Source organism: Platichthys flesus, chromosome 24, assembly GCF_949316205.1.
Source record: "Platichthys flesus chromosome 24, fPlaFle2.1, whole genome shotgun sequence".
NCBI classification, from domain to species: Eukaryota; Metazoa; Chordata; class Actinopteri; order Pleuronectiformes; family Pleuronectidae; genus Platichthys; species Platichthys flesus.
The window spans coordinates 833,776-954,909 of NC_084968.1; the positions used below are offsets into that span (position 1 = coordinate 833,776).

Genomic DNA, 121,134 nt, shown 5'->3' on the forward strand with positions numbered 1-121,134 from the left:
GGAGGAAAATCTTAAATAACAACAGCTCATAGATATATTTTTCCAAAGGTTCTGTAATTTCCAAAAATGTGACAGGTGAATGCTGTAGTTTTAACAATTATTGCTAAAATAGGAAAACATTATCAATTTGTTGGGGACTACTTTATTTGCAGTGACTGATTAGTTCATATTTGTGGCAGCAGGACGGTGTGTGTGGGAACATGGAAACTACAGTGCCTGTTGTCAATGATGGAAAATGTCTCCTATTGGAGCAGTTTGTTACTCATGGTTCTTGGGAAGCACAGAGCTCTGTGTCTCTGAGGAATGATCTATATCACGCAAGTGAACACAAACTGTTAAGTATCACTTCATTATCAGTTTTGACCTACACATGAGATTTTCTGACATGTAAAATATCACCAGATGTTTAAAGTAAGATGTTGTCCGTGCAGTCCTGCTTTGGTAACCATGATTTGCCATGATTCGTGTTTGTTATGGTTATGTAATAATGGAGGATGTGGACATTGGGGCGACAGCATTAACATTCACCTTTTATTCTCCTACATCATAAAGCCATATGAAGTAATTGTTTCCTCAGATTTCAGCAAGAGATGTAAGAGCAGCATGATCATAACCGACCGGACTCAGGGCTAGAACTATGACATCAGACAGAGCTCGGTTTTGTGTCCTCCCTTTGTGATTGGCCCATTTAACCCAACACACTTGGTAAGGGAGTGCATTGTGGAATCATAAATAATGAACCAAAGACCGAGCCTGTTCACACATGAGCCGTTCATATGTACCGGGAGTGGACTGTTGTACCAGATGAGATGGAAATGTCCAATCTGTCTTATGCAATGTTACAAGGTGCAGCTGGAAATCACATTCCACTAAGTTTTTCCCTCCTGACAGCAAACGCTGACTGATGAAAAGAAGCCAGGTTCAGTGTTGGAGTTGGAACTTGACTTTTTTCTGCGGGTAAATCACCTGATGATTGAATTCAACGATATAATGCGAAAGGTGTCTCAGAGGTTTCTTATGTTTCCATTAATATTTTTTACAATGTTTTAAATAACCCCTCTACTTTGCAGTTTGATTGGTGTTGGTAATCTAATTTTGATGTGTTTGTGAAATGCAGGATGAGCTCCCAATGCTAGACCAATAGAAGTAAATTAAAAATTTAAATTCAAATGTTGCTATTTGTTTGCAAGCAGTCGTATTCATGTTCACTTATCTTATTTCCTCAGACAAGAATAAAAAATGTGTCCTAGGAAGTGATTAGTGTCAGCAAATATTCACTAGCTTACATCAATATGTCGGGAATTAACAATCATTTAAGTGATTAATCTTTATTCTGTGACCATTTAGTGACACTTTATGCTACTGAAATTTATATTTACGCTGACAGTGCCGGTACTGTAAATACTGTCATTATTTATTTATTTTTCTAAAATAGGGTCAGGTGTTATGGTACTACAGGAAATATGTATCATCGCTCATTTTACGGAACTGAAATCGTCACAGTTTCCCAACCCTTTATTATTCGATGTTAGTCATTATACCTGCATATCAATTATACAAGTCTCAGGAGCTTCATCTAATTTTTAAGAGAAAATATCTTTGATTTTCACTCATCAGATTCCTTGTTTACAACCTCTCTAAATCTGTAAAAGACTGTTGGAAGATGATGGATGGTGGAAGATTTTGATGAAGCTGAAGTTTGATATTCGTTTGTCTGGGGCTTTGCTGCTGTCCTTAGAAAGCTGTTGATTTTAAGACTAAATGCAATACAGAGATGATGGAGTTCAAACATTTGAATGTGTGAATAATCCTTCAGATAATGATGGTTTGTGTTTGTGGGTCAGGACACTTTCTGTTGGTGCAGTCAAATCCTCAGCTGTTGCCATGTTCAATCCTGTTTACACTGTGGTAAATTCAGTTAAATCATAGTTATTGTGCTGTACGAATAAAATCCTATTGCTCATCATGAAAACCTAAGTTAAGGCTGCATATGAAAATACTATGTAACACTGTTGTTGTATTGGCCTGTCATTGCAACAGTGTTCTCTCCAAGAAAGTGCTACACTCTCAAATGACCTCCCATCTTTACACCTTAAAAGAGGGAGGGCATTGGGCATTGAGCCTGACCCTGTCAATGCTGTTGTCAATTCAATGGTTTCTCTTCTCAACCCTGATTGTCCGTCCATACTGTCCATACAGTACTGACATCCTCACACATACTCACACATTGGGGTAATTCATGACCCCAATGACATAGCTGGCTTTCATGGTAAAGTGCTAGACTAGCTGTCCATGCAATAAAAAATAAAGTACACAGGAAATTAACTTTACATGCAGATACCACATCGGACCTGGTTCACCAGCTATTTCAGCCTTCCAGACTCATTTTGACATTTGATGTCAGGAGGGATGTTTGCATATCATGATTTGATTGGCTGGTTGCCTGTGCTGCTGCTAGGAGAGTTGAGCTTCTCTAAACACCTACCACATTAAGGAGCAGGGTCTCTGGAATCCTCCGATGTGGTCATTCAGCTCCTCAAGGCCTTAATATGTAATCTGATTATTTTCTCCATTCTTAGAGAGGATGATTCACAGTATCTGCCTGTAGAACAAGTGAAAAAGAGGACCATGGACATATGTTGAGTTATGATCCACTGCAAAACAATACATGGACCAGCATTCAGGTAGCCTGACGTTGTCAGACTCACAATTCTAGTCAGAATGTGAGTCTGAGACCGCTCCATTGGGCTGTGATTATGGGGTGTGTTTCAACTGACCAGGAAATAAAATTCCTCTCCGCTCAATTGGATAGACCTACAACCAATCTGAGCAACGTAGTATGTGACGTATGCTGAGCAACGCATTGTGAGTTATTTACTAACGCCGGGTTCACACCGGACGCTTAAGCGCAGCGCCAAGCCTTAAATTACAGCTGGCTCCCATCCACTCCCATGTTAAAACTTTGTGCCGGTCACACCTGAGGCTGAAGCACCGCGCTGGCCAAGGCTGCCTCGCGCTGTGCAGCGATCGTTTCGGCGTCGAGTATTTTTTGCGCTTGACGCGAGTGTATCGCACCAGGAAACACACTGAAAAACGATTATTAAATGTCCCCCTCTGCCCATCCACTACAGCCACACAAGCAGTGATACAGATAAAAAGAGAGAGAGAGGGGACTACGTATTCTCCACATAGGCTTGAGGGGGAATACGTAATTTACCCCCGACACCCAACATTTAACGGAGCAAACAGCGAAGTTCTTCAACATGGATGACATCAAATTAATAATTGAAGTAGAGAAGTGCAGTGAGTTGTATGATCCTCGGAACATGTTGTATAAAGACAACACCAAGAAAGACAAATGTTGGGACGCTGTTGCTTAATGTTGGAGCAACAAGTAAGTATATGCTTTTAATCTACTGGATCAACGGGTGATATTATTAGCGCTGCCCGGCGGTTCAGCGTCGCTTCAGTGTCCGGTGTGAACAGCCAAGCGCCGGCGCGATGGGGATTAGCGCGGTGCTTTGGCGTCGCCTCCACGTTCTCTGTTCCTCTTTCAAAATGAATGCGCTGTCGATGTCTTCTAAAACAGACTCAATGGCAGCATCTACACATCGCAGCTCTCCAGCGGCAGGCATGTTTGTTGAAAACGAATTCAACCCAAGGGCACTTTGATGACGTGGTTGATTACGTTACGTTGATCATCTGTCCATCATCGTATAAAGCCCGCCCTGACAATCTGATTGGCCCGGTCGGGCATAATTTCTCCTCAACGGAGCGACTCCAGACCGAACTTCCCGACCTAAAATGTTGTGGGCGGGGCTAAATTCGTCTGGCATCCAGGCTAGCATTCAGGAGAAATGAATGCAAATCAAGATTTTGATTGGAAATATTGTCTTGTATGAAGGCCGTGAAGGCCTTCATACATTTTATACAGTACTCCATCTAAAGGCAAACTTGTCTCTGCTCTCATAACCTCCTGCCTCCCTGTTCTCCTCCAACGTTCTAGTTTCTTTTTTGTATATTTTTTAGTCTCTCTGAAGACATTTGTTACTGCACTCTGTTGTTCACTCATGACACAATGAATGAGATTCAGTCTCTGCCTCATGTGGCCACTTGCTGTATGACGTGATAGTGGTGTGTTTCAGAAAGTTCCAAAACTAATGGCGCAGAGTTCCTGCTCTTCCACACTCTGAGAAGCTCTTCTTTTGAAGCGTGCCGATCCCTTGATCTTCGTCCCTTCTTCCTTTTCATTGGAGTCCGCACCCGCTTTAAGATTATTTACCTGACTAAGGTTGTATCATTAATCTCTTATGCAATGCCTTGCAATGAATGTTGTAATTTTCTTGTTTTGAAATGAATTCAAACAGCCCGAAGATTTTGATTTTGATTCTCCTGTTAAAGTTTTTTGGGGTTCTTTTGAGGAAGATGAGATGGCGTGTGGTGAGGCCCTAGTATAGGAAGGCTAAAGGGACTCAATGTGTGAATGTAATTTTATAAAGGAATAAAACATTTGAAGCTAAATCAAAGCTTTTGTTCCTGATGTGTTGTCAAATCAGCAGGTATTGCCTATTAAAATGTGTAATACAACACCAGATCTCTCATAATTTTTTCACAATTCCAAATGTTTTATACACACGTTTTTTGGTTAAGGACACACAAACTTAACCCAAATCTATGGGACACCTTCCTTAATAATTCATGTCAAGTGGGCTAGCTGGTAAGTAAGCCTGATACAGCATTTAAGCATTTTGTGACTGTCCCCCCAAGCATCAGTTATCTTTTTTCAAAATGCCTAAACCCTTTTAACTTACATAAGTGGCTAAGAAGAAATCCCAATATGCAGCATCTAACAACACAACGCCTACACATTCAACAATGTCATAGGAGATAAAAGCGGAAAATAAATGAATACAGAGTTAGCATGCTGTGTTGCATCACCAGTTTAAGCAAATCCCTAATATTTTATAAGCATCAGTGTAACATGTGCACATATACATGTGACTCCATTGTCACCGCTGAGTAAAATATTCTGTCAATTTAAACTACGCTTTTTCTAAACATGCTTGTGTAAAATATGGTTAGAAATTTCAAAGATTGGATTCAAAGAATTGAAAAATTTGATCTGAAATATTAGCTTTGTCTGTTTTGGAATATAACATAGAGTATGCTCCTTTCATCACATTATACATCAGGTGGTTTACTGCCAAGTTTGGTAACTGTTACCATCAGCACCCTGCCAATGGATACAGCTGACCTTCAGTGAAAAAAGGTCTTCAATTACAAAGACACAACATTGTTCACTTTGAAATTAAAGCCACCTTGAAAACCTGTAACACCTTTTTGGGCTCATTTGCATAAATCTGTGTCCTGCTCAAGAGTTCCACAGATGATGTCTTGTAGCTCAAGCAAAGTTGTTTTTCTATTTACACTTTGCTGATGTCATCAGACAGGTCCCATCAGACAGGATGAGAGAGTGGATATGTAAGAGCTCAGTAAACCCCTGGATCTACCTTGGATTGTTCAAGTTTTGTCTATAACACACAATTTGGGGTACAGGATCTTGCCCAAGGACACTTGGGCACCCGGAATGGGTGAAAGTTGGCTTGACTCGCTAACCCACTTGTTTGTAGATGATCCGCTTTACCTCCTGAGCAACTGCCACATGCATACAGTTACAAGAAGCTCCAGGTTACGACTGACGTGCAAAGTGATGAGTGCCAGCAAACACATTGGTGAGTTTTTGGAGCAGTAACGTTTACAGTAAAATCACGATAAAATCAGTTTCAATCCTGTCAAACAACAAATTAAAAAGTTTGGGGGGGACAGCAAATTATGTGCCTTAATTGATCCTGATTACAGCGTAGGAGAAGTCTCTTTTTTTTCTCAGGCCCAAATATAAACCATTCTGAAAATATACCTAGCAAATATTAAGATGTTGAAAAACGTGTGAATGATGTCAGAGGTTGAAATATAATGCCAAAAATAGAACTGAACCAGGTTGAAACATCAACGACCATTGAATTTGGACTGCTTGTCCTGCAAACATAATTTAATTAGAAAAGGTACTTTATAACCCTTTTTATAGTAAGAGTTTGAATTTCAGTTCAGACGCGATAGGTGGAACACAAGAGTCCAGGGGTCAGAGTGGCACACAAACTGAGGGCTGGCAGCTGATCCTTGGTAGAGAAGAGCAGTGGTTAGATGGAGGAAATGAGTCATCCAAATTAACAGAGATCTGACAAAGTTGGCCGAAATGCTTGAATCAGATGGTATGTGATGATCTGACAGTAGCACTGTTCCAGCTGGTCCTTAAGTAGTGCGACAGGTGGGAGGGGATTGCTGAATAAGATGCAGGTTTTGAAGAGAGTTGGCTAGCAGCACACTTTATACAGGAACAGAAGCAGAACAGGGACAAATTAGAGAACACAATTCCCGGCAAATATCCTGTTGCGGTGCCAACATACCTGAAAGAAAGGCAATGAATTTACACCTGCATCATTTAAAACATGTGTCAGGTGAAAGGTTTTGTCATAGACCTGTCGTCAGTCCCCGGGTGGATGCCTCTCTCTCCCCTTAGCTTTCTCTCTCTGTCTGTCTCCATCTCTCTATCTTTCTCTCTGTCTGTCTCCCTCTCTGTCTGTCTCTCTCTCTCTTTGTCTCTCTCTTTGTCTTTGTCTTTCTCTTTCTCTCTCTCTCTCTCTCTCTCTCTCTCTGCAGTCTCCAGAGCTGCAGGATTCAGAAAACAATAACTATTGTTATGTTCATTATTATTTTTATTATTATTATTATCATCATCATCATCATTATTATTATTGTTGTTATTATTATTATTATTATTATCGTCATCATTATTATTATATACAATTTTTGCATCTTTACACCCATAATTAACAGTTGCATTTTTTTCTTCATAACAGTCAGTCTATCAGAAACCTGATGGAGCTGCTCCTGGTCTCCTCTCCGCCACTGACCAACAACAGATGAAATGCACATTCATTCAGCTGCTTGTGTTCATTCAGCATCCCCAGCACTGCAGCTAATTGGCTCCACCAAAGTGGGGAGGGGGTAAGAAGGGTGCGTGGGTGAGGGTTGCTGAAAAATCTTATGAATGAAACCCAGCCTGGTGACGTCAATTGGGACCGTTTGACGCATGAATCACGTGAGCCACGAGGGTGGCGGTATAAAGGAGCCGCCGCCGCTGCCCGTGGTCCTGAAAACAGACGAGCCGCACGCGGGATCCCGGGAGAGACACGTAAGGAGAGACCGCAACTCGGCAACAAACAACAACAGTGACGACACGTAACATTAGACCACAACAACAGCTGTGAGCGTGAGAGCAGCACTTGTAGCAGATCGGAGGCTGACGTGACAAGGAGGGGGATCTGGAAACCTCCGGCTAAACTCCAAGTAAGTGTCAACTTGAAACGACTTCGGTTTCTTCAGAAGGAAATCCAATAACAATCACTGGGGATTCTTAAAACATCTCTAGTGTTGTGGTTTATTTTTTTGTTTACAGGCAGAGTTCTTTTCACATAAAAAAAACAAAAAGGGGACATTTACCTTGATTAATGGGTTTGCAGGAGATTAAAATTCCTCTTAGATGAATGAGATATGACTTGTGACATTTAATTATTAATTTTTCAGTCAATAGTTTATAGACATGCAATTATTTGGTTGCATGATTTGCATCTCACGTGGAGGGTGAATCTATTGTTTCATCGACTTGTCATATTCCTTTGTTTATGGTTTATGGTTTATGGTCACCACAGAGGTAGACCTCTTCACCCAAATCATCATCATCATTGTCATTATCATCGTCATCATCATCGCAATTACCGTTGCTTCCTGCCCACATTACGTTGACTCACTTTGCCAAAAAATAACCTGATTGAAAAAGGAAGTAAATGGCACAGCTCTGTGGCCTTTGAGTACATTAGGGTGCAGTAATGCTGACAGAAAAAAGGTTGGGATACCAGATCCTCTGACATATCTAAATGTCTTCATAATACTGACGCCCCTGTTGGTTGGGGGATATTACACTGTCTGCGTAGGAGGGGGAGGGGACTCCCCTGCTTTCTGGTGATTCCTGCCCCTCAGAAGCAGATTATTCATCTGCCTTGTTGGTTTAAAGTGTAGTGTGATCTACCTAGGCTGGAAGCCCACATGCACAGAAAAATGTGACAGATGCAACCAGCCAATTCAGTTTGTACATAGAACATTCGATCAGTCACATTAGATGCTGTGTATGTTAATAATTCATTATATTGCACATCGCACTTCACACATCCCCTGCATTTTGCCTCGCCTGCTGTCTGTTGGCCTGGTATTGGCTTTTCCTGTTCTTTTTCACATAAAAGTAAAAATTCCACTGGAAAGTTTTAAGAGATTTCATCCCTAAACAAATATTCAAAAACATGTAAACTAACCCAGCAGTGAAAATCCCTGCTCTTGTTGCAGTCATGAATGGAAGATTCAAGCAGCAGCGTCAGGTGCTATCCTCGGTGCTGAGCTCCATCAGCAAAATGGCATTCCAATGTCGCAGCAATGCTGCCTCCTTGTCCTGAGGAGGCACATCACTGCTTCATTTCTCCCTGCTCTGCCCACACCTGATAAGCTGCATTAGGGCTTTTCAGTCAATCAAATGCCAGTGCCGTCTTGATCTTCATTGGCTGAACAGTCAATAACCACGCGAAGGAATTACAAATAGAGCATTTGGAATTCATGGTTTCACATGTGTAATATCACCTTTGACAAGCGGATCAAAACACGTCATGCGAGCTTTTCAAGATGGCGGCGTGAGGGAAGGTCACGTTCGGGAGAGCTGCTGCGCTTATTAACTAATTTATTCACTTAATCCTACAAAAATAGCACTCCAACCTCTTAATGGTTCATTAGCCTAACATGAACATTGACAGCTACTTTCTGAGGCAATCCGACAGCATGCCACGTAAAAGAAATCAAACTCCCGATGATGCTGAGCACAGCCAGCAAGCTGGCGAGGTCCATGCGGGAGCTAGCATCATAGCCGACACCGGAGCCGAGGCTAGCTTACGGGCGCTTCGCGAAGCGGTAGGCGAAATTACAGCCAACATCTCTAGAGTCATCGACGAAAAACTCGGCCCACTTTCAGAGCTCTTAAAAATACACAGAGAAGAACTGGACAGCCATGAGAAGCGGATAACCGAGGCCGAGCAGAGGATTTCAGCGCTGGAGGACGTCACGGACCCGGTGGAGGAAAATCTCTGGAAAGGTTGCTGTGTGAATTAAGCGAGCGGTCCGACGACCTGGAAAACAGAGGACGACGCAAAAACATCTGTATTGTCGGACTCGCAGAAGAGGCTGAAGGAGATGAGCCGACTCAGTTCTTTGAGGCTTGGCTCCCTAAAATCCTTCACATTGAAACGAAGTCGGGCCGCGTGAAGTTGGAGAGAGCGCACCGCTCGCTGGCCCTGAAGCCCCCCTCCACCCAGAGACTGTGGCCGGTGCTGGTCAGGTTCCACAACTATCAGGATAAACAGCGTGTGATGAATGCGTCGTGGGAGATAGGAAGGAAAAATCAAGCGCCGAAACATGAGGACGCGACGGTGATGATATTTCAGGACTTTTCAGCTTCCGTTCTCCGCAGGTGAAAGGGATACGACTGAAGCCTGAAACATGCTTCTGCGACTGCGTCTGCGTCTTTTCACGCCACTGTGGCGCAAGACTCGTTTTCATTCATGCTTCCCCAACCGTTGCGCGTCTTACAAAGCAATTCCGCGCCAGAACACTAGGCGGAGTAATGCTTTTTGTCGAGACGACCTTAGAGACGCCTTCTTTCTTCTTCGTCGATTGTTTATTTACATAGCCACTGCGGCTCCTCGTAGCCTTTTTCTGGCGGACAAATCCGACAGTCAGTGACGGGTTATACAAGTGATCATACTATCGGATATCTTCTGCCAAGTGCTCTTCTATTTGGTCCATATTCGTTCTTCTAAATTTTCCGTGATTTCTGCCGGTATTATGGGGCATGAAACCGGAAATGCAGCTCCAGAAGGGATGTAGAGCAGACCAATCACAGCCTTGCGGGCTGAGTGAGCTTGCGGAGCTTTGCCGTAAATTTTAGAAAAGGGGGTCGACACCCGTCAGCACGTAAGGAGGGATACATAAGCACGTAAGGGACCCGGAAGGGCTCTTGCGCTTACGGGCCCGTGAAAACGCAGAAGCATGTTTCAGGCTTGAGTGAAGAAACAGCTGAGAGCGCTCGGCGCTGATTACAGGCAGGTGTACCCCGCGTTACTGAGAGTCACCTGTCGCGGATCCACCAAGATTTTTCACGACCCAGCCGCGGTGGAGAAATACATCCAGTCACTGAAGGATGCCCCCCGTTATGATGTGTGAACATTAATCTAAGTTTTCATGCTGAGCAGCGGATCTGTCGGACCTTAAGTAAGTTTTGCAGTTAGGTAATGGATATGCATTACACTTGATTTGGAACACTGATGATGTCTTTTAGCTTTGTAGGATCACTATAAGCAATGCCTCCGGACTTCCGGTATAGATATCTTTCTTTTGTTGCTAGAGAAGCCTTTCGCTCGAGCTCCTCCAAGTTTAGGAGAAGGACAGTGTGTCCATTTTATGCCAGTGTTAGGAATAGGGTGCCTTAGATGCACTATTTTTTGTTATAACCTTTTATAATGTTCTGTTTTTGGTTTTGTTCTGTTCGGCTCACATTATTATGGATTACGTTACAGGCAATGTGTTCAGGCAATATTTTAGTTCATAGCCCATGATCAGGTCAGCTTTCAAGCTATGCACTTGGAACGTAAACGGTGTTCATACACCGGTCAAACGGAAAAAGGCTCTAACTTATCTTAAAAAGGAATGCGTTGACATAGCGCTATTGCAAGAGACACATTTAAACGACAGTGAACATCTGAAATTACAACAAGGAGGTTTTGGACTGGTTTATTTTTCATCTTTTACTTTAAGGAGTCGAGGCGTGGCCATTTTAATCCAGAGGAATGTACCATTTAAACTTCTAGACTGTACAAAAGACATAGCAGGTTGTTATGTGATTGTGAGAGGCATACTACACGGGTAAGAAATTGCTATAATGAATATTTACAACCCACCTGGATACCCAAGCAACCTTCTTACTTCTTCTTTCTCTAAAGTGAGAGATCTTAATGTCAGAAACACGTTTATTGGAGGAGATTTTAATTGCCATTTAAATCCTATCATGGACAAATCTCCACCTGTTAAATTATCACTTTTACCTAAAGCTAAAAACGATCTCAGCACTTTGTGAGGACCTAGATTATGCAGATGTGTGGAGAGCCCAACATATTGCTGAGAAAGAATATACGTTTTTCTCAAATGTTCACAAATCCTATACCAGGATCGACTATTTCTTTCTCCTGAGAACTCTACTGCCGTCAGTTATCTCCAGCTCTATAGGAAATATAGTTATTTCTGATCATGCTGCTGTGTTCATACAATATAATTTAGAGAACCCAGTCAACCAAACCAGACATTGGAAGTTCAACCCTTTTATCCTAACAGACAGCAAGTTCTTATCTTACTTTAGAGAAGAATTTCAGTCATTTCTTTCTGTTAATTCAGCCTCCACTAATGACTCCTCATTGTTGTGAGAAACATCTAAAGCTTTCTCCAGAGGTATTATTATATCCTATATGTCCACTAGGAGGCGAAAGCAGGATGGACAAATAAAAATCTTAGAGTCCAAACTGAAACATGCTGAGAAAGAATATGTCAAAAACTCATCTGTACAGAAACTTAAGGAGATTTCTGCACTTCGGTGTGCTTTAAATTTACTATGGACAAAAGATGCAGAAGGTAAAATCAGACTTGCCAAACAAAAAATGTACGAACATGGAGATAAAGCTGGGAAATATCTGTCATACTTGACGAAAAAGAAGGCTGACTCCCGAGTTATCTCTTCAATCATAGACAGTCAGGGTAAACAGACATTTAACACTGTAGCCATTAAAGATGCATTTAGAACTTACTATGAAAGTTTGTATAAATCTGAACTACAAACTGATACAACTGAAAAAATGAACAATTTTTTCTCCTCTCTTAACCTTCCTAGCTTATCTGAGGACCAGAAAGCATCTCTTGAAACTCCTATATCTAAGAAGGAGGTACTCAATGCTATTAAAGGGTTACAGTCTGGTAAAGCCCCAGGTCCAGATGGATTCGGTAGTGAATTCTACAAAGAGTTCTGTGATTTACTGATTGACCCACTTCTAAATATGTTTAATGACTCTTTTAAGAGGGGCGTTTTGCCACAGTCTTTGAGAGAAGCGCACATCTCTCTAATCTTAAAAAAAGGTAAAATCCCAGAAGACTGTGCGTCATACAGGCCTTCCTCCCTATTGAATACTGATCTGAAACTTCTCTCCAAAATACTAGCAACAAGACTAGAAGGCTTACTCCCTATTCTTATAAATGATGACCAAACTGGATTCATTAAAGGTCGTAATTCATACAATAATATGCGCAGATTATTAAAAACAATTCAGGTTTTTCAACAGCAGTCTTTGAATGGTGTAGTGCTTTCTCTGGACGCTGAGAAGGCGTTGGATCGCGTAGAGATGCCATACCTGTTTTTTACACTAAACAAATTTGGCTTGAGTGAAAATTTTATAAACTGGATAAAGTTACTTTATACAAATCCCCTGTCTGCAGTGCTTACCAATGGGTTACAATCTTCTAACTTTCAAATGTTTAGAGGTGCAAGGCAGGGGTGTATTCTGTCACCCCTGCTCTTTGCCTTAGCAATTGAGCCGCTTGCTGAGGCTATCAGGATAAATGAACACATACATGGTCTCACCTTGGCCACTAAACAACACAAGATTAGTCTTTATGCTGACGACGTCTTGATTGTTTTGACTGAACCTGAGATATCTATTCCAACCCTTATTGAGACCATTAATATTTTCAGTACTTTTTCTGGTTACAGAATACATTTTAATAAATCGGAAGTAATGCCATTAGGCTGTCTGAAACAGATACCTAAAACCCCATCTCCCTTTCCGTTTAAATGGTCGCCAGAAGGTTTTGTCTATTTGGGAATACGTGTAACACCCTAGTTTGAACAGCTATACAAAGAAAATTTCCCAGCCATATTTGAGTGCATAAGGCTAGACCTAGAAAGATGGAATACCCTCCTAATTTCCTGGTTAGGCCGTGTCGCACTTCTTAAAATGAACGTTCTACCTAGGCTACTTTACCCCATACAAATGATCCCAGTCATGTTCCTCCATAAGACTATCAAACAGTTAAATAGTTGGTTTAGCTCCTTTATATGGTCTAAGAAGAAAGCCCGCCTGAAAATAGCTACGCTATGTCTTCCATCCTCAGAGGGGGGTCTCGATCTCCCGGACATTAGAACATTTCAGCTTAGTGTTCATTTGCGTATATATACGCTGACTGGGTGCATAATAAGTCTACATCTGTCTGGTTGGATGTAGAAAGTTCAATGTCTAAACACCCATTGGTTAATCTTCTGTTTATTAGGAAAAATACATTTTTGAAATCTGCTTGTACTAACCCTATTACAATCTCCACAGTTAAGGCATGGTATGCCATTAGAAAGTTAGAGGGCAGATCTCTATTCACATCTGTATTCACTCCAATATGTGACAATCCTGACTTTCCCCCTGGACTAATGGACAATAACTTTCGGATTTGGGAAAAGAAAAGAATATCTACTTTACACAAACTATTGGAAGGCTCTACCATGATGTAATTTAGTCAGTTGAAAACGAAATATGATATTCCAAAACAGGATTTCTTTCGATATTTGCAAGTAAGAGATTTTGTCACGAGGGAATCCGCAATCCTTCAGTGTCAGGATATCTCACGCCTAGAGAGACAGCTGTTTTTGCAAACATCTGGCAGTTCTATTAGCCTATTCTATAATATCCTTAAGGAGTATAACATCACAAACACCTCCTCTCTGAAGGGCTTATGGGAAAGGGAACTTAACGTTAGGATAACAGATAATGACTGGAATGATGCTTGGAAAAGTTCTAAAATACTGAATATCTGTAATCGAGTGAGAGCTATGCAACTGAAGCTCCTACACAGGGTTCATATCTCTCCATCTCAGCGTCATAAATACAACCCTAATACATCTCCGCTGTGCCCCATGTGTAAGATAGAATCTGGTGGTCTGACACATTGTTTGTGGGATTGTAGAAAAATACAGCAGTTTTGGCAGGTCATAGGGCAGGAAATTAATATGATTACTTGGTATATTTGACATGTCCATCACTGACAAATTTAACAGAAGACTTTATCAGACACTTGCTTTTTGTGCTAGAAAGTGTATTCTTTTGAATTGGATCACAGATAAAGCTCCATCTAAGGCTCAGTGGCAAAGGGTTGTATTTGAATATGTTGTGTTGGATCATTTGACATGTAAACTTCACAGCAATGATGATGACAAGAGGGTTTGTATCATAGATCAGAATGCTGTGCCTCAAAAGAGGCACTCTGTTTTACCATTTAATTGATTTACTTTACTTATCTGTGTTTTAATTTTTTTCTTACTTCTATAGGACTCAACCCCTGAATCTTCTGCCTGTATTGATTTGAATATGTCTGTGAGCCAAATGTTTGTCTTGTTTTTGTTTTGTTTTGTGTTGTATCACCTGTTGGAAAACTAATAAACATATATATAAAAAAAAACAAAAAAAAAACATGTCATGCGAATTTTTGCAATACTATATGCAGCATTGTTGCAGCTCATAAACAGTGACCTGGGATTCCATGTGTTCCATTATCAGTAGTACAGAATACATTCTCAATACGAAATTACAAAATGTAATTTTTTTTGTGTTATTCATGATTTTTTTTGTGTTATTCATGATTTTTTTTGTACTGTTTATTTATCATTTTCCTTTTATGATCCAAAATAAATTTACAGAGGAAGCACGCATCAAAAGTTACTTGATTTAAAGCACCTGCAAGGTTTTTTTTTAAACGGTTATGAAACTGGTCTTATCTTAATGTTGCTGCCTCTTCATGACCTCAACAACCAATTAGAGAATAAGGGATAAAATTGGCTTTTTCTATACATTTTTGTTGCAAGCTGTTGAGCACTAGGCCAAAGGCTAGGCTTAAGGCTAAACCATTCAGACCAACACTCCCAAGTCTGTTCCCAGCAAACTCCATGGCTGTGTCTCAATTTAGGGGCTGCATCCTTTGTCGGTTGCATTCGTAGACCTATTGCATCGCAGCGGCGCGACCAAACTGTCTCAACTAGAAAGCTCCTCTAAATGCAGTCAACAAATGTGTTCTTCCAGCCAAATTAGGCTCTATCAAGGGTGGAACAAGAACTCTTCCTGGACTAACATATCCCATGATTCATTGCGCTTCAGTGACAAACTGTTTTTGTTCTGAAGATGTAATGGGCGGCAAAAAGCAAGGCCAAATAGTTAATGTAAAAAAAATCATGTTTTCAACCGAAGAACTTTTCATTTTAGCTTTGTTGATAGTCGATGGTGATGACAAGAGGATGTAAACGGTTGCAGTCCTTGTTTCATGCTATGTCATTACAGTAAAAACAATGGAGAGAGCTGTAGTGTTTTTTTTTTTTGGACTGGAAACACTACCGCTTTTGTCCATGGAGGCGCCAAAATCATAGAAACAAGAAGTTCCTTATAGGAGCTTTCATAGTGAAGCTTCAAACCTACAGTCATTTTTCATATTGTTCATTTCCCATTCCAAAATCAAATTACTTACTTATCAAAGTGTCAGCTGTATCACACCCTTACTTTCTGTCACTCCACATAAACACACTACTTCCTGTATTGTTTAATTAATGAAGGGTGTAATTCCTTTTTGAGAAACTGAATATCTGTTTCTGTCTTCTCTCTCCTCCAGACATTTCTGATCGCCCTTGCTACTTATAGCAGTTCCAGTTCTGAGTGGCCATGACTGGGCACCGTAATGCCTCAAGTGTCCTTACCCTCCTGGTCCTCCTGACAGGAGCTTCCTTCCTCCAACTGTCCAGCCCCAATCCTATCAAAACCCCTGGAGAGATTCATAGCCCATATAGAAATACTCCTCCTGGGCTGATGGTGTCAGGAGAGGGGGAAAGAAGGGATGAGGAGAGACGGCCATTAAAGAAAGAAGAGGCAGAAGCAGAAGAGGACCTCTTTAAAGACGTGGATCCCAAAACACTTGCAGCAGTTCTACTGGAGGCACTAAATCATTCAAAAGTAGAGAGAAGGATGGAGGGAGAGGAGGACGAAGGGAAAGAAGAAGAGATCAAAGCCGAGATAGGGGAGGAATACAGACAAGTGAGAATGATGGAAGGATCCGACCGAGACAGAGATGGACGACAGGAGTTAGAACTGCTGATGGCCATGCAGGGGAGGGAGCAACAAAGAGAGGAGGAAGAGGAGAGGAAGAAAGCTCAGGAAGAAGAGGAAAAGATGACTGAAAAGGTGACAAGTCGTACCTCAAGTCAGACAGTCCAGGTTCAAACAGAACAGCAGCCCACAAGTCCAGATAGACAAGTGGAGAATGAGAAGGGTGCTGCTCCCCAGCAGGGACGAACCAACTCTGAACAAGGCAACAATGAGGAAGAGGAGCAGCTCAGTCCAGAGGAGCTGAGGAGCCTTGAGACCATGATGAAGGAGTTTCCTAGTTTGGACACAGCCACTAAGAGGAATGGGGATTCAGAGCAAAACCAGAGAGAGAGCCGAGGGTACAGTAACCAAAATTACATCATACCGATAAATAAAGGTAGCAACCTTGCCATGTCGGAGAAGAAACTGAAATGGCAGGAGGAGACGCAGAAAGCCCTAAGTCTACCAACATTCAAGGGAGGCAACTTTATGGATGACTTCGAGGACAGAAACTATGGCAATAGTGCCGCACAGTCTAAGCTTCCAGCAGAGCAGGAGAGGATGGAAGAAGATGAGCCAGAGGAGGATAAGGAAGACGAGGAGGTGATGAGTCCAGAGGAGGAGGAAGTTCGGGCCAAAGCAGAGCAGGAGGAAATGAGGAGGCAGGCAGCAGAGGCACAGAGAGCCAAGATGGAGGAAGCGAAGCTAGCCGACATCGCCTCAGACATGCTGCTGCGCTACATGGTCAAACAGAATAACGGGAACAAGAAGGACAGTTCATCTCTGTCCAACGCCGCAGAGGACAAGAGGTCTGACGAAGAACAGGAAATGATTGAGGACGACGATATCGATCCTCAGACTATTGACAAGCTGATCGAAATTTCCAGCAAGCTACACCTTCCGGCCGATGATGTGGTGGACATCATCAGTGATGTGGAGAAGAAGAAAAAGAAAGACTTGCCATTTGAGCTCACATCGCATTGGCAACAACCTCTAACTCCCCTGTCTTCTCAGTTCTCATCCAACAATGGCTTCTTAACGTCACAGATTTCAACCAAGCAAAATAACCTGCCTGTATCAAAACTATCCTCTCCGGCTGCCAATCTCCTCAAAACCTGGTTCCAGGAGAAAACATCTGCAAAATCACAGGATCGCTGGAGCAAACCCGTAAACCCTCTGCTAGCCAATCAAAATCTGTGGCCCAAACCTCAGAAGACTTCGTCCGTCAAACAGGACCTGTGGCGCATACCACCCAAGTCCATTTTGAGTGGCTACCCTTCTTACCCCTCCAGTTACCCATTCTCCTACCAGAGGAAGCCCTACCCTGACTACTACCCCTTCTATTATCCAACTCCCCCCAGACCCAAACCTCGTTACTACCTCCCCAAACCTGCTCTCACCCGCAACCGCTACCTTGGAAATTCTCTGGATGATGCTAACATGTTCCCTCCCAGACGTCGTTATTACAGCTGGATCCAACCTCGGCTGAAAACCCCACCGGCAGGTAATCAGCAGCAACCCTACTACACCAGCTACCCCCTCCCATTATACCCACGTACATTTCAGCCAATTCCAAAACCACGCTCCCCTCCTCGAATGCCAGTAATCTCTCCTCAACAGCAGCAAAAGTATTACTCAGCCCTGGCACCTGCAGTGATGAGAAAAGAAGACTATTATGTGGCTGGAAAGCAGTCAGACAGCAGCAACCGTGACGATCTGGAGAAGTACATACAGCAGATACTCCTGGACAGACCATGGATGTTGGACTGAAGCACGGATAAGAGTGGGAATAGGAAAAAAAGAAAAGAGGAGCGATGACCAGAAAAAAGTGTATTTCTGTATTTTGCTGATGTTTGGTTTTGTTTTTCACACGTAACAACTTTCTTTCTAATATGTGGGTTGGTTGTTATTAGGACAAGGACAATACAGAGGACTTTTCTTTCCAGAAGTAATCTGGATAAAATAAAACTTTGGAGGGAAATGAAATGAAAGATACACATCTGCTCTCCTCCTGCGTGAAAGAGGAAGAACCAGGATGAACGTGGTCTGGTGGAAAGCACGACATGGCAAAGAATTGTATCATGCAAGAACTTCTCATCCAAATTCCCAGCATGACAACCTTCTCCATTTGGACATTTTAATATGCCAACAAAGGAGGACGCTTAAATATCTTGTGATCTGTACCTTTAAAAAAGAAATCTATTTCAGAGTCAGATGAATCGTAGGTTGTGAGGACGGCTGGTGGAATTTCACTGTAAACACACACAAAAAGAACATTTGTAGGATTATCTCAGGCAGAGAAACATTCTAAAAAAGATTTCATAACCATAATTTATCAGAAAAAATATGCACAACTGGGCCAAACGTATGTGGACACCAAACATTATATATAATATATAAACACAACAAATGGGGATTCTGATCATTTCTTTATTGACATTTGACATTTGAGTGGGGGGTATTGCTGAGTGGAAACACAACTTGGCTAAGACAAATTGTCGACACAACATTGGAATCTCTATGAGAGCTAAAAATATCACTGTACGCTAGTGTGGGTGTCCATATACTTTTGGCCATATTATACATCAACCCTTGGCCAATTCACATTATAGAAATAAAATCAGCATCATACATAAACTGGGACTGGCCTCATGTCAAAGTCACTCCCTGTTCTTGTCTTTAAAATGAATATATTTTATGAAAATATATAATTTTCGTATTATTTGTATAGAAATGGAGCAAAATACCTCATCAGAGGAGCACCTCTTCATTAAGTGTGGTCACACATACCCACCAAAGCTCTTTATCATGAAATATAATGTACCAAATGCTTATTTCATACAGGGGCAGTGGAAGCCACGCTTACACCACTGTAATGGCTTGGATGACTCACCCTTTTGCATAACTTCAATTACCTTGTTGCCATGGCACCAAACCCTGGCCAAACTCCATACTGTTGACACCTACAGAGGAGAATGCAGAGGTGGAGGCACGCGTTCTTTTACTCAACAAATGCGTTTTAAAGGATGAGACGGTTTCAATATTTTTATTGTCATTAAATCCCATGAGAAAAATTATGATTGTGTTAGTGGCTGTCCATCCCTGACTGTTGCTCTCAGTTCCAAGCCTGAGACCTCGTTTTTAAAACAACTCCCCTCTATAGTTGAAAGATACCTGCCCAAAGTGTCCCTTAAGCCCAAAGTTCCCTTCAGCGCAATGAAGACCAGTTGATGTGATCTCAATTATACATCATTTGTTTTTCATTCATCATCATCATCATTATCTCAGAGTCTATTTTTAAATCTTATTTTTTAACCATTTTCTAAATGTTTCATAATCATCATTGATACATTTTATATGTTTGAAGTGGGAAAGTTGTTTCCAAATTGAGCAGAAATCTGCTGCCTTACATGTCACTGTGACATTCCGCCCATGGTGCTCTTTATTTTTCTTCTGTACCACTTGATATTGTCCATAGGAGAGAGGCTGCGACCTCTTCTGTTATGGAATCGGATGGGATGATGAACATAAATCTCAGTTTCCACTGAGGATGGGAACAGTTTGCTCATATTCAGGTGAATCTGTTCAAGCCGCAGTTTGTTAATTATCATTGATCATACATTTCACGGCTTGGATCGTATGACAGTGTTTTAACAATTATAAAATGTGCAAAAAAGGACGGTACTGCTGAGATTTAAATGGCTACCGATAATCAGTAATCAATAAACTGTTATTTTTCTCCTTCTTCCCTGTTTTTCAAATATGTCACCGGGAACTGGAGCAAATGTTACTCTTTGGAATGGAGGTGTTGTTTGACCTTTGTGGCCACCTTTTGCTTAGTGACGAGCGCACCTCAGCATCTGTGTTGCCGAGCCTGGACAGAATCATGGAATCGACAATCTAGCAATGAACAAATTAGTCAAGGTCATTCGTCAAACAGAAGAAAGTGAACTGAGTTGAAGAAACAAAGCTTTTTGTATATTTTTGGTTTTATTTACTTGCTGTTTTCGATAAGATTGATGCAGGAATTTACAGAATAACAAAGAGAAAGGGAGATAAAAGGGGCTGATGTGAGGGTAAAGTGTCTGCACGTTTCTCTATACTTGCATTTAAAAAAAAAAATTTCATGCAAGCATCAATTAAAAAAAGCATTAAAAAAAATCTTAAAGCGAACAGAAACAATGACATTGGTGTACCGTATGATCAATGTTTGAGTCATGTACTCGGCAAGTATTGTCCATGGTCTTTCTAGCTGTACCTTGTTGTAACCATCGTAATAAACATGCGTTTGCTGGATGTTAAGAGGCGCATATCAATGACTACTTTGGCTACACATAAAGAAAGAAATAAAGTCAACTATTTTTATTACCAAAACGCTTCATTGTGGATACAGATGATTGTATGTGGGTCTGAGACATGACAGCAAAGGTCCTGGTCCATCCTACTGAATATATAGACTTTTCAGTTATTTCGGTGGCTCATGACCGTGTTAAAGGACGATTGTTGAAAACTCACCTTAGTTATAAGTTATTATTGTATAGGTTAAAAGTAAATGGTAGTCTTGATGACTACTCAAACATTCACAGTTTCACACTTTCATGTATGAATCTATGTGCAGCACTTTCTGCATTACACATTACCCACACGCAAGGACACTCATATTGCCCTTGTTTGGGGAGAATGGGATCCAACCGCCAACATTTTGGTTTGTGGACGACCAGCTATACCGCCTGAGCCACAGTCACCCCTTTGTAATATGTATGTTACATTAGTGAGGGAAATGGCTCTGTAGGACCACTGAGCATTCATATTTTAGGCAATCATCCTGTAATGAACTTATGAACACGAGAACTCGCGACAGTAACTGCAGCTGGCATCATTTCTCGCTGATCTCTTGACACTAGTCAGCCAGCCCTCCATTGGCATAGAGGTGAGTAGATAATGAGTAGAATTTCCGGTAAGGCAGCAGAAGCAGGGTGAGTAAACACCAGGGAGAACACTACGGTGCAGGATGTAAGATCAACACACATTAAAGGAAAAAGGTTTCAAGATAGAAAAGGAAATAATAGAGAGTGCTGAGAGTCTGAGGGCGCAAATATTGACTGCTAGTTGCCGCTCATGGCTTCGAATTTCGGTGATCCCGCAAATGGCTGCTTGTGAACATATTTGACCTGTTTTTGTTTAGTAATTTGCATCAGTAGTCCCTGCACTGTCAATGTCACTCTCATTAGCTTGACTCTCAGAGTAGCTGCCTCAGTGATGTTCTGGTACATTGTGACTAATACAGTCTCCTACTGGTGAAAAGATCACGATACATAAATCCAATCTATTGTTCAGAATGACAATCGCTGTGTGGGCTGAGGGCTGATTAAACGGTAACCAAAGGTATGGTGGAACAGAGAGCAGGATTTCTCTTGCTTTGAAATGTCATGCTGCACAGAGGTGGGTTGTTCTGCAGGGTGATTAGAGGTTAGACTGAGTGCTGTGGGGATGAGCAGCCACCCACTCAGACCAGTGACCACCAATGTTAGTGTGTGTCAGTGTTTGAGAATGAGCCTGCTGATTGAAGGACTGTCGAATTAAGTACACCATTTCAACCTGAGAACAAACGTGGGAACTCTCTCTATCCGTATGTATGTGTGTGTGTGTGTGTGTGTCACAGATGCACAAAGATAAAAGATGGAAATGATAAATGGGACATGCATTAGTTGATGAGACTTTCAAAGCAAAACTGGAGGCAAGGAAGAGACGTGCAATTAAAAATAGGAATAAGACGAACTGAAATAGAATCAAGTGAAAGGCTGCAGGTAAAAATAAACGAGAAGAGAACGTGAAAGAAGAGAGAGCACAGCAGATGAGAGGGTGAGGAAAAAGTAACACAGGGCTGGGCAGAGGCAGAGGCAGGGGGGAGGGAGGAGTGCAGTGGTTGATGGTTGCAGCTCTGCCCACGGAGAGGTGCAGTGATTCATGATGTCACGTGGTGAAGACTGGGTGACTCATCCACCAACATCATCATGCAGCCACTGCAGAGGACCAAAACACACACACACTCACACACACTCACACAGTTCACATTTATTAGACATGCATTCAAACCAAAACATGGATAATCGTGAACAAACTGGGGAACACAAGGTTTAGAAATCCTGCACGTTACTCATGTTGCTGAGTTTTAAAGTAAAAATGTATTCAGTTATTTTTTATTAAGACATAACCAGTCTGTGTATCACTGTCAAATATAACAAGTCACTCAGTGTCTGTCGCACTGTAAAATATAACCAGTCCACTCAGTGTCTTTGTCTCACTGTAAAATATACGTACTGAGATATGTCTCCCTTTTCTTTGGAAGGCTAGACTCAACCGGTAGAAAATAAAGGTGTTGGTACAGTCATGCAAGAAACATCGGGCTGACAAAGTGACCAACCACAACACAGCGCTGAATGCACTCAGGGACTCACCAGGAGATATTCTCGTCAACAAAGAAAAGCCTCTCCAGGTAAAATGAACCTGACAGATTGTATTGTGCCCGCAAACAGTTAGCCACAGGTGATCCTGAGCTTCAGCACAAGAAACAACAGGTTAAATAGAGGTGAGTGGTGAAGTGACATGTCAGGCAACTACCGTTCAAAGGTCAGCCAAAGCCTGTGAGGTCGTACAGTGATGGCAGAGAAGTGTAGTTCTTATATCCTGTGGTGTCAGTATGGCATTTATGCACTTCAATGATAGTCAGATGAACCTCAATTGGATGGAACCACGACACTGCAGTTTTTTTCCTGGGAAAGCAAGGCTGTGGTTCAGGGGACAGAGCGGGTCGTCCTCAGAGTCCGCCCACCCCCTGGATGACACACGAGCCGTGACACATGATCAACGTTCTTATGGTTGCTCCAGACCGTAAACTGCTGTGTGCCCTCCAGGTAATGATGCCAGTCATCCAGCAGCATCTTGATGGGTTCCCACCATCATAATCCCTCTCAGCCGGGCTGAGTTTACTGGAAAGGAATGGATCGTCACAGTGAGGCTGTAAAGGGGAGTCTTCAGGAGGGATGGAGGCTTGCAAGTGCTCACTCTTCCTTCTATTTCAGAATTCAACCATCATTAAGAGCTTTACACAGTTTGTAGGATGTTATTGATGGCGTTTAAATGATTTTGAAGTGGAAATAGATGACACTGATTGGTGTTTTTTGTATTGAATGTCATAGAAATATGACTTTTGTGACATCTTTGTTCAAGGTATTTGTTGATTATTATGAATAGTTGTGACGCTTTGTAGGCAGATCACATTGTAAATGAGGTTTTAATTGTTCTTTATATTTGTTCGGACAGTTTAACCTTTTTCTTCCCTAATACATTTGTTTGCATCAGTGGCCTCCTACAATATCCAACAGGTGGATATCTTATCTCATTATTTTCAATATTTGGGTTTTACAGGATTAGAAGCTGCAGTGGGGTCTGCAGATCACACACTGAGTTAGACTCTTTTAAATATTCTGGGGTCAGGCTATGAATGTACACCACGTTCCGCACCATGTCCGCTGTGATCAACGTGTGAAAGCGGCTCCGGAGGAATATAATAAGAGAACATTTACTTGTAATTGACTTGACTTGACCTTTTTTCCCCGAAACTTAAGCTTTATAGAGGTTCATGGTGGCAGTTGATCGTGGTTTAGGATACAACTAGATTGCTTAGATATACAATATGCCTACCCATTATTGCTTCCTTCATCTGTCAGACTTTCTCTTATGATTAAATATGTCAAACATTGATACGCCTCTTGAGATATTCTTGTTTTGTTGATGGACTCGTCTACACTTGACATTTATAGCACTTAAATCCTGGGGAGAGAGAGAGATCCCTCACTTCCCCCCGACTCTGGTTGAGGGTTAAGGGCAGAGAATGTTGCACCTTGTTAAGCCCTTAGAGACAAATTGCGAATAGGGGCAATACAAAATAAATACAATATATACACAATAACCCTATCTTCACGCTTAGTAAATGTACCTCTCCTCTGCTCTCCACCCTCTTACAGCCCATTCCCCACCATCTTTCACTACCAGTATCTGGACTCCATCAGGGGATTTTCCTTTGCAGCTCATTAAATGAAAACCACTTTAAATGATTACATCCCGATAGTTTAAATATCAAAGACTCCATGTCCAGTCTCCGATACTATAATTGAATTACTCTGTCTCTCCTAAATTAAACGAAATTCTGAAATACTGTTGCTGTAAGAGAAACGGTATAATACTACAATGTAGTGCAGACAAAACATAACATTTAAATGTAGAGGGAAAATGGTTCATTGTCAAATGAAAAGCCAAAGAAAAGGCTAAGGAAAGTCGTCAATTCAACACAACACAAAAGTAGTTAGTACAACACTGACGCATATAAAATTACGTTATTTATTTACAAATAGATATTTTGCACGAATTCCAAAGTTCCTGTAAAAGATTGTCATACTAAAACATGGTTCTCTAACTCAGATTGTGTGACACAGTGAGTGTAAAATACATGCAAATATCTGTACACTCTGTCACCAAAATAGATCTGGTTACAAAATATAGTGTTCAGTAGAAACATCTGTGGAGTTCAGTTTCACCAGCTGACCAACAATTCATATTCACAAGTTCTGAAAATGCACATTTCAAATGATTATTCCTGCAAGTGTTGTATAGTAAAAAAAGGGAGCTGCTAAATGCTTAGCAAAAATAGTCTCTGCAGTCTCTGTCGATGCTGCTCTCTGCATATTGTGTGATTATTGGCTATTGAGTATATTGTTTGGGAACAATATAAAAAGGGTTTTCTTCTCACAGCAATGAAGGTAAGTGTTCCATCCTGATCATCTTGCAAATGTCTCTACATGACTGAGGTTAAGAGAGTGGCAGGAAACACTACAGAAAAAAAAAGATTAGTTGATTGGTGAGAAGCTTGAACATTGAACGTTTCAGAAAGTGAAGGGGACAGGGAGCAAACCCTCTTCTGAAAGGAGAATGACAGGGAAATTGAAATCTTAAACACCATCACCAGTAGTTAGCTGCCTTGCTGCTACCTCAATTGGATGGAACCACGACACTTAATATGCATTTACACTCAAGCAGTTGTAATAGGTGGATATATGACATACTTGCATTTACACTCGTTCAAGGTTCGGCCAATCAGATCCCGGGTTAGGGGTTATGTGGTCAGGCTCTGTCGGATTGTAATATCATCACCCAAAGCACATTAATGCCAATTCCAAGGTCACGTCCAATTGTCAATTTTCATTAGATTTGGCTTAACAAAAAGGTGAGTACCAGTGTAACTACAGTCTTTATAGCGTTGAATTATGGGTTGTCAGTAGTCGTAATGTTGCAAAGTTAGCAAATGCTTTCACATGTCTACAGGGAATCTTGCAACCCAAACCCATAATGTCTCCCGACGTCTTTACTGCAGAAAGTCACCAGGGAGAAGAGTCAAGAAATACAGCTGCCACAGATGATGAGCTCAGAAAGAAGGTCTGGTAACTGTGAACCGACAGAAAAAAAAGATTTTGAGCGGATTGACATGGAGAGGACTCAGATTTCTACACTGGTTGGATGGTGGCTACTGAGAAACAACCCATTCACAGCCAGAAGGGGAGACTGGGTTTGAATGGCACATTTCTCATTCACTTCTTGTTTGTATGGTGCACAGTGCGGTCACCCAGTAACATCTTTATGAAGAGAACTTAAGGAATACAGCTCTTTAGTGACCAGAACCGTTTGCTTTTCTTCTTGCTAAGGTGGATGTAATGTGACAAACAGCTCATTTTTTTTTTAGAATGATAATGGTCCAAAATGAAGCAAAAAAGCATGGTTTTAACTCAAAAAATTTAAAAATCTTGGGGGGGTACCCTCTAATAACCTCAACCTCGCAAAATACACACCACCATAGCACCTACATCCAAGCAACACACACCCCTGCTCCTGAAATCCAACACACACCCCAAATAAATTCAAACATCTTAACATTAATAACTGCTGATTAGTTGGACTTGAAATATACATTGGCACAAACAATTTTGTTATTTAGTATCCATGTGAAGGACTAAAACTCTCAAATAAATGTATGTGTTTAAGAGGAAACTGGCCTCAGTGAGTCGATCACAGGGTTCCTAATATTTCAGTGATGTGGTTCTCCAGTGAGGGATGACTGATAAACAGAATGGAGTCGACAGCTTCACTCACTTTCACATAGTACTCTGCTGGCCTCTGCTGGCTGATTCAGGTAGGTACATTTCAACTCACATACGGGTTTGTAAACTTCAACTATCACCTGTCAAAAATAATGCCAGTGGTCAGATTAATCACTATGCATTACAGCTGCTGGTGTCCACGACTCGACTTAGCAAAAATAAAACCAGTCAATCAAATTAGCCAGTGATGCATTCTGAGACCTCACAAGACAGCACAGGCACCAGATGCATAAATCTGTAATTGGTAAAATTAAAATTTTGCCAATGCAAATAAAAAATGAAAATGAGAGCTCATCTTTTACTTATGAGACTCATTTTGTTTTAAAGTTAGCTCTGATGACATTAAATGACTAACTATGAAAAGAAGATAAACAATTAAAACAATTAAGGACTGTAGGCAGTGAGCCATGATACCAAACAAGGTGGTCTATGCTTTGAGTCAGTCTGGACTCATCACTATATTTACCAACTACCAGAACAATAAATCTGATGTCACCTGTTAACTTGTAACCTGAGTGAGGCAAAACATGTTTGCAGTGGTCACAGCTTTTAAAATTGCCAAGTGCATAACAATGTTGTGGAAAATGCTGAAAAGTCAGCGATGTTAAGCACTGCCGGCCTCAGCTCTTAAGATCTGTTGGAAAGTGCAAGGAGTGGACTGAAGGTACAAATATCTCCCAAGAACCTATGTTGGACCAGGGACAGGGATCCTTCAGCCTCCAGGTCATTGTGAAGCTGCTAGAACCAGACAAAGTATAATTCTCCTAAAGTGTGTGTCTCAAAGAAAAGACAAATAATGTGCCCTGTTGGGCAGTTAGAACTGCAGCTACAAATGTGATGCTAATGGTGGTCACAACTATTAAATAAAACCCAGGTCATAGATTATTGAATTCCCATTAGTCAGAAGTTCATAGATTAGACATTTCTATCTAGTGCTTTTTTTCTAGTAAAGCTAGGAGCTTTTTCCTGCCTCTTGCCTCTTAATAGAAAAATCAGCGGGACGCAATAGAGTGTTTGGACCATTGTTGTCTCTATTTAAATACACCTCATACATTTAGCAAAACATAACTGAAGCATAAGAGAACTGGAGAAGTAGGCAGGATTACACCTCATAAATCGACAGATGTACGTACTGGTTAAGAAACAGCCTAAGAAATCGACATTTGAATAGTGACTGGTTTAGAAACTGTAAGCTCCTGTTTCAAAGATGTAAGGAATGTAATAAAACAAACAATTAGAAAATGCTGTATGTCATCTAGGCTTAGAGAACTAAAGGTCCTCCGCTTGAGATTGATAAGCAAAAAAGAATATCCAGCTTTAAGACCAAACATGCTCTGTTTAAAGACACAAACACAGAAACTTACCATGTCTGAAAATATATTACCTAAAGTTGTCAGTGTCACCCCAAAACCAGGCACACAACAAAATGATTTGACATACTCAAAACGCAGAAATGGAGGAGACAACTTTTACTCCTGCTTTTTTTTTTTTTATAATGATTATTTTATCAATTTTGATTAAAGGCAGCATTCTCCTAGTCTGGAAACCAGTTACATCAGTAACCTCAGGTCTATTCACTCTGGCTGATGGGTCTCCCAGTCAGGACCGATTTCCATCTGTTTTGAAACTGGTTGGGCCAAACACTACCTTTTTCCTAAAATGAAGTGGGCTTGGTAACTGACAAGGGAGTGACCAGTGGGAGCACTGCTGACCTTGATGTCTGTTGTTGAAGGTTACCATGCTGCTCTACATAAAACTTTCTATGTTTTGATTGGTCGTAGGTCAGTTCTGCAACTATCGAAAATGGAAAATGAACGGATGGGTTCCAGACTACTTCACAGATGCCAAGCTGGCATTCTCCAACAGAGGTTTAAGCAACAAACCAGGACCTGCCTCAGTTAATACTACACTTTCACACCTGTTGTTCTTTCGGTCTGAACAGTGACAAACATGTGGTCACAAACTTGTCATTGATTTAATGAATTGCCAAAGTTCAAGGATGACAGAAGCACAATACACACTTTTCAGTGATTGAGCATCCAGTTGATTAGCACCAATGGTTGACTTGCAGCTTTTGTACCAGTGCAAATGAACCACACTAAACTGTTTGTTCTAACCAAACACATATCATAAGTGGCATCAATTATTATATCCACATATGCATTTATTTATGTCATCCGACATAAACTGCTAATCCAGCCGTACTCAGTGCCAGCAAAGAGGTTTCAGCTGATGAACAGTGTGAATTCACTAAGTGGAACTCAGCAGGACTTGTGTAGTGGTGTGACATAATCCTAACATAATCCAAGAGTGAGAATTAGTTAGTGTCACTATGAGGCAGCAAGAGAACACAAAACAAAACAACACCAGGAGAACACTGCCTGCTTGGATTGGTATCTAAGATTGGTTGTTCAAAGTGTGCATCTAACCCCCCCCTCCCCCCATAAACTATCCTATCACATGCCTTCACCAACAATCAGCACTGAAACATGCAGAGATATATAAATGACCATTAATAAATCTCTTCACTAAACAATGGCCGATTCAACAGCAACGTCTTGGAGTTTGAAATCAGATTAAGAAAAAAAACATTTTTTTCAATATAATTGCTAAAAACACAACATTAAAAACAACTTCTTATAACCGAACCATTTAGCCAAATAGTGTATTTTTCTTATTTCCCTGTTGCTCCAGTGCAGCTACAGCGGGATTATTGGCTGATGAACAAGACTCATAACATCCCCATTAGCATCTGTAGACCAGAATGCAGTGAAACCTATTTGTGCAGAGTTTTTTGAGTGTGTAGCAATTGTTGTGACTCTCACTGTCTTTGCTGGAAGAACCATTTCTTAAACAACCGGCAGCTGAAAGCAACAATTTCCATGTCCTCCTCAAAAGGGAGCTGAAGGATAATTCTGGCTTTATTTCAACAGGAGCCCAAAGCCTACACCCACTTCTATTAGATGCAATTTAGCCTGACCGGTACTGCCAAATTTAAAGCCCGAACCCAACCTGAGACAGTAAGCTACATTTTATTTACTTAATTAATTACTGATCATTAGCTCACCAGGCTAATTGCAAAAAAATACATATGAAAATAACCCAGTGTAAACCATTACCTGAAACACAGAACTTGCCCAGTTTGAAGCTTTTGTTTCTACAGTTTCTACAAGCCAATACTTTAAACCATGAAAATAAATTCAACATGTGAATAAACCAGAATTATCCTTTAAAAGGATGAGGCAGATTGAGTTGATAAATAGTGCACTGAAATGGTACATACTGATGCTTCATCACAAACTCGTGACATTTACCAGTAAGAGAATCTGAGGAGTTATGGTCCTTCAATGCTGCGTATATATCTTCACTACAATCAATTCAGGGTGGCATCATAGCCCAACAATCACAGAACAACAGTCCTTAGAATCGGACAGTCTCCGGTTCAATCACAGCAACATGAATCACACCTACTCAAAATGAGACAGTCTGTGTAAACTGATCAGCTGAAACACTGAAATATGTCATGTAAATGTGTTGACATATCGAGTTCCTCACCTCTCCATGGCAAATATGCCCAGATGGCTAGCGCTGTCGGCCCCCACAGGACCGGAGCTGCTCGCTAACTTGGCAAAAAACACTGGACTGTTTCATCAAGTGTGCGTGTGTGTATGTGTGTTTGCCGGGGGGGGGCAAGTATCAGGAGAGGCAGAGGGAGCTGGTGTAGGAGGTAAGGGTGCAGACTGGTGTTGGAAGGCCATAGTAGAAGGGGTCAGTGAAGGGGAAGAGGAAGAAAAAGAAGAGGAGGACCCCCAGCAGGTAGGAGGAGAGGACGATGATGCGTTGGGGGTGCTCCAGGGCTGTGCTGACGGCCGGGAAACCCATGTAGTTGCAGAAGGAATGGCAGAGGACCGGGCCAATCAGGTGACCTAAAACAGACAGGAGGAAGGTGGGTTTGACTTAATGCCTTACTGCAAAGGGCTGACTTAAAACAATGAATTCTGTACTTAATACAATGTGTCCTCATAAGAATTTTTACTGAACTCCAGAGACCCTCCCCAGTATCTACGGAGGATGTTAGTTAGTGAACACAATTGTCCGAGTTAGAGCCTCTGCAATTTCCGTGGACTTTCTCCACCTGAATCCCTGCGAAGAGTTTGGTGTAGTTGTGAAAGTGTCTGAGCAGAGAACAACCTCTGCATTGTGCATGTGTGAAAGGCAAACTCCGGAGACAGTCCGGACCCAATTCTCAGGAGTTTCTCTGCAAGACATGTCTGAAAAACGCCTTTTGTTTTGAGCTGGATGGCATCCGCCCTCACTCCCCTACAACTCCTTTACCGGATCAGATGTAAATGAAAGCTCCTCACCTGTTCTGATGAAGATAAAGGCAGTGTAGGCCCCAAACACCGCTGTGTAGGAAAACTGGAACCCTGGTGTTGACCAAACAAAGGACAGTTCATCAGCTTCTTCCTACTCACTGTCAGCCCATGTGACACAGCCCCAATGAATAAGCTGCATCCATTAAACACAAGGTCTCACCTGCCGAGAGGAAGATTCCTGACAGCGTTCCCTGTCTGAACCTCAGCAACTCGATCACATGGTGGAAGTGAGCTGCAAGACGGCAGTATTATGAGCAAGTGCAGGAACAGGATTTGGCATGTGAGCAGAATAAAAACATAGTAAACGTGTAAACAGTGTTCTGAGGGACACTTAGACCCCCAGTTGGTTAATCGCGTAATGGTACAGGATGAATCAGCTCCATGGCTTGTTGTAGTGTGGTTGCTTGTGTACACCCAGCAAACAAAAAGCATTATCAGCATTCATGAAGAATGACATCAGTGATCAAGTAAAGAATATGACTCAAATATTCTTCACTCATTTGAACCAAAGTGGAGTCAAAATCAAAACAATGACTTCAAACTGGGAGGAACTTCAGAGTCAAGAGAAGAAAATAAATGTTTGGTCCACAACGAAAGTGACATTATATAGTATAAATAGTGATTTGATCCATTGTTAATATAAAATGTATGTAAAATCTATATTTTACCATGTTGATACAGGGTATTTTAGGATGTGGCCCTGCTGTATTAAACTCTGCTGTTTTTATCACTCACCTACTCCAAAGAAGAGAGGACAGGTGAAGATGGCCAGAGAAGGGCCAGCACACGGCACCAACATGGGCAGCATGCAGGCCCTGAATACCAGCTCCTCTGTCAATGGTGCCACCACTTGATTCCTCAACCAGCGCATGTCATTGAAACACAACGTCCAGAAGCACGGGTCTGCAGGAGGACAGAGACACGGCAGCAGGTTGTTTCCTCTGCTCTAAAGAAAGCGCTTAATTTAAGTTCACTGACATGTTTCACACTGAAGCAGATGTTTCTTGGAGTAACATTTTGACTGAGAAATACATTTTTTAGATGCGGTGAAAATCTTAAATTAATTGAAATCATTCACATCATGCTGGCTATCTCACCAATGGCTACCCTGATCCCATCCATGAAGCTCCAGGGACAATCCATGGCCAACTGCATAAGGGGGCCCAAGAACAGGACCTGCACCACACACACAGGTTCTATCTTTAGACAGGATTTGTCATCTGAGACATCAAACAACCAAAACATAATATAATTATTATCATATGTATAATTTATCATTTTTACCATTCATGCAAAGTACTCAATGTCTTATTGAGAGAATCAAGAGATGGACCGATTTCTGGAATAAATAATAGGATTATTTTATAGTCGCAACTCATAGTTTAAACAAATACATTTGTTAAAAAAATCTATTTGTCTGAACAAATCTATTTGTACATCCATCCTGATCTATTTCTGACTCACAGGGAGAGATGTGAGGCAAAGATAGTGCATGAGCTGACACGGAGAGGATACATTGCGGTAATCTAATTAAAACAGGAAGTGGTTTAGCTGCTTATTTGGTCCATTCATCCACAATGACAACAGTTGGAGCAGCAGCAGTGTTTGGGTCACACAGTTCAGGGAGGACATTAAAGCTAGGGTTAGTGATCCTGGAAGAACTAGCAAGAGTAGGCTAAACTTCCCTCCGGCCCTCTCTCAAAGCTACATGCCCAAAGCACACAGAGCTTCAGGTGTAAATCCAATATATATAGTTGTAGCTGTTTTGCTTATACCAATACCAGGGACACACAAGACCGCAGACAGCCTTTTGTTAGTTTAATAGTACAAGCAATTACTCTTGCTCTAGCCATTGTCATAAAAAACATAAAAGTAGATGAAATAAGAATTGCGCCTCCTAATAGAGATCCAATGGCTATGCTTAGAGATAGTGCTTAGGTTCTTAGGGCTATAACGAATCCGGGATGACATAAACACTGCGTACAGGGAATATAATAATAATAATGGTGCAACCAGGGATATTTCCTGTAGTTTAGTCAGTTACAGATGTACCTTAAATCGTATTGCCTGCTATCCACCACCAAGAACTGGCAGGTTCTGCTCAGCGTCTGCACACAGTAGCGCACAGTTAATGCAGAGCACTAGGCTAACACTTACACTACACCCACTGAGACATCCACTTTGATACGAGGGGGAAGCGGGGCCTTGCTTAATTTGCAGAACGCACGTAGTAGGCGTATAGGGGGGTCCTGCTCTGCTTGTGTTTGGAGGTTCGTTTTTAGAACACCTTCATATATCATCAACATTGTGGAAGTAGTGTTTCTTACCATGGTGAGCACCAGAGGCAGTATGATGGCAGGAATGAGGCCTTCAAACCGGATCCCCATGAGAGCGAATAACGATGAGTCAGTCTGACAAACACAAATACACACATAGACAATAAATAAAGCAAGCAAGGCTCTGTCTGATAATACAGCAGCTGATGTGTTGGAGAGCAACGTGACACAGCAGTACATATGGATATTAAGAATATATTGATTTAATCTTCAGGTGTTAGACTTGAATATACAGACAAAGGCCAGTTGACTCACCCTGACACCAGTGAATTCTCTCCATGCCAACACAAAGAGAGGTGAAAGGCCCGACACAATCAGGACACTGGTGAAGCGTCTCTTAATCACAGTAGGGTGATCCCTGAGAATGGACCAGTGGAGACAATCATCACACGCTCATCACGATCACAGTGGACAGGAGTCACAGCAAGAGCAGCTGACCCAAGTGAACAGCAACCACTCAGAATCGACAGGGACTTAAACCAGCCCTGACATGCTTCTCTTTGCTCCTACAGAGAATTCTCCATCAGAGTACTCTTACTTTGGCATATCTACTCCCCATCTGTCCAAACAACTATTTCTCGTGCTTGAGCTACATCTTCTTTGATTATTTGGTTGTTGCTGGGCAACTGCTACAAGTTAAAAAACAGCAACATGTTGTCATTTTTACAAAAAAAAAAATTGTAACACAGCAAGGCCAATCTTTCCCCCCCTGGGTCCAGTTTTTATGCTAAGTTTATGCTAACCAGCTGCTGGTATAGCTTCATATCGGCCCTACATACATAAGTGTGATACTAATCTCCTGCTTAATCATGTAATGATTTTAAGTTTGAAAAAACAACAATAACGTTTAAGCCTCTCTAAAGTTGCAGATTTTCGTTTCTGCTAGGGGCAGGAGGAATTATACATTTTTGTTGAGGTTCAGGGGAAATGGACAGTTGCACAACATCACAGAACAAATGAGGATTTCCTCCTTGCAAGTAACTATCTAAAACCCACGGTTAATCTAGGCAGGATTAACCATGAAACTATCGTCATCATCCCCCTGGCATGTGATATGAGAGGATGTAGTGATGTGAAGCATGCCTGTCCATCCATCTGTTTGTAATCATTTCATTTCTGGAGCAGGACTAGACAAACAGAGGATTTGGATTTTTGTCAATAAAATGTACAGTTATGTTTATCCGGGTATGAAGTGGTGCCGTTTGATATTTGAGTTTCTTGACATTAGTTTTTTGCTTAATTTCCATCGCAAAGAGTTTGGCTTGGCCAAATCGGAGGTGAGTGGGTTCCCAAGTCAGAACTTTTGAACAAGAAAGCATTCACTTGTTATCACTGGCACCACTAAGTTTTTAACACCAACACAGTAGCTGCTTTTTAGACCGGCACTGAACTCTTCCTTCTCAATTTCTCCAGAAGAGATGTATGTGTGATTGCAAGAGTCTAAATGACAGGCTCCGGATTTCTCCGCCTGGCCCTAGGATATGTGAAAACAGTGGGGGATCCCCCTCTGGATTCGCGGCATGTGAGTTGGGGGGTTGAAGATGCTTCCAACACGTGACAGATGTAAAAATAATTTAAAAAAAAGTGGTGAAAAAGTGGTGTCATACACGTAGACACTGACGTAGATGTCTGGAGAGCTTGCGGTGATAAGCGCTGTCTGAGTGTAAGAAAATCATGTGATCTGCTGCACCCGGTTGCTCCAGCTCTCAGCTAAATAATGCAGAGGATTTGATGCTGTTGTGAGCAGAACCACCTGCTGCGTTGTGCATGTGTGAAAGGCAAACTGTGGGTAAACTCCGTAGCAAATTCTCTGGATTTTACCAGCAGTTCATGTCTGGAAACGAGTTTGGAGATTGAAGTCTAGAAGTCATCTCTGACAGCAGGACTAACAGCATTGACAGCACTCTGCAGTGTTGGTACTGTTGTATCACCTGTGGGTTTTACTGTCACTAAAGAACAAATAAAATTTCGAAATTAAAATGGCTTAAAAATGTCGCTCCAAGGCAAGGATTTAAAGGGGAAGTCTCTATCCCTGACATGGACAAAAGCTTATGTGCTGAATAAGTGATGATGCACAGGCTTGTTTTCTAATAATTCGACATTAGGTTAATGATCTTAAAAATAGCTTCCATTGTAACAAATAACACTTGACAAGTTAAGCATGGCATCTCTTTGCATGCCTGGTGTAAGATATATGACAACTATTTTGCAACACAAAAGGAGTTTGCTCCCCCCTTCCAGAAAATTAATATATTTATAAATGCAGTGTTACACAGTATAATGTCAAAATATTTATGTTTAATTCATACATTTATTTATAACTGCTTCAAACTAATGAAATACACAATAGTTAGTGAAAAACTTGACTTGACTATGCTACCCCTACGACAGTTCTGTTTGTACCTTTTAGAAAATTCTAACCCAAAATACTGGTGACATAAAATAATAGTAAATGCCTCTAATGTACACCATCCTGATTTGTGTGTGTTTGGGCAAGTGCGTGTGTGCGTATGTTGTTGCACAGACATGAACGCAGCACCGGCTCAAGGGTTTGAAGCGGCTAACCGCTAGCTGGCCACAGGGCGGCGCTACCAGTGTCTGTCATAACCTGTGAGGAGCACATAGTCAGAGGGGGCTGTCCGCCAGTGATCACTTCCACAACTAACTGAATAAAATATGAGACTCAGCCCATTAAGTGACGTGCCACAAACATTGGTTTCAATAAATAAAAGTCGGAATGGACACAATCAGAATGAACCATGGAAGGACGGTAACGTGCAATGAGAGCCAACGTGTCTTCTCCCTCTCACCTCGGCAGGTCACTCCTCCACACGTACAGACTCCCAACATACGAGCAGGCGAGCAGCAGACAGGACAGCACCGACACCCAGCATAAACCGTCGGGGGCTACGAAGCCGCCATCGCTGTGTCTCATTCCCTCTGTCAGAAGGGTCGGTGATAAACCCTCCTCCTCTGCCATACCGACTGTCGGTGGGGACTAAACCATCTAACCACAGAGGACACCCGCCAAAATGAGCTGGGGAGCTGTCAGTAACCTCAGGAAACGTAAGCTAATGAAGCTAGCTGTGGCGCTGTATTTCTACGTCATGAGATGTTGCTTCCTGTTCTTCTTCGGCTTCGAAATGTCTGGCGTTGAGCGCCGTCACTGCCATCTTGTGGACTTTTCTGTGTCCTTCAATCTGTATGGCTGTTAGGTTCACTATGCCCCTAAAACAATCATTATCTGGTTCATCTATTTCCTCTGATACTCTCCCAAAGCCACATGAGCTAGGCTGTCATTGGATCGTTCATTTCAAGGCAGAGTTCCCTGTTCAACTTTCCCTCTCCCACCTGTCCTATACTATTGGGAAAAGGCTTTATGTTTCAATATAATCCAATTATCCAGAATAGTTGTCATCAAACATTGTAAATTTCACAATCTTGGTCACAGTTCTCCATGGTAAACATGTTAATCCAGGACTTTGCAGCAGTGGAAAAATCACATACAAATAAATCTTGCGTAAATAAAGGGAATTGTGACAGAATTTCAGGTAACTGCTTTATTTTTAGGGTTACAAACAAAAACTGATTACTACCCATCTAATAGTACATAGCCTTAGAGGCTCTTATCTTTGTATGTCAGCCCTGGGATGGGCTGGTGTTGAGACTGAAGAATTCAAACGAGTTTATATATACAAGCAGATCCTTATGTATATAGAACAAACTTCAATGTAAGTTCATTGTCTCCACAGGCTATTGATTTCATAACTTGGAATTATTTTTATAATGTTTTAACTCCAATTTGCATGCATGTGTAGACAAAATAACTTGTGGACTGCATTGTCATCAAAGGTGGATTAAGAACTAATAATAGAGAGACAACCTAAAGCTTAAGTTAATGAGTACAGGATTCCCTATAAGACACCATGTGATAAGTGAAGTCACAAAGAATTCAGAGAATGACTTCAAACCAAAATCTGCTCTGCGTCTCATAGACTGTAGACATGATCTAAATATGTCGATCGAATGATAATTAATGATGTAGGTATTATATCATTGGCATGTCACTATCAATAAAAAAAATGACATCATAATACGTCATAAGATCAGAAATGATCTACAGCTTATTTGATTGACCATTAACGGGACAATATCATATGTTTTCCTATTGCTTTACCCCTGCTGCAGAAAATAAAAATGATAGTGAAGAATCTCTGAATTTAATTATTTGGATTAAATCTATATTATTATTATTGTTATTATTATTTAGGCTGTTGTTAAAACAATTATTATTGAATTTTGCCACTATCATTTATAATTACAATCATCGCTTTCATTCTTATTTTTATGAAAACAACCAGTCTGACAGAGCTTAAATATAATGATGTGGCAAAATAACACACACCTGTCCAGAACCTTTTCCTGGAGCATAGTGGCTCTGTGTTTATTATAATCAAAATACTGTAACTTGAACATGATGCAATTATCCAGTGAAATGCACTGATTTCTGGGCTCTATTTCAAGATGCTGACAACGCCTCTGATCACACGCTGCTGCACCACGTCACTTGTACCAAATTATGGCAAAATGATGTTTTTAACGAGATTTGTTTTTCACATCAGAGAGAGAGAGATAGAGGGAGAGGGGGCGGGGTAGGCGTGACACAGGCCTGTCTGCTCTTATAGTCGAGAGGAATGAGCGCGTCTCAGTCTCCGATGAAATGTGAGCGGAGGATGCTCCTGCTCCAGATGCCCTGCACTTCGTCCTCCTCCTCCTCCTCCTCTTCTCCATCTTTTTCTACTCTCACTTTCCGCCCTAACGCCTCCTAGGCCTTACGGGGACGGACAGAACCCATCCAGGGGAGGATTTACGCACAGACCCGAGCCGGTCCCGGACCTCCATTGGCAAACATCAGCGGGTACGGGCCTGTTTATGTTCCTTATGTCTTAGACAGCAGCTCCATCCACAAAGGAGCTGTCTATCCACTGCTCTGCCAGGCAGATGATGGAGGTTAAAGTCACTTTTTGAATCTGTGGACGTTCAAATTTTCACCTTTATTGAAGCTGACCCGAGTCTTTATGAGGTAATTTGATTGGAAAGTGATGTGAGCAGATTGCGTTCTCATCAGTGGCTTTGGAGTCTTTTATTATTTACCACTTCATCACCGCTGCTGCTGCTGCTGCTGCTGTTTGTGTGCGTGTACGTCGGGGGGAAATGTGTGCGTAAGGAGGGTGTGTGTACGTGCCGACATATGTAGTGTGCGTTGTCTGTGCGGTGGATACCCCTGTCTCTGTGTACAAAGCCATTCTGCAGCGTGCGCTCCACAAATGGCCAATAGGCTGTTTATGTCACCAGACGCTGATTCCATTTGCCAGGACGGAGAAGAAAGAGTCAATTTTGCGTGGACACTAATTTCCCCATCCCTACTCGCCCGTGCCAATCCTTCGCATATGGCCAAATCCGATCAGGTTGCTACATCACCACGTCTTAATAGAGGAGGAGGAGGGATGGCGCGGGGAAAACGCAATCCACTGCAATCTGCACACACAGAGCAGAGTGAGAAGAGGAGACAGAGGCCATGTTTGAATCATCCAGGAGCAGAAATGAGCATCCCTGATCCATTTTCATGTGAGATCTCAGATTCTGGGTGGTTTTTTAGGGCGCTCTGAGAGGGAGAGTCGTTCAAAATGGCTCACAACACTAAACGTAGTAGCAGCGCTTGGGTGTTATTCATCACCCTACAGTATTACAGTTTGCAGAGTAATGAGTCATATTTTTAGCTTGCTGACATGACAGTGGGCCAATAACAAATACCCTCAGTGGTGACAATGTGGATCATAGCTGGTGCAGGTTGCACCTATTTGGAGTAAAATATTTAATAGTGAATGCATCCGCTGTAGCCCACCTCTCTATTAATTGCTATGATTCAGCTTTCATGTTTAATTTGGAGGTGCTCTATATGTCTGTCTACAAGAAAGCTGAAAACCCCAGAATTTTAGAATTTTACTCAGAAATAATTTAATATTTCTAACTTATGCAGTCAAAGCCGAGTCTCAGTAAAGTCTGTAAAAGATTTTGGATTAAATAGCTTGTCTTGTGTTACTTATAACAAATATTTGAAATTATTATTTCACAACACTCTGGATTTTTGTTGCTACATCTTTCCTCAGTGGGGGATGAACATTGTTAGCTGACTTAAACACAGTATTACATCACAGAGTCAGTCAGCTGAGTTCACTCCACTGTACCTGCACTTCTGTTACAGTGTGTGTTTGCGGCATGAAAGGCTAACTTCAAAGGTAACCTGTTGTCAACAAATGCCTGTCAGTGAGCATTTCTCTAACTTCTCGGTGTGAATACTTTTCAAAACTCCGCAGGGCACATTTAGTAGCTATCATCTCTCTTGATGTACTGTTTTTAAAAAGCTGAAAACCGTAACTGTGGCGGTATTAGTGATTGTTTGAGAAAATAGGGTTATATTTGTAGTTGCTGTAACAGAATGTCATTGATACTACCATTGCAGTGTAGCATCAATAATACAATACCAAATGTAGTAGCAATATCACAGATGTTACAAGTAATATTGCCAGCAACAATAACAGTACTACCAACACTGATAGTAGCAGAAGGTAGTTGGTATAATTTTATATGGGCATTACTTATCAGAATCTGACTCATATATTGGCTGAACAGATTTATCAGCAGATTTGGCCTATCACATATCAGTATTGGTATGATTTTACCACTTTTTTCTCTGTTAAATATATTTATCATCATACAGTCCCTAATAATGTCAATACATTTGAGCCATAAAGAGCAATAATTAATTTGTAGTTTTTATTATTTTTCGGGACCTGAAACATTTTTGTTCAGTTGCTTATTTAAATTTCTACAGACTTTGTTTTTGTTCCCCTTTTAGTCCAATTGCTTGGACTAAAATTGCTTGGACTAAAGCTGCTTTTGAAACCATGCATATTCATTCCTCTATAACGTCAGAATACAGCAGCTAGTGGTTCTAAATAAACAGGTGGAGTTAGAACCTTCTTGCAGTTGTTGCCATATTCCCTCATGTTTACTACTGTGTTGTAAAACTGTTTAATTTATTTCGATTGTTTTTCCTTGTTTGACTTTGATGGTGGCTTTGAAGTCTGTTACCTACCATCATTTTAGGCTGCTTGACATTTTTTTTATAAATATAATTTCAAATATGAAACAGTCCTTCTTCTAATAATTACTTCCTGTTCTGTTTCCTCTCACTTCTATTCTGTTGTCAATGCATTCTTTCTTTTCATAGCAGCTTCATTCTAACTCATCTGGATTTGTTGGCTGTTTCCTGACTTAATCCAGGAGCTTAGATGGTGTGGGGGTGCAGGGAATTTCTCTTGACCCTCCAGAACTATGTACACATAAAATAACCAAATTAATGAAATATAAAAGTTTTTTTCCCCAAAAGAAATGAATGCTGAGAAAAATATGCTTGGGGTTATCAAGAAATTATGAAAATACAAAAATAGATGAATCTCAAACAAAGAGAAAAGATGCTACATAAAGACGTTTTCATTCATTTTGTAATTACTGCCCACTTGTGGAAGCAGGCTGTTACCTCAGGACGCTAGCTCTGAAGTAGAATAATGTTATACAAGTAGTACAGCTGCTTTGCAGAGAAAGTTAAGTGTGTATGTTGTGTGCCAAACACGTGGGCGGAAATACGGTAGTAATAATCTAAGTGATCTAATAATCACTTAGATTAATACTACTTAATCTAAGTAATCTAAGTGATAAGGCATGAGTATCATGTCCTTATCAATACAAAAGTAAGTATGATTGCAAATAATCATATGAGCAGGTACCAGTAGCAACTATATAGATAATAGATAACAGTCATAGTATTATTGTTGTTAGATGTGGCTTCTAACTTTTTTGGTCAGTGGATTTTCTTTTTAATTCAACTAATTTAATAGCGGTGCAATTACTTCAATTGTGGATCATTATATAAATGCTAAGCTGTCCATTATTGTAATCCATCTGTTTCTAGAAATAATATAGCTTGTTGCAAGTTGCATAAAATAGAAGTATGGGCTATAACTAATTAATAGTGAGCACTGTCAAGCAACGCATCAAGGTTTCTCAGACAAATACATGATCATCCCAATCTCTGAAACCAAAGCTTTGAACAAGAGGAGTTGTGCGATTTTGTGTGGCAAAAGGATGAGGTAACACAGCAGCCCACCTGTCAGGCTCTCACCGAGCCTGGGGGTCAAACTGAGAGGTGGTGAGCCTGCAGTAACAGAAAGATTAAATATAACTCCAAAATAAGTTGTCAGTAATATTTTGCTGACAGCTTAGTGGTCTTTTAAGCTCTGGTTGAAACTCAACTCAATAGGAGTCACTTCACCTCGAGCCTGGAAGCAATTGTCATCAGTCAGGTTTGATTTGGGAGCCTGTGACTTAATGGAAAGATTGTCAACACAGGCATTGGGAATACAAGTGTACGTTGATACCATTTGTTTACCAACTGAGAAGACATACCGTTATATTGTAAAAACCATTCCCTGCACCTTGTTAACAGCCAACCTGTTATCCGTATATGGAACGAGCGGGGGGGGGGGGGGGGGGTTCATTTAGACCTAGAATGACCTCAGCATTTTTATTATCAAATGTCTTGTGACATGACTGGCTTTTCGTGTCTCTTTAGCTGTTTTCAGTCATGCACTGATTTCTGGAGGAGTAGGAGATCCTACGCAGGACCGCAAGTGAGTGGGGGTTTGAATTACGTTTCTGCCAAGACGGATGCAAAAAAAAAAAAAAGAAGAGCTTTCGGTGTAAAGGGCCGACGCTGATGTCAATGTGCTGTTTACAAAAAAATTGATCTTTGCAGCTGAAATAATACGTATAATACTTCCTGCCTCTGCCGGCTGTGCCCCCCTTCACCTGAAATCTGCTGAGATCTCTGAGTTGTTGCAAAGGTGTCTGAGTCGAGAAACTCCTGCTTCGTTGTGCGAAAGGTAACCGCCGCAGAAATTCCGAGACCAAATTCTCCGGACATTGTGTTGAGGTCATGTCTGAAAACGGCTTTGGTGACTTATTTTTGTCATTCTATGTCTTTATCTCTCTATCTGAGCACTTCCCAATTACTTGTTAGTTTTTCCTCTTTTTGTTTGGTCTTATTGTATCCCAGACATCAGGGCATTTTAGGAGCAGACAGGACTGCAGGACACACACTGTCACAGCACAGCAGCCACACACACACACACAAACATCATGCTTGATGAGTGTATCACCAAGGAGGGAAACTTCTGGATTACTTAATTTATGGATTGAGCATGTAGATTAAAGATGCAAACAGAAAGGCTGCTAAAGTGTTAGAACTAATGATGCTGCTGCTGCTGCTGATGATGATGATGATATGGGGCTTTGCACAACTTGCATGCTGGACACAGACGTTTACAATCACAGTCCTATATTATAATTTCTGCACTTTGTTAATTTTGACCAAATACTAAATACAAATACTAAACCAGTTAGCATGCCAACATGCTAAACTAATTCATGAACATAATAATCATACAGTACCTGATAGACATAATCATGACAATTATCATTGTGAGCAAGACAACATGCTGAGATTAGCAATTAGCTCAAGGCAGTGATGCTCCAAAGGAGAGCCAGCAGAATCAGAGAGGAGAGTCATAGGATTCAGAGATGTACAAAATTTACCTCACAAGCTATTTTTAGCATATCATTTCTGGCAACTTTCAATGCCAGAATGATATATAAAATTAGCTGGTAATAGATGCATGGCAGTTTAGGCTTGAGACTAAATTCATAACAGAAAGTCATGATGTGATTTTACAACAAACGGTAGAGCTACACTGGACTTTTAAGGCTCCATCTTTATTAGATGTTGCTAGACAACCCTTGTGAGTTGCAGTACAGAGACTGATGATGTCCCCAGTCCCAGTCCCAGAAGCAAAGCTCTAATTCAAGGTGTGGTGTTGTCAACCACACCTTGAATTATTGAGGAGAAAAACAAAACAAGTAAAAATCATTCAAAATGTGGGTTGGTGTTGAAGATAAGATTTACCCTTGAAATATCAGTAAAAAAACACAACAAAACGGAAAAGCATCATAGGTAGGAGAGAGAAAGAAACTGAAAGGGTGGAGGCTTGATTGGATAGTGTAACACGACTGTTCATAACATGTCTGTAGGATTTGTACAATATCAGTCTTACATAATGTTGAGTAGACATACTCTCTGGCTCTCGTTGGTGCTTTCAAAGTAAGCTGTTTACGACTAACCATTGCATAATTTAAATCTGCTCTTATTAATAAGATTAAGATGCATTTATTAGTCCCAAACACATGCACAGACATGCAAAGGGACACTCATGCAGGTAGGGAAATTTAATCTCTGCTTTTAACCCATCTGGTGCAGAACACACAGAGCAGTGAGCGACCATGTACGGCGCTCAGGGAGCAGATGTTGGGGGAGTAAGGTGCCTTGCTCAGGGGCACTAGATAGGGCAGGGAGACTCTTGGATTTTTGGACAGATAAATCCTGGTTCGTCTTTTGTTGTATCTCCGTGGAGTCGAACCAGAGACGAACCAGAGACCTTCTCTGCCCATAGTCCAAGTTTCTGCCACTAGACCACGATGATAATAATATTACAGTTAATCAGATAATCACCCAATCTAACCATTATCCAACCAAAAGCAGCGTTGTCCGTTCCAGGAAGCCAAACCAATGCAGGCAAAGAGAGTGGAAGAACTCCATTGAAACAGGTTGAAAGGGAGAAATGGTGTGAGGGTTGTCATGAGGCCATAACTCACTGCAGAGTTCATTTGTCAGCTGCAGTATATTTAGCTCAGTTCATTTGTTTCAGGAAGAGACATATTTGTCATATTTGTCTCTTCCTGTCCTTCTCTCTTTCCTCTTTCTGTCTCCCCCACACACTCCACACACATTTGCCCCTCCTCTTGAGTAGGCGGTTAGAGAGTGAAAGCTGGGAGAGAAGGAGAGGGAAGCCAGAAAAAGAAAAGGGACCACAAATGTCTAATAAGAACAGGATGGAGGGTGGAATCATGAGCTACAATATCAAAACCATTGATAGAATGCATACGACTTTACAGGCATAACATTTGCATGTTGTCTGCTGTAGCTATGAAATAAATGCTACTAATGGGGAAATTATCACGAGGAGTTTAGTATATGAAGTGTCAAAATAAAGTCAAAATCATGACATTTTCCCAGAGCCCAAGGTGACATCATTAAAGTGTCCATTTGTTTAAGCAACAGTGTCTTTGCAGCAAATCTCTGATGCTCTAAGACACCAGATTATTACCTATTCAGAGTCTACAGTTTGACATGGTAAGAAGTCTTCGGTGAAACCTCGAGAAACGTGGCATCCAAAGCCGTTTGCAGACACGATCTTTGGGTAAAATCAAGAGAATTGGCTACGGAGTTGATCCGGAGAAGCTGGCAGCGGCAGACAGGGGCACAGGAAGTGACGTATTGAGGAGACCACGTGATTTTGTCACAGCACCCTGAAAAACATCGTCAGCTCTTATCACCACACACTCTGTTGAAATCTTCACACATGCACCTCCTCCCGCGGAAATATGGAGAAGCTAGTTTGCGATGTTATGTGATATTTCCTCTGTAGTGTTGTGTATTGTTATCTAATGTTTGTACCACCATGTCCTTTAATCTGGATATATATAAATAAAAATAGACCTGTATTCGGTTTTTCACCTGCCTGCTAGATTGCTAAACTAATTAAAATAAGTGCAGAATGGTAATACTCCTGAATTATGTGTAGTTCTGTTGTGATGTGTACATAATACAGCATGTATTGTGGCGTGCAAGGTTTTGTTACATTGCTTTATGCATTACTTGTGGTTTATACGGAGATAGATGTTTGTGTATGTGAACAGCAGTGCAGTATTATAAAACTCTGATAAGGTGTGTTGCGTGGTTTTGGTTGGCTGCAGGGTTTGCAGGGCTTGCAGGGCGGTGTTGTGTTGTGTAACAGTGTTTGTGTGAGAGTGGGTTTAGCCAAAGCAATGTCAGCAGCAGCACCTGTCGTTTCTACCACAGACCCTCCAACCACTCCACCGAGGACTGCTCCCCTCATCTGTGCTCTCTATTATTCCCTCCTTCCTTTGTCAGACAGCTCTCCTTTGTTTCACCCCCCCCCCCCTCACTTTCTCTCTCTCTCCCCCTCTTTCTCTCCACCCCCAGGATGTGGCTGTGGCTTGATTAGAAAAGGCATGGCACAGAACAGGCTATCCATCACTCTGCCAAAGCCCACCATTTCTGCACATGCGCTTGCTGACACAGTCTCCAAAACTCACAAACACGTGCCCTCCACCTCGTTCTCCTCTTCCTCGTTTCCCTTTTCTCCTCATCCTCAGCAGAGACCAGGTTGTTGTTGTTTTTTCCAGGAGACCAGCAGCATCTGACAGCTGCCTCTCCTTTCATTTCCATCCCTCCCCACTCCTTGCCCTTCAAACCCGCACTCCTCCTACGCTGGCTTCCACTTCCACCTCCTCCCTTCCCTTCTCATCTGCATCCATTCATTCACCCCTTGCAGTCATGTCTGTTTTTATAGATTTTCCTCATGAAAATGTTGCCTCTGCATTGGAGAAGCTGAGAAAAGAAAAAGTGCATCCATTGCAACTAAATATTTTTGAAATTCTACACACATACTCAGACAAGGAAGATTAACATCTATATTGTTGTGGTATTGTGATATTTTAAACCAATCAAATTATCAATGCGTTATATCGACCAATGCACAAAATCAGCATACAATCTGACAAAAGGGTTGTCATTTTAAATGCACAAGAGTCTAATTATTTCATATACAGCCACAATATATACATATATTATTATTATTTAATTCCTAATTGTACCTTTACCCGTCCACATCTAAAATGGGCACTTTAAGGTAAGGAGTTTTCAGAGGCTATGATCCAATCTGACAAGCTAGACATTGAAGGTACACTGTCAGGGACCGAGCAGGAAGACCAGAGAACCACAGAGTTTCTTTGAACAAAAAGTATTTTTTTAATTCAGTTTCCATTAACAAGAAGGAAAAAGAAAATCTCACAACCGGTAAAAAGGTAAATCATTCCAACTAGCCTCAAGTAGCAGCTGGCGACCAGTCAACAGCATCACAACAACAACATGACTGGGAGATGGGAACATATATGGTGGCTGGTCAAGCCACTCAAAACAAAGAGGGGGATACACATAGACATACTAACATTGAAAACAAACTACAGCCACAACATCACATCCCAGTATTAGACCATATAATACTAACCTAGGGAAATTAATTAAATATAAATATCGAGCAATAATTAAAGATGTAACAATTACAAATCGAGATAAGGCAACTTATCTTCACACACTCTTGTACCTTTTCCTTTTTTTCAAGAACTAGATATATTTCCAACAAAAGTGGTCACATTTTGTACCAATGTTAAAACTTGGACAAAAGTAGGCTCAATAAATGACGGTACGAATCAATAATAAATGATCTACCATGAAAGCTGTGTACAAAGCTATAAATTTGACCTTGAGTATTAATACTCCAGAATGCAGCTTTGTTTACAGATGGACTAGCAAGGACATTTTAAAAAATGACTAAGGGACCCATGTTAAAGAGTAGCCCTAAGATCATAGGAAGGAACTCATATAGTAGCACCAATCCAATTCCAAGCTTGTTAGGAGGGGTTTATTCCTTTCTGTTAGATTGACACAATGAAACAGATTTCAGGCAGAAGGAGGAGGAGCTTTAGTCAATTGTCTTCCACTGACAGTCATGGATGAGACCTGCTACATTGTGTACAGACAGAATAGGCATGCACCCAACACCATACCTGCGGTGCTAATTAAAGGAAGAGGTCAAAGCAGGCATGTGACTAATTCTCAATAAAACACTCATTACAGCTTCTTTATCAATGTCATCCACAGCAACCCCTGGCTCATGTTACAGTAAGTAAAACGATCCAAATGAGCTCAACGTGATATAGTGTATATATTAGAAGTTAAGAAAAGGTATTGGAACAGATATTGGATGGCCAATAAGTATTAGCAGAAAAATCAGTTATGTCAGTTCACTTAGTTTTCCAATACAGGCTAATTAACAGTTGTGTTGGGAAGATGTATTTTAGGATCTTTTTTTTTAAGTATATTTTTGGGGCTTTTTATTGCATTTAATTGATAGGAAGGAGAGCAAGCTGTGAAGGGGGGACAGAGAGAGACTGGGGAAGGACCTGCAGGAAATGGCCACAGGTCGAAATCAAACCCAGGTTGCTGCGGGTTGAGGCCTTGACTTGTTGGGGCGGCACCTCTACCAGGTGAGCTATACACCTTATTTAGATCTTTTGATAAATCATTTGGACTCCAAATACACAAAAATATGAGCGCACTGAAAGATCCCCACAAACAACACAGCAGTCTGCGATCCAGAGGAAGCCCGGCCTCCACTACCGCTCAATATCCAGCCTGGGCAACGTTGAGCCGGGGTAATGAAATGGCCACTGGCTGCCTGAATCTGCCTACCGCCATCCGTCATCTGATTATAAGGAGGTATTCTCCTCATCTGGCCTCTTTTGATGGCCAAAATTTAATCTGGTCTCATAGTGGCCGTGTAGTTCCCTTCAGGGGTAGTGTAAGTCTGTATGGGTTGTTTTTCTGTAGATGATGATCTAAACTGCCTTAAAAAAGGAAGTTAACAGGAAGGAAGAGGAGTGTGTCTAAGCTTGGGACAGTGTTTTCAGTATTTTCATGTTTACGTTCCCAGGGCGATTATCTAATCTGGTCAAAGGGAAAACAAAGCTTGTAAAGCTTTGTCATGCTTTCGCACTTCTAGCTTTCCATTGTGTAGGTTGTCTCGCCCACTTTTGATTAATAATAGGCTTGAGCATTAAGAACTGGCTTGGAACCTATGTGAAGAGACAGGGATTTAGGCTTCGTTTGACTTGTGCAAAGTGAATGTTGAAATATCCACTCCAATATAATGACTAGTGACTCAGCGGTAGAAATGATCTCATCTTTTTAAGCAAAGTGTTCAAATTGGGTATATCCTCCTGCCAGTTTCTTAAATGCTGATCATTGGGCATGTTGTTGTATTATGAATTTCTATTTCAAGTGAATTGTGATTTGACGAGGTTGTAACTGAAAGACCATAGCGACAGAGAGCTTGTTGAAATTAAAGCAATGGTGAACCTGCTCCTCGTCTCTGTTTGGTGATTTGAAAGGCTGCACTCCCCTCGGGCATTGTTTAGTATCTCAGATATGGCTGTTGTCACATGATGGTTGCTGTTAACTCTAAGAGCCTGCGAAGAGGAAGAGGACTCTTTTGTCTCTAATACTCTCTGGGCTGCATATTACTCACCTGCAGTCAAGAAGTATAATTCATCACCGCAAGTAAAAATGGCACGGCACATGCATCACAAGGTATTAAGAAGGTTCATAGATGCAGGTATCTGTGGAAAACGTGTGATCCCCTTTGCTCATCCAATCCGATTAAGACAGTAAAGGCCCTGGGTCAGCAAACAGAAAGCGCTTCAGTTGCATAAAGAGGATGACAATTATCACAAGAGCCAGCATCACTACAACCCTGTAGTAGTAACACACATGCCAAATACTCCTGAATTTAGGGGTCATTAAAAAATAATTGAGCCAAGCAGGGGGGTAAGAGTGCAAAAAAAAAACTTTGCTATTTACAAGAAGAAAATCAGAAATTCTGAAGTCACAAATGGATGAGACAGTTTGTCGGACCACAATAGAGAGATGCAAAGATGTTGGTTATTTCTACAGCAATTCAAATGGAATGACCTTTATTTCCTCAAGGGTCGTCCTCTAACAAGAAGGTCAACCACGTTCTTCCCTTTCTGCAAACCGAAATGTCCTTTGGGAAGATACTGAACCCCAAATTGACCCTGAATGAATCAAAGTGTTTCCAATAGATGCACTGTATGAATGTGTGTGTGAATGGGTGTATCACAATAAAAGTAAATAAAAATAAAAGAGCTTTGTGTGGTCATCAAGACTAGAAAAGTTTGTTTCCCTGTTTGACATCCTGCCTTCTTTCCATTACTATGTCCACTAGTCTCCAGGTTCATTCAGCCTCCCACCTGCTCAGTCATCCAGTCCCATTCGCAGCCAGACCTCCCTCTTCCTTCTTTGCACTACGCCTTGACCTGACAACAAGTCTCCACTTTATTACTTTAGCTGTGTTCTGCATTCCCCTATTCAAACAAAACCAATTAAGATTCTGGACTAAAAACACTTCCTGCTAAATCCAATTAAAAAGTATACTAATCTGATTAGATCATGCTTGTGTCCCTGCCAAAACAAACACAATTTTGTTTTGTTTTGTATATTTTTGACTATTCTGACCTTTTTCTGACTATTCACTTAAAACTGTATGATTTTACAGTCTAAATATATCATCTATAGTGAATATAATTTTTTTCCAATAAGTTTATCATTTTAATTCTTCACTAACAGGTGGACTGTGGTCTGAATCTGAACCCTGACACCTTTCTATTAAGACGTTAACCTTTTCAGTAACATATTTTTTTTACATTTGTTTAATGTGGGACAAAATTACAGTGTCATCAGAGAAATATCTGTTGTACGCTGACATTTTAAAACTGCTTCTTTTTGGTCAAGTAACAGTCAATCTGCAAAGTGCAAAATGAACAAATACACAGTATATATAGATAGATTTCTCTAATCAGGCTTTAAGGATTTCTCCACAAGATTTTCTGTTTATAATCTAATGATGAAATTGCAAAGTGTGAATATACACCACCAATTAATAACCCATTTTCCTCTAATTTATCATTATACTGTTACATTTTGTCGGCATGGCTCTGCTCTTTGAGTGAACCCTGAAACCATCCGTGCAGTGATAAGCATTCTTTTGGAGAACAAAGCCCCAGGATATACATACACAGATTACAGTCCATTTAAATCAACAATAGCAAGAATACAGCACGTTATGATTGGACGTTAGTGCTCGGTTGGCAACCAGCAAAGCATGAAACAGTAGATGGCAATCAGCTAATGCAAACTCTGATGCCAACACCTTCAAGGCTCCGTTTTGTGATCCTTAGATGTGTTCAGACAGAAATCCAGAGTAATTCTCACCTTATGAGTATGCCTCCAGTCTCTCCTCCTTCCCTCTCATCACTGTGTGTTTATAAAGTGGAGTTGTTAAGCCCTGAAGTACATGCAAATTTAGATTGTGTGGGTTCCATTCATCAGATAATTAGTGAATAGTGTTTGCTGAGAACTCTTTTAATAACAGTAGACACATGATACCTGATGACGTACCAAGAACTTCTTTCAGCTATCATCCTGTCTTATTGTATATTATTTTGGAACATTTAAATGAAATGTCTTCCTCTACACAACACAAGATTTGATGTGTCTCTCATTCGCTTAACACCTATTCTCCCCTCCCCAGCAGCGAGCCCCAGTTGTGGCCGGTGGGCATGGTTTTGGAGGGCAGCTCAGAGGCGCTGTGTCCCCCCCCATCTCTGGAGCTGCGCCCATCCTGCAACAAGAGCCAGTCCTCGCCTCCTCTGAGCACCAGCTCACAACCCCACGACGTAGTCTTCCCTGAGGACAAGGAGCCCGTCAAGTACGGCGAGCTTATCGTCTTAGGGTGAGTTACTGTTCGTGTTACTGCTGCTGTGTGTTGTCTGTATATCTGCTCATAACTCACTATATGTTTGTGATATGAATGAGTGGGTGCCATCACAAGAAAAAGTTCTCAAAGACATACCTGTCTAAATAAAGTGTATAATCTAAGGTTAAATATATAATTTAAGGGACCCAACTCAGGACCCTAATTAAGCCGGATCCAATCTGTTTGGATAGGGTCTCATTGTATTTCTGTGGGCCTCAGGTCTATATGTTTCGACCAGGGTTCCTTCTTCTCAGTAAAAAGCTGCACTTTGGGTCCAGTAGGTTCTCCACACTTAGATCATGACCAAAGACCTCTGGAATGTTTCATGAAGTAGCGCTGAATTCTACTGAGGTGCCGTAAATATAGGTCCTCGTACATCCACCTCATTTCTAGTAACTGTGTGTGTAAGTGTGGGTCTGTGTGCGCGTACATTTTCAACTGCTTTACCAACTGCTATACTCTCAAGCCTGTGTTGTAAAAATCCTGCTAGTGTCAACTGTTTATTAAAATGTTACTTTCTGTTTATTTAAAGTGCATATATTATAAATCAACCTGAATGTGTAATATACCACAAATTCATACCAAGATTGGTATCAATCTTTTCATCCATGTCTTGGTAGAAAACTGATTGGGATGATTTTACTATTTGTCACTGGTATTTGCTAGGTGTTTTTGTACTTGCAACTGAAGCAAGCCAGGTGTGTACGGAAAGCTAGGCTAACCACATTCAAATTTTAGTGTCTGATCTATTCCTTTACAAAATTAGCAATCCAAGTAGTCTGCAAATTCCAGTGACTATAGCCAAACAGATCATATTCAAGGTCGGCTTCGGCCCAACAGCCTTATAACTTAGTTTGTAGAGCAGATCACCCCAACCGGACGAGGCAGATGGTTTCTTCCAGGTAAAAGGGAGTTTTTTCTCTCTCTTGTGTTGTTATGGTTTCTCCATAATGTTGTAAGGTCTCCACTCTACTACTTGAATTACCTTGAGATAATGCATATTGAGATTTGGTGTATATATTATTGAATTGAATTGATTGGATTCAGTAACGTAGGCAGTCCAGGTGAAGTATAGACTATATTCATCTAAGTAAGTTAATCAGAGGCAAAAGGGCTTATTTGACTAAACGCAAAGAACAGTGAGCCACTGTGGCAAATCCACCCTTAAACTCCAGGAGGAACCACCAGAGGACAGAAAAAAGATGTGATAGAGTAAACACATGTGTGAGAGAACAATATGTCTCCCAGATGCTGTGGTGCTATTCCAGGCAGAGACACAGACATATGCTTCCACTCCTCCACCTATTGATCCATGCATTAATGGATGATGAGCATATCATGCGTCTGCGGTGAAGTGATCACAAATGGACAGCTCTAAGTACATCGGTTCTAATCGAGCATCAGATAGTGTCTCTATACACATCATCTTTATCTGTGAATGGATCTGACTTCCATGCACTACATCCAAAGCAATATATTTCCAAAGACTGTATTAAACCAACTGTATTGTCCATTTTAGCAAGCCTGACAAACAGGATGTTCAGACCTGGTATGTATCTCTAATCACATGTGGACTCACCATAGACACATTGAGGACACATTAGAGATCCGATCTCTCAGACCACATTCATTTGTTTTTTTTTCACAATATGATGGTAATTGTGTCCTGGGCCACATTGAATGATCGGCTTCTCATTAGTCGTCCTCTGATCCACAATAATTTCATTATGAACCAAAGTATTTTTACACTTCTCAATGTTTGACCGACATCACTTGAACTGAGTGTGAACAATTGAGAGTTGTACACTTGTGATTGGATCACTTTAGATGCATGTTAGGCAGGAAAGAAACCAGTATGGAAATAGATGTTTTTATTCTTTGTCATGCTCCAATTTAAAATTAAATACTTAGTGATTTATTCCATAGTGTTACATGTAAATTTAGATTTTAAATACTTTTAAATAATATGGTTGATGTTTTGAAGCTGCTATAAAAGTGGTCTGTTTGGCTATGACTTACTGATCCCAGTGGCTCAACATACACTGAAGAAGGACAGCTGTATCATTTGTTGTTTAAAAAACTAGGAGACCCAAATGGCAAATGACAAGTAAGTGAAATCTATTAATGAATCAAAATTATACTTTTGAATGATACATTTAGGAAATGATATTCCTATGCTTCACAGGCACAATGGTTCACTGGCCAATGGAGACAAGGGTCGTAGAAGAAGTCGTCTGGCCCTTTACAAGAGACCCAAAGCTAATGGGGTCAAACCTGATGTTATCCACAATGTCTCAACACCTCTGGTGTCAAAGGTGAGGAGTCGTAACACTTGTGTCCTCGACTAGTCTTTAGTCGAGGACACAAGGAAGATCTACTATGAAGTAAATCTTTGAATTTTTTAACTATGCATGATCTTTTTTTCTGACATTTCTGACATTGTGACATCACTATGAAGTCACAAAATGATGTCATATAGTGAACCATCAACGTTTGGAACTTATAACAGTAGAAACACAATGTTCAGCTTACTGAGATCAACCATGCATTGTCTCATAAAGAAAGACGGAGAGTATTGTATTTATAATTCTGTACCACTGCTTTTAGGTATTGTAAAAAGCTGTCATACAATGTCTTTTTCACTCTGTCATAATAATATGTTTTAATGATAAATGATGTCAGTGAGATGGGTTGTTCCCCCAGAATAGGAATTATCCTCTGGATACATTTTCCAGGAGGCCAGACCTTCAGCTCTCCTTGCCATAATGTCTTTTCTGTTGGCAGGCACTCAGCAACAAAAGCCAGCACAGCATCTCCTACACACTGTCACGAAGCCACTCTGTCATTGTGGAGTACACCCATGACACCAACACAGACATGTTTCAGGTTAGTTTCTAAACACACACACACACACACACACACACACACACAAGCACATACACACACATGCCAACTCAACATTTTAACTGTGTGACCTATTGTATAAATATCCCTCGGCGTCATATAAGTGACAAGTTGTCGGATGAAATCATTTAAAGTGATCATTATGAAATACCACAATAGAAGAAGGAATCACACCTTGAAAGTGCCTTTTACTTTTACGTCCTTTACTTTACTTCTGGAGGGGCTGTACGTGAGAAGATGTTCGAGTGAGACTCTTTTCGGACAATCACCGGAGTTTCTAAGGCCAGCCCCCTAATCAATATTCCGGTGAATGTCTGTAGGAGTCAATGTCACATGGGACAAATGCAACAATTGGAAAAAACCTAAAGAAAACAAATATATCTGCAGGAAAAGGCGTCGCCATAGATGTAGAAGACACAGATGAAGATGTCAAGAGAGCTCTTGTGCCCGATTCCTGTGTTGATGTGAAAAACATGTGATCTCTACAGCAGAATTAATACTCCATCATGTCTGGCTGCTGCATCACCCCTCACCTGAACGCTCTGGAGATATCTCTGTTGTTCTAAATGCATCTCCTGCTGTGTTGCTCATGTGTGAAGGGCAAATTCCAGATTCACCACCACTTGTCCAGATTATGTCTGAAAATGGCTTTTGGTTGAGTGCTCAGTACACAGTAATTCATACCCCACGTCAGTAGAGAACTGCTCGTTGTGGTAGATCATGTTGCAGTGTGAGAAACACACAAACAAACAGGGTAAAAGCACCACCTGCTCCACTCTCCTAGGTGGTAAAAATTCCCTGTGGCCCTAATGCATTTTCCCCTTAGACCTCAATTATAAAGGAGACATCTGCACAGATGAGAAGAGTCTAAGCTTTAGGCTATAACCAAGTGCTGACAAGCTCTGTACACACAGAGATCTTGCATGAGATTTATATCATCTTCATTATGGAGGTAATCTGTAAGCAGATTTGTCAGCCTACGCAAGAATGCAGCCTCATCAGAGAGCAGTGAGGGACAGGAGGAAGCCCAGGAAAGAGAATATCTGTCAGGAAATAAGACAACAGACTCAGGAGATAAAATATACAAGAGAGGATGAGTCAGACTTATCTGCCCTCAGCTCACAGTTGTTTTTCACACCACCTTATTATCTCATCATTAAGGAGATCCACACAAAGCTGAGTCTCCAGGAGACAGAATCAGCAGGGCTTCAGTCCAGTCTATCAATGTGTGTTATCTCACTACTGTGTTAAAGGGTCAGGTCACCCACAGACAGAACATATACTTTCTCTCTTAACTCTGGTGGTATCTGTCCATGCAGATTGTGTTGGTCTTACTTTTTTATGGTATGAAATAACTACCTCCAGCTAAATTAAATTTGTTCTGCTCAGGTGAAACACAAACCAAACGATGTTAGATTAATTCTAGTTTATTTACCTTTTTAATGGATTTTGACTGAAAACCCCCACAACCTGGTGCCACCCGTAGCATAGCAAAGACTATTTATCAGCTCATCATACTTATAGCTAACCAGCTAGCAAGGTGCATCTGTAATTCACCTATATGTGCTACAAATTGTGATGCTGATTTTGACTAGCAAAAAACTGCCAGAAAATGTAAGGGGGAAACTTTTTTGTATTGTATTTTTGTACAACTCAGCAATTATAAGACATTTTAGATAAACCAAATGTCACTATTAGCCTACATGAACGGAAATAAAATGACAAGTTAACAATCTTAGGTGCATCCCTCTTTCCTGGCTGATTTCTTAGGTGGCACAGAATCCTAACATGATTGAATGTTGTTAGTCATCGAATAACCTAAATGACAATCTCTGCCATCCAGCTGGCAGGGAGATAAACCCAGTTGTTAAAGTGATCATAATGCTTTACTGAGGCAGTGATCTGAAAATAATGAAAAAAGAAAACCTTTTCCCTGACATTACAGCTGCTAGTCCAGCAGTCTCACTAGACTTAGCTGAGCCTGAAGTAGGGCGAATTTCAAAAATGTCTGTTAGGCTGACATCAACAGGTTACGGAGGTCAAGAGCGACTTCAGATCAAGTCATTCCGACCACCTTCAAACACAGGCACTGTCTGGCAGGGCACATTTCCAAAGGCTCAAGTTCTATATTTTCGAAAAATGGTGTAACACTATATACTTTAGGATAAAATTACCAAAGCCCAGTAATTCCTCTCCAGCAGCCACTCCTGTCTCAATCATGGCATGTTTTTAGAGCATTCACAGGTCTTCAGTAAGCTTTTAATCACACAGTGTCTGCCGTACTGTACATCACAGCTGAACTGTCAATAGCGCTTTGAGTCACCAGTGAGAGGAGCTTACCGGTTTGGCTCACTATAGCTACAGACATGGTTCATTATTCTGAGGGGGGAATCCACTAAGTTCCTCTTGAGGATTCAGTGTTAAAGATGTGGTTGATCATTTACTGACCACCTTTACAACGTGGTTCCATCACAAATCTCAAAACCGGAATAATTACAACCAAATCTATCTTCATAGACTGTTACCACAAAAGATAAAGGGCAATATCTGTGTTTGTCATTTGAACGAACTGAAACAGATTACCTAATCATTAGTCTTAATGTGTCTGCTTGAGGATTCTTTAGAGCTGTTCATTTTTGATATCAGTGTTTCTTTGTCTTGGTCCTCTCTCCTCTTAGATTGGCCGGTCCACAGAGAGCATGATCGACTTTGTGGTGACGGACACGACAGGCAGTGGCAGCAGTCAGGGTGGCGGTGGTGGTGCGGGAGGGGAGGGTGGTGGCGGAGGTCAGTCAGCTCAGAGCACCATCTCCCGCTACGCATGTCGCATCATGTGTGAACGCAGCGCTCCCTACACAGCCCGCATCTACGCTGCCGGTTTCGACTCCTCCAAGAACATCTTCCTGGGGGTGAGTGTTTTTCCCACTGGGTGACCGGCTTCTACTGGTTAACTCGACCATGGTTACCATAGCAACCATAGTAAGAGCAACAGCAGGGACGTGACTGTGCCACCCACGGGTGACATCATAGCTGTGATGCTGGGTGTCAGTGCATGTGACCTGGCATGGGAGAGGAAGGAGCTTTGTGCTCTGTGTGTGTGTATGTGTGTTTGTGTGTGTGTGTGTTTGTGTGTGTGTGTATGTGTGTGTGTCTGGTGAAGAGATGTGGTGGTGATGGTAGTCATGTGTGTTATGAGTGTCTCATGTGGTTACTGCTTCTGGTTGTCATGTTACTGTCAGAGTTACCGCAGAGACATGTGCGGTTCCATCACCAGTAGACATGATACATGTGATAACATACACTCTATATCAGTAGGTCTTATAACACTGTATTAATGCTGCTGTATGTAATAAACCAAATACAGTAGTTCAGGTGTTTTGAAGATACGTTTTGTCCAGCGTTACAGTTAAGATAATATCATACTGACCAAACTAAATGACATCTTTATTAAACCACGGTGTAGTGATCCTTTAAGGTGATTTGTCAAAACAAATGTGTCATGTCAGAAAAATAACATAGCAGTATTATGTCTGTATGTCATGACAATAAATTGCATCATGGCTGCTGGCTCTGCTGTGGAGGGGAAAGTCCCACAAAAAAGCATGACTTCAGTAGTGAGGAAGAATTTTAGAGCTGAAACCTCAGATTTGGAACAGGCCACAGTCACATGTTGCATTGTACAAAAATACTTTAACTGCAAAAGGAGACGATATGAAACAAACTTATTTCACCATTGGTAATGTGACGTACGTGCAAGCCAATAATAGCTCCATTCTCGTGGTAGCATGTCTTCATCCAATGCAAGATTCCGACAACTAGGTCAGACATAACACACAAACATGCAACTGGGGTGTTACTGCCCCAGCCAGTGAAACTTAATTTACACTGATATGGAGCAAATATTTCCTTTTATTCAAGATCAGTTCTCATTCGGGCTCTGTTCATCACCTCTGAGCTCCACGACGGATGTGATGCAGATAAGACAGTTGTTGTGAGCCATAGATAAATTATGCATGTGTGTATTAAGTAAGACCTTAAAATAACAGTAGCCAGACATATGTCCATTCGGTATTTGATTCCATAGGCCTTTTCAGAGCAGACATTCAAGTCATTTTAATTAGTTCAGTTCCAAATCACAACCGAGCCTGCATTTGTTGACAGTGGAGAGTAAAACATGGCACATGAAAAGCTGACAATGTCTGTTGAATTGTTATCCCACTAAACCACAATGACTGTAAATTGTCATGATTTACAGTCATTGACAATTTTCAAAAATTACAATAATTCTTGAGGAGATTGCCCCCGGTGGCTGGTAGCAGTATAGGTCATACACCCCACCCTCTCCATGTAAGAAGATGCAAAATTAGCGTTACTCTGATGAATGTTCCATGTTCAACTGTGTCTGTCTGTTTACTGCTTGTCAGGTGGAGCACAGTGGGTTTATCAGAGCTGTGGGATACAAAGCTGATGAGAATAGCGAGACTCAACCAGAAGAATAGGGTCGCCGCTTGTAAAACCAAAACAATAAGTCGAAAGGTGCTACAAAGCTCTGTACAGATTAGAGGAGATGTAGAGTTTATGACAATGGTGGATTAATCACAGGAATGAGCACTTTCCCATTACACATCACCATTTGAACCATTCCTGACATTAACACACTGATTAGTAGAGCTTAACATTTGCTCTTGTCTAAATGATGATTTTTTTTTCCTCAGCAGCAACAACCTCAAAAATATGTTTTTATATCTAAATCTCTACGTCTAAATCTGTATGTCGCAATTTTCTAACATTTTTACTAAACATGCCAGAAATGTGTTGTTACCTCATGAGCTAATTTGTGTTTGTATTACACCCGGTCATTCTCTTGGGGAATGGGATTATTATTTGGCGTGGGTGCTCTGCTTTGCACTAGTCAGTACAGTAGTCACTCTGTACTGAGCTCAATATAGAAGCAGAACAAATGCAACGTAGGCTGTTATTTTTTTTCCGCCTGCCACCTCTGACATCCACCTCCACTGTATCACTCCGGCACCCCATCACTCCCCTAACCTTTACGTCTGCCTACTCTGTGTGTGTGTGTGTGGGTGTCTCACAGGAGCGCGCAGCCAAATGGAGGACGTCGGATGGCTTGATGGACGGCCTTACCACCAATGGGGTGCTGGTGATGCACCCAGCAGGGGAGTTTGTGTCTGAGCCGGCTCCGGGCGTCTGGAGGGAAATCTCAGTGTGTGGCAACGTCTTTGCCCTGAGAGAGACACGCTCTGCCCAGCAGAGAGGAAAACTGGTAAGAGCAACAAGGTTTGGTGGGAAAACGAGTCCCATGTTTGCTGTAATATGATCACAAGGGTTAAAGTTACTGCCCCAGACTTGACCAAAGAGCTTGAAACCGCAGGGAGTTCTGTGAAAATTGGTTTGTCACAGCTGCACATACCAGAATAAGGATGAAGAACAAAGATCGGTATTTCATTAGTATGATGGTATGCAGAAAAGATTCAAAATTTAACGCTGTGTACCATTTTGTGCATACCATTACAAGGACAGAGTACTGAAAGGAAGTTGTTACATTTGTCATGTCAACGAATCGGTAGATCTCCATCAGTGGACTATCATGAATATATGACCTGGGGTAAGTGGGCAATGGGCATGCCAAAATATTAACTGTTGTGCAGCGCTAGTGTAAATCATAACAGAAATAAAGAACGTCTTTCCCTGCAACAAGTCAGCTTCTCTAGTTTTCTCAGAAGACAAAGGAAGGTTTGAGCTCCTAAAACGCCTCAGGGCCTTATCTTAAATCCTACATTACAGCTGTATCTTCAGGGTGTGAATGCAAAAGGTGATTTTCTTCTTAATTGGACAAAACCCACCAATATGCGCCCCCAACAACACATCGTTTCTAGGGTTGCATGCATCTACACTACTGGATTGTTATCTGGACTGAAAAGTTGGATCAATGTATCCCCTCTTTTATAATACCAGTGATGTCAGTGACCAAAATTGATGTACCCTCTATTTCTACCCTGCTACATCAACTTCTTCTGTACTTCTCTTAAGGTTGAAAATGAGTCCAATACCTTACAGGACGGTTCACTGATTGATCTGTGTGGGGCTACCCTGCTATGGAGGACCCCCGCCGGACTGCGCCACACCCCCACTCTCAAACAACTGGAGTCCCTTCGCCAGGAGCTAAATGCTGCCCGACCACAATGCCCCGTGGGTTTCAACACCCTGGCCTTTCCCAGTCTGGCCCAGCGTGAGATTGTTGACAAAAAGCAGCCCTGGGTCTACGTTAACTGTGGCCATGTGCATGGTTACCACAACTGGGGCTACCGCAAGGAGAAGGGCCCAGCGGGCCCTGGGGGCACTGCACCGGCCAGCACTGGGGAGAGGGAATGCCCCATGTGCCGGCGAGTGGGCCCATATGTGCCACTGTGGCTGGGCTGCGAGGGAGGATTGTACCTGGACGCCGGGCCGCCCACTCATGCTTTCTGCCCCTGTGGCCATGTATGCTCAGAAAAGACAGTGGTGGGGTGGAGCCAGATCCCATTACCCCATGGCACCCATGCCTTCCACGCTGCCTGCCCCTTCTGTGGTACCTGGTTGACAGGGGAACAGGGCCACATCAAACTCATCTTCCAAGGCCCTGTCGACTGAAGCCCTGACTCGGGAACCACTCAGAGGACAGTGATGTTGGATTGGACAGAGGTGAGACAGAGTTAAGACTGTGTGCTAGAACAAAAATCTGAACATTTCAAGTATGAGGTAAAAGAGAAAGCACTGATGACAAGTACAGTGAAAGGACTGTTGATATGATGAACTGAAAGCGACCTGCAATAGTAGATGCCAAGGCTTCACATGGACTAAGAGGTGTATGGAGGAGATGTAAATAAACTGTGTTGAAATGAAAATGTCTTTAGTGATCCTTTCTTCTCTTTCAGTAGCTGCTTGGCCTCAATGTTTAAGTAGCTGGGTTGCTCATCATGTTGATCTACAGTAGGTATGAATGAGCTGTCAATTATAATTCTAGCTTACTACAGGAGGTCTAAAGCTAACATACTTAAACAACTCGCCAAATGAATTAATGAGAATCAGGAGCACAACACCATTACGAAATAGAAGGGGGAAAGAAACAAGAAGGCCACATAGTTTGGTAACAAACTCAAGTGGTTTGTCAAACTTAGGCCTCATTCCTCATTCATTTGAATCATGAGGGAAGTGCACTGTCGCAGTGGGAATCCAGGGAGTCATTCGGACACGGTTGAGAATGTGGCCGGATGTGGAAGAGAAAATGTGGGACTGTGGGAAAATGATAACCCAAACTGCCCGCTGTAAACACCCATCAGAGTGTAACCATTTAATATAAATAAAAGGCAAAGGTTCGTCTACGCATCTTCCTAAAGAATGCAAGTTTGAAATCATGCGTGTCAATCAAGCTAAGTTGTTCATGTCATGAAGTGGATTGAAAACAGATGAACTGATTTTAAGGGGCCAGTATACTCTTTTTACTTTTTGTCCACTGTCATTCCTATTTGAAACGATACTGCAGTGGTCATTATCTCTGTGACAGTGGCTCTTCAACCCGCGAAAGACAACTTGGTCAACTCCGAGACATTTGCTTGGCTGTTGCTTGCATGCAGATGGAGAGATCCTGTTCCAGAGGTTACTACCTGGTTCACTACCTGCAAGGCCTCAACAATCCAGCAGCGGGCTGTTCTATACCCATCCCCATAAAGTGCAGGCTTGCTCTCAGCTGGATGAACATTGAGGCCCCTGCCTATTAGAAGCCCTCCATCTGTAGGTGCGGCCAACACACAGACTCTGGGCTTAGAGACACACAGTGTCTCTAAGCCTTGCTCCCAGATTGCAGTGCCCCCATTGTGCTAAAAATAACTCAAGGTCGCCAGAAGCCCCATGCCGCCTCACCGGGAGAGAGGGAGATAGAGGCTGCACACATCACCTATTCATCACCTTCGGAAATGTTACACCAACACAGATTGAAGGCTTGTCCAGATTCAAGAACTCCACAATGATATTGCACAAACTGCACTTTTAAACATGTTTTCACAGATGTCGATCAACATGCTTTTCTGCTCTGTAAAGGTCTCAATGCATAGTGGATACAGAGGCTGTAGTCTCACCATGAGCTGCCACAAGGTTTTTATACCAGTGCCAGAAGCACAGCTGGGACAACTGGCAATATTCGACATCCAGTGTGTCTTCATTTGTCTTTAATTACTTCATTTGACACAGTGATGCCTGCAGCTACAGATCATCTGCTCACTGCTGTGTGTGGTTATTTAAAGGCCCAGAGGGAGAGGGAGAGGGATGGGGTACAGATCAAGGGCGTTCGCCACATGGATGGCAGGAAGCAGAGCAGATCTATAGTATGTTCAGTGATGGTATGTTGAGCAGGGACATGTGTGCTGTGGGCGTTCCTGACAATATACAACAGTGCACCCCTATGGAGAGGACATACTCTATGTGTGCATGACCCTGACACCAATTAAGACAATGAGATGGGATTTCGTTACATTCAGTCAATGCAGCTGAGATAAAATATAATATACTAAAAGAGCTAATCAATCCAGATATAAAGGGGGAGAAACTTAATAACTATAAACAAATAAAACATTATTTACTATTGTTTTTTTTTGACTGCCTGGAAAATAAAATCCTGTACATGCTCTTACAGACTCTAACGCCACCTACTGGCCTGGCAGGCTTGTCTGTGTTTTTTTGTGTATTTGGAACTGAATGTCCTGATTTTCTGTGAATCAAAGGTCAAAGGTCGTGTGGAGATGTTTTTTTCAAACAGAGCAGCTTGGTTTAAAATAATTGTATTCGTGTAAACAAAGTCTCAGGCAGGTTTTAGTAAACCTCAGGACACCAACTTGAAAATGTGCATAGTTGCATCACAACATTAGGGTTAAGTAGGAGAATGTTGTTTGGCCATTTGGGTGAACTATTCCTTTAACCTCACACTTAATCGCCGGAGTAGTATTAGCTTATTGACTCCCCCAACGTGGCCAGAGATGGTGCTGAGCCTCACTGGTGTCAGAATAATGCACACCACCACCATAACGGTGCATCATCTTCTATCGTTTTTGTGTTGCATTGTGTGTATGTATTTCTCTGTGAGTCATATTGTTGGTTGTCTACCTGCAAGCAAACAAGAGGATGATGCAGGATCATCATGGCAGCTCAGTCCACTGGTGGCTGTAGTTTACACACTTCTGACTACCAGTGACTAAAACAGACTTAAACCTAATAGCGAGAACAAATTATTAGCAATTGGAAAGCGTAATTCATTTCAAATGATTTTCTTTCATTAACTTAAAAACTTTTTTTCTCTTACTTTGATCCCATGAGCTGTTACTAGGTGTTTGAGGAGTTATGTATTTTAATGCTCTGGACAAGACATGCGTGATCACTGTTTCTGTCCCTACTAGGAAATGTGTGATTTTGAATTCTCTAAAAGGGAGTTTGGACTCTATTTAGGGGTGAATAGGGATTAGGTTTTGTGAAAATTATCATTACATTGATATATTCAGGGTTGGATGAAACCATCTCAAACCACAACTCCCTTTTGTTTGGAGGTAGGTTCAAGGTAAAACACCACACCAGCTCTCATATTGACGTTGGTCTTTATCATTTTATTATATATATATGTATGTGTGTGTGTGTGTATATATATATTATATGTACAGAAAAAAAACATGATTAAAATCGGCAGGAGACAGCGACAAGGTCAGCAAGCCGAACAGAAAAAAGACAGAAGGTGAGTGACGGGCATACTCCTGCCCAGTGCCTTTTATTAACAAACACCTAGAGAGTGCCTTTATTAAGCCATTGAACAGCGTCGAACAAGTGTGCAAATGACAAACAAACCCAAATGGATACAAAAAGAGAACTAAAGAAAATAATGTCAAGCATTGTTTCATCAGAATCACATTCATAAGCAAAAGCCACACCCTACATCTGTTCAATCCCACCCAAAGCAGACATCCCAACCTACCCAGTATCCCTGCATACTTCCATGGACTAGACAACACAGTATAGAATACATTAAAATCAGTAGAGTATCAAGACATGTCGACAGAAAATTAAAAAAAGAAAAAGGAAATCAGTCAATCAAAGCACAGTTTATCCAGTATGTATATATATATATTTTTTTTTTGTGTGTGTGTGTGTGTTTGTGTATATAGGTGTTTTGGTGTATGTGTGTGGGTTTGTGTGACTTAAATGTTCATTTTGAAATGATTGCTTGTTCTGCATCTACTCAAGTGAGACGGGATGTGTCCAAACAGCTTGGGAATGTTACACACATCCCTGCCCTGTTCCACACACACAAACAGACACACACATGCTGCCTTCCCTCCCCCTTAATGTGAGAAATCCCTGCACATCAAACTACTGCGTTCCAATTTTAAAAGACATTAGTGTAAAAAGATGGCGAAACACACTCAAACTGGTGCCACCATTACCAAAAGTGGTCACACCTGTATTGAGGCTTTCCGTCCGAAAGTCAGTGATGGGGCATCACTAATGGAAGGCTCTAGTTCACAAGACAAAACTGATCCCACTGGAATTGCACTTTTTCCACTCCATTTGGGACACAGCATCACAGCCCCAGGTGGCGTTGTACTTACAAAAAGAACAAGGAGAGGAACCAAAGCCCAGGTGAGTTTCTCTAATTTGAGTAGATAAGCCAATCAGACGGGCTCTTCAGGAATTGGTTAAGTTGCAGTGACATGGTCGGCTGGAGGAGGAGAGGAGGGAGTTCATATCCGGTCAGAAAACGGAACCAGTCAGTCCCTGAACTTCTAAACACACAAACACGACCACACTATGGGCTGGAGCAGGACGTGCATCTGCCTGCTGCATACTACCACATCACAGATTGCTAGGAGAATTAAAACAGTGAGGTATTTGAAGGCCCTTACGTTACTCTAGTACAGTATGTATACCATCTGAAGTGTAACCAGCTTTCTACATTATCGCCACCTCGTTTTACAGTTCTTTTTAAAACAGGGCAATAAGTTGCAGTCTGATAATATTTCATGTACAAAAGATAAGGAGTCGTTCGAGTGCGGAGGACCCTCTTTTTCTTTCACATTCCTTTCTGTTTCCCGGGAATACCAGAGCTAACATGGCTACGAGAAGCAGGGAGCCGCTCACACACATGTACACAGCCTCATACTTGTCTCTGATTTCAGCGTGACCCTGCCAACCGTTGACAGTCATGGTGAATAGCCTGATACCAATAGTCAAATGTCCAATATGTAGTAGGATTTATACTACTGACAAAAAATCCTGATTTTTGATCAGTTTCTGATTGAAATTGCAACTTTGATAGTTGTACAAAAAACTCTTGACTCAATGTCAACTTACAATCTTCTTCCACAGCTTTAAGTCACATTTACGTAGTACAGCTGTTGGTTTGTAACTGGGAGGGTTGTGTCTCTGTTTTAATGGCATTTCGTACTTAAGAAGCCATTCAGTGGACGTGTTGTTCTACTAATTTAACCACTTTTAAACTATTTTATTTTGGTCAAGTTCTTGTTTGGCTTTTTGTTGTGTATAGGTGTCAATATTCCAATACTGTATCAGCCTTAGATGTAATCATCATATTTTCCACTTGATGCTTTGAAATTGATTAGTCATTTATTCAGAGAGATTTGCCATCATGTTCATTAAAAATAAATACACTTACTGGGACAAAAACACCCAACTCAATGTCCACTTACTAGCTTTTTTTCCAAAGAGAATTCTCTGGAGAATAGACCTTAACTTCAGATAGACTTGACATCAAGAATGAACTTTGAGAAGTCAAATAGAAGATTGACTTGATCACACCCAATCACATTTGTAGAATTTGAAGGAGAGGGGAAGTTTTACAGTGTCCGTGTCTGTATAAAGATTATGGAAATTTCTTCTAAACTGCGCCGAATGTAAAGGCATCAGTAATCTTCAGAACAATGTGCTCATTGTTGAACTCCTCAGGCAGGTGGAGCTGTGAGAGCAGGCATGGTTTGAACTGATGAGGAACCAGAAACATAGAGGACGGGTGTCAGGATATTTATGTTAGACGAACAGGTCCTTCTCAGGGGAGGAACAGCAGCTTTTGTAAGACCTGTAAGACCCCCCCCCCACCACCCTCTTAGCCAACAGACACACCCACACCATATCTCTACCCCAGCTTCATCTGCAAACAAGCATGAATGAGACCACATCCTAAAACATTCTTTGTTGTGTACTGAATGAGACTTGAAGCGACGTGTACAAGTTGTCTCCTTCAGAAGCATCAATGGAAAAATAAAAAACAATAAAACGACAATAGTAAAACAGTTATTGTAAGATCAATGCAGAAAATTGCCAATTGCTTCTGTTTGTCAGAACTCAGTCCCCACCCCCCTCCCCTCCCCATTTTTTAAATCATACTTTGTCATCTGTGTCCGACGCTATCTGCCCTCTGACTGTAATATTTAGTGTCATTCCAGCAGGTCACTGTGCTAAGTGTTACGTTTCTTTCAATTCTAAGTGAAATTATTACTGTGAAGACTAAAGAGAAAAACTAACAGTATATTTAAGTTCTCAAAACAACTGCCTCCATCCCAGCTCTGTTTATGAGGATTTAACTGAGCCTCAAGCTCCTCTTCCACCACAAGCGTTGAGCAGGGAGTTTGGTTAAGGAATCCCTTGGTTAATGCTTCCGTCATGCTGTCTTTGCATGTAGATCTTCCTTCAGTGAGATCTCATTTCTGGCTCATACTTAGGTCACTAAATCACTATGTCTCTTTTGAGATAATGCAGAAAATGTCACTGAGCCTCTTTCTTTTGTGTAGAGGCACTCAAGGCCTCAGTCAAATTTTACAGAGTGGAATTGCATATAAAATCAATGGAAAGACAAGTAATGGCAGATAGATGAATATCTGTCACAAACCTAGCAGAAGGCGTATCTGTGCAAGTTGAAAGTACTTGAGATTCAGCAAAAGATGTATCTGCTTCATAAACATACAGAGACAACAGAGGTACAGGCTGAGAAGCTGAAAAGAAATAACAAAAAGAACCAGAGTTCCTCCTGAACTCTGAAATCAGTCAGAGAGGGAGCTGAACACAGATACACACAAGCACATTCCCATACACGAAGCCGGCGCATCTACCTACAGCTAATGTCTGTACAGCTGGTATATTGGATGGTTGGGGCCAATCAACATGGACTACACTGACGGTCCGCTGATCACATTCACACTAATGAGGTGAATGTTGCTCAATAAATGACAATGATGAGTCACTGTTAGCAGTGAGCACTTCCTACTGTGTACAGAGCATCTACAGAGAACGACGCAAGCACACTACACCTGGTGGTGTGTTCGTGCAGGTAAATGATTCCAACAACCAAAAGTTTGGGCTGTGGGTTGGGGGGGCACATAAGATGAGATCAGCAAAGATAGATGCAGTCTGAGGAGAGAAGTATTTGACAAAAAGGCGTATATTTCTTAACCCCATGCCATGTGAGTGTGTGTGTGTAAGTGTGTGTAAGTGTGTGTAAGTGTGTGTAAGTGTGTGGTATCTAAACTTCATCTTCCACTCAACTATAAATCAATATCAATTTCCCCCATATCTGTTTTCTTTCTGTCCTCTTGGCAGAAAAAGAAAAAAGTTTCCCTGGTGTCTGTTTTTGTTCCTCCCTCACACACTGGTTGTTGTCTTCTCTCTCTTGTTTGTTGCGCATACAGGTCTGAATAAATCCTCACAAACTTTAAATCGGTTCTCTGATCTTAACACTCTTACAGTTCAGTCCGTTGTTTGCTTCAGCAAACCTGTGTCTCCAGGCAGGCTGACAGAGGGGGGTCAGATGGCTGTATGTGGGTTACAGGGTGGAATGGTGGGTGTGGGAATGGCTGAGATGATGGCAGGGGAACACAGAGGGAGAGGAGAGGGATATGTCGAAGTGGAGATGATGATTGTGGGGGTCCTTTAGCAGCAGCCCCCTCCAGACTGCCTGACGGGAGTGCTCTCGATTTTTAAGTTGGGTTTGTCGCTACCAGCTGTGGCCCCGGGGCCCATGCGCTTCTTGATCTCTGCAGCCATGGTCATGAAAGCCTGCTCTACATTGGTGGCGTTTTTGGCGCTTGTCTCCAGGAACGGGATGGCCAAAGAGTCAGCAAACTCCTGTTAGAAAAGAAGAGGAGAGATTTAATAGTCAATCCTATCACTCATCTCACAGACCTGGTTCTGGAGTTTTATTGTTTTGCTGACAGACGTGCCGGTAACATATGTCTCTAAACATATTTTATCAGATGTCTGTGTGCACAAGTGAAGTGTGTACAGACGATGCAGTCATAATCATTTTAATTATTGTACTGTATTGTTATTGGACTTGTCAGATAAAACAAGGTCACAGAAGAAAACTGTGATGAGTATTTTTCACCTCTGACAGAAGGTGGGAGATATGGCAAAAACATATCAAATTTTTTTCAGGCAGGATGAAGATCCACAATCTTATCATGATTACATTTCTTCTCATGTTGATTTAAAAGTCTATTTTGCAAGATACTCAACATTTCAATCAATTTCTCCCTACAAAAGAATAACAGACCATTTAATCCAAACTGTAGTAATTAATGTAGTAATTTATAATTACAAGATTTTTGCTAACTTTTGTAAATCAGCTTCTTTGAGACAGATCAAACTGTCTCTCTTTACAAGCAGATGTAGAGACCTTTTAATTGTTCACAATCTAATAAAGTCATATTGCACACCCCTACTCTGACATTTTGTACTCCAAAAGATAAGTCCAGACAGATAAATCTGTAGATCAACAATCCTTGCAGGCAGATGTAGAAATTGTCATCACCCTGTGTGTGTATTTCAAACAATGGTGACTGACACTGAGGAGATCCTGTTTGAGATGGAACCGATAATGTTGAACAAGCTACTTCTAGAGAGAGAAGACGTCAGAGGAAATTATTTGTTCAATCATTGAACTGAATAAGGCAGGGTTTTTTCATTTCCTCATCAATGAATTTGTTCCCATGAAACTAGGAGAAAGGAGCATTACCTTGGCCGTTGTGTAGTCCACTACTTTCTTGGTGGTCAGGTCACACTTGTTGCCCACAAGAAGCTTGTTGACATTTTCACTGGCATAGCGGTCGATTTCCTGAAGCCACTGCTTGACATTGTTATAGGACTCCTGCCAAATAAGAACAACAATATTACCATGATGCTCCAGAGAAAGTGCGGAGAATCTCTGGAGTTCAGCGGATGTCTGAAAGCAGCTATGTCATTATTGTTGTATATTCTTCTGCATTATTGCCACCTTGTAGACTGGAGTGAAACAGTTTGTTGGAGTTGTTTGTTGTTCATAGGTCAGCAGGCTTTATGCCTAATCTCCTCTTTAGACCACATTGGAAATACAGGCGAACAACAGACTGCAGGAACTTTTAGTTCCTTGAAAAAAGTCAAAAATGTCTGTGGCAGAAAAGCCTGATCTATAGCTGGCAGGGTAGGATTAGGGCTTTCTTCGACACAAAGTAGCTAAACGTCAAGTGTTGTTAGGTGTTTTTTTTTTTCATTTTTAAAGGACCCATCGTATGCCCATTTTACCACAAGTTGATATGGTTCCTTGGGGTCCTTGAAATGTCTGTAACACATTTTGGTCGAATTACCACAAGGATCATTTAAAACAGAACCCTTTTTACACTGTCTAAAACAGATTGAACTGTTTTGAGTGCCCAGCCCCCCAGCTTGCGAGCTAACCGGGCCGGTGGAGCCCGGGCTCCACTGTCTCTCCCTCTGGAGACGGAGGAGCGCGTTAGCTTGCGAGCTAATGGGAGCCGGGCCGTCTCACCCCGGAGCAGGAGAGATGATGGTGGGGGGTGGTCCAAGGCCATGTAGTGAGACTCCCTACATGGGCATGGTGTGACTATGACGTTTTTTTCGCTCGTAATCCCATTCAACGCACTCTAGCGTATCGTTTCTGACATAGAGGAACCACAAAAAATCGCGGGAGTTATTTTTTTCCAGAGTTTTTGGGATGGTAGACATGCCAGATACCCAAATTAACGTGTAGAAGCACTACAAAAGTGGAATTTCATAATATTTCACCTTTAAGAAAAGATTCTCTAAAAGAACCTGAAAATTGTGAAAAACAATGGTGTAACTTCAGTCAGTCATTCAGTGACTATTTCATTTATAGGGCTGGCTCCTCTGCTGTCTAGCTAAGAGCTGGTTGCTTCCCTTCACTGAGGAATTAATCCAGACCACCGACTCACCTGATCTGTAACATCATACACAACTATGATGCCATGTGCTCCACGATAGTAACTGGAGGTGATGGTACGAAACCTCTCTTGACCTGCAGTGTCCCACTGTCACAGACACACAGAGATACAAAGAAAGGGAAAGGGGTTAGAGGTCTGTTCATCAAAAGTCAGCCAATTTGATAGTAAAGAGTAGTTCAGGGAGAGTAGGATATTTACATAAGAATTATATTTGACAATGCAAGTTCAAGAAAGATTTTTATGGTAAAGTTCAACCCATTTTAATTCACAGAGACAGATGGATAAGTTGTTTGAGCAACATTAGTAGCTTAGTCAATCCACCCATGAAAAGCCTGAACCAGACAACTTCAAATCAATATCAATTTAAAATATGAATTCATGAAAACCTGTGCATCTTTTTTATTTTTGTTCATCTTGCCATTTATACTGGTGACAATTGTTACATCCTTCATCAGAATTAAGATCAATATGTGTACAGCAATCTCGATCAGACTTTCAAACCGTTTTAAACCTCTCCTAGGCTTTCAAAGTGAAAAATCTGTGGACAGGTTGAGTTTCACTGACAACATTTTAACAAGAGAAACCATAGAAGTGGTTAGAAATAATTTGTGGATGACAAAAGCTTGTGTTAAAGAAAAGTAGGGGCAGCAGATTGTGAGCATGACATGTCTCTGTTGTTCATCATACTGAACTTACCATGTTGACTCAGAAGCTGACAGCACAGTTAACTTCACCTCTGTCAATATTTTTATTAGCAGCCTTTCTTTGTTCATTTTGCCATAACTGGATGATGTGCATTGTCTTATTTTAAGCATCTTTAAAAAAAAGATTAAAGAAACTCATACTTTGAAGTGTCTGGCAGTTGACTGGGGGGGCTACATCTCTGTGTGGGTATATGCCACATTCTGTTTTATTGCTCTATTTCTGGGCTTGTGACAGACAGAGGATTCTTTTGTACTTTTCTCAGAAGTGAAGTTAGCATTCCTCTACACAGCATGCTCAACCCAACTCAATTAGCTTATTTTAGTCAAAACTATCTAAGCTAGAGTAAGTCATGCTTAGGGAGAAAGGTCTTCCATTGCCAAGTCCTTACTGCCATAATGTCCTTGACCATTACAAATGGCAGCATTAAGACTTAGTAAATCAAAATAAAATTGTAGATGGTCTGTATGTATATTACTAGTCTGGCTTACCACTCAATGCGCTTCAAAGTACAGATTATTGCCATTCACACACATTCATATAGTGCACCTATGACCAGTACTTTTTCTATGAGGGGCAATTCAGGGTTTAATTTCCTGGGCATGCAGATGGGGAGGACTGGCATCGAACCGCTGACCTTTTGGTTAAAGGCGATCGCACTACCGTGTGTATTTCTTCATTTAACATACATTATTGCAAAAATATTTTTCTACTTTGTGGTAATGGAATTGTAGCAGGACAACATTTTAAGTTAAGAAAATAAAGTTAATGATAGATGCTATGTACGTATGTATGTATGTAAATGGAGTTGTATTTATATAGCGCTTTTCTAGTCTTGATGACCACTCAAAGCACTTTACACTACGGTTTCACATTCACCCAATCACACACACATTCATACAGTGCATCTATCCCAGCACTTTGTTATTCTATGGGGGCCATTCAGGGTTCAGCATCTTGCCCAAGGACACTTCGGCATGCAGATTGTTCAGACTGGGGATCGAACCGCCGACCTTCAGGTTGGAGGACGACCACTCTACCCCTCAGCCACAGCCGCCCCATGTATATACATACATACATACATATATGTATGTATATATTACTGCATTTACGATTGGAAAACCGAGTGGAGGGAGACAGGCACCTTCAAAGATGTCCTCAGAAGTTTAACATTTGAGGCTACAACAAGCCATGAAATGAACAGACTGGACTGATGAAATAAAGTTGGAACACAAGAGGAACCTTGTATCAAACTAAGCCAAACCCAGGATCTTCAGGCTTTAGGGATCTCTAGGTTACTAGTAGTAAAATTAAAAAAACACCTACAGATGCTCCATTTATCTCCAGGTGTTTAGACTGACTTATAAATAAGTGAAAAACAAGAGTGTGCCATGAAATATGTGCGTTTGTGCTAGGGAATGAATTAAGGAAAATCTACGTCTGCCTTACAAACTACTGCATATCTCTTTCAGCAGGCACAGCCTGTTCAATTAACTAAAACAGGATCCAGATACAGCTTGCTCTGAATGCACAAGCACACTCGCACAGGCACACACGCTCAGTCTCTCATGTGTTTGGATCTACACCCTGGCTCATATTGGGGTAATAACGTTGATTGTGTGTATGCTCACAATCTGCAGTTTAATGGTCTTGCCATCCAGCTCAATGGTGCGGATCTTGAAGTCCACTCCAATGGTGCTGATGTAGCTCTCTGTGTAGGTGTCATCCTGTAGAAAGAGTGAGGGAGAACAGGAAGGGATCGGTTCAACAGCAGTTTGAGGAAAGACGAAATGTTTGACCTGGTAAAGAAACGGAAGGATATGTTTTTAAAGTATGACACTACTTACTGCAAATCGCAGCAGAAGACAGGACTTTCCTACTCCAGAGTCTCCAATCAGCAGGAGCTTGAACAGATAGTCACTGAAAGAAAAACAAATCGGGTCAGAACAGGGAGGGCATTTTTAACTCTCAGTTATAAAAACAATCAGAAACTGACTGAATCAAGCTTTGAAGCCACCCTCCTGACACAAACCGGATTAGACAAACCTACACAACACGTTATACCGTATTTTACTAATCTTTGAGGAACATGTTTTACTGTTTTTAAAATAATCGACCTCCCAGCTCAGAGCTTGCATTTGTGTGAGTGAAAATAAAATACAGTGTGTGTGAATGACAATAAAGGAACAAGTCATTCTTTGCAGCAGTATGGCTCATTGAGGTGTTTACATAGATTTTAGAACAATGGAGCTCTGTGGCTTAGAGGAGAAATAAAGGTTGACAATATTTGTAAATAGAATATAATTATTACTGGTTTTGGTATTCTGGTGGGAGCATTAAACTGCATCAACCTGTGTCCATCATAAACTGCAAACTGTGGTCAGTTATGGTTGAAAGCTCCAGAGAAGTGAGATATCCAAGACCTATATATAATTGATAGACAATACCATTCATAGGTCAATAATAGAGTTTCATGCTTATTTGGTGTTTTATAACATTATCATCAAGGTTGCAACTAATGATCATTCATCAATCCTAACCAATTACAATTTTTTATATATATTGAAAGTTTTGCTTTGCCTCTTCCTGAAACACAAAAATACAAAGTAAAATCTGAAAAGTTGTGGCATATATGTTAATGAAGGAATTCTTTTGTTTAACTTATGTATACTTTACTATTCATCACAAAGGTTAAGGTTTTAGTCAGATTTGTTAACCCCCCCCCCAGCTATAGTTTTGCTTCTGCATCTCTTGCACTTAAAAAACAGATGCTCACAAACACAAATTTTTGTAATGTATTTGGATATCTATCAATGTTATCTATAATGCTGATTCATTGTTTCAACCCTAATTATCAGACAGCAATTCTAAAACGACTAAGTAACAAGTATTGCAGCATTCTAAATGAGTGAGAGCAATTGGGGCAGTGAATAGAGGCTGGCCAAGCAGGTTAAACAGGACCTGGGGTTATAGCTGGGTTTGAGAAATTTTATTTTAGTGCACATACCTGACCACTAGTACTGATACCTAAAGAATACTTTATTAAACCTTGAGGAATATTAACTGGTTTTAATGTTGAGGTTTGTTGCTCATGAATAATACTTACAGGATCTCCCAAAAATAATAAAACATCCCGCACCTGCCGCCACAACCCTGAATCACTGAGAGGAAAACAACCTCACAAGAATTTCATTCACAGCAGCACTGACAGCCAAGGAGAATTACCCAATGAGCATGCTATTCTTGTGTCATAGGAAACTGAAGCCTGCCATGTATCACAGCCTGACACTTGATCAACTGACAATATGTCATCAACACTAGATGCAGCAACAGCAGCAGTGTTGCAATCAGCCCAGTTCTTATTTCAACATGGCTCCAGCTTGTGTTGATGTGGCTTGATGCTGGGGGCCACCATGACTGCTTATCATTATTTTGCAACATACAACACAAAGACCACCTTAATGCACACCCTCATATATTCTTCAACTGATTACTACGAGATATGTAGTAAAATTGAGATCTACCAGCTCATAGTGCCATTGTAATAGCATTACTAAATTAGCTTACAGGTGAGGTTTTTCTCCAAACACTTTTCCTATTATAACCAAAAAGATAAAGATCTTCAATGTTAAAAAACAAACAAATAAGGCTTCCCAAAAACTTTTCAGAAAGTAAAGTGTAAAATTGCAAAGTAATGGAAACAAAATAGGGAACTAGATGATTTTGTTCTAATCAGACATGTCATGATCGTCTGAATCATAAATGTACAAGTAATTATGGATAGTAAATGCTTTATAAGTATGTCAGTTATGTTGTTAATAATTAGACTGTGGTGTAGGGTAGCCATTTTCTTGATAACTGATCCTTCTGATGGAATTAAGGGTGATGCTGAAGGAGGACAAACACTGTTATATTTGACAAGCCAAAGGGTGTTCCTAATACATTTTAAACTGTTGTATAAAGTATTAGTAAATGATATGTCAATAATAATAAAATCATTATCATTACAACTTTGACAGTGTGCCTTACTTGAAAGTTTTGCCAAAACATGGTGGTTGTCTACCACAATTCAGTGGATAAAGACAGGGAATAATCAGGCATTTTTATCCAGACCAAAGTTCATACTGTGTATGTAAACATAAAGGTAAACAAAGATTGTAAGCCAAGGGTGTGGGACGTTAGCTAAGCTAGTTTGACCGGGTTCTACGTGGATTCAAAGGCAAAGCCTCCGCTGTGAGCCACAGGACGCTCGGTGAAACACTGGGCTGTTCAGCCCCGACAGAGGGATTCGGTGTCAGGCGGGTGTCCTCTCGTTTCAGGGCTGCGGGTTAAACATCTGCTAGCTGTCGTATCACCTGACGTTAGCCCCGACACGCTCCGCGACGGAGGGAACCCTGTATTTGTCTGCGAAATTACACGGGATCAGGACCCTTCACAAAATGGATGGTAACCATGTTAAAATGCGACACCAACCACACAGGTATACATGTTCACTGTTGTTGGATAAGTAACGCATACGGTCAACTTTGCTCGACGGTAAATGGATTTGTCGAAGCTAGAATTTGGGGTGAATTTATTATAGGTCTGAATTATGTATGTACAGTATGTAGAAAGAAGACAAATTAGACAGACACGGTCGTGTGAAGCAACAAAAGGCTTGTTTATCGAGGCTACATGTCAGCCATCCCACAGACGTTGCTTCACTACTTCGCGTACCCGACCTGTCGAGCTAAGGCTAATCGTGTACATTCTGCTTCACACGGCGAACAATGTCAGCACTGAACGCGTTTCTCCGGTTCCACAACTGGATCGCTCGTCCACTTTGTCCCGTGGAAGGTCGCGTGTCACAGCACGAGCAGGCTGTCAGCTGACGTCCACGGAAAAACACGTCCGCGAGACTGACACATTAAAGAAGCTGTCCGCGCCCTGTTCGCGAGAGCAAGCTAGCCCCTGTTTGCCAACACTGTTCAACTACATAGCAATTAGCCTAGCGTTGTTTAGGAATGATTACACAGCAGATAGCACAACGTGTAACGATGCGTTCGAGCTGAACACAACGGAAGCGGCTTTACAGCTGATGTCAAACTCACTATTCGGGATTCATGGTTTCACTCTGGATGTGTTTTTCAGTCGGTGACTCGACTCTTCCTTCCTACTCCGGCAAAAAAAAGATAAGACTTGAAGGTCCGGGTCTCCGAGGCACTTAGAAGGCTGTAGTATCGTCTCCGCAGCTGTTCCCTAGTTTGAATTCAATCTTAGCTCGTTCGTATATCCTCGATTCTAGTGGACATGTCCGTGTTTCGTCGCGTTAGCTCGGCGTATTTAGGTCCGTTTTCTGTTTTTCTGTGTCCGCTGCTGACAAGAGGTTCAAGATGGCCGCGCAGGTGCGGTAGTGACGTGTGGTGACGTGGCACTACAGAGAAGTCGGGAGCGCGTTCAGGGTCCGGAATGTATGCTTCTCCGTTTTGACGGACACGGGCAGATAGGACCGCCTTCTCCAACGTGGAACGCCCTCTCCGGGGCTCTCCGCGGCTCCTCGGAGAGCTTTTCGTCAAGTCGAAATGGCGGAGAGCCCACGGATAGCCCTTGGCTGTGATTGGTCCGCTAACGCCAGCATTTCGGAATGGAAACTTCCTGTTCCATTCCCTACATCACAATAAACCAAAATCACAACTACGACTCTATGATTAATCTTACAAGTATGTTAAGCCAGCGGCGTTGTCTGGCTGACGGTGGCTGGTTAGAGCACTTACGGCATGTGTGTACGGTCACATACGGTTATAACGAACTTTCATAACGGGGCTAGCGGGCTAGCCACCATGCTAACTGCGGTGGGAACAGCGCAAAACCCGCTGACTTTAATCCCACGGCTGTCATGACACTGTTTCTCAAACACCGTCAGGTTAGAAGCAAACACTTGGTAGTAGTTAGTATCGGGTGTCCGTGCTGACTGTGTGTGGAATCTGGGGGGAAGCTAGCTGCCTCCGTGTAGCGTCAAGCTGTTGCAGCTGTTGAATTAGCAACGCAGTTTGGAAACAATACCGGGGAACCGCTGCGTTAAGACACGATAACATAAGCATTTTGACCCGCTGGGTGTCACTTTATTCAGCAAAAACTGTCGCGTCATCAACATCCTTTTTCTGTTAACTGCCATCGTTCACTGTGTGTGAGGAGCCGGGGGAACGTAAATAAACCAGCGTGGACTTCTTCTATATACCTCATGAGGTAGGCTTCTCTAAGCTCGACTTCCGTTGCGCCATCTACTGTTCTAGCTGTGAATTGTTTGCACAACAAAAAGGCTCGTAGAACTATAAATCAAAAAGGGTCCGTCCGATCCGTCAGTCCGCAACGGACTCGGAGAAGCATACAGAGGCCGTAACGGCGGTGCGTTCACGAACATGCGTCGAACACCCTGTTGTGCTGGACATGCGCACTTAGTTTGAATACGGGGATTTGTGACGTTTAAGGATTTTGCTGTGTCCGGTCATGTCTGGTGCGCCGTCCTCCGCCCTTTCCACCCAGAGGGTTTAAAGCTGGGGTAAAATTTCAAAACACAAGCACAGAAACATACTCAACAGTCGCAGAGAGCAAATATCTATAGACAAAAACTGTGAAACATGTGAATGCTGGACATGTCTGTGGCTAGGAGCAAATACTTATTTATGATTTAATACTTAATTATAATTACATAGATACTGGACATACATAAGGGGGGACAGGGATCAAAATAAAAAAATACTTTGCACATGTACTTAATTATATTTATACATTTTTAAATCATTTGTAAAACATTCAAAAGAGAGCTTGGGATCTCTCCATTTACTACAAAGAATATGATACTTACCCAAAATGATTATCATGTTAACCACGTCAGAAACAGTATTAATATGATTAATATGATTCATATTATTATACAATAACAACAAGAACAATGTCAATAATAATAAAAAAATAATTCGAAATTAGAAAATAGAAAGTAAGGAAAGGTCAGACTGTCATTTGCTTTTAGTGATAACAAGTTTGTAATGTCTAGCCAATTCTTTTTAGGAACATGGCGTGGGAAATCATATATTCTTATGTTTTGTCTGTGTGATTACAAAATAGACAAGGGTACCTCTCAAAAGTGACGATTTTTTTAGAAATTCTGCGACTTGGTAAACCTTACGAATAAAGTGGTTCTCGTTGATCTTTGGGGAAATAGGCCATCTGATTAATTTTGAAAATGCCTGATTCATACTGGACAAGTATTTAACTCAGTACATTTGTAGGCCTCAATTATAATGATGAGTTTAAAACAGCACTAATACATGTGTTGTTCATTGTGGTAAGGTTATGTTCAGGTGAAGGTGAAATCCATCTTGATAGGGAAACAGACTCAAACCCAACACCAGTGTTTCTACATTTTGCTGCCAACTTTAAGTCTTTTGAGTCGCATATTGAGGCTAAACTACAGTCCAGAATTTTGTCATATCATCTTGTGTTGTATGATACAATTTGAACTCAATATATTACATACTTATCCCATAACCTTTTCACAGCATTTAAAATGTTTAAACCATGATATTAAACAAACCCATGGACAAAGCTACAATTATTCCAGAGCTGGGATTTGTAGTTTATTATAAAAAAAGTCAAGTTGAAACAGTTACCACAAACTAAATCCTCTGCCCTAAACCCTCAACAAGAGTAAGGAAAAACTTGATTTTTATATTTTCTGCTGAACCTTTACATGCAATGAAGCTCTTACTTAACAACTTACAAGTGGCCACATAGTATTTAGTGCAGATGTGCATATTTGGGAAAAAGAAAAAATACAAAGATCAATATTGCTATTTTAAGAATCCATAATAAGATTAATCAGATCATTTTTTTAACTGTGAATCTTTAACATATTTCATTGTAAAGCTGTATGATAGAAGGTGTACAAAATATTGTAAAAAATGCAAAAGACAGTGCCATTTATATTTTAGTCACTTGACTTTCAGATTTGGCATGAGGGCACACGCTGCGGCCAATTCGATTCCAGTGGCCGCCACCCTTGTATGCCTGAAGATGCCCCTGAGTGGTTAATACACATATAAAACATCTTTGTCTCTTTTTCACTCACTCTCTCTGTCACACACACACTCTCTCACTCACATGCCATGCCAACTCCACATTCTAATACAGAATTACTCTTTGTGACTTCTTATAACTGTTTAAGCAGTAAAATCATTAAGGTAGCCACTCTCTTCTTCATCATCCTGATATCTGGCAGCAGAAGCACCCATAGGTGTAGGCTGGTAGTCATTTTCCAATCTTCCCTCAGAGTATGTCTGGTGTTCCAGAGTAGCAGCTACTGCAGCAGCAGCCTCCAGTCCCTGGTTGATGTAACTGGCCTCCTGGCTGGCCTCCAGGACGGGCAGCTCCAACAGAAGACCTTTCAGTGTTTCACCCAGTTCCCTGAAGTCAGGTCTCCGATTCGGCTCCTTATCCCAGCAGCTCCACATGACTTCATAACTGAGTTTTAGAGAGATGGAGCAAGGAGAGGCAGGAGTCAGGGTGGGGTATGTATAAAATACCTTTTAGCAATAGCTTACTGTAAAATCCAGCAATGTCAATGCCTCTTTACAAGTTTTACCTTACTAGAGCTCCTCAGCTCTAACACATGTTTTTAAATATCAGATTCACTTTTTTAGGCTGAACTAAGACAGACTTTTCAGAAGTCCTGCTTCCCAGAGTCCCCTTAATGTTCTAAAAGTAAAAATATCACATATGAATATTTAAATTTAGTACCATTATATAAAACATTAAAGTTGTTGTCTAAGCTATCTTCGGGATACACTCTGATTAGGTGGCTCTGCCCACTAGCATCCTCAGCTTTTTGTTCAGATTAAGAAACAAATCCAAACACAAAGGATTCTGTCTCTGACACAGACACTCACAGTTTTTGGTCACAATCCTCAGGTGGTTTGAGCCTATGTCCAGACAGCAGCAGGTCCAGCAGCTCATGGTTATGGACTCCTGGATAAGGAGTCCTCCCGCGGGACACAATCTCCCACATTGTCACCCCAAAGGACCACTGAGGGGATGAGGGCACAAAACCAAATTAGATCATTTGTTATCTTATCATCTATCTTTAATTGGGAATATATTTCATTACCAAACAACACGTCAAAGTATATATCAAATGCATTTTTCTCTGAGACAGTTGTTGTAATTTTAGGTAGTTTGTATCATACTGTTGTATATCCAGGAGCTGATTTTCCAGTAAGATTGGATTTAATTCAATTTTTTATCATCATAAACATTATTGACAGCTGAGACTGACTCATGATTGGTGGGGCCTCGTTACCACGGCTCCATCCCCTGATCGCCATTGCACAGACAGTGGCTGCACTATAGCGTTCAGATATTTTTGCACCATATCGATATAGTGGAAGGGAGTGGAGACATGTTGGCCATATTTATATAAAGTCCATGGCTTAGACTATGGGCAGCAATATGGGCCCCATTTTACTTGTGTTAAAATCTTGGGAAATTAAGTCTGCAGAATTAACTATTTCTTAGGGCTGAATGTGATCTACAAATGCACCTTGTTTTTAAATTACTTTGTTGAAAACAAACCAAAACTAATACGTCGAAGTTCCACAGAATGCTGAACTCACCACATCACTTTTGGTGGTGTACACAGACTCCGACAGGCTCTCCATGGCCATCCACTTGACTGGGATACGGATAGCAACTTTTTGACGATAATAATTGCTGCTGTAGATTTTCTTGGACATGCCAAAGTCAGCCACAGACACCCTGAGATCGTCACCCAGCCTTGTGTGAAAAAACATGCAAATTAAAGTGCATTTGCATGATAAGGCAATACTCTCTTGACTGAGATAAAATGTTGTCCCAACACACACACACACACACACACACAGAGACACACACACAGGATACAAGCCATGGTTGAATACCAATAGCTGAAGACAGAGACACAGTCAGAGATAAACAAGGAAGCCTTGATTTAGAGCCACCCCTTCCTGCTGTGATGTTTTTCCCCCTCTCAGTGTCTCCCTCTAATGGACTTACATGCAGTTGCGTGCGGCCAAGTCCCTGTGCAGAAACCCCTGTGAGCTCAGGTAGGTCATCCCTGCTGCAATATCAATCATGAAGCGCAGGAGACTCTGATGGGGCACAAACTGGAAGGGAGGGTATTTATTTTTAATTTGTGAACATAAAAATATGCATCGTGTAGTGGGTAGTTTTAATGGAGGTGTGCAAAAATAAAGAGCACACACTCTACTGTCTGAGAAATCAGCATTAATTCTGTCACATGACACATTTTTTAAAGATTTTGATGAAAATCGTCAGTCACTTTTTCCCCAACCTTGGTTACAGGTTGGTTGGTTCTCATCTTCTAGTTCTTCTAGTTCTAAATCACAGCCAATTACTTTGGTGTCACTTAAGGTGCATTTGTAAAGCATTGGATTACACATATTTAGATAGTGTGTATGATGAATGATCAGTTAATGAAGGTTTTAGGAGCTATGACACGGTGTGAGATACTGCATTTTGTTGGGTATTGTAAAGGTCAGAGGATTTCGCACCTTGTTAAGCCCTGAGACGAATTGTAATTTGTGAATATTGCAATAAAATTTGATGATTGAAAGTATTAAAGCTTTTGCAGAGTGTACCTACATACATTCAACAATATGCCCCATCTGCACATGCATGTACTGACCATTGCAATATCTCCATAGCGTGTTGCAATAAGGAAGCGACGCAGGTCTCCATGTTTCATGTATGGCAGTATGACGAGGGGAACCGGCAGAGGAGAGTCTTGCTCCCTCTGCAAAGTGACCCCTGCAGGATAAAACACACACGTCTCTCACAGGTCAATGCTGCAGCAGCAGAAAAGAGAAGAGTCTGTGGGTTGAGCCTCTACAATCAGATACAAACAAACTGATTTACTGTAGTTTTAATAACTTGAATGATAGTGTACATGGCAACAGTGCCAGCTCAGAAATTGGGTTTGCTGTGAAGTGATCCATTTATGGTTAAAATTTGTTTTTGAATTAGGATTCAAAATAATTTACAATGTAACTTGAGCATAATCATCAACCTGAGTTGTAAGGTTAGCAGTTTTAAGAAAATACCTTCTGGTAAAATGGTCCAATGTAATGAGCTATTGATTTACCCAACAAAGTAAACCAAGCGTACTCTCTGTATATATGCATATATATATGGACAACCATGGTGTGTCTGGCTGGATGTTTTAGCTGTCCAGTTGCACACACATTTAACCCTGTTTTTGGATTAGATGTGATTAGCTTACCGAGTAGTTTGACCACATTGTCATGATCAAAGTTCTTCATGATCTCGGCCTCTCTCAAAAACTCATCCAAGTCTTCCTGGCTGTGGATTCCAACTGTGTTTGTGAAAGAGAAAAATATAAAAAAAATAAGAAAATTACAGTAGAGTTTGGATAGACTGTGGTCTTTTATTTTGTACACACCTCTCATGGTCTTCACGGCCACTTTGATGTCCAAATTTTCCTCTGGTGTAAAAACCCCTTCACGAACTGAACCAAACTCCCCTGTAAAAAACAGAAAGAAAGCTCAGTGTTATCATGTCCTGTTTATCACCACCAGCGCAAAAAAAGTAGATTTTAGTAGATAAGCTAAGGCTGCAAGGGAAATGGTTCACTCCATTATTTTGAGGCTTTCAATGCTGATGAGTCTATAGAAAATGCCTCTATACTATTTCTGTATTATCATCCAAGCGTCCCTAAACCCCAACATTCATTCATTTACAAAAAATGTTGCCTAGATGTCCTCTGACATCCTCCCTTGCAGCTACAAGTGCGTGAATCATACTTGTGACTTCAATCAATCAATCTTGACTTGAGGTTGAATGATCATCAGTTCACATTTCACTTTGTCATAGTTGGTGGAAAATTGCAATGGCATGTATCACTGCTTCTTCTCATTAACAACTTATCCGGGTTCTGTGAATGCTACCCATAATTAACAAGTCTGCCTCTTTCACATAAACCCAGGGTATGAGACGGTTAATAAGTAGCTTCCTGGTACAGGTTAACCAGGATGGCCAATATCGGATTCATATCCTCGGTATGTTGAACTTCATAGTAAAAACCAGCTGTTGCTCCCATCTATCTGGATTTGTTTTCCTGTTTGGTCCGCTCTGGTGTTTTTTTTTACTCTTAATGCCCCAACCTTCCATAAGCCTTTTCCCTTTTTTATATGAAATCATTGAAATTAACAAGCTGTTTGAACGGCTGCATCTGGGTGCTTCCCCTGTGTTGGCCTGACAATAATCCCCAAGTGTAATGGCCTGCTTTGTCAAACCGTAGGAGTTCATGTTGATGTATAAACAGAAGTGACAGGTTTCAGTCAGGTCTCAATGATCTGATGAGTATTGCATCCCAGTAATATTTGCAGCCAAAGACCTGCATCGCGGGGCTGCCAGGATTATTGATGAGGAATCATACTGACCTTTGCCAAGCTCCTTGCCCAGGGTCAGCTTGTTTCTCTCTACCAGGACCTCCTTCAGACTGGCAAGCAGGCTGCCACTGAACCCCTCCAACATCACGGCAACCCCTGCCTCCCCTGGAACTCAAATGAAAATCAAAGCATTAACTTTTCAGGTGTAATAAAAAAAAACTTATCCTCACAGGCTTTATTTGTAGTATTTCAACTGAGGCTTATTCGATTTGTCATAGTTATACAATCCAGCTTCCTCCTCCACCCAATTCCTTTGTTCAGCTGTGATTCATCTACTCATCACCTGAAGTCGGTTGCATAAAAGCGCAAATTCATCACACAGTTATTTCCAAATGCTTCAGGTAATTCAAGTAAGGCATCTACGGGGCTATTACTTTTTTGGTTGAATAATCAAACAGACACTCTATTCTTCAGGGTCAATAATGATTAAATGAAAAAATGATGAAGTATTAATCTATTATGGTTCAGATACTTACTGTCGGCCTGCATGGCTGCAGCTTCCACCACCTGTAGATGTCGGTAGGATATTCCAATGCTCACTGGCCCAAGCTCAATTTCTGGCTCTGTTCTGTAGGACAATTAATATGTTCATATAATTAAAAACAAAAGTGTCATCAACTGAAATTAAACCCCAAAAAAATGTTTACTGTATAATTATGAGTTTAAAGTATGTTTTGTTTATTGTCACCCATGGACAGTTGGGTCCATGGGTGACCCATGGACAGTTGGGTCCATGGGTGACCCATGGACAGTTGGGTCCATGGGTGACATGGGCCCAACTGCAGCTGGTGAAGACTTAATGGCCTATGTATGGTACTCCAAGTCCGTTACGGACGGGCGGACGGACGGATCCGACAGACTCTTTTTCATTTATGGTTCTCCGAAGGCTTTGGGTGCTGAAAACAATTCACCGCTAGAACAGGGGTGTTGTGCAATAGTAGGAGTAGATTTGACGTTGGCTAATTATTAATAATCATGAAATATGATTATTAAAATAAAAAGTATTTATTAAAAATAATTAAAAATTATAAAGCTATTAATTAAGAATAGTAAAATAATTAATTAGAAATGATACGGTTATTCATTAATAATAGTTAAATAATTAATGAAAACAATAAAATGATCAATTAAGAATAATACAATCTGTAATCATTGCTTATTGTAGCAGGGCACCACCCTGGTTACAGGGACCAGCTATTGTCAAACTATATTTATCAGTCTCAAGTGATAAAAGTTAAATTAATAATCTCAATATTTAATATTAAGGATTATATAATAAACAATGAAGGGTTTTAAGTTCGAAGCACAGGCTATAGTAATCCCGCTGTATTCACATACATATGCACAAATAATCACAGAAATACGAATACTTTAATTACAAGTATTTATTAAAAAGGGGAAATAAAGTTAATGTTATTTCAATGATTCTTCATTTAACAAACTCCAATATTTCCAGGATGGCAACAGCAGCAGCAGCATTTATCACAATTAAGACCACGCATGTGATACGGGGTATCTATGTGTGTGTGTGGTCGTGTGTGTGTCTGCCTGTCTGTGTGTGTGTGAGAAAGAAAAGGGGGGAGTGGTTATGGCGTAATGACGAGTTCACGTGGTGACGTCGTCTGACCGGAATCAAGATGTTACGTTCAAGTAATTTCAAGAGGGAGGTGTTATGACCTCTGGGACGACATGAGGTCGAAGACAAGATGACGGTCGGTCACCAGTTACACAAAGGACTATTTCTAGACAAAGCGATTTCTTATCTCCTGGTTCTGGCGCCGAATGGCGTCGAGATGTATTAAGGCTCTTTAAATCTAGATTTTTCTATGCCACATGAAATATGTAAGTGTAGGTCGGGACGTGTGTAAAAACAGGTTTAGGAGAAAAGAGAGAGAGAGAGAGAGAGAGAGAGAGAGAGAGAGGGGAAGATAAAGAGAGAGATCAGAAAAGCTCTCAAAAACATCGTCAGAGACAAAGTTACAGAAACGTTACCACTCGGTACTCAAATTGGAGTTGTGTACCGAACTTTTTATCGGCAAAGTCTCTGCAAACCCAGTCGGACGATAACAGTGCTGCCGGAGGCTCTCTGTCACGGCGCGAGGCACTTTAAAACATTTCAAAACGGTACAATGGAACCGGAAGTGACGTGTTGTTTCGCCGTGTTTAAACACGGACTGAAAAATAGATCTGCAATCTTCAAACAAACATACAATCAATTAAATGAAACACTAAGTATTTAAACTGGTTCTCTGCCCAGACAATTAATAAGCCTCTTAAGGCCAAATTATAGTCGGGTTGCACGCACGCACACAAGACATGCAACACAGCCCTTTCGAGCCCTCTGGCGGCTTGCGTGCGTCCGCCAATTTTTCTAACTACACGACAAAGCTACGTGAGCCTCATGCAGCCCGCAAGGCTTGTGATTGGTCTGCTTACTACATCCCGTCCGGGGTCTAGTTTCCGGTTTCATGCCCAACAATACGCGAAAATCACGGAAGATTTAGAAGAACGAATATGGACCAAATAGAAGAGCACTTGGCAGAAGAGATCTGAAAGTATGACCACTTGTATAACCCGTCACTGACTGGCCGATTTGTCCGCCAGAAATAGGCTATGAGGAGCCGGAGTGGCGATGTAAATAAACAGTCGACGAAGAAGAAGACGTCTCTTCTTTGTGTGTTTTGTCTTTGAAAAAAAACGTTACTCCGCCTATGGTTCTGGCGGTGAATTGCGCAGCATGTTAGAGAAGTATAAACCAAAACGAGTCCGTCGATGCAGCTGCGTGGCCTTCCGCGGTTGCAGTCGCAGGACTATAATTAGGCCTTTACTGTGACCTTCACAGTGTTGCATGCGCCTGTCGCGCGGATATTCCGGAAGTCCAGTGAATAATTGTGGTCGCTCAAGCTCGGTGGCGCCTGTTCCTCTGTCGCAGCGGCGTCGGCTGGGCCGAATAGGAGCGGATTCGTCTTGCTCCTGAACGGGATGACGTCGTTCTTCTGCAGTAACAGGGGGTACCACAAAAGACGAGCTAAGAGAAGCCTACCTCATGCAGCTTCGTACACTCCTGATCAAAATCTTAGGACCAGTTAAAAAATTGCATGGATTTGCATTTTGCACTGTTCGATCTTAGGAAGGTTCTAAGTAGAGCTTCAAAATGCAAAAAGAAGAAATGGGAACAAGAGACCAAAAGTTGTGAGCAGGCAATTTATTGAAAACAACAATTTAACTCCAATATGCTGTTCATCAGCTGATCAAAAGTTTAAGACCACAGCCTTTAAAAGCCAAAATCTGTGCAAAATTTGGATTCCATGTCATTTACTGTCAAGTAATCACACTGTGAAGATCTCTTGATGGCAAAGGCAAAAAAGCTCACCGTCTTTGAACGTGGTAGGATTGTTGAACTGCATAAACAAGGCCTCTCACAACGTGCCATCGCTGCTGAGGTTGGACGCAGTAAGACAGTCATTTTACATTTCTTAAAAGATCCTCAGGGTTATGGAACAAAAAAATCAAGTGGTAGACCCAAAAAAATCTCAACGGCGCTGAGCCGGAGGATCTGAATGGCTGTCCGTCAAGACACGGGACGATCCTCGTCCCAAATTAAGGCCATTACTGGTGCTGACTGCAGCCCAATAACCATCAGACGGCATCTGCGAAGGAAGGGCTTCAAAAACAAGAAACGTCTTCAAAGGCCACGACTCCTTCAACGCCACAAAATTGCCCGTTTAGACTTTGCAAGGGAGCACCAAACATGGGACATTCAAAGGTGGAAGAAAGTTTTATTCTCTGACGAGAATTTTTTTTACCTTGATGGTCCTGATGGCTTCCAACATTACTGGCATGACAAGGAGATGCCACCTGAGATGTTTTCTACGCGGCACAGTGGAGGGGGCGTCATCATGATCTGGGGTGCTTTTTCCTTCAATGGAACAATGGAGCTCCAGGTTGTGCAGGGGCGTCAAACAGAAGCTGGCTATGTGGAGATGTTGCAGCGGGCATCCCTCATGACTGAGGGCCCTTGTCTGTGTGGTAACGACTGGGTTTTTCAGCAGGACAACGCTCCAATTCACAATGCCCGTGTGACCAAGACTTTTTTCCAGGAGAATAACATCACTCTTTTGGACCATCCTGCGTGTTCCCCTGATCTTAATCCAATTGAGAACATTTGGGGATGGATGGCAAGGGAAGTTTACAAAAATGGACTTCAGTTCCAGACAGTGGATGCCCTTCGTGAAGCCATCTTCACCACTTGGCGCAACATTCGCACTAGCTTTTTGGAAACACTTGCATCAAGCATGCCAAAACGATTTTTTGAAGTGATCAACAATAATGGTGGAGCTACTCATTACTGAGTCAGTTTTTGACACTCTAATTTCTGTTTTAGGAGGTTTTTCTTTTTTTTTTGAGCTGTGGTCTTAAACTTTTGATCAGCTGATGAATAGCCTACTTCAGTTAAATTGTTGTTTTCAATAAATTGCCTGCTCACAACTTTTGGGCTCTTGTTCCCATTTCTTCTTTTTGCATTTTGAAACTCTACTTAGAACCTTCCTAAGATTCAACAGTGCAAAATGCAAATTCATGCAATTTTTTAACTGGTCTTAAGATTTTGATCAGGAGTGTATTTAGAAGAAGTCCACAAGTGTTTATTTACATCCTCCCGGCTTTCCTCACACACAGTGAACGATGGCAAGTACCAGACAAAAGCTGTTGATGGAGCTGGAGCTGATTGAAATGGAAGAGGACTTGCTTGTAATGTATTTTGTGAGACGAGAACAACATCAGAAGAGGAGATGGAAAGAATGAAACAGGAAGTGTTCGGTCCGGAAAACTGAGCATCCATAAAATGACTTTGTGTGGAAATTATGTCGTTTGCGGACCAATTACAGCCCAGGGCTATCCTTAGGCTCTCCGAAATGCCGACGGATAGTTAGAAAACCCAGAGGTGCACGAAGAGGGCATTCCACGGTGGTGAAGCCTTTCCCATGTGTCCGTGTCCTTCAAAACGGAGTAGCATATATCGGCCTTTAGGATCAAACCGCCAACCTTCTGGTTGAAGGACAACCACTCTTCCCCCTTAGCCACAGCCGCCTTAGTAGTATAGTATAGTATCGCAACAGAAATCCAAGGTAAAAGTCAGTTAAGAGGGAAGAGGCTTTTACCTGAGTTTAGTGTAGTTTCGTCGGATGATGCAAACAGCCAAGAGGATGACAGCCATGAGCAGTAGGCTACCAAACAGAGCACCAACAGTTGGCCACATGGAGACTGGTCTCTGGTCCTGAGGAGCTGCTGTCATTTCAGGCTCTGAGATGTCTAAGCCTGGGCTCACAGTGATCACAACAGAGGGAACTTTCCCTGAAAGAAACACAGTGTTAAGAGTGGCTCAGAAGGAATACAATTAACTCTAAAGATGCACTTATTGGTTTTGGTATGATATCCAGTGAAGCTCCCAACATGTTAATGCAGCTCTAATCAGTATTTTTATATATACAATGTTTCTGCAAGAGTGCAAAGGCCAGCTAAGCAGAACTTTTCAGCATCTTTCTTCTATGTTTATATCGGCTGATAAACCCACAGCCAACTAAATCATGAGCCCTGCTTAGACCTGCAAAAACATTTGTCTCTGATAATCAGATCACAAGTGGACAGCTTTCTCTTCATCGGCTAACACCAATCTGGCAGATCACTTCCCTTCTCTATATGCAAATGGCCATGTACTATATTTCTCTGCAATGGCCAAATTATGTTGTTTTTAGCCAATTGGACTGTACAGATGTGTCTGTTGTGAATATGTGTGTGTGTGTGTGAGGGTGTGTGTGATAGAGGAGAGATCTAATTTAGCCCAGGACACATTCATGCACACATTCATGCTCAAACAGTTGAAAGAATGTGGCCACTTGTGTCCCAAACCACCTTCGAAAGTGATCGCCCCTCGGAATGGCTTGAGTGTGTTATCACCTGAACTGAGAGTAGCCGAATGTGTGTGATAGAGGAGAGATCTAATTTAGCCCAGGACACATTCATGCTCAAACAGTTGAAAGAATGTGGCCACTTGTGTCCCAAACCACCTTCGAAAGTGATCGCCCCTCGGAATGGCTTGAGTGTGTTATCGCCTGAACTGAGAGTAGCCGAATTGTGCTCACATCATTCAGGATGGATGTTAATACCAAGTCTGTGGAACACTAACAATGAGCCCAATACTCCTCTTAGTTGTTGGTGGAGACCAAAATAGATATTAAAGCGGTGAATCCTAAAATGGACTTAGTGGAAGTAATAAGTTACATTTACTCTTTGTAACTTTAACAGTGTCCTTTTTTATATTTTTTTCTAAACAATTCTGAAATGTATGGTGAGGCAACCCTTAGAAGAAGCCTATTTGCTGAGCCTGGCCACAGAGCAGCATTTTCAGGACAAGTAGCACAAGTGAACTGATTAAGACATGGCACTTACACAAAAAAAATCTATTTGTTGATATCAGCTGATATTAGTCACTGTTACCTCCTATTCATACCAGAGCAAGAAATAATGTATCCATAGTCAGGCTTACATACATCTATGAAGGTTAAGAGTGGCGGTGGATGCTTGGTGTGCCCCTTGTTGGATGGATACATCGTTCAAGGCTTGCACTGACAGTCTGTAGTCCCGCTGTGGGTTTAGTCCCATGATGCTGACCAATGTGCTGGTTAGCCCTGATGAATCTGGCAGGAAAATGACATGGTTCTCACATGACTCCCACTGACCACCAGCCTCTGCTTTCTCCTCACACTCAATGCCATATATCACTTCCTGTCTGCCTCCCCGGTCAAGAGGAGGATCCCATGTCACCGTCAGCACTGAGTCATTATGAGGATGGGCTGTTAGATTCACCGGAGCAGAGGGCGGCTCTGTGACGTACAAAACATACAAGCAAATACATGCTTACTGTCAAAATCCATTAAAATGTGCAATTACGTAGGTACACAAAGAAATTGTATTCAGCCATTTTTATAATACAAACAAAAAACAAATTGAAATTTTAAGGTTGTAGCATTTTCATATGCGATTGATAACATAACAATAATATAACAACAATCAAATGAGCGAGAAAAGTATTTTCTCACCAGTTGAGGGTGCCGAAGCTGGCCAATTTAGTTCACGTAGGGACTTTAATGTGTAATCTAATAAGCTACAGTTATTATAGGAAGACACCTGTTAATTCCCAGTAAACCTGCTCGGTGTCTTACTGGTGCAGCTGAAGTCGGTGGGGTCTGATGGTAGGCGGCTGAAACCCTGCAGACAGTCACATCTCTCCGATCCTTCCCTATGTGTCCCGGAGTTAGCGGGGCACAGCCGGCATCCTGCACTGTCATTGGTTGGTTTGTAGGAGCCCATCTTACATGCTGGTGGAATAAGAATCGTCATTCATATCTTTCAAAAAACAATATTTTTAGTGTGTTGAAATAGCGACAGGGTTCGATAAAGCTGACGTATTTGTCCAGACATGTTCATGGTCCAAAGAAGACAATTATTTACTACAGGTGCTCTAGTGCTCTCTGTATAGCTGGGATCCAGTAGGACTAATGTTTTAGTAAACTGATTTTGGCTGACATATACAGTATTAATTCCTCATAGATTTCCAAAAACCTATAATCTAATACAGTACATGGCAATAATCAGGGACCACTATTAAAGGTTAGGGCCAGGTTCCTCTAACACATTGTTTTAGCTCCAACAAAGCAATGGACAGGAAACATGTCAAAAATAGGGAAAGAAGAGGATCATGAGAAAGGGGATGTGAAAGTCTTGAGTTGTGGTTACAAGAGTCAAGATTAAGTTGGTCAAGATGGTCAGCTCGGAATTTTTTGTGCAAATAGTTGTCACATCATCTCTCGACACAGGGCAAATATAACATTTTCCAGGAATGCTCATTGCTGAGTTCAGTTTTGTTATTTTTGACCTATAACATCAGAAATTGTACATTACCTAAAGTGACCCAATAAGTGTGTGGGACAACTGTTCGTTGTAAGATAAGACATTCATTGATCATGTTGCCAAATGTTTTTAACTTCTCGATCCTATACTTGGCTCAGTTTTAATGCTGGAGTTATGTAGGGTCTTAATGATAGTAGTGACATAGATTCTATCCAAACTCAAATTATCATGTGTTTTCGACAGGTTAATACATATATATATTTTATAGGAGTAGTAGTCAGGCATTGTTTGAAAGGGATGTGAAATAATGTCTCCCAAACTGCCTTTCAATTACACAGTCTCTTGCTTCAGCATTAATGAGAGTTGTGGCATTGCACATATATGCTTATGCTGCTCTCCTTGATTCACTGAGCATCAGTAAAATGCTTCTGCATATGACATATGGATCTCTCCTGAACCTGAACCAAACTTAGCACTGCCCTTTCTTGTACAATATATAATACACATGCAAAGTGTGAAGTCGATAAGATGAAACCTTGAAACACTGCGAAATCTGCGTTCCACAGGCAAACAGAGCCCTCCAGATCTAAGTGATCTGTTTGCTTGGCCCATGGTAATGAGAATTCAGAATTATTACTGGTCATTAGTGAATCCTCCTCAAACAGTTCTACAATAAACTGTCACCCCTTCATTGTTTGTGTGCTGGACATTAATTATATAATCAATGTTATTCATGTAAAGAAACTGAATTTGCTTCGTTACTCTTCATCTATAAAAGTAACAAAAATAGAAAGTTTGGTGATGATGTTTAGAGCCACATCTGAAATTAAAGCCAGAATTTAGATTTACAGTAAAAGGTTACAACTTTGAACTCTGAATTCTGACTTTTCCAATGATGATATTGTAACTTCAATCTCAAACATCTTTGGATTTTTTTGTATATGTCATAAATCATGAATTAGTTTTACATAAGATGCACTTACTCTACGAGTATTTTTGTAAGATGTTATGATTAATCTCATATGTAGGCCTATATTCAATGCTTATTGGCTTTCAAAAACGGCTTCTTTAGTCAATACAAGTGTGACATAAATATGAAATGTGAAATTGAAAAATCATCATGTCACCATACCTTGACAGGTGCTGTCCATGACTTGAAGCCCAGGTTCACAGGTACACCCCCCCTGCAGTGGCCCCCACACTCCATTTAAATTACACTCTCTAACTGGTGGAGAAACCTCCACTGCTCCCATCACACATGAACCTGTCAGCGGCTCAGACCCGGCCCCTGTTCCACCGAACAACGCCAGGTTGGCCACTGTGTCCGGGCACCTCTTGTAGTAGAGTCTTATTGACGTTATAAGCACACATGTGCCTGAGTAGGAGAAGGCCAGCTGGAAGCCTCTGCGGCTGACTGAGCCCAGACTCAGGGCCATGCTGCGATTTAGGGAGCTGGGCATTTGTTTAATGTCTCCAGGGAAAAACTTAGAATTCTGTATTTCCAGGACCATGAAGCCACTCTGAAACTTTCTGATGGGTGTGTCTATATCAAAGAGATGAACTCTCAGTGAGCTAAGTTGACCAAGTGGCTCCTCTTCTTGAGCAAATGTAATATCCATCATTAGATAGTGAGCTTCTTGGCGCTCCATCCACTGGCTTAAAACAGTTCTTGTAATTCTGCTTCCACAAGCTTGGAGCACAGGCACTGGACTCTGTGTGCCAAGTTTCAGAAGAATGTCAGTCCACTGTATTGACAAGAAGAAATATTTGTGATCAGCCACATACTAAACTTACAGAAGCATATAAAAAGGAACATTTATTGGATTAAACCTAATATACCACTGGAATATTCAAAATATGACTAAATATTTAGACAAAGATTATAATGTTACCATATGATTGAGAAATTGTAATCATCTACGGTACCCATGGCATCTAGGGTACCCATGCCATAAACTGTGCCAACTGGTAGGCCTCATTTTCAATAATTTTATAATAATAATAATAATAATAATTATAGTAATAATAATAATAATAATACATTTTATTTATAAGGCGCCTTTCAAGATACTCAAGGTCACCGTACAACAGTCAACAATACAGTTAAGTAAAAATGTTAAAATGCACAAAGCACAGCAGCAGCAGAACAACAACTTCAGCAGACAGGAACATTAAAAGTTATATGCCTGCCTAAATTATAATAATAATATCATCAATTAACCCTTATTATTATTAATAGAAATCAGCCTAATGAAATTATAGACCTCAAATAGTAAAGTGAGAGATACAGAGATCATGTTCCTCCCCCTTGTATCAACATTGGCTACTAATTTATCGAATAATCCATTTAAAAGATTCTATTCATGACATTTAAAGTATCTCATGGAGTATTACTAAATTACTTTCCCCTTATCAAGTAGCTGGTAATTTCCATTTCAGGAATTCAAATCACTTTTGAACAATTTATTTTCAACAGAAAGTAGTATAATCATGTTTGAAATATCATATATTTTTACATTTCATAATTGTGCCCCTTAAGTTTTTCCATACTATATTTATCTATTTGTTTACTTGTTTGTTTGTTTCTTTACCTTATCGAGTAATTAGGTTGCATTTCTTTGTACTGTTTATTTATAAGTTATTTGTACTCTCTGGCTTTGATGCTATATTAGTCATTATGATGATAATTAGATAAATGAGTCAGCACAACTTTGTACTGTAATTTATAACAAATTTAATACAGTAAAAATGGAGAGCTATGCAGAAAAAAGGCAAAGGTCTAAAACACAGTTTGTAAATTTAAAAAAATGAAGAAAAAATCTTATATTAAAATGTATAATTCTGTGAAAGGTTACACTGCATTTTTCATGTACATGAAAAAGTGTCCCTTAAACACTTCCCTTGATCAATCTTACTTGTGAGGGTGGTCCAGATGTCCAGCCCAGTTTGGCCTGTTTGTCAGAGTGGAAAATCTCCACTGAGCAGAGGAGACGGGAGAAAGTCAACACTGTTATTCTGCTGAATCATGCTGGACCGCTTATAACAGAGACCATCACAGACTTTGATGGGCTGAACCATCCAAATCTTTTTCAAATTACTTAAAAAATGACATATAACCAATGAACGGTAGGCTCAACCCTGAATACATGAGATGCAGTAATCTAGTCGGGATATAATTAAAGCATAGATGATCACAGGATGAGCACAGGATCAGTCGCTGGAGGGCGAAGATCTGATCATGATGAGATGTTTCTAAACTATTTGTCAAAAGAGAGGTCACTGTAAAATATCCCAGGTCTTAGGCAATAGGTTTTGTATTTGAAGAGGTTTCCAAGATGTGTCAATCAGAAGGGTTCACAGAAGTGTTACGTGCCATTTTGCTTTCATCAGCATGGTGACTCAAGTTATTTCCTCTTTCTTAAAAGGAACATTAACATGAAATGATCAACACTTTGACAGTGTTAACAAAAAACAAAAAATGTCAAGCTTTGTAAAAGCTGATAAGAATACATTTTTAGGATAAATAATAGGATTTAAAGATGTTTTAAAAAAAACTATGTAAAGACAAAGTACGATCATGTGCAATGTTTAGGCAGCATACTTTAATTTGAGGGAAATGTATATTTAACTTTACTTTAAACTATCTGACGGGTTCAAATTTACTTCCACAATAACATGTTTGAACGTCTACATACATAACATTATTTTATTTTTAAAGTTACACATTTATCGACTCAGCAGGACTTGAAGACGGTAAATCTCAGCTACAACAAGAATTGCTCAATTGTGATACATTTTATTGGTAATACTAAATTAACTTTTAACAATGTTGAACGCAAGTCTTGTATTTTCATACCATACTTGAACACTGCTATTTGTACAAAATTAAATCACACTCTTGAATTTTATTATCATATTTGGACTGTACCATTGTGGACTTCAAAAATTACTTGTATCACTAAGTTATCCTGAGCAGTAGGTTTGTTTTTCATACAATTAAACTGAGGGGAAAATTACAACAATTGCCTAAATACACACAATACCTTATATCCCTTGTAGTGAATTTATTCAACTGTAAATCACAATATGCTTTCCTGGCACACTTCGTGACAACCCCTTCAGAGTTTAAAATACCATCATATTTTCTAGCCATCTTATTTTCTGTATAAATTCTTAAACTTTTACACAATTAGATTAGAAACCTTCTTTTTTTCCATGCCGAATGTAAAGCAACTGAATTCTCACCCTCCTCTGCTTGATCTTGTGTTTCACACCCAGCATCCAGCATCCACAATAAGTAGACAGCCACAGGCCACATTCTACAGTTACACGCAGTCATGTTTAAATGTTGTGTTTTACTCCACTGTGGCCTATTCACACCCAACCTGTCATTCAGTGTCGTCTCTGTTTACATATACTCATCACACAAATGTCGTAAGCGAGCCTCCCTCCCCAACAGCTGAGTTCCTGTGCTGTCGGGGAGGGCACAGGAACTCCCCGACAACCTGACAACTCCCAGTTTTTCCTGTTTTACTGTATTATTTTCCTGTAGAATGTAATGAGAACCTGTCTCTGGTCTGACATTCACTTGGGGCACTTTCTCATATACAAACGAATCAATCTCTCCATTAATGAAGAAAATAATCTGCTGCAGCTTAATGACAATAATCCTTTAAATAGTTCCAAATTAGCTCCACTAAACCAGAAAATCCTGCTTTTAGATCAGAACAGACACATGATAATAATCTAATTGAAATATGTCCTTTGTCAACACATGGCATAATGCTTTAAGAACATTTTTAAAAATAAATTTGTGTACACTTTTTGTTATGTAACATTTTCATATGCACAGGAAAGTGCAGTGTTGGTACTTTACCTACTGTAAACTCAAAAACAACTTTTTGCTGCTCACATCATCAATTTGAGTTTTGAACTATGTGTGTGTGTGTGTGTGTGTGTGAGTGTGTGAGTGTGTGTGTGTGTGTGTGTGTGTGTGTGTGTGTGTGGTTAGAGCACTGGTTCTCAAACTTTCTCTGTCATGCCCCACTTTGGAGCTAGAATATTTTTCATGCCCCACCCGCTCCCCTGCACCAACAAAGTGATGACAAAATGGGCCAAGTTTAACATGTGTATTTACATAATATACACATGAAAATTAAATTCACATTACTGTCAAGAATTTCTGATTTGCAAATAAAGAACATTTTTCAAACAACTTTTTGTGACATTTGTTGCTTTTTTTTTTTGAGGGCAATAACTATGCTTAGATTCAACCTAATTAAAGTACTCTGGGTGACATTTATCACTACATTCCTCTATCAGTCTGCACTTTTTCAAAAATAGAGAAAAAATGTATTCAATTATAATCACTTTATTACAAAGATGATGAAGCTCAACCAAAAAGAACACATGCATGTGACTGGGGTGTAATGTTTCCAATAATAACATGTTATAAGCAACTGTTATTTGATTTTACTTGGTGCAGCCACATTAGAATCTACTGCTGTCTCAAGCTCAAACGTCATTTTCCATCCAGTGTTGTGCAAGATTTTCTCACTTCCTCGTTCTATTATATCTTTCTTTAGAAATGTTGACACTTCAGAATTTTTGCCTAAAACAGATCATCGAAACTGATATCACGGTCTCGCAGCTGTTCCTGGTGTCCCCTCTTTCTCGCTTGTCACTACTCCTCTCCCCCATCACTACAACCTGTTAGGGCAGAAGGCTGCCCCACATTAAGTCTGGCTCTGTTGCAGGTTTCTTCTAGGTAAAAGGGCGTTTTTCTCTCTCTCCTCAGTCGCCAAAGTTCTTGCTCGTTGTGGTAACTCTATAATTTTGTAAGCTCCCAACCCTTAGTGCCTTGAGATAATGTGTGTTTTGATTTGGTGCAATTCAATTGATTTGAATCTATTTTTAAAAAAAATTATGTAATTTTGGTCAGGATGACCAATTCTTTCACATGACTTCTTAAGGCGCCCACAGATTTTAGTAATCAGTAACATTTTGGATTACAGACCCAATGTAATAGCAGCTATATATATATATATATATATACATATATATAAAAAGCTGCAATTATATATAATATAAAACTACTAATGATAAAAAATATGTTTCAATAAAAACATTGTGATGAATGAAAACAATGATTTAAAAAAGAAATTTGACCTGATAAAATTTGTATACATTGTTTATTATAATAAATTGTGCATACACATTACTGTAGAAATCTGCCATGACTGACGTATTTTTTTTTTTTAATTTCAATGTTTCATTTATCCACACAGAACCACACCCATGTCCCCACCACCTCTTGTTTTGCCATTCTATCCTTCGCTGGACTGAATTCGCCTTTCTAACTTTATATACCAATGAGTAAAACTCACAATGGCAAAGATGAGCTACAGAAACAGAAACAAACCTATGTATAAAGAAGATTAATATAATTTTAGGAATTTATAGCTGATCTGAAAGTTAAATCTGGTTATTTGTGCACAACAAAGGTGTTTAAGACCTCACTTGGACTTTGTCATGGCAGGTTACAGCTCTATAATATTTTGCAGATCTTGGAAACATGGTTGAGGAATTTTAGCAATCATTAAGGATACATCAGCATATGGAGAAGTAAATGTTCCAAGTGAGTACGAATGTACAGTGCTAGAAATGTGTAGTCCCAGAGGAAATATTAAAGAAGTCATTTTGTGAAATCTTTCATTCAATCAATCAAATTTCAGTTGTATAGCCAATATTCACAAATAACCATTTGTCTCATAGGACTTAACAAGGTGCAACATCCTCTGCCCTTCAATCCTTGCAAAAGCTGTCAATACAAACATTCCATGAGATCTCAGAAAGGTTTGTCAGAAGAGAATATGGTGTGGAGACTGACAATACTCGATGGGGATGTGATCATACAGACACATAGGGAGAAACAATCAAATAACTGATCTGGGAGAGGTCACTTGTATGCCTTAAATATGGAGGAGGAACCAGAGTGCATGTCAGAAGAAATTCAGTTTCACGTTTAGACCTGTTGAGGCGGCTCAGCAGAGGACCTCCATCTGGTCCAAGGAGGGTACAGCTGAGTCTAGTTGGCTAATACTTCTTCCTGGTTGAAGCAGATAGAGCTACCTCAAAGGACCGACAGACACATGAAGAGCTGAGCTGCTGCGTCACCTCAAAAGGTTATGTGCCTGTTGATTTATGTTTGTTTATTTAACATTTATGATGATAAAGGATTTTGAGCAGATGGACAAGTAAACGGTTCTGTTGGGAGACCCTCGCATGGCAAGGGACTTTGACAAAATGGCAACCAACGTGGGACCTAACACAGCCAATAGAATAATATATGTCTGCATAGGCCAAAATCATGAAGATGTTTTCTGCGATGCAGAGGAAGCAGGTTGTGGCAGGCAGACAGCAATGGGAGGCCCTCCAGTTACAGGCAGAGAGGTACAGCAAGCTGCTGGAGGGACTCTTGGCCCGGTCAGGATCAGTGTCCTCCTCCATTGGCGTCTCCCACAAGACAACCACAGCGGGGAAATCTGAAAAAAGTGAATCATTCCTGACTGAGTTTAGGAAGAGGTTCAAGTTTATTTCTGGGTTTTGTAAGTTCTCCAGTGAGCTTGTTTGTGCCAAAACCAGTTGAGGTGCTTTAACTGCCAAAGGTTCGGCAAAGCCAAAAACTGAAAAGAGAAGAAGAGGTGTACTTGGTGTGGGGTTGAACATGAGTATGGAGCAGGGGTGCATCCAAAATGCTGCAGCTGTGGAGGAACCCATAATGTTGCTTGTGATGTGTGTGAGGAAATTATGGGAGAATATAAGTGGGAAGAGGGATCACATATAAAGAGGCTGTTTGAATATCAGGTTAGGCTTGGTGACATCGCTGCAAATGGTCGAGGAATTTTCAGGAATCGAGAGCGAATGACAGGATTTATGTGGACAAAAAGGCTCTAGCTGTCCATGGTTCCTGAGTTTTCCCTTTTCCCTATGATCTCTTCCTATTCACCTCCTTCCCTGTGTGTGCACGTGTGAGTACAGCATTCCTGGCACCTGGCTCGAGTCCAACATCTGCTGCAATCACCTCATCAGCAGCCGTACAAGAATGTCCTCTCTCCACTCATCGTCAGATTGTTCACTTCAGTTGTACACACTCTCGGGCCGATACTAAAACGACTTCTAGTGGAAATTATTTAGTGATTATTTAGAGAATCCTCCTAATCCTTGTTTCTCTTTTTGCCTCAGGATAGCCAGAGCCAACCTGCCGGCCTGTAAAAGATAAAGAGGATCTTATGGGGGATAGTTTTTTTTAACAGGTGTATACAGATGGTGCTAAGAACCCTGAGTTAGGGATGACTGGGTTTGGTGTGGAAATACCAATATTTTGCTAGTGGAGATGTTGGCAGTATTGGCAGCGATAACATGGATAGAGAAAACCAGACAAGATGAGATTTTAATTTGCTCAGATTCATCTTCACTTTTAGCTAGTCTCAGGTTATATTGCACCAATAGCAAGATTATGCAATAGAGATTATAAGAACTATAATAACCTTCCTGCTTGAACCCACCACTGCACTGCACTCTGACACTAGAATGCTATGATTTCTCAGAAATACAGTAATAGACATGCTATTAAAAACCCTAAATGCTCTACTTCCAACACACAAATAAAGCCACGGTCACATCACAGTCCTAATTCTTTCAGTGCCTGCATATCAAAATCTGGAATGAGATTCCATATCATATTCGAACAATAACATCTGACACATATTAACACATTCTGCTGGACAGTTACACCTGCAACGACTGATTGATCTCATACTGGTTATTTTATACCGTAAGTCTTTCCCCCTCTGAATGTCTGTTGAGCTGTCTGTATTATTTTCATCTTTATTGATGTCCCTATCTGGATTTTGTCCTGTCTTTGTATTTCTGTCTTTTACATTCTGCAGAACAGGTAAAACCGTTGCAACTGAGTCAAGTCCATTTAAATGTAACTGAGACGATGCTTTTAATAATTTCTGTATAATAAAGAGATTAATGAAATTAAACAATATCTTTTGGGTGCGAGGGAATGAGAGAATGGATCAGCTGGCAAAGAAGTTGTTAGAGAATGATGACATCAAATCACAAATTGCAAAGCAAAGGATCAAATTGTAATCTGGGAGAAAGTATAGCAAATGTAATAGTGGGACTCAGAGGAGAAGGTAAGACATTTTACCAGTTTCAAAAGAGTGAAGTTACTAGAATAGGCAGTGGCAAGAACTTGTCTCGCACCCCTCAAGGATGTGTACTCACTCACTCCCGAACACACTCTATCAATCAGTCTTTTACTGTTTTTAGCACAACTAAGTCACCTTTCTACCTCAGCTGTTATCTCTTATCCCTTTTATTTATGATTAAAACGTAGTTTCCAGTGCTTATATTTAAAGGTTTCTATTTGTCTTTGGATGTTTCTAGTTTTTTTAGTTATAGATTTTATTTTAATAACTGGCGACACCAGACGAGGACCATAGAACCAAGAATTTCCTTGCATTGATAACTTGTTATTTCTGCATATGACAATAAAGCCTTTGATAGTTTGAACTTTGAACCTGTGTTAAGTAGGTTAAGTTTCAAGCACAAACTAAACCTTTAAATTAGTTGGGAAACACCAACTACTACTCAGCATGGTAGAGTAAGTATAGAGCATTTGATTTTGAGGTGTAGGCAGTATGCGTGGCAGAGGAAGGTGATGAGGAATATTCTGAGGAAGTTAGGGGAGGTGGAACAGTCTTTAAAACGAACACTGAGTATGTGTGAGAGAGGACACTTCAGGGTTCTTTTAACTTTCTTAAGCGCCACAGGGTTTGTGTATAGGATATAAAGGATAAGATAGGGTATCAGAGTTTTTATTTATTTTGTATTCATATTGTTCTAGTGGCAGAACCTTGGACTATGGGCAGAGAAGGTCTCTGGTTCGTCTCTGGTTTGACTCCACGGAGAGACAACAAAAGACGAACCTGGATTGATCTGTCCAAAAATCCAAGAGTCTCCCTACCCTGTCTAGTGCCCCTGAGCAAGGCACCTTACTCCCCCAACATCTGCTCCCCGAGCGCCGTACATGGTCACTCACTGCTCTGTGTGTCCTGCACCAGATGGGTCAAAAGCAGAGGTTAAATTTCCCTACCTGCATGAGTATGCCTTTGCATGTCTGTGCATGTGTTTGGGACAAATAAATGCATCTTAATCTGTAATTAATCTGTAATTAATCTGTAACCGCAGTCAACCCAGTCTCATCAGAAAACGTTCAGTGGCAACGTTGGTCCACTTGGAACGACCATCTCACAATCTGGCCTCTCAGATTGTGAGATGGTAACACTTAGTCCTCCCATTGTTTTGCATTGGCGTGTTCTCACGTCACGTGATTCACAAGCTCCCGTCTGCGGAGAGGGAAACATGGCGGATATTCCTTGTTTTTTCAGATAACTTAGTTTGGGCATAAAAATACATTCTGACACCATTTCTAGCGAGAAATGTGCTCTTTTCTTCCACAGTCTTCAGCCAGTTCGTGCTTATGATAAATATTTAATAGTTATTACGAATGTTTTTATCTTTGCTATGATGGTTGCTATGGCGCTGCCATGACACCACGGCGTAGCGTGCTGTTAAAATCACCTTCCCTGCGTGGTGTCGTTCAGTGATCGTGAATGCTATTCACGTTATATAATATTAATATTTGAGGCTAGATTACACCTCTAATGCGAACGATCCTGCATGAGAAAATTCATACCGAGAACGCCACGGACCAAGAGCTCCACGGACCGAGTTCGCGAGCGGACATGACGTGTGGCTTGTAAACAAAACATCCGGTCCTTTAACTCTACGCTGCGTCATAACAAGGTGCGCTTCGTTCTGTCAGGTAAGTAGTTTATTGTTTTTAAAGATCGTTACGATCTAGGTTTACAGTCCGAGTGCTGAGACAGCGGATGCGGTGTCCGTTGATACACACAATGGATGCTATTCAACGCCATTGTTAGCTACATGATTCAGCCCACGGTAGCCTGTGCTACCTGGGAGGTGAAAACATGGTTGTTGAAACCAGTTCAAGACGCTTAGCTCATCATTGAGGGACGCTACAATATAAATATAAACATGAATTTGATTTAATATATTTCTCTACCATTACTCCACAATATCAGATCAATTTGGTTTACCAGCTACTGATTTAAGTGAAACATCTATTTCTATCGTCTGTGTTCATTTCTTTAATGTTAAGAATGTTTCTCATAAGACCTTATCAGATTGCATTGTGAAACATCTGGGTCACCTAATTTTAGTGTATTTTGCACTGATACACAAACTTGATGTTACACATCTTAAACAATATGATATGGGTGTCCCTAGACAACCAGACCTGTGTGCTTTTCTGTGACTATAAATGACTGGAACCTCAGATAAAGAAAGTTATTTTCTGACTAAAATAACTGAGGCATGCTCTAAAGAATGTAATGGGCCCATTCTACCTCAGATCCATTGGATCATTGTGTGTTTATGTTGCTTAAAGCAGAGCATTCACTGCTTTAATGTAATCAGCATCTTATCTGCCAATATCATGGTGTAGAAGTGCAAGGAAATACCATTATGTTATGATCAATGTCATTTATTGTGCAGAAACATTACATTAAGGCATCTGCTGGAAATGTTATGATCAACAATTCTCATGCAAATACGACTTAAAAAACGACACAATAGTTTTTTGGAGTTTCAGAGGGAGGGGGCAGCTCTGGAGAAAGGTCTGTCAATCCAGGTTTGCTGCTTGGTGTGATGGAGACATGAGGTTAGCATCAGGAGTGGAGGCTGTAGGAGGGACCGTGGAGCTGAGGCACACCTGTGTTGCTTCTCTTGAGAAGAACTGAAGGACACACAAACAAACCATAGTGTTAAATTATGAAGATGGTTCCCTCTGATTTGTTTTTTTAAACATAAACGTCAGACAGGCCGCTTAAAACAAAAAATGCTGAAGCTAACAGATACCCAACAGCGAGCTAATGCCTTCCTAAGGCTGCCAGGGAGTAGCAAGAGTAGCCTTGTAGCAAGAGAGTGTAGCTAATCACAGCCCTTACAGTTCTTCTGTAAGGGCTACAGAAGTACCTCGCCATGTTTTCATCTTCAGAGGAGTCATCCAAAGACTGTGCTGCTGTTCCAGAATATGTCAGGCCTGCTGCAGCCTGCTGGGCTTGAACTCTGAGCACGCAGATTAGGCCCTCACGTCCCGTCTCAGTCAATACCTCAGTGCTGCCTGAGAATATATGATAAAAAACAAAACGTCTCAATAGTGCGTATACATACACACATACAGGGCTTGCTTTTCTACAGAAATCCTTTTCCTGAGTTGATGTCTCTGCTTATTGACATCTAGAATGTGAAACCAAATATATATTTTTGGTGTACCCATACAAGATGTCCAATGTAACACCAATAAAATCCAATCTACTACACTAACGTTTTAATGCCTCTGCAATAGCGAGTCGTCGGAGGCATTACTGTATGTTTTCGGATTGTCTAACTGTGTATTTGTCTTAAAGTCAAAAGGTCAAGGCCACACTGACCTCATCTTATGGTTTCAGTTGTCAAGAGATTACAGTGTCATTTATATGAGAGAAAATATGTAGAAATATGTTGACGGACACTGCACTGGTTAGCGGAGTCATACAACCCAGTGCGGTAATTCTAGTGTAGTTTTTTTTTAATAAATGGGTTATCTATTTTTACAATCTACAAAAAGTTATCTATACATTTGGTCACAGAATGTTACCCAAATAAATTGGCATTAAAGTTGGCATCTTGCTGTCTCGCCAGTCTGACGATGCAGCTGAAGCCTCCATCAAGGGCGTTCTACAGGTAATTTGGATTGTTTGTTTCTTGTGAAGAGGAGAATAACATGAATTCATACCAATATCAGTTTACAATCAAACATTTTTGTGTTTGTCATGGGAATTTTGTATGTAATTACCTGGTGAGGAAATAAACCATCAGACTCAGTGATCAATTCAATGATCTCAAAGTATTTAATTAATGGTCAACAAACAATTTACAGAGAATAGATTTGAACACAGACAGAGTTACTTGGCCAAGCGGGACAGAATCTCCAACACCACTGCAGGTATCAAGATTCTGACAACGGGTGACAGGAGTTGTGCCAGCTTTATGCACAGCTCAAGGGTTCACGTCATCCTTCGATATCATGCAGGCAGGACGTGTCCAGTGGTCAGACTTTGTCAGCGAAGGGGTAGATGCTCCCCCCTGTCTCCTGAGTGTATAGACATTGAGCAAAACATCAAATAGTCACAAGGGCATTTAGGCTCAAGGTAACTTACATTTCCTGATATCAGGTAGATGCAAACATTAAGTGGAATTTATATAATGATGTTTCATCAGGTCAATCCAACTGAACTTTGAGCAAAGCTGTCAGCACAGGAGGATCTGTTACATTTCAGGGATCACAGTTAGATTCAATAATTTCCATGACAGTGTTAACCTTGTGTAAACAGAGTCAAAGGACATTGTACAACAATGACACATTTTTCCACAGTATCTGTCGTTCACTACTGAACTTCTGACACCCATTACTGGACTGTGTCTTCCTGTAGCGTGGTGATGTTCTCAACGCTCTTTTCACAGTCTGTCTAACAAAATTAGAGTTACAAATGTTAATGCCCCACAACCCATTGCAGATACAGTTGTATTTGCACACCACATCGGATCAAAACAAAACTGCAGTCTGTGAAACAAGCAGTTTTGGTAGATGTAACTTTCTGTGTGATATTAACTTGTATTTCAGCAAGCGTACTTTGGGGATTTAATAAAAATGTATATTTAGCCCATTATATAAAATGGTGTTTCTGGTATGTAACTTAAAAGTACCTCTTTAATGGTAGGATCATTTCTCTCCCTCATCTTCCTCGCGGTACGTGGATGATGGTAGTGGGCTCAACCCGGCTTCTCTTTCTCTCCAGGCTGCCCTTCCTGCTCTTCATCAAGCAAAACAAACTGGTCGGTCCAAGTTATTGACGTTAATGAAACTCCTGTCGCTTCACTTGGATCCTCCTTGATTAAAAAACAGAACATAGCAATTGTTCTATAAAATGAATCGCAACTCCATAACATGGAAACATTATTGTCATATTGCATACTATACATTAAACCAAATTGATCTGATATTGTGGAGTAATGGTAGAGAAATACATTCCTTATTAATCTAAAGCATTCATAAATCAAATTCATGTTTATTTTCATATTGTAGCGTTCCTCAATGATGAGCTAAGCGTCTTGAACTGGTTTCAACAACCATGTTTTCACCTCCCAAGTAGCACAGGCTACCATGGGCTGAATCATGTAGCTAACAATGGCGTATTAGCTGATGAATAGCATCCATTGAGTGTATCAACGGACTCCGTATCCGCTGTCTCAGCACTCGGACTGTAAACCTAGATCGTAACGATCTTTAAAAACAATAAACTACTTACCTGACAGAACGAAGCGCACCTTGTTATGACGCAGCGCAGAGTTAAAGGACCGGATGTTTTGTTTACAAGCCACACGTCATGTCCGCTCCCAAACTCGGTCCGTGGAGATCTCGGTCCGTGGCGCTCTCGGTATGAACTGTCTCATGCAGGATCCTTCGCATTAGAGGTGTAATCTAGCCTCAAATATTAATATTATATAACGTGAATAACATTCACGATCACTGAAGGACACCACGCAGGGACGGTGATTTTAACAGCACGCTACGCCGTGGTGTCATGGCAGCGTCATAGCAACCATCATAGCAACGATAAAAACATTCGTAATAACTATTAAATATTTATCATAAGCACGAACTGGCTGAAGACTGTGGAAGCAAAGAGCTAATTTCTCGCTAGAAATGGTGTCAGAATGTATTTTTATGCCCAAACTAAGTTACAAAATTATATTTTTATCTGAAAAAACAAGGAACATCCGCCATGTTTTCCTCTCCGCAGACGGGAGCTTGTGAGTCACGTGACGTGAGAACACGCCAATGCAAAACAATGGGAGGACTAAGTGTTACCATCTCACAATCTGGCCTCTCAGATTGTGAGATGGTAACGTCGTTCCAAGTGGACCAACGTTGCCACTGAACGTTTTCTGATGAGACTGGGTTGCCGCAGTAAGCAGTGCTTATCACGCCGTCCCCCGGGCTGCACTGGGACTCTCGGACCATGTCATGGTCCATTTGATTCCTGCATACAGGCAGAAATTAAAACTCTGTAAACCTGTTGTGAGGACTTCAAAGTTGTGGACCAGTGAAGCTGTGGAGGATCTTCAGGCGTGTTTTGACTGTACAGATTGGGATGTGTTCAGGACTGCTGCTAATAGTCTGGATGAGTACACAGTGGCTGTGACTTCTTATATCAGCTTCTGTGAGGATAGCTGTGTTCCATCACGCACCAGGGTGATTTACAATAATGACAAACCCTGGTTCACAGCTAAACTCAAAAAGTTAAGGTTGGAGAAGGAAGAGGCGTTCAGGAGCGGGGATAGAGTCAGGTTTATAGAGTCGAAATACAGGTTTAGCAAAGAGGTGAGATAAGCTAAATGACTGTACTCTGAGAAACTTCAACAACAGTTCTCAGCCAATGACTCTGCCTCTGTCTGGAGAGGGCTTAGGCAGATTACAAATTGCAAGCCCAGAGCCCCCCACTCCACTAACGACTCACACCTGGCCAACGAATTGAACAAGTTTTACTGTCGCTTTGATAGACAATGGGAAAGTCCTGAAATCATCCCCCATGACACCACACTCCAGTCTATCAGCCGCAGCTCCCCCACCAAAGCAAGGGCCTGCACCTCTACACAACTTCCAACCACAGTGACGACTCTCTCCATCCTGGAGAGGGACGTCAACAGACTCTTCAAGAGACAGAACCCACGCAAAGCAGCCGGGCCAGACTCTGTCTCTCCATCAATCCTGAAGCACTGTGCTGATCAGCGGACTCCGGTGTTTACTGACATTTTTAACACCTCACTGGAGACACGTCACGTACCATCCTGCTTCAAGACCTCCACCATCATCCCTGTCCCCAAAAAAAACAAGATCGCTGGACTCAACGATTACAGACCTGTCGCCCTGACCTCTGTGGTGATGAAGGCATTTGAGCGCCTTGTGCTGTTCCACCTCAAAGCCATCACTGACCCTCTCCTGGACCCCCTGCAGTTTGCCTACAGAGCCAACAGGTCTGTAGACAATGCAGTCAACATGGCCCTTCACTTCATCGTCCAGCAACTGGACTCCTCAGGAACCTACGCCAGGATCCTGTTTGTGGACTTCAGCTCTGCCTTCAACACTATCATCCCGAATCTACTGCAGGAGAATCTCCCCCAGCCGAGTGTACCTGACTCCACCTGCAGGTTGATCACATACTTCCTGTCTGACAGGAGGCAACGCGTGAGGCTGGGTAAGTATGTCTCTGAATTCAGATCTATTAGCACCAGTTCCCCTCAAGGCTGTGTTCTTTCACCTCTTCTATTCTCCCTGTATACCAACAGCTGCACCTCCAGTCACCAGTCTGTCAAACTCCTGAAGTTTGCGGATGACACCACCCTCATTGGGCTCATCTCTGATGGGGACGAGTCCGCCTACAGGTAAGAGATTGACCATCTGGTGACCTGGTGTGACCAGAACAACCTGGAGCTCAACGCGCTGAAAACAGTGGAGATGGTTGTGGACTTCAGAAGGAACCCAGCCCCACCCACCCCCATCACCCTGAGAGACGCCCCAGTCGTCACTGCGGAGTCCTTCCGCTTCCTGGGCACCATCATCTCTCCCAGGACCTCAAATGGGAGCTGAACATCAGCTCCATCACCAAAAGAGGGCAACAGAGGATGTTCTTCCTGCGGCAGCTGAAGAAATTCAACCTGCCAAAGTCAATGATGGTGCACTTCTACACCTGCATCATCGAGTCCATCCTCACCTCCTCCATCACCATCTGGTTCGCTGCTTCCACCGCTAACGACAAAAGGAGGCTGCAGCGTATCATCCGTTCTGCTGAGAAGGTAATCGGCTGCAATTCGCCATCTCTACAGGACCTGTTTTCCTCTAGGTCCCTGAGGCGTGCAGGCAAGAGTGTGGCTGATCCTTCCCACCCGGGTCACAAACTCTTTGAGGTTCTTCCCTCGGGCAGGAGGCTGCGGTCCATCAGGACCGAAACCGCCCGCCACAAGACCAGCTTCTTCCCGGCTGCCGTTGGCCTCATCAACAAGGCCCGGGACTCCCACCTGACTCAGAATTTTATTCCATCCCCACACCTCAAGGATGTGTTAACTTAAAAAATTAACACATCATCTCATATTATATTATACTGTATTACATTGCATATTGCAATCGGACACTGTTTACTGTTTTGCATATTGCATTTCACTTTTTATATCTTTTATCTTTCATATATTTTTATTCAGATAGGTTTATGTCAAAATAAATGCTACTTTGTATGAATATTGGAAAAAAGTGAGTAAATAAGAAGTAAACAGTGAGTAAATATATACTGGTTTTCTACTTTTTATTGCTTTTCCTATGTATGTTGTATTTATTGCGTTTTATGTTTCTATGTTCATTGTATGCACCAATAACCAGAGCAAATTCCTTGTAGGTGTAAACCTACTTGGCAATAAAATACTTCTGATTCTGATTCTAAATCTGTTGTCTGATCCACACTCCGGTGCGGTAGGTGGCGGTAATGCACCATAACCTGGATGTCAGACAAGTAGCGGAAGCAGCTGCCACCGAAAGCGTTGTTGCTAGTTATCGCCGCCAGAATTTGAGACCAGTTTCTTCCCTGCAGGTAAAACACAGAAAATTTAGACTGAAGTCTCAAAATGTTTGGTTCTGTGGCGTCTGTAGCATTTGTGTCACGAGCTGCGTTTCATGGAGTCGATGTAAAGCCCTCAGCTGACGCACATCCGTTAGCTGTACCCTGCTAAAGAATATTAACGAAGTGTTACTTTAAGCTAACGCGGTGTTTTCGGTTCAGATGTGTAAACACATTAAAAGGCAAACATCCTTCATGATTCTGCGGATATCCACGTCCTGAGACAGTCAAGCACGTATTCATAGAATGTAGCTAATACAATACAGAAAACGTTAGTATGCAGCATTGGACCTATGACTACCTACATTTTCTTTCAAATTCCTCTTTGTCCATAATTAGAATCACCACTCAATTAGTCTCATAAGGTGTGACATCCTCTGTTGTTAACCCTCAACAAGAGTTAGGAGAAACTACCAAAACAACGTGGAAACCTCAGAGAGAACCACATGTGAGGACCCCTCCCCCAGGACGGACAGAGGTGCAATAGATACCGCGTGTAGCAGACACATCAACAAAATAACAGTATTTACATAAATGCTTAGTGATCAGCAGGAAAAGGCAGATAAGAGAGATCCAGCACGATTCAGGGTTAACATGGGGAAATAATAAAGTGCGATCGCTCATGTGTCGTCTTCACTGTCATACCATACTTAAAGAGGTGTGTTTTTTTTTTCTTCAATCTTTATTGATAGAAACAATGAACATAGAACTTCATTTTCAAATTAAAATGGCATGGTACAATGTGAGGCATTATTTTTCATAGATAAAGCAGTAATGCTTATAATATATTATAAAATATAATGACAGAGGAGGGATAATACAGTTTTAAAATGAAAAAAAATAATGAAAGTAAATAGATCTAGCTTAAGCTTCTCTATTAAGTAACACATGTTTAAATCATGTGTCTCCATAAGTTTCAGAGATGAGAAGTAGCAGTACTGTGAAATGTGAAATTTGTTTAAAAACATTTCTTTTGTAAAAAATGTTAAAACAAGTTGACCATATGATTATGTCATTGTATGACTATTGTTGTGTTCCATCTTTCATACAAAGATCTCATTTTCTTTTGGGATCTTTTAATTGAGGAAATAACCAGTAATGCAAATCTTTGCCATAAGCACTTCAAATTGTGTTCATAGCTAAAGAAAACATTTTCATAATTTATGGCAAAACAGAACCTTCAAAATTATCCTGAAGGATATATTCTATTGATGTTTTAAAAAGTGGACTTCCTTTGCTTTAAAAAAATAAAATAAAATGAACCCGGGCTTAAGTTATTTTTACATTACAAGTATTGCTACAGTTCTGAGCTCTTCTTTTCTCACCCTCACCAGGTTGCTGATTTGTTTGAACTGGTGAATCTCTGAAAATGAGTGATCAGAAAAGTGACCACAGTGATGTGGACAGTCTGTCCGACAGTGAGGAGTCTGAGCCGGAAGAACAACCAAACACAACTCCCTTTGACCAAGAGCTGGACCATGATGACAATGAGGACGGGGACTTCGGAGGAGTTGTCGTCTCTGCTCAAGCGGCTCAGATGTCATTCAGTCTGAGAGGAGGGGGCTCAGCTTTCTCCAACCGCAGCCAGAGTATCTTTGACAAACTGGACAATGCGGTCCAGCGGACTGCATCTTCTACGAGCCAGGATAACATTACAGATGAAGTGTTTGCTTTGCCTCAGCCTCTGTGTCCCAGCTTGAAAAGGAGCCAACCTCAACCCACCAGCTCCACACCACCAAAAAAGAAAGAATTCCCAGACTACGTGGCGCACCCTGAGCGTTGGACCCACTACAATCTGGAGGACGTGACTGAGACCAGTGATCGAGACAACAGCAGAGTCGCCCACCAATTCCTGTCCAGTCTGAAGAAGGACAGAGAGTGTGATTCATCCTGTAACATCGAGGAGAAGATGATCTTCTCCAGACCAAACAAACTGCCTAAGGACCTGACAGCAGATCAGCCGTCAGCTGTCAGAGCAAATGCGAGGGGGATGCATCTCAGTCATCTGGAAGATGAAGAGGGTTGGATGGAGGCCAGAAAGAAAGTAAAGTCTGGAGGAAAGGGAACAGAGCAGGAGGAAGAAGAGATCAAGGAGAGAAAGACAGACAAGGAGAAAAACATTAGAGTTTTGGGTCAACCAGAGGAGGAGAAAAAGAAACAGATGCCTAAAGAAAGAGAGGAGGGGACAGGGGTAAAGACTGAGGATGCCAAGCCCAGCTTTACCACCTTCAGGAAACCTAAGAGTAAAAACTACAGGAAGAGTACAGAGCAAGAAGACAACTGACCGTGATACAACTATCACTTCTTCACTGTCATGATGATCCAAGTAGAAAACTCCCTGTTGTACAGTCACGTGTCAGAGCTCCATCACCAAACCTCCTGCTCTTTAGTTCATCAGATATTCTGTGGCCTTGCTGGTAGAAAGTTTCAGGTCATGAACAGAATAGAACAATCCAGTAGATTAACACTCTGGACAATGAAGATGACAATTTTGTGTCAACTAAATTCAAGGGCAAAAGCCATCTCTGAGGATCAACACCTGTACAGTCCAATACTGGCAAATCATTGTATTGTTTCGTTAACTGTCGTAAAATGTTTAGTTTGTGTTCCAGGTTTGATCAATAAGCTCATATAGTGATGGTGGTGTACTGGACTGCTGTGTATTCAGAGGTTGTTACTAATGTAAATATTAGAATGGACTCTGAGTAAGATGTCATCCAATACAACAGCACCTTTAAACAGAAAACTGGATTCACACATTTCAGGCAATATCAACAACACCTCAAACTTTATAAAGAGAAATGTTGTGACAGAACTGGTTGATAGCTTGTATCATACATATAAACCTAATAAAATGGACGTTGTGTTTATGTTATCTGAAGTTTGCGTACGAATAAACAGGAACTGAGTCCAGTTACCACACTGGATTTTATCAAGTGAGCTTGATAAATAAAATGTTGAACTGCAGATTAAATTTTTTGAGTAAATATATGAACTGTAACGTTTTCTATCTGATAGACGGATTATTCCTTGGTTTCATTGGGCTTCCCAAACCTTAAACATCGAATAACTGTTTCATTAAATGCATTAATCGAAATGACAGCCAATTGGGGACGTCTCAAAAATCATTTTTGCATTTAAAAAGGCATCTAAGCGGAGATCTGGCAACATTCAGGATAGTTAATGAAGGTTCAATAGTTGTCAGGCCAAATACTGCCTATAGCCATTAATTAGATGTTGAATTGAACAGCAACATAAATGTCTGATGGTCACCAAAATAGTAAATAATAAATAGATTGAATATCAAAGTAGTAAAAAAGTTTGATGCAAACATTGGTGTAGGTCCAATATTCAATATCATTTTCATATAATCAGCTTGCCTGCATCCTACTTACTATTCATGAGTTTACAATCAAAATACAAATTATACATACCAAGCTGTAAAGAAAATAAGATTGAATTAAAAGCGGGTCGCCCTCACACCAGAAGTTCGGCAGCGGATGACACCTTGTTATACTTGTCAATAAAACCAGAACATTGTAATCAATTAACTAAACTTCAAGCATGTTTCAAGGACATACAAACCTGGATGATCAGCAATTTTCTCTTATTAAACTCAGATAAAACAGAGTTTCTAATACTCTTTCCTAAACACCTTATAGATTCATAACCTGATGACATATTTATTCTAGATGACTTTGCTCTTGCTATCAGCGAATTTGGGAGTCATCTTTGATCCCGATTTCTCCTTTGAGCTCATTTAAAACTTATTTCAGGGACTGCCTTCTTTCTCTGTCTACATCCAGACTTAATGTTGTAATTCCTTATTATCAGGCTCCAGCAGTAAATCCTTAAAGTCTCTGCAGCTTGTCCAAAATGCTGCAGCACATGTCTTGTCAAGAACCAGGAAAATAAACCACATTTCTCCTGTACTAGCTTCACTAAAGTGGCTTCCCATTAAAGTTAGAAAATAATTGTAAATTCTCCTCCTCACCTACAAGGCTTTTACCATCATACCTTAAAGACCTCACATTACAGGACCATATCAACCCACCAGAGCCCTGTGTTCTTAGAATTCAGGCGAGTAGGCTGAAAAGGAAGGCTTAAAACCGTCCTTTTTATAAAGCTTATAGTTAGAGCCTGCGCAGGCTTGTCTTAGACTTGCTCTTAGTTTTGCTGCTATAGGTCTAGATGTATGTGCCTCTAACCGTTAGCATATAGCTCCAGGTCTACCAGCTGGATCTCATGGTCTATGCAACTGGCCAACCTGGCACAGCAGCTGATAGGACACACTTGTTTTCCCAGTCAGAGGCTGTCTTGCACTGGGAGCTGAGGAGAGACAGAAGGACACAGAGAGTACATCCCGTACCAAAGAAGGGAATCGAGCACAAGCAGTGGAAGGATTTGAGATAAGATAACAAACAGTCAATTGATATGGAAACAGAGTGAAGAAGGAGATACTAACAGACCAAAGCTTGTGGTAAGACACTATCATGTGTCTGCAGGTGTGACACAATGCATGGAAATAACATTTCAAATCTAAATCAGAACCTGGTCTGTTTTACCAAACTACTGAATGTAGTTCCCCAAAGTGAAACAGTTTATTTTCCTGAAAATACTGCACTTTAAATCAATCTGTTATCCGTTATATATGTAATGGGGTCAATCCTTATTAAAAAGCTTTAGCTAAAACAGGATAGTTTTAGCAGTGATACTTTCCCAGTTATGGGAATTAACTGAAACTCACGTTGTAGTGTGTGAGTGTGTGTGTGTGTGTGTGTGTGTGAGCGTCGCCATGCACGCTGTAATCTCCTCCAGTCAGCCTGTACCCACAAACTAATGGGAATACTTGTAAGTAATGTACCGGAACATTTATCCAGAGTTTATACTATTATATCTGTGACATTGAGCGTTATTCTCTTTTCCTGCTTTAGTACTTGTCGTCAAGACGATAAGGATGGCGTGGGTCTCTTCTTTATTGTAATGAATTGAAGGTATGGCATAATGATGTGTTTTATGTTTAAATGATTTCAAACGTTTTGATAAACTTGATTAATAATTGTGTGACCTAATATGGAATGTTTCTTTCATAGGGCTGCCTTCAGGCAGAATATTTACGGTCACTGTTTTGACCCACATTTAGATTTCATTTCGATTATTTGGACTTGATTAGATTTAGTTTCTTTCTGATTAATTTGTTGGATTTCTGGTTTCTTTCTTTCTTTATTTTTTTGTTCTTTGTTCTATGGGTAATGTGCAATATGGCGGACTGATACTGTGCAATCCTGGTTTAATGGCTTGAATATTGGTGAGTTATTGGCTCTGTAAACTACTCTTCTGTTATTTCATTGTATAATATCGCTTGCAGTGATAATCCACTGGTGCAATCACACCAGTGTTGGGATTCCTAAAGTGTGCAGTGCTTGTTTTATGCATGATATTTAAGCTTTGTTGAATTGGGTCTGGATCCTTTAACTTCTCTCTTTTTAATCTGTTATTTATGTCAAGTAGAGGCCAGTACTCCATACTTTGCACCTGATCCTTTGCTGTTCGATCAGTCTTTTTAAATAATTTGTACGAATTTAATAAATTGTCTATCTCTGAAATTATCAGCCTCCCATCCCGTTTATTCTGGATATATGTGGTGAAACCGATTGGCATTCAACTATCACCCTAAACTTTTGACAACTACATATACACCAGGGCAAAAACACAGATCCTCTTCTCTAAAAAATTAAACACTTATTAGCACCTCTAACGACTGAAATATTAAGTTTAACTCGACACATAAAGTGAGAGGTCCAAACTACAGATTCATAAACAAACCCCAATTAATGAGAATTTACTGGTTGGGTCGAACAACAAAGACAGGCTTTAGCTGGCATCAGAAATGCAGCCAGTTAACTTGCTCTTTCATTTGGCCCACTAAAGAACCAGGTCGCCAAGTGGCATATGAATTTTATTTATCTACTCCAGAGCAAAGAAACCGGTTTAGCAGCAATGACAGCTGACACCATGTCACTCGACTCATATGGATGGGTTAATGTGTATGACCTGTACTTCAATCAGCCACCAGAGGGCAGTCAAGACTCTAAATTCTTCTCATTGTGTGGGTGTGAGAAGATCTGTAAACCTGTTACTTCGACTAGAGTTTGCAAACCACACATTTATAACTGAAACCCTGAATTGTAAACTGAGGAGTAAAGTTTAAAAGGAGGTGGAAGTTATCAGGTGCAACGAAAAATGCTTTAAAGTTGCATTATGGGAAATGTAGGTCACAGACAGTCTTCCCTTGGCCTCTGCTTTCATGTTAGCTTTGTAAATAATTGTCTCTGAAATCAACAGTCAAACCCATGAAACTAGAACTTTGTAATGAAACAGGAAGTTAAACAACCTCACACACATAATCTGTTTATAGAGATTAGGAAACATAGAGTTCTCACACAAAGCCCTCAACTCAGTTACTGGAATATCCCTGGTGTAGTTTTACTGATTATGAATCTTGTTTTTATTTGCAGTATATCAACAGAAAGACTTTCTACATGTTTTTTTGGATTATTAGTGTGTACTCATGATCTAGATGTGTTGGTTGCTTCCATAAACGTCTTTATGAATATCTCCTGAAAGCACAGTTTACATGTAGAACAATTAACCCCTCCCTCTCTTACCTTTCCTGAAGCCTCGTGGGGAAGGAGCGTCTCTTACAGATGTTACATTACATGTCATTTAGCTGACTCTTTTGTCCAAAGCGACTTACATTTTTAGAACACTCAGCATTTATGAGGGGCAATTTTAGGGGTTCAGTATCTTGCCAAGGACACTTAGGCATGCAGATGGGAAAGAGTGGGATTCGAACCGGCAACCTTCTTGTTGCAGAACACCCGCTCTATACCTTAGGCCACGCTCTCCCCAGTAGCATGTTGGAGGCCCAGCGTAGGCTGCGGGCTCGAGCCCTTTCTCCATCCGAGAGCTTCCAGGCCCTGATGACCAGGGTTTTTACACACAAGCTTTTGTTTGCGTGTTTGAGTATGAACTGCAAATACACAAGGAGACAATCATTCAGAAGTTTTTTTGTATTATATGATGTTGTATTTATTTGATTTCTATACACTCCAAAGCATTTTTCAAGCCCTTCTTAGAGGTGACACATTCAAATATAATTTGCTTTTCTTAATATATAGCCATGTAAATAGTGTACATAAATATTTTAACAGATGTAACACAAAATATTTAAATTGTTTCACTCATCACATTCATGAACTCAAAATAAACGACTTTAATTGGGGGACAGCCTCTGGTTGTTGATTCTCCAGATGTTCTTTGGCGGCCAATTTTTCAGTCTGCTTTGAGCTGCAAGTTAGAGTCACTTCTTGCAGGTGGAAGAACAAACCTTGATGAGTAAATGTATACATTTTTCCTGCTGTCAAATAATGTTGATTCTGTAATATTGACCGGAATATGCTGTCAGAACTTAATCCAGGCCACTTTTGCTAGGTTTTTCGTCAGATCGGAATTGGTGGGTAATCTGGCTAGCTAGCTAGTAATGTCCGCCTTTTCCTCGCTGCAGAGTGACAGTGACTGTTACTCACTAAAGTTTTAAGTGAGTTACAGTGGTGGTGGTCTCATTATTATCAGATTCTAAGTCATAAGAATGAGAAGCAGGATTTGTATTTTTTTCCTCACGTTGAAATGAGCTTCCATAGATTCTGACCCAACAACTGATGAACTTACTTCTATGAAACTGCAGTTCATGTAAGAGTTCTACTTTATATTTTTGTTTCTATTTTTCTATTGTGTTGTTCAGCATTGTACTTAGAAAGTGCTTTGTATTTGGGTTGTTTAGGCCTCCGCCACTGAGGGTGCAGAGAGGGACATTGCACATTGCAAAGGACGTGGGAATCGTGATTGAAGGCATCAAAGTCATGGACAACTTAGGAAGGGTGATAATGCTGTTTGGGATCATTAATGCCCTTGATCAGAGCTTTCCAGACAACCTCATGTACACTTTCGAGTTTATTCAGAAATGATTTTGAATTGGCACAAGCTCAATGCAAAGATACAGCAGCTGAAAATCTAGTTGTTTGCATGAGCGGGAAACATAGCCAACAAAGTTCTGCGACCTCAGTGATGTTTGCCTGGGTATGATATTTTTAGAGACTGGATTTCCATGAGCTGAGTCTGTTCACATATGTAAATTCTGTCCACATAACTTCCCCTTTCCATCTACTTTACTTTGACTCTGCTCTACACCACTTGTTTACTGTTGTTTTCTTTGGTTGTGAATGACCTCTTGATGCTGCCAGTCACTCTGTTACAGATTAAAAGCTACATTTAAATTACTGCTTTAATGAGTTATAATGAGTTAAAACCGGATTATGTTGGTCTGTTAATGTTTTCATTTACAGATCAACAAGTTTATTGCCTCGTTGTTTTCGGACTGGGGGATTGCTTGGCATTTATTTTTCACCAGTTACAGAGCTGGGCATGAGAGTCAAACTGGTGAATGGCTATTTCTGAACAATTGTGATCAATATTGCTAAATACATGGACCCAAGGGGAGACATTTCCTTGTAAATTTGCTTCTTTATGGCTGTCATGTTGAATATTAGGAGAACACTGTAGTTTTCCTGGCCTCTTAATGCTGCAAGTCACTCTGCTACAGAGTTGTTAAGATTATCATTTGTTTCCAATGCATGTCAACAGGTTTTGCATTAAAGAAAAGTTTTTCAAGGAAAAGTTTATATATCATAAGTACAAAAATATATGTATTTGTTTTGATGTTGAATTCAGGATTACTGACAGGATTGTGTTGCTTTTATTTCCTGATTAGTTTTTTTCTTGATATTTGCTGTATGTCAAACAAACAAAAAAGTTTTCAATGTTGGTTGGTTTTTACTATGCCAGTTTCTGAGCATTCAAAATAAAAATAAAATAAAATGAGGTTTTGTCTCATGCGTCTAAACGGGGGATCAGATATAAAGCAATATTAACTTATTAACTAATAATTTTTTGTGTTAGACTAACTAAAATCAATTTAACATCATCCATGTAGATATTTTACTTTAGCTGCCTTTCAAAAAGATAAGTAGTAGATATACTAGTTACTGTAATAATGTTATATTAGCTTTATGTGAGATAATTTAGTTGGAATAATGAGAAGAGATTATATTGCAGGTATTTGATTAAATTGAGTCGGAGCTACAATTGAATTGAATTCACCCGATGAGTTATTTTTTTCAGTGTAGCCACTTACAGGAAGTATCTTTTACAATTAAAAATAATAAATCAAATTTCAGGATATTTAACCTCTTAAGAGGAATTTACTTTCACTTTTTCAGAAAGTGTAACTGAACAGTGGATAGGCTGGTGTACTGCAGGAGTTTGTCTCAGTCTCAGGATGGTGTCAGGGGGTAGCTCAGAGGAAAATGTTGTTCTCCTCCATCCCTGTTCAGCACAACTCTAACACAGCCTCAAAGTTTGAGACAAGAGAAGATCTAAAAATGACAAACAGAGACACCAACACAGGGAATAAACAGTCCTGCAGATGCACTCGCGGATTTTATCAAATCTCTGATTCTCTTCTTGCTCACTGTGGATGTCTTGCAAAAAAATAGCACAGCTTTAAAAAATAAGCCTGGTGGGAATTTTAAGCCCAATAATCAAACTATAATGCCACTGAGTAATTGACATTATAGTCCCAACAGTCGCCTTTTCAACCAAGTTGCACCAATTATTTTATTTGCCCTTATTTAACCAGGTCGGTCCCGTTGAGATACAATGACCTCTTGCAGCGAACTTAAAACAGTGCTTACCAAATTCAGAGTGAACTTTGGGCATAATTAATAAATAAAACTAATTTGAACGTAAGCAGCAATTGCTCTGGGATTTAAAGATGTAATTACATAAGTAGTGGGGGAGCAGACCCAAGATAGCTTTATAAATAAAAATATGCCAATGTATAAGGCGGCGTGCTGCCAGAGATGGCCACTCAACTCGAGCATATAAGATGCAGCGGTGAGTGAGGGCTTTACAACCAGTGCCAAACCTTAAGGCACCATGATATACAGTGTCTAGAGAACACAGAGAGTTTGCTGGGGCATTCATATATAAGAGATCACTGTAATCAAGTACAGGGAGGAAAGTGGTAGCAATCCACTTTTTTTCTGGTAAAAAAAGAAAAACAAGATTTGTGACGGAAGAAGAATCCAAGTTTCACTCTTAATTTTTTTACCAGATTTTCTACGTGTCAAAGTCGATAATCAATTAAAATGCCGAGATACTTGTAACCAATCATGCTTGATTTCTTTTTCAGTCAAGATACATGAATTAATTCCTGAGAAATCATCAAAAATGTTATCAAACACTCTCATCTCACAATCTTAAAGAAAGTGAAACAATTCTTGGACCCACAACAACATTAAATGAATTATTTCTAGGGTCCCTGATGTGAAAACCAAGGAGGAGCCCTGATTCCTCTGTGAGCATCAGTGACCTTCCCCCATTATAGAAGTTGGGAGAGAGATATTAGAAAGAAGCAGCTATTGAGACCATGAATGTCAGGTATAGTGAAGACTAATATATGGGAATTTAAATATCAATCATATTGTCGCATCACAAAACTCACACAGTTCAGCTGCATGTTTCCTGAGGTAATGTCCTGTCAGTTGTATTAATAAACTAATAACCTTTTATTTTACAAGTTTTTTGGTCGAACACAATGTGTTTGAACGAGATGTGCTGTGATGCACTGCTCTGCTTCTATTTTCATTAGAACGACAGGTCGGGCTGTTCCTGCTGGCCTAACTCCTCTAGTCTCTCCACCATGAGTGCAATGCATGATGGTATATATTGTTTGGTTAGTGACCATCGGTTGTACACTACTTTTCGTGATGCATTGTGGGAAACATGAGTCATCACATAAGGTATTAAAAAAAATCAGTAAATATTCATACACCACAAAAAAATTGCGAACTCAGCTTATAGTGATAAGTGAGGGGTTTGGATCACAGCCATAGGCTCACAGATGAACTGATCAGATTTCAGTTGCTGGTGGTTAACCTATTAAACATGTTTTGGCCTCTTGAACATGATATTTCAAGTCTGTGGTTCGATCATTTCCTCACATTTTGAGCAGTTGTCATTGAAGATGTTGAAGATCATGATGAAATCTAATCTGTTCATGATGAACAGATTAGATTTCAGTGGACAAAGGTCAGGGTGACATCACATGAGTCCAGAAAAAAGAATGTATGCAGAAATAAACCAACCCAGTCTCATCAGAAAACGTTCAGTGGCTACGTTGGTCCACTTGGAACGACGTTACCATCTCACAATCTGGCCTCTCAGATTGTGAGATGGTAACACTTAGTCCTCCCATTGTTTTGCATTGGCGTGTTCTCACGTCACGTGACTCACAAGCTCCCGTCTGTGGAGAGGAAAACATGGCGGATATTCCTTGTTTTTTCAGATAAAAATATAATTTTGTAACTTAGTTTGGGCATAAAAATACATTCTGACACCATTTCTAGCGAGAAATGTGCTCTCTGCTTCCACAGTCTTCAGCAAGTTCGTGCTTATGATAAATATTTAATAGTTATTACGAATGTTTTTATCGTTGCTATGATGGTTGCTATGACGCTGCCACAACACCACGGCGTAGCGTGCTGTTAAAATCACCGTCCCTGCGTGGTGTCGTTCAGTGATCGTGAATGTTATTCACGTTATATAATATTAATATTTGAGGCTAGATTACACCTCTAATGCGAAGGATCCTGCATGAGACAGTTCATACCGAGAGCGCCACGGACCGAGAGCTCCACTGACTTGTAAACAAAACATCCGGCCCTTTAACTCTGCGCTGCGTCATAACAAGGTGCGCTTCGTTCTGTCAGGTAAGTAGTTTATTGTTTTTAAAGATCGTTACAATCCAGGTTTACAGTCCAAGTGCTGAGACAGCGGATGCCTCACTC

The 121,134-nt window shown here is 40.9% G+C and overlaps 6 protein-coding genes across 9 annotated transcripts; 3 read left to right on the forward strand and 3 right to left on the reverse strand.

The window, feature by feature from the left end:
- The first annotated feature begins 15,902 nt into the window (after window positions 1–15,902).
- vgf (VGF nerve growth factor inducible) lies at window positions 15,903–20,522 on the forward strand. Its single transcript, XM_062383454.1, has one exon. It carries the CDS (start codon window positions 15,945–15,947, stop codon window positions 18,132–18,134), a length of 2,190 nt encoding a protein of 729 aa, XP_062239438.1. The 5' UTR covers window positions 15,903–15,944; the 3' UTR covers window positions 18,135–20,522.
- A 4,228-nt stretch (window positions 20,523–24,750) lies between these two features.
- Window positions 24,751–36,525, reverse strand: rce1a (Ras converting CAAX endopeptidase 1a). The gene is made up of 9 exons (XM_062383956.1): window positions 36,098–36,525; window positions 33,543–33,645; window positions 33,279–33,362; window positions 32,049–32,127; window positions 31,687–31,854; window positions 31,112–31,183; window positions 30,940–31,002; window positions 30,131–30,501; window positions 24,751–25,865 (listed from the first exon to the last, which is right to left on the reverse strand). The coding sequence occupies exons 1-8, from the start codon at window positions 36,265–36,267 to the stop codon at window positions 30,272–30,274; spliced, it is 969 nt and encodes a 322-aa protein (XP_062239940.1). The 5' UTR covers window positions 36,268–36,525; the 3' UTR covers window positions 24,751–25,865; window positions 30,131–30,271.
- Window positions 36,526–37,999: 1,474 nt separating this feature from the next.
- On the forward strand, window positions 38,000–60,810 carry peli3 (pellino E3 ubiquitin protein ligase family member 3). Of its 4 annotated transcripts, none has more exons than XM_062383958.1 (7): window positions 38,000–38,205; window positions 50,777–50,977; window positions 53,187–53,316; window positions 53,786–53,887; window positions 56,584–56,814; window positions 59,001–59,189; window positions 59,957–60,810. In XM_062383958.1, exons 2-7 carry the CDS (start codon window positions 50,805–50,807, stop codon window positions 60,554–60,556), a joined length of 1,425 nt encoding a protein of 474 aa, XP_062239942.1. In that variant the 5' UTR covers window positions 38,000–38,205; window positions 50,777–50,804; the 3' UTR covers window positions 60,557–60,810. The 4 variants fall into 4 exon arrangements, with proteins under 4 accessions (XP_062239942.1, XP_062239943.1, XP_062239941.1 ...); XM_062383959.1 differs by having other exon boundaries at window positions 50,780–50,977; XM_062383957.1 differs by lacking the exon at window positions 38,000–38,205 and adding an exon at window positions 38,228–38,370.
- Window positions 60,811–63,681: 2,871 nt separating this feature from the next.
- Window positions 63,682–76,310, reverse strand: rab1ba (zRAB1B, member RAS oncogene family a). The gene is made up of 6 exons (XM_062384459.1): window positions 75,981–76,310; window positions 72,738–72,810; window positions 72,522–72,617; window positions 70,180–70,275; window positions 68,967–69,098; window positions 63,682–68,077 (listed from the first exon to the last, which is right to left on the reverse strand). The coding sequence occupies exons 1-6, from the start codon at window positions 75,992–75,994 to the stop codon at window positions 67,883–67,885; spliced, it is 606 nt and encodes a 201-aa protein (XP_062240443.1). The 5' UTR covers window positions 75,995–76,310; the 3' UTR covers window positions 63,682–67,882.
- A 2,181-nt stretch (window positions 76,311–78,491) lies between these two features.
- si:ch73-40a2.1 (tyrosine-protein kinase receptor TYRO3) lies at window positions 78,492–95,693 on the reverse strand. The gene is made up of 15 exons (XM_062384329.1): window positions 95,544–95,693; window positions 94,214–94,275; window positions 92,431–93,043; window positions 90,611–90,766; window positions 89,939–90,271; window positions 88,550–88,742; window positions 83,867–83,958; window positions 83,382–83,501; window positions 82,382–82,462; window positions 82,202–82,294; window positions 81,608–81,729; window positions 80,956–81,065; window positions 80,538–80,697; window positions 79,815–79,951; window positions 78,492–79,389 (listed from the first exon to the last, which is right to left on the reverse strand). Exons 1-15 carry the CDS (start codon window positions 95,635–95,637, stop codon window positions 79,089–79,091), a joined length of 2,667 nt encoding a protein of 888 aa, XP_062240313.1. The 5' UTR covers window positions 95,638–95,693; the 3' UTR covers window positions 78,492–79,088.
- Window positions 95,694–108,223: 12,530 nt separating this feature from the next.
- Window positions 108,224–112,040, forward strand: tssc4 (tumor suppressing subtransferable candidate 4). Its single transcript, XM_062383787.1, has 3 exons — window positions 108,224–108,353; window positions 109,025–109,138; window positions 110,500–112,040. The coding sequence occupies exon 3, from the start codon at window positions 110,535–110,537 to the stop codon at window positions 111,447–111,449; it is 915 nt and encodes a 304-aa protein (XP_062239771.1). The 5' UTR covers window positions 108,224–108,353; window positions 109,025–109,138; window positions 110,500–110,534; the 3' UTR covers window positions 111,450–112,040.
- Window positions 112,041–121,134: the final 9,094 nt, after the last annotated feature.

What these genes read in the sequence shown, in the direction of transcription:
- peli3 (XM_062383957.1), top strand. An exon ending in CAACACCTCTGGTGTCAAAG is followed by an intron (nt 53,317 to 53,785) that starts GTGAGGAGTCGT and finishes TTCTGTTGGCAG; the next exon opens with GCACTCAGCAACAAAAGCCA. An exon ending in CCAAGAACATCTTCCTGGGG is followed by an intron (nt 56,815 to 59,000) that starts GTGAGTGTTTTT and finishes GGTGTCTCACAG; the next exon opens with GAGCGCGCAGCCAAATGGAG.
- rab1ba (XM_062384459.1), bottom strand. An exon ending in GTCTTCTGCTGCGATTTGCA is followed by an intron (nt 72,618 to 72,737) that starts GTAAGTAGTGTC and finishes CTCTTTCTACAG; the next exon opens with GATGACACCTACACAGAGAG. An exon ending in TGGACTACACAACGGCCAAG is followed by an intron (nt 68,078 to 68,966) that starts GTAATGCTCCTT and finishes CTTTTCTAACAG; the next exon opens with GAGTTTGCTGACTCTTTGGC.
- si:ch73-40a2.1 (XM_062384329.1), bottom strand. Translation starts at nt 95,637, where the DNA reads ATGACTGCGTGTAACTGTAGAATGTGGCCTGTGGCTGTCTACTTATTG. An exon ending in CACTCTTAACCTTCATAGAT is followed by an intron (nt 88,743 to 89,938) that starts GTATGTAAGCCT and finishes TGTTTCTTTCAG; the next exon opens with GGAAAGTTCCCTCTGTTGTG. An exon ending in TTGGCCGCACGCAACTGCAT is followed by an intron (nt 80,698 to 80,955) that starts GTAAGTCCATTA and finishes TTTTCACACAAG; the next exon opens with GCTGGGTGACGATCTCAGGG.
- vgf (XM_062383454.1), top strand. Translation starts at nt 15,945, where the DNA reads ATGACTGGGCACCGTAATGCCTCAAGTGTCCTTACCCTCCTGGTCCTC.
- tssc4 (XM_062383787.1), top strand. Translation starts at nt 110,535, where the DNA reads ATGAGTGATCAGAAAAGTGACCACAGTGATGTGGACAGTCTGTCCGAC.
- rce1a (XM_062383956.1), bottom strand. Translation starts at nt 36,267, where the DNA reads ATGGCAGAGGAGGAGGGTTTATCACCGACCCTTCTGACAGAGGGAATG. An exon ending in GAGAATTCACTGGTGTCAGG is followed by an intron (nt 33,363 to 33,542) that starts GTGAGTCAACTG and finishes TGTGTTTGTCAG; the next exon opens with ACTGACTCATCGTTATTCGC. An exon ending in CTTTATCTTCATCAGAACAG is followed by an intron (nt 30,502 to 30,939) that starts GTGAGGAGCTTT and finishes TGTCTGTTTTAG; the next exon opens with GTCACCTGATTGGCCCGGTC.